At 47.4% G+C, this 144179-nt stretch overlaps 1 protein-coding gene and 2 long non-coding RNA genes across 7 annotated transcripts; all 3 read right to left on the bottom strand.

The window, feature by feature from the left end:
• Positions 1 to 66075: 66075 nt before the first annotated feature.
• On the bottom strand, positions 66076 to 120840 carry LOC144148068 (uncharacterized). The gene is made up of 3 exons (XR_013317957.1): positions 120639 to 120840; positions 75690 to 75766; positions 66076 to 67077 (listed from the first exon to the last, which is right to left on the bottom strand). It is a non-coding gene; the product is annotated as an uncharacterized LOC144148068 (long non-coding RNA).
• On the bottom strand, positions 87160 to 96169 carry LOC144148075 (uncharacterized). 2 transcript variants are annotated; one of them, XR_013317963.1, is made up of 3 exons: positions 96068 to 96169; positions 94803 to 95089; positions 87160 to 88455 (listed from the first exon to the last, which is right to left on the bottom strand). It is a non-coding gene; the product is annotated as an uncharacterized LOC144148075 (long non-coding RNA). The 2 variants fall into 2 exon arrangements; XR_013317964.1 differs by having other exon boundaries at positions 94803 to 95074; positions 96068 to 96163.
• Positions 107298 to 117352, bottom strand: LOC144148074 (uncharacterized). 4 transcript variants are annotated; one of them, XM_077679670.1, is made up of 4 exons: positions 116795 to 117352; positions 116098 to 116184; positions 110069 to 110522; positions 107298 to 107605 (listed from the first exon to the last, which is right to left on the bottom strand). In XM_077679670.1, the coding sequence occupies exon 3, from the start codon at positions 110481 to 110483 to the stop codon at positions 110115 to 110117; it is 369 nt and encodes a 122-aa protein (XP_077535796.1). In that variant the 5' UTR covers positions 110484 to 110522; positions 116098 to 116184; positions 116795 to 117352; the 3' UTR covers positions 107298 to 107605; positions 110069 to 110114. The 4 variants fall into 4 exon arrangements, 1 of the variants encoding a protein (XP_077535796.1); XR_013317961.1 differs by lacking the exon at positions 110069 to 110522 and having other exon boundaries at positions 116795 to 117343; XR_013317960.1 differs by lacking the exons at positions 107298 to 107605; positions 110069 to 110522 and adding an exon at positions 112417 to 112557 and having other exon boundaries at positions 116795 to 117337.
• Positions 120841 to 144179: the final 23339 nt, after the last annotated feature.

Genomic DNA, 144179 nt, shown 5'->3' with positions numbered 1-144179 from the left:
CTGCATGAAGCTGCACGCGGGCATGGTTCGTTACCACTACATGGTCCTATGTCACTGGATGGTATCACCATCATCACTGTGCTTAAAACGGAAGGTTCACATCGAAAGGCCGGAAGTGCGTGTTTGCCATAAAGTACCACCAGAAGAATAGCGCGCGCGCTCGTCGTCATCGCGCGCTTCAAGCTTTGAGAACACCGTTGAACTTGCAACACGGAACTTTGTGTGCCTTGATGGCGTCGCGAAAACGGGAGGCGCTTTCCCTTCAGGGAAAGCTTGGCGTACTAAACGCAGTAGACAAGCAGTGAGCGCGGAAGAGAGTCGACATCGCTAGGGACCTTGCATTGCCACACGTGGTGTTTTCCAGCGATCGCAAAAAAACGGCAATCCTACATTCTCGCGTTTTTAAGGTTCGAAAGTCAGAGTTACGGAAATGCATGGTTCATTTTCTAAGGTTTCCTCACTGCTACGTTTTCCTGGTTGTTAAGGTTTGCTTCCCCGGTCCGGGGAAAAATGTACGACCGGGTTTTCACTCTATTCGGAAACAGGAAGCTGAAGTAATTCCTCAACATTTCGGCTTCATGTACGCCGTGGAAAAAAAAGGTGACCCCGTTTTTTAATCTTAGCGCATTCGTTCTGCCAATAAACATAGCGCCACAGTAAACTTCCAGTGCGGGCGAAAGAGTAGTGCACGAATGCGTGCACCTCGTCTTGCTCCGCATTGTACGAAGTGACTCTGGAATGTCGGAAAGGACAGGAATTTCGGCAGAAGAGAACAAGGGAAAACTGTCAACTGCCTCGCTTATTCAAGGGGCGCATCGATCGAGAAATGCCGCTGAGTGGCTATACCGACAAGCTGCACCGAAGTAAAAACACGCTTCTTCTGGTTCGCTTTATTGAAAATGGCCAGGTTGTACCGAAACTCGAATTTAGGAGAAGGAAATTTCGGCCTCGCCGTCTAGACACGAAGCTTCTGCTTTACGAAAAATCGAGAGTAGGCGGGGACCATAAGCAGCAGTCCATCTCGAAATTCCGAAGTAATATTTGGAACCACGGGGTAGCTTGCTTCACTCGGTGAATAGGAAGAGAACGTTGACTCTCCCTGCACTATTTGGAGAATAAATGTTTTCTCGAAGTCATTTTCTTTGTTGTGTAGAACAAGGCAAGAGTTTGTACACGCACATGCAATTTATGTGTGAAAGAATGAAGGGTAGGATCAAATGAGAGGGGAAGCGGAGTTGGAATGAAGACTGAAATGCTGTGAGGTCGAGCGCTATAGGAACTGTGAGGACCACAGGGAAACAGGTAAAAGGGAGGTGGGTATAGACAAGCCCGAAGCCTATTGCTCTACCCGGAGTCGAAACGTTTACTGCATCTTGCCATTCTGAGCAAACAAATTGTGGCATACCGTCTTCATTCGAGTCGCTGCGCGCTCGCCTACACTGCGCACTTCGGTCGCTGCGGTAGACCATTGTTTCCAGGCGCGTGCCGTTGCAGGCGCGCGCACTTGTAGTTAATAGTGGGGATAGTGTGGTTGGATGGCGAAAGGGCTCGGGTATTACTGAGGGTTACTGAATAATGAGATTGCCGTTCGTGATTGCCTGTGAGGTGCCTTCGCAGTGAAGGACACTGCGAAGAGGAAGCCATGAAAAGCACCAAAGGTGAAAGTCGATTGCGTGATTGGCCGTTTCGGTAGCGTTCGACCGAAACTCGCCGTTGAGCGGAGAAAAAATTGGTCCCTCTAAGGGCGCTGGGGTAGCCTTTTTTCCGCCTTCTGGGCGCCGCGGGGAAAAATGACGACGTAGACGCCAATGCGACCATGGGTCCTATAGAATAATTCGCTCCAGTATGTGGATCTCGTTCTGAATGCGCGAGCTTTCGAGTTACAACGTGCCACTGGCGCGGTCTAATTTGTAAGAAAGTAAACACACTTTTCCTTTCCTTGCGCACTACTCCGGATTTTTGTCAAATATTTATCCGCGTGCAACTGCACGAATGCCTCAGAAAAATGGCGAACACGCATGGATTAGTGAGACAGGCCATAGCAGCAACTGAAGGAAAGTTCGCAGCAGTAACCTCGGCAATCTCATGCAACTCCGGGGTTGGTGACCAATGAACGTCGGTTGCTGTCGGGGAACTTGAGCTAGTGCAAGTAAGGAATAAATTAATTAATAATTGAAACTAAACGACCTTTTCCAGGTTTTTTGTATGTCATACTTGAAAGTCCGAAGACGCCACTATGCAAATGGCATGTAGTAAAAGCGAGTCATTTGATGAGTCTCCATCGCCAATGGTCACCATTGCAAAAAAGCGTAGAACCGAGATGGACGGCTGAAATGACCCCGTCACCAAACTTGCTCTTTCCGTTTAACTCCGTTGAATATTCCTTCTTTAAAGGCACCCTGGAGACAAAATACAACTTCACTAAATTTGAATGAACCATGCTTTGGTAACGGCACCAGCTCCATTCCACCGACCAAAAATGTTCTCTACCCAATTAAGAAACTTTCAAATTTCGCGGTATGTAATATAGGCCAGCACTAAAAAACAGCTGTCAGTGTTAACTACACGCTAGCATTCAAGTGATGCAATAAACCGAAACTAGAGGTTACAGTACAATCGGCCAGTTGTATGTTTCCAGGTGGCTAGATCAGTATAGCCACCAATCGCAAAAGCCAGGTTCTATGACGTTTAGAAAAATTTCCGAAAAATGGCTGGTGGATCGCCACTGCTTCACCTGTGTTGCTTGATATCTTCGTTATCATTTCGAAGCTAGCGATAAAATTGTTGCCATTGGTATCGGCACGGCAGCCTTTTTAAAGAGCCACACTTGTGTTTTGTCTTTATGGTTCCTTTGAAATTGGTGACCAGGAAACGGTCGCCGCAGAGGTCTCATGGACAGTCACGTGCGAGGAAGCGAGAATGGCGCATGTATGATCCTTGACAAAACATAAATAAGAAATACTTGAGCTGGTTACTTGCTGCTCTGATTGATTTCGCGAAAGGTTGCGTCTTCTGCTTAGAGTACGGCGTGGAATTATTCAACAGTTGTCTTTTTCATCACCGCAACGTGTCGCTGATGCACAAGTGCGTAATATAATTTGCTTTTTGATGATGACGATGATGTTTGGATAATAGTGACTCAAGGCCAACAAAGGCAAATAGTGCGAAGAAAGTGTTTAAACAATTGAGGTGTAACCGACTACTCAAATTGGTTAGGGAGAACACAAGTAAAATCAGGTAAAGACAATGCGAATGGCTAGTGTACAGGGACAGGATGAAGGTTAAGAGAGCTTAAAGGTAAAATAAGGTGGCTGGTGTATAGGACCACGATTAAAACTGTGGCTGGTGTGAGATCAGCTGTAATGAGTGAATCATGATGACGTTTGAATGTTAATGGCGCAAGGCCAACTAGGGAAAAGAGCGCCAAGAAAGTCGTTAGGCGACTGAGGTGAATAAGCGACTACTAAAATTGGTTAGGGAGAACAGAAGTAAAATCAATTAATAACAATGAGGATGGCTGGTGTACAGAGTAAAAGTGCTTAAAAGTTAGATATGGTGACTGGTGTATAAGGCCACGAGCAAAATTATGGGTTGTACGAGACGCGCTAGAAGGAGTGAACCTCTGAAAGAAACCTAAATGTGCACTCAAGAGAAAACATGGTACCGTATCCCAAAAACTACGACGGATGTAATGGAATATGCTGTCTGTAAGGTTCCCTGAAGTGTTTGCGTCGTGTGATGTCAAGTGCCTCGCATTGAGTGAGGTTGTCTATAACGAATAGGTCCTCCCCACACCTGCCACACAGCGATCTTGGAGATCCAGTAAGCAGGTGGGGGTGTGTTGCTTAAGTGTCGTCTATCCGTAACATAGGGAAGGTAACTTCAATTTGTCTCATTTGTGAATCAGAAGCGCATCGTACACACTAAACTTTTTTACACCCTTTTAGCCAAAAAGGGCGTAGCATAGGTGGAAAAAGGGTGTTGGGAGGCCTTTACACCCTTTTTCTCAAGTCTCAACACCTTTTTCTAGCTCTACGCCCTTTTTGCTTGAAAAAAAGGGTGTTGATCAACTTCAACACCCTTGGTTTTTCTTAGGGTGTTGAAAGGGTGTGGAAAAGGTGTTCAGCTGTTCATTGAATAAGGCCATGTTCGGATGCATAATAGCACTGTAAAGAAGAAGACATCCCCTCATATACTCCTCTACTCGCAAGAAATTTCCAAACGCAAAAAAAATAATTGCTCTTATGCAATGATCGCTCGTTTCCTTATTGGGTGCACCTGATGCCCCAAGTTTAGCTTTGGCACGTGAAACACCAATTTGAACCTTCAAAATTAAGAAGACTGTAGTCGTGTGGCGAAAAGGATGTTTACGAACTGCAACACGCTTGGTTTTCTGTAGGTTGTTGAAACGGTGTGAAATAGGTGTTCAGTTGCAAAAAAAGAACAGCGGAGCTAGGGGTCGACGTAGTTTCTTCCGGTGTTGGTAGGTTTTGCTATGTTTGCTAAGGTTTACAATGTTCTTGCTAAGCCAGGGTGACCGCTCAGGGATGAGGCCAAATTTAACCGGATTTTACAAGGCTGTTCCAGTGTGCCCGCCTTCCCCCCCCTCCCCATTTCCAGGAGATCCAAGAGGGAAACAAGGTAGGTCGGCCCCCAGCGTTGCTGTTTCTCCGGCCTTGCACCACTATTGCAAGCTGCCCGAATTTTTTTACCTTTTAGAATCCAAAAAAGACTAGTACCTTTGAAATGGTACAGTAAGAGGTGCGGATACGCATACGCCCCTTGTGCTCACACTCTAACAAGCTCGAAAGCCGACTTCACTGTCATAATACCCTATCTGCGGTGGTGCACCCTTTACAGGCGCCCAAGTTTTTTCTTTGTATTTTTTTGCTAATGCTGCCGAAACTACCTCCTGAAGCTTAAAGAGCTTCACTGGTAATAAATTATGCCAATTCATATTGCTGTAAACATCGTGAGGCACAACCCCCCCCCGCCCGCTTGTAGAGAATGTTCAGTCCACCCGTGTAAACAGGTACAAAATGCCTCCAAAATTGGAGGCCTCTCCACCTTTTTTCTTCGTTGGCGGTCTTTTTTTACACGCTTTTTTTCTTTACGCCCTGTTTCTTAGTTTCCAACACCCTAATTTGTAGCTTTACACCCTTCTGGGAAAAAGGGTGTTGAAATAATGAAGGGTGTTGAGGTGGCAGAGAAGATTTGTATGGTATTTAATAAAATTCTTTAAGTTACGGATCAGAAAAACTACCGCGTAATTAAAAAGTTTTTGCAAATCCACGTGTTGATTTGTATATTCTCGTAGTAAAATCCATACTTCCAAAATTAGCGCTAAAATATCAGTTTTTTGCGACAAGCCCACCGACTCCATCTGGGGGCTTTCCTCTGCTGGGTATAAAAGCAAGAACAGCACATGTATTGCTAAGTAAGTATGCACTCCCTGTGCCGCTTGCATCCCGTGTTCCAACTGTAACTTGTACGTATTGGCTGCTTGTGTTGAATGCTGCGCGCTCCGCCGTTTGACATTGCCTCTGCGCATGCCATCACCTAAACAAAAAGGGTGTGAGACTCAACATCCTCTTTTTAGGGTGTTGAGCATCCTCAACACCCTTTTTAAAGGTGTTGAGCTCAACACCCTTTTTTCATTCATACACCCTTTTTTTGCCAAAACACCTTTTAAGGGTGTTAGCATGGGACAAGATTTTTACACCCTTTTCGGCCCAAAAGGGTGTAAAAAAGTTTAGTGTGTACTAAGCGCGGTTTTATTACCGTAATTACCCGATTCTAACGCGCCCCCGATTCTAACGAGCACCCGATTTTCCTGGTAAAAAAACCCGAAAAAACTTGCACTTCCGATTGTAACGCGCACGGAACTTTGTGAGCAAGAAAAACGAATGCGAGAGAAACGGCGATTTATTTCTCGAAGTAATCTCACTCATCTCACTCCTCACCACTCTCCGCTGACCACAACATCTCGCCCTTGGTGCCGTCAAGAGCGTTCGCGATGCCACCCTTCTGAACGAACGTTCAACCATGGTCGATGGGATCGTGGCCCACGCTTCGCACGCCCATCCCGCGAGCTTCTCCAGAGGCGCACGCTTCAGCCGACCGCTCGTTTTGAACGAGTGAGAGCCGCTGCTGCAATTGCGGTTATCAATCGCGCAAGTGGAACGATTTGACGATTTGTGTGAACGCCGATAGAAAAGCCGAGGCGCCTATGCTTCCTGCGTCCGAAAAATCGTTGTTAAAAGCATAGAGAAAGAAATACTGCTAAAAGCTTTGGCGCCATCTTGAGATGGCGATGGCGATGGGTGGGAGAAAATTTCCGCTGTTTCGACAGTTTTGGTTTCGTATCCGATTCTAACGCGCATCCGATTTTTCGACTTATTTTTCCGGAAAAAAAGTGCGCGTTAAATCGGGTAATTACGGTATGTGCAAATTGTCTGTTTGTGCACTCAAGTCTGTTTGCCATATTTTGCGAATGTGTTATCTTATATGTGGCTTGATGTCAGTGTAGGGTATTTTTATTATGTCAACTGTATTTTAAAGTGCAGCGCCAGCGACCATTTGATCGGCAGTCTCATTCCCGGGGTATCCCACAGTTTCCTGGCACCCACCACACGGTTACTTCGAAATTTAGTGCATATGCTTACATAAATGTCATACATACTATAATAATAAAATAACTCTCAGAAAGGTTCCTGCATGGTAGTGCACGCACAACGTTTAATGAATCAGGGAAAATCAGGGAATCAATCAGGGAAAAAGTTCGGGCGCAGTCGTATCAGAGATGACAGGTTTAAAATGATGGTGGGAAAATCATGAAACCTTAAACACGTATAAAAGATCCATGTGTGTTCGCGGGTGCTCTAACCAGGCTCTGTACAGCACAAGTACGAAATGCACCTGCCGCAAGGCGAAGCCCCAGTGCTGCACTGGGGCTATCATTTTCAGCACTGTTTTTGTTGCCGACACGTAAATCACACTCCCGTAATCCAAGAGAAACGCCAGCAAACTGGTGAAAATTCGTAGGAGTAGCTGCTTGCCCGAACCCTAGGACTGGTGTGAGAGCACTGTCAGGATTTTCATCATTTGTGTTTAAGTTTATGTTTAAGATGCCTAGTGTGAGGACTGAACATAAGTTTTTAGTACAACACAACGCCTAAGTCCTTTGCCCCTTCTTTACAGGAACCGAGTCACCAGTGATTTAATGTCACGGGCCGGCTGGATACCACGCCTCTTTGAAACTAGGACGCAGGTAGTTGTCGTGGTATTAAGTTTAAAGCTATTTTGATCTGCCAAGCGAGCGAGCTTATTAAGGCCAGCATGCACTTAGCGTTCACAGATGGACGGATTACAAGAGTGGGAGGATATTTCCCCATCATCCACATACATGAAATAACAGATTGTTGTTGGCAGTGCTTTTTCCAATGAGTTCATCTTTACGATAAACAATGTGCAGCTCAAAACTCCCCCCTGAGGCGCATCATATCCTTGTACCTGAACCCGAGAAAGCGCAAAGCCTACTCTCACCCGAATTGTTCTGCCAGTCGTGTAGCTCTCAATAGTATTAAACAAGTTACCTGATATTAAAAAGATTTCAAATTGCTGAGAATGCCATAGCACCAAGCCGTATCATACGCTTTTTAGATATCGAGAATTACGATCATGTAATACTGCTTATGTCGAAACAAACCTTGTATGGATGATTCTAAGCCCACAAGGTAGCCGTTGGCTTAGCTGGCGGGCCTCCTCCGCACGTTGAAGGTATCCTTGGACGTCGGCGTTGGGGCGTCGTCTTCTACGGGCAGTAGCATGGCTTCGAGCCTCGTAGTCGGCCGTCTTCCGTAGACAAGCTCGAACGGTGTCATCTGCGTAGTTTCCTGGTTCGCTGTGTTGTACGCAAACGTGAAATAAGGGAGGACTTCTCACGTTCAACGTCGACGTACATCGACAGCATATCCGCGATTGTCTTGTTCAGGCGTTCCGTTAGTCCGTTCGTTTGGGGGTGGTACGCCGTCGTTCTAAGGTGATCCGTGTTGCTGTAGCGTAAAATTCCTTGCATAAGCTCCGCAGTGAAGGCCGTTCCGCGGTCCGTGATTAGGACTTCAGGGGCTCCATGTCGCAGCACAACTTGGTTAATGAAGAACTTCGCGACTTCTTGTGCAGTCCCCCTTGGAAGAGCGGCGGTCTCTGCGTAGCGCGTCGTGTAGTCTGTCGCCACGACAATCCAGTTGTTCAGGATCGGGATGTAGGCAACGGGCCCAGAAGGTCCATTACAATCTGATGGATGGGCCTCGATGGGACGGCGATTGGCTGCAGAAATACGGCGGGTCTCATCGGCGGCGTTTCTCATCGCTGGCAGTCACGGCAGCTCCGGACGTAGTGGGTGATGTCGGATGTAAGGCGGGACCAGTAGTACTTTGCTTGGATTTTTCCAACTGTGCGAGCTGTGCCGAGATGTCCGGAAGGCGGGTCGTCGTGACACGCTTTCCGACTTTCGTCACGAAGGTCCGCGGAAATTACCAGAAGGTAATTCGTCCTCGTTCCGGGGCTGAAATTCTTCTCTACGAGGACGCAGTTTTTCAGGGTGAATGCTGGTAAGTTTCGTTTGAACGTTTTAGGCACCGCGACTTTGTGTCCTTCGAGGTAGTCGATGATGACGCGTAAGTCGGGGTCGGCACGCTGCTGGGCGGCAAGGTCGCTCTCCGCCACGGCTGCGAAGAACGCGCTGTCTTCATTGGAGTCTTGTGGTGGTGGGTCGACGGTGGCGGGGGACAGGCAATCGGCGGCGGAGTGTTTCCTGCCGGATTTATGGATGACTTTAACGCCAAACTCTCGCAGCCACAAACTCCACCGCCCCAAGACGGCCAGATGGGTCCTTCATATTGGCGAGCCAACAAAGTGAATGGTGGTCTGTCACAACCTTCAGTGGTTTGCAATACTCGTACAGGCGAAATTTTGAAATGGCCCATGTAATTTGAAGGCACTCTTTCTCGGAGTCTGAGTATCTTTTCTCCTCCTTCGGCAGACAAGGGCTGTCAATGGCGATTACTTTTTCACAAGCGTTTTGCTTTTGAACGAGGAAGACACTCAACCCTACATCACTGGCGTCCGTGTGCATTTCCGTTTCGGCGTTTTCGTCGAAATTAGCGAGCACGGGCGGGTTTTGCAGCCGTTGTTGCAGCTAGCAGAATGCTTTTTCTTGGGCGAACGTTCATTGGAGCGAACTTGCGCTCCCGTAACAACTCACAGAATACACAGGCGACGAAGCAGCAGTAAACAAAGTGACGTGCGTGGGCTAGTGTCGGAGAATCGAATACAGCAGCATCTACTCTGCAGGCTTCTATCTGTCGGCGCGAGTGTTTCTCGAACCGTCGATTTACATCCAGAACATTGTAGACCAAAGAAGGTTATTTCAGGCCAGTGACGTTAGGGCGAAATGCTGTCCTTATCCGAATGGGATAACCCGTGCGGCATAAAAATAAAGAATGGAGCGTGCGCTTCGCTTGGGATACAGATAACACAGTCGGTTACACTCGGGCAGTAAAAACAAACCATAAATGAACAAACCCAATGCATGGTTCGCGGTGATATGTTAGTGTTGTTGGAGTAGTCACTGCCATATGGCTGCGTGCTTACGTCCAACTCAAGAGATGGAAAGAAAACTGGAGATCCAATAGCCAAGTCGACGTGTAAGTGTTGTGTCCTATATTGTAATGTCTAGGCTGTTTTTTTTTGTTAAAAAGGCATGCTCGCGATGATGTGAATAATTTCTTGAAAAGGAGACCTCAGACACCTGTGCGAGAAGAACCCCAATAAACAATTATGTGCATTAAGGTCGTCCATTAGAATGTATGGTTCTGGTGGCTGATCTACTAGTGCCACGAAATCGGATGTTGAGAGCTGAAAGTCAACTGGGATGTAGATGGACCATGTCGTTATTAACCTAGTTTCACTAGTATAATTTATATTAACGCGAGTGGAGATGATTGGTTGAAGATAATTTTGATAAACCAAAACCTATTTTTAAAAATCCTCAAAACGACGACGTTTTGCTCCCCGAATTTCCTCAAAAATTCAGATTTTGCGAGGAACTCACCTTTAATCCATGGATTTAAATGGATATAGATTGCTCAACAAAATTCTAATAAAACCAAAAATAAAAATATAAATATTTGAAAGAATGGCGAAATTTTCAACGTTTACAAAAAATAATTTCGCGAGAGTTCTATTGTTATTCGTTAAAATGGCGTAAATAGCGATAATTGGTCGAACAAAATTTTCAAACACTCAAAATACAAAAACCAAAAATGCGAAAAATAGCCTTGCATTTCCACAAAAATGCAGGTTTCACAGCAGTTCTACCTTTGTTCCGTACAATAGCGTAACTAGTGTTAATTGTTCGAACAAACATTTAAAAACCTAAAAATAAAAAATGCACAAATTACCAAAAATGGCTATTCATGGAAGGCCCGTCTTTTCCACAAAAGATGGCGATTTCGTGGTCGCGTAATTTTTTAAAGTTATAATGAAGTAAATTACTATAATTGGTCGAATAGAATTTTGTAAAAAGCAAAAAAATAAGATTAGGAAAACATTGAAAATGCAACCTGTTTAACGCTCTGCAAAATACAAATTTCGCGAGAGTCACTACGATGTGACAAAACTGACGCAGTCTTTGTTCTGCCATTGCGTATTGTCACTTTCCGGGCTCGTCACTGCAACTTAATTCCCCTTAAACTTAACATCTACGTCCTGTGGAAGTTCTCTCTCAAGCATAAGAATCACCAAGAAGGCATAACCCTCCAGAATCATTCAATGACTAGAGCGCTAGTGTGTGGGCACTTGCAATTCTTTAACCAGTTTGCGAAGGGTGGATGTTTTTTTTAAGATTTGATTTTTCCAGCTTTATTAAATAGATTGTGTGGAAGTTACTCATTGCTTTTGATTAGCAAATATGTCCTGTGATTTTGAAACTGCTTCATTAAAGTTTTTTTGGAAAAACTGGAGTCGTTAGATAGGAGTCCTTCGATAGCGAAAATCTTCATATTGTACACAATACTTTTTTGAAACTGGCTGTCTGCTGAGTCATCTGTGTTTAACTGTGGCATTTGTTCGTTGGTTGTCTCTAGATTGGTGGCTATTTTTTTCATCTGCGCTTGAAGTGAGCTCCAGGTTCACTTGTCCATACTGATGGCAATTTTTTTCGTGTGGTTCACTTTGCTGCGTATTCTGAGTTGGGGTGTTTTTCTGTTCTTTATCAGTGGTGCATTCCTCGTGCAGGCTTCCATATACGTTCAACTTTCGAACTGTGGTCCTATAGTAAGACACCTTCAGCTCTGCCGCACTCTGACGCCATTCCTTTTTTGTCCAAGCGGGATCGCCAACAGGTGGCTTAACGATGTGGGCGTGCCTTGCGTCACCTATGCTAAGTATCCCACCAACGACGTGCCAACGACCTCCAGAGCCCCAAAATGTATACCAGCCTAAAGACCCACTTAACGTGATGACAAGAAGAACAAATTTCCAGCAAACAACACCCTGCTTTTCCTTACGGATCTGAGGAAAGTGCAAGCTGCGAAAGCTACCCTAGCCATTAAATGGATTCCGCGTCTACGATCCAACGAGACGAAAGGTCCAACAGTGAATCTTTCATGCTGGTGGATCTTTCATCTCTTTGGATATTCCGCCTTGATTGGACCTCCGGTCTAAGCGGATCTTTCGTCTCGGTGGATATTCAGGCTGGATGGGACCTTCCGTCTCGGTGGATCTTTCGTCTCGATGGATACTGAGGCTCAATTGGATCTTCCGTGTCGCTGGACATTTCATCTCGGTGGATATTCAGACTCTTGCGTATTATGTGAACGTCCGAAGCACTCTACGATAAACTTCACTACCTAATTCAGCAAAATAATAGCGAGAACGTCCGTGTTTCGGGTGCGAATATATAAGCGGTAGTTCAAATTGAAATCTACTCCCAGCATTTGCCTTTCCACGTTGTCAGGAACGCTATTTCCGAGCAACAGCTTCAGGAAGATGAAATGACTAGTTTACGAGATATATGCTATCACTGTCGTGTCGACTGAAGAACGTCCACAACAAACATTTTTTGCGGAAGCGCTGAGTTCTCTTTTATGAGTGTCGGTGCCTGTGTGTGGGTTTGCGAGATTTGTAAAATTTCTCTTAGCAAAAACACACCAACCGCCAATCGAAAAATAATATCTTCGTATGTTCCCACTCAAATTCCTTCCCGCCACATAGACAAGTGTAGCACTTAGGCAAGCGTACATGAAATTTGCGCACATTCGCTTGCTCAATTGTGGACTGTGCTATTTTCATTTACAATTTAGGTGAGTTTGCGAGAGTGCACAAGTCCCCTTTATATGATTCAAATAATTTCACAAGTTACCAGGGACCCAAACTCTTTATAAATATCAGAAATTACCCCATTTTACTGTACCGACTTTTGATCCCCCGCAAAACTGTGCGCTATACAGGTTTAACCAGAGTGAATGGATAAAACCTGGAAGTCTGGGTTTGGTTCTTCAGTGATTGTTCAACTGTTTTAAGAAACTGGGTAAGTTAAATAAGGGAGGGATATTGACCCGAAGGGCGACAGTGTAGTGGAATTATGCCGCCCTTCTAAAAGTGTCGCTCTCCGACCACAATGTCCCAGCCACCGACCATTACGGTGTTGGGACGGCGGCTCGAGGAAAACCTATCGCGTTCTTTATCGCAGCTCCAAAACGACTCTTCGCGATTCATTTTTGTCCTCTTTTTGTAAAAGGCGGAGCCGCAAACTTGCAGTATGATGGCGGTGCTATACAGCCAGCGTTAATGATACATGGCTATTGTTTCTTCTTTAGGGTATTTTAAAATAAAACGGACGCACGTTGAATCTATGCATTTCAAATACAGATAGAAGTATGAAGATGTCACTTCAAGGACTTTTCAAGGAATACTGAAGTGATTTTAAGAGAGTGTAAGAACATTCCTGCAGGGTAAACTCTGCCGTCCTGTAAACCAGGTTTTGACTACTCTGAGTGCGTTTGCGTAAACTTATTTAGTAGACAAATGAATTCCAGAGTGATGGGATTGCAGCATACGTCTTACCATCTCTAGTGCCCGTAGCGGTTAATGGCTAAGGCTTTGTGCTGCTGAGCACGAGGACGAGGGTTTGATTCCCGGCCGCGGCGACCACTTTTCTGATGTAGGTGAAAAGCAAAAACGCCCGTGTGTACGAGATTTCGGCGCACGTTAAAGGTCCTCAGGTGGTCAAAATTATTTCAGAGCCCTCCACTACGGCGACACTCATCGCCTGCGTTGCGTCGGCGCGTTAAACCCTACATTCCACCAATCAATTACCATTTCCCATGACGTTTCTGATAACGCGAACTTGTGTTGCATTACTATTAGACGATTTTAACGGTTTAAATTTCGTGCACACACTATTGTGTTTTTGGCACTGCTCTGTTTACTTTAGTGAAAGCTTTAGTGCTTTTGGCATCAAGTGAAATCGTAAGAACGTAGTTTTGTGGTTTATTTATGATGAGTTCTAGCTAGTTTCGGTTTCGGTTCCACCGTGCAATACGTCCATGCTTTCTGACGTGTTCTGTGATCACGCATTAGTCGCACTTCCGAAATCATCATGACCGCTATTGACATGTCGTTGACTGCAGAGGTGAGCCCGAGAAACCTCCTTCCACTCCTTCCAGCTAACAAGTATCGTTTTATGCAGTCAGGAAGGCCGCGCCGAGGTGAACGCAGTGGCTGAACTCCGATGCTCCTTTTCATCGGAAATGGTGAAGCACGGTATGTCTCTCCGGTACCTACGGATCTTACCTACTTGTCTTTTCTCAGTAGTATACGCCGTGTCACGTGCGAATCTGCAAATTAAGCAAATTCGGCCAATAAAAAAAGGTCTCTTACCCTAGATTTTAAACCACACAGTGGATTCCAACGCTCTGTGATTCATCGAATTGGTCTTCGGTAATGTGCAACTTGGCTTACAAATAACACGTACATATGTTGAGGCCCACCCCCGTCATATCGGACATTTGCGACATGGTTTTAGAGCTAAAAATAGACGAACACAAGAAAGAGGACTGGACACGCGCTTAAAACATTTCATCGGACATTGCTGTTTACTTGCTGGGTTGCAGTAATTTGAGCTGGTAAGCTGAGCATTGCTTGAATAACGCTTGTGCAGTAGGTTTTTCCCTAGCCCTAACAAATATCTTATCAGCAGCTACAACGTTTCTTCGGGTGGTATTATCGAACCGAAATGTGTGGTCGTGCTGAAGACCGCTGTGCTATCTTTCACCCTGCAAACAGGTTTTACGTTTATAAAAAATGATTTGGTTTCATTTCCTTATTACGTACGTTACTTGTTTTTAATTCTGTTTAGATTTTTAAGAAGCGTACCCGTCGCATAGACTTTTGTAGCTTACGGCGAAGCGTCAGACGTCAATTATATGAAACTATACTTGCTAGCTGGAAACGGCGACACGTTTATCCGACCAGTCTCTGAAGTCAAAAACATGAGACCACGGGTTCATTGCGACTCCTGAAGTATTGCTAATGCGCAATCAGATATATTGGGGAAAGTCATGGGTGTGTTTCACAGTGAAAATGAATACGAAACTAGTTTAAATTCCCCGGACATAAACTACAATAGTAACTATATTTCGACCCACACTTGTTGCGAAGTGCACTAAAGTATTTTGTTAAAAAAACATCCTTTACGCAAACACAGGTGGGTATACACATGAACTGTAGAATATTGGTTGTCGTCCGTTACATCGCAAGATGAGTTTGCGTCCATTCGCGTCACTGCCGCCGCAGACCTGTCATGGTGTTGTTCTCTTCTTCGGGGTTTTAAAACCTAAATACGGCGTTAGACGTCGAAAACCGTCTTTATTTGCACCCAGCTGTGCACTGCACAGAGAAACACATAAGTTAAACAAATTTAAAAAAAAACGACACGACTTAGCAACACATTAACAGGTTTCGTTGGTATTCATAAAATTCCAATGTGTTTTTGTTTTTCGCGTACATACACAGCTTTCCCGCTCAAAATTCTAACCTCGCAGGAACCTAGGAAAATTACTTCAGGAAAGTTATATTTGGCACAAAGCAAGACGTCAACGGGAAGATAGAAACACTAGATGAACTTTTCAGGATTCTGAATAGTTTATGTGTAATTCGCGATCAAATTTTACTCCCCGTGCATTTCTATGGGATAGTTTCCATGGCTCAGGAACCTAGCCGCAAAACGTGCAAGACTTGAAACTGTGCGCAAAGCAAGTTTTCACCCCCAATATTAGCAGCGCGAAAGGACTTTACATTACGCTAAATAACTACAGATTAATCGCTGTTGAACGGACTGCCATGAGCGGGAAAGCTGCACATGTGCAATTTTCCCGGCACTATTCATGGGCTCCACTATCACCAAGCACTTTAATGATTGTCCGAAAATGAAGTCACGGATTGGCGTGACCCTTCGCCGGGGAGCTCACTATAGTGTAACGGTATTGCTGCCTTTCCAAAGGTTGATGTAACAAATGCATTTACATAACCCGCCGCGGTGGCTCAATGGCTAAGGCATTGTCCAGCTGAGCCCAAGGACGCGGGTTCGATTCCCTGCTGCGACGGCCCCTTTTCAAATCAAGGCGAAATGCGCAAACACCCGTTTCTTCGAGATTCGGCGCGCGCTAAAGGTCTCCAAGTGGTCAAAATTAATCTGGAGCCCTCACCTACGGTGCGCCTCATCGCCTGTGTAGCGTTGGCGCGTTAAACCCCACAAAAAAGCTATAATTTATATAAAAGTGTCATTTGAAACTATTTTATGTCTAGAATACGGCAGGTCGGTGCATGATTAAGGTACTGCGCTTGTGAACACGAAGTTTCGGCTTGATTCCTGGCAATGACAGTCGATAAAGTAAAAACAACGCAGCAGAACGACAAAGTAGCATAAACAAACTTATGTGTACCTCAAATGTTAAGCAGGTTCAAACCAATTATGAGTCATAAATTGGTCTGTAGCCCCTCCTTCCCCTCCCACGGCTGTCCGCAAAGGCACACATAATCTTCTACTGGGTGAGTTCCACTTTCAACTGAATTTTAACAATTTGAACGTGTTTGTCATACTCGGATCACCTTTCGCCTTCCGCCCATGCAATACACTTTATCTTCTTATTTATCGTTATCTTAAGCCTGGTTATGTACACTGCGGGACGAAGGCCTCTCCCAAAGATCTGCAGCCGCGCCTATCGAGCGCCTGAAGGCCGATAGTGTGATTGTATAATCATTGGGAGGTATTTAGCAAATGTACTCAACCAGGGTTGCTAAATTCTTGTCTGGTGAAGAAATGCTGCTTGTGTCCCAGGGAGCCTCACCTAGCATGGTTGAACCTACATAGTTCTGCCACCCGTGGTATACAGCGGCGTTATATAAGGTACCAGGCAACATTTCGGACCTGGTACAATGCTCTAGAGGCGATGGAAGGCACTTGCAGCGTGCAAGGAGAGCGGAAACACTTCCCCCCGAGCTTTCTTCGGCCCCGAAGCGCCTTTTTCAATCACTACAATACAATAGACTACAACTTCAATATACTACTACTGTAAAATAATGAACAGCTCTTCGAATAAAGGATGAATTAATGAATGAATGAAGCAACGGAGCGAAAGAGTGATAGGACTAGTTGCCGATGCAGCACAGATTCAATTATGTATTCCGCTATCTCTCGAACCACTTTTGTCTGCAGGTTTATTCTCGTCAAGCTTAACTTGAATCAAGCGTTAGCAGTGCGCCGGCCAACTGGATATGATAGATCATACGCTTATTTCAAATAAAATGACAAGGGCACGAAGTCTGTTTCTTAGGATACGGGTATTTATTGAAATGCTGTGATTTTCGTACGCCAATCATCACGTGCATTTAGTGATGCGGCCGCACTGTGTGAGGAATCCAACTAATCAGGCCCTGACGGATTGCAGTACTGAAAACAAAACTTTATTGTTTGCTTTAGTGACAATCGATATTGCTGAAATTGACCGGAACATCACGCAAACAATACTTTCACACAGACCCATCGCTATCCGCTTTACTCCAATGAGCACACTCAACATATCTTAGTGTTGGACCTTTAGTCTCGGTAGATCTTCCATCTCCATGGACATTCAGGCTTGATTGGACCTTCCGTCTCAGTGGATGTATCGTCTTGGTGGACATTCAGGCTCGATATCACCTTCCGCCTTGGCGGATCTTTCGTCTATTCAGGCTCGTTTCGATCTAACGTCTCGGTGGATCTTCCGTCTCGCTGATCATGTGACCGATTGTGCCTTCTGTCTCCGTGGATCTTTCATGTCGTTGTACATTCAGGCCGCACGTGATTAAAGGGACACTGAAGTTATTTGCAAATATTGCGAGATTACTAGCACAAATTGAAGTATAGAGTCTCTAGGCTATGTTTCGATTACTCTCCCTGCCTTTACGTAACTTTATTGAGTGTAAAACCCAATTTGAGAATGCTGTGCTCATCTCTGCGTCCTCCTTGGTGATTTCTTACGGCGCTTCGCATGACGTCCGACAAGATGACTTGGCCTTACTGCGCTACTGCACGGTTCTCCGACCCTGCGACAGAATCAGTCAACCCAGCGTCTAGTCGGCCGGCAGGTGGCGGCTCGTCGCAGTTCGTTCGCTCACTTGAAACTTAGCAACGTGTTTGTGCCAGGATGAATGTTCCTTTAGTTTGTTAGTTTGTGGACTGTATCAGGCTCTAAATCCCAGTCGCTCCACACAAGCGCCTGGTACGCTAGTAGAAACATCTAAGGCCAATTGAAGGTGGTGAAGAGTCCGCGAAGTTAATTTAGGTAATCAAAAAAATTCAACCAAAACATTCACTGCACAGTGAAAAACAAGGATTCAGGAAACACTTTTTGCGCTGGGTGAACTAGCGCAGCGGTTAGCAGCACGACCACATATCGGCGAACGCTTATTAATCTAAGGAATGTCGACAGTAGACATGAGACACAGAGGGAATTTTAGGGACGCTTACTGCACGAGGGCTATACAATAAATAGTGATCTAAGGAGCTTGAAAGGCGAAACCAAGATAAAAATGTGAACTGGCTTCACATTGTATACTTTATAACTCCGCCCCTAGCATCGTTGGCTTATGGCCGAGTAATCTGCACTGAATGAGGCGTATTATTTGATCAGTCGCAGGTTCGAATCCCCGATAGTACATGTCTGATTTGTTTTTTGAAGTCGCTGCATTTGTTTTGGGCCATGTTTTTTATACTGAATTCGCTATTTTTGCGCTGTAACGTTCATTGCTCCACGAGCGAGTTCGCAGAACGCGTGCAGGCTGACACTGACGCGCTGGCGGGTTCTTGTTGGCGGGGTGTTGCCATTAGCACCGACTGCTTGTGGGCACCGTCTCGAATCGGCCGGGCCCTGGCCTGGTGTGAATACCCCTCTTACGATACAGGCATGAGCCAGACAAGCTCCAAAGTTGGGGAAAGGCCAGCTTATTTGAGCGACTGCGGTGACGCAGAGGGCGTTCAATCACTGCGTACATATGGTGATTGTCGGCTAGCCGAGAACATGGCAGTAGCGCGGTATCCCGATTTCTGACATATCAAAACTGCCCATTTAACAATAACGCCGGATAGCAAGCATGTCGTTTCGCTGTATCAAAACCAAAACTTGTTTGAATTCCAATCTTGGACCTCGTCCAATCCCGTAGCACCGTTTGCTGACGTCACTGCTGTTGGTGCGGCCGCCGCAGACCGCGTGTGGAAGTGTTTCTTCTTTCAGGCTTTTAAGTGCAGATCACTTTAGGCGCTCGCCTTGTCGCCCTAGCTCGTTCGCTCGAACCAAGTATAAGAGCACCGAGGCGGGGTACCCGGGTAACGCTGTTGTTCGCGCCGTACCACAGAGGCTTGGAAAGCCATGTGGTTTATATAGTCATCAGTGTTCGAAACTCGTAAAACCCTGGTACTTGTCATACATCTTCCCGTTGTTTAGCGCAAAAAAATATAGCCAAATTTGAAGTAAAATATATGTAATTAACTGGCAGAGCCCGCGTTCCTTTAGTTAAGGAGGCCCGTTGGGTTGGTTTTTACGATAGTAAACGCAACATGTGGCAGTGCAGCGCCGGCACGTGCGGAGAGAAAAGCACAAAGAGAACAGAACTCCTGCCAGCGCAGTTAAGGCGGTGGGCGCGAGAGCACTTCGAAGGCGGTAAATTGGAATTGCATTTGGTGGTAACAGTGAGCAGAGAACGGCTCTGCAGCCCGTTATGGAGAATCACTGCTCTACACTTCTGACAGCTTTCACGTTGGGTGGAACGGCTTTATTGTTTTTAATAAATACCGCCTTATCACCCAAATAAACAATAAAAAGAGTGTTTATTTAAGCCAGTCTACGCAGGTTGGAACCTCAAGTTGGAAACGCCAAATTGCGACTACAAGCATTTATGTTATACTAAGCCAACTAAAGCTATTGGGGTTGAGGTGCCTTCGAGTATCTCGGATTCAACATATTGTAGAGAAGCCGAATTGAATAGGGACTTGTTTTTTCATACACTATAGTGCGAACAAACGGCATTCCTACTTCAAGATACCGGATAAAGTGAAGTCGGCCTTCATATTTTCATGAACATTTTAGCGTTATTACTCAGCAATTGCAGGAAGAATACTCATTTGCTTTTTACGTATCATAATTATCTCAGCCTGGGGTTGCACAGAATCACGAATTTTCGGTACTATGTACCCCGGAGGCGTGTACTTTTAGAAGACGGCTGGAAATTCTGCTTTAAAGGTACTATGGTCGAACTATTATTTGTATTTTGTTCGTGTGCGCAACCCCACACAGGCCAATAAATTGTTAACTCTTAGGAGTAGTAAATGTCAAGACTTCTCCTCCGCCAGGAACACGGCGCATTTTCTCGTGTCGCCGAGAGGGATTAGGCAGACCCCGAATATCCAGACTATGTACACTATATGTACAGGACTTTTCGCAGCAATATAGGCACCTTGAGCAATCTTGGTGACGGTGTCGGCGACACCGCGGACCGCGAGCCCCCAAACATAAGCTGGATCCAACCGTGGCGATGTGCTTTACGGTGAAGGGCAGAAACCTCAAACGGTGGCTGTCGGAGCCCAGGTCATGCTCAGGCCAGGCAGGGAGCTCACGGACCTCTTCAGCTATCAGAGTAAGGCTGACGAAGAAAGTACCCCCGTCCCCTGCTTTTATACTATGCCATATGGTATTTTATACCGCCCCCCCCCCCTCCGAAAACGTTATCGGTCCCTTAAAAAGGGCCGCACCGAAGTATCTTTTCGCCCATTGCCATCGGTAACCTTTCTTGAACCGGATCATTTTTCTCGATTCCCTGTTATGGAATCCCTCAATCCAACCCACCCTCTTGCATCTCAGTCAGTGTTCTTGATTGCAAAATATCTTGAAGCCATAATTGGAAAATCGCATAAGTGCAAAAAAGAAAGTTCTGGTGAAATCCTCATCGAAATAAATGACAAGCACCAGTCCACAAAGCTTCTAGCTCAGACTATACTGGCTGATCTAGACATCAGGGCCACACCCCGTCCGAGCCTCAACAGCTCGCAGGGTGTGATATCCGAGATAGATGTTTTGAACGAAACGGATGAGGATCTTCTTTCGGGCTTGAAGGATGAAGGCGTCACTGCCTGAGACGTATCACCATCCGCAGAGGTGATAAGGAGATTCCCAATAAGCACATCATCTTGACTTTTGACCACACCGTTCTTCCACAACATGTAAATGCAGGTTTTATCCGGTGCTCCATCTACCCCTACATCCCGAACCCGCGATGTTGTTTTATGTGCCAGCGGTTCGGGCACGGTGGTACCAACTCCTGCCGTGGCCGAATGACTTGTGCAAAATGCGCGACACACGATCATTCGGGCGACAATTGCCCATCTGACACCCTCACTTGTGTGAACTGCGGGGTCCGCATGCGGTGTACTCCCGCAAATGTGAAAAATTTCAACTGGAAAAAAAGATAATCAACATCAAGGTAACTGAGAACATCTCCTTCCCAGAGGCGCGAAAGAGGTTCGCCTCTTCCCCCCAGGGGAGGTACGCCGACGCAGTTCGCCGGGGGGCGAAGCGGCGTCTCGCTTCCACAGGGACCCAGTTCAGCGAGTCTGACCTGATCCCTTTCCGCTCTTCCCACTCGCTGGATTGCTTCAGGGAGCCCAAACCGGCACCACGCCGCTTGCTGAGGCAGCAGCGCTTGTGGTGCCAACCGTCTCTGTCGGGACCGATTCCGCTTCCGCCCCTCTATCCCCGTCTTCCAGTGCGTTGGAGGGTGCCGAGGGGATGGACACCGGGGGCCCCGCATCTATTCCCACCGCCACAGCACCACCCCTGCCCCGACACCCGCGGCGGTGGCGGCTCAAACGAATGGCCCCCGAAGGGAGGCCAAGTCCGGGAGGCCCGGTTCGACAGGCACCTCTTTGACATCTGACGAGGAAATGGATGTCGGGCCGTTCCTGCAACGCAACGCAAGGAGCGGCCTCCGACTTCCAAGCCTACAGAAAGGCCCAAAAAGCCCAATCCCAGAGTAACAGCCCCGAAAGACGACACACACACACACACACACACACACACACACACACACACACACACACACACACACACACACACACACACACACACACACACACACACACACACACACACACACACACACACACACACACACACACACACACACACACACACACACACACACGCACACGCGCAGGCGCACGCGCACATGCGCAGGCGCACGCGCACGCGCACACGCACACGCACACGCGCACACGCACACGCACACGCACACGCACACGCACGCACGCACGCACACTCCATTCATTCGCAAACGCAAATGTTGTGAAAAAAAACATAATTCCATGGAACTGCAGAGGCCTCCTTAAAAATCTTGACGATTTGTATGAGATGCTGCATGCCATCAGACAAGTGTCATGTGTCCCCAAAAAACACACCTCAATTCTCAACCGACAAATTTCTTAAGTAGGTACATGGTATTCAGAAAGGACAGAATTGGCCGCACACACTCTTCTGAGGGTGTGGCCATAATTGCCCTGAAATCCTTAGCATACCACCCTGTCACTTTGAACACTGTCCTTGAGGCTGTAGCAATTCGCACAATAATATTCAATAGACTGACAACGGTATGCTCCCTATACATTCCCCAAGATCATGCACTTTCGAGCTCTGACTTCGAGGCGCTGGTTGACCAGCTGCCCGAACCATGCATCCTAACAGGCGACCTTAATGCTCACAACTCTCTTTGGGGCTCCTCCAGAACGGATGCGCGAGGTCGCCTGAGAGAGAAATTCCTTACATCTTCAGGAGCGTGCCTATTCAACAAAAAGCAGCCTACATACCATAACTTAGGACACAATACATACTCACATCTTGACTTGGCTATTGGTTCTTGAATTCTTTTGCCATGTCTTGAGTGGGGCGTGGGCTCTGACCCGTATGGTAGTGAACACTTCCCCACTTCACTAACGTATATAGGTAGAGGCCCAAGCAGTCCATCTTCCCATAAGAGGCTTAATGAATCAAAAGCAAACTAAAGTACATTTACAGAAACATTAAACTCCACCACACATCCATAAAACACCTACACGTGGAGGAAGCCGCTCAACTCATCACGGTGCACATCCTCGACGCCTGCCACAAGTCTGTTCCCCAGGCCTCCAGTGCGTCCCACAACTTAAGGAGGCCCTGGTGTAACGAGGACTGTAGGCGGGCGCGAGAGGCCCAGAACAAGGCGTGGAGTGTCCTTCGCCGGTACCCCACGTCGGGTAATCTCATTTGTTTTAAAGGGGCAAAGGCTTTTCAGAAGCGGGTGCGTCGTGAGGCGAAAAGGGAGAGTTGGCGCGCCTTCCTCACTTCCATCAACTCATACACAGACACTCACAAGGTATGGATCAGAATACGAAAACTTAAAGGACAACATACACATACCCTGCTCCTGGGCAGCTGCACTCACACAACACTTCTAACACATGTCCAGTTCAGCACACTACACAAACACTTTCATAAAACACAAAAAAACTGCGGAAAAGAAGTCCCTGCGTGATAAGAAGTCCACACTTCCTACAATACTCCTTTTTCAAGTCATGAACTGAAGGCTGCGCTGACCACATGTAAGCCTTCAGCTACAGGCGCAGACAAAATCACATACACCATGCTACAACACCTACACCCAGACACTCTTGAAACACTCCTACATCTATACAACAACATATGGCTTCCGGGGCACATTCGAAACTCTTCGAGGGAGGCCATAGTAGTGGCATTCCTGAAGGAAGGGAAGGACCTTTCCTCTCCCGCCAGTTATCGACCCATCACCCTGACCAGCTGCCTGTGCAAGCTTCTCGAGAAGATGATCAACAGGAGACTCGTGTGTTTTCTTGAGTACAATGGTCTTCGGGAGATCTGCCAGCCTCGCTTCAGGGCGGAGAGATCCATCATCGGTCATTTGGTTTTTTTGGAATCATATATAACGGATGCCTTCGTACACAAACAGTTCTGTGTTACGGTGTTTTTCGACATCGAGAAGGCCTATGACACCGCTTGGCATTACGCCATACTTAGTGACCTAAAGTCATTCGGTGTCTCGGATAACATGTTAAACACCCTTATTACTTACTTCTCGAAGAGAGCGTTGCGAGTGAGAGTCCGTAGTGCATTCTTAAAGGTTCACGTGCAAGAAAACGGCGTGCCGCATGGTGGTGTGATCAGCTGCACTCTCTTCATAGTAAAGATGAACTCTCTTGGGAAGGCATTGCCAATTAAAATCTCCTATTCCAAAGTAGACGACGTCCACATATCCTTTAAATCATGTAATATGTCCATCTGTGAACGTCCAGTCCAGCTGGGTGTCAACAAACTTTCCAGCTGGGCTGACATGAATTGTTTCAAACTGAATCCCGGAAAAAGCTCTTGTGTTGTGTTCTCCAGGAAGCGTGGGGTCCACCCAGACCCAGACATCACTCTTAACAGCGTGTCGATTCCTGTGAACAAGGAACCTAAGTTCTCAGGTATTTTATTCGACAAAGAGCTTACATTCTTCCCGAATATCAGACAGCTTAAATGAAAATGTAAAAACTATGAATATTCTTAAGGTTCTCTCACATCAATCTTATGGGGCCGACAAACAACTCCTGCTGCGCCTTTACATGGCCTTGGTGGGGTCTCGGCTCGACTACGGCAGTGTCATGCATGGGTCTGCTACAAAGGCAGCACTCAAAATGCTCGACCCAGTGCTGCATCTTGACCTTCGCCTCTCATGCGGCGCTTTCCGCACTAGTCCTGTCGAGAGTCTGCATGCGAGTGCGACAAATGGTGCCTAGGGCATCAGCAAGAGTATGTTGACTTGCTGTATGCATCTAAGATGGTGTCTCTTACTAACCATCCTTTTAATCCTATCATCAACGATACATCAAACTTACAACTATTTTTCAACAGGCCATCTATCTCGTTTCCTTTCTCTCTCAGGGTTAGGGAGGAGGCTTCTGCACTGAAGGTCCCTCTGTCAGACACGCACAAGACACTCATCAATAGGCGTCATTGACACCTCATATGACGCTCTTCAAACAGGCGAGATTGGGGGAAATGCACTAACCTGACATGATGCAATAGCTGTGTGTTTTAGAAGATCAGTAAAAGAGGACTGGTCTTACAATTTACAGAAGACTCCAGCTTTTTCAAACCTCCGAACTTCAGAGATGGTTCCAAGCACCTCGGTAGCAGCCACAAGAGCCGCCTGCAAGGCCGGAGCTTTAACTTTACGGTTATGCTTTTGTGGGCGCCGTTGGTGAACAAGGCAATTCCCAGCTTCCCTGAGGTGGGAGAAGTAGTGGTCCAAGTCAGAGACGCTTCTGGGAGCTGAATTTCAGTTTCAGTAAAGCGAAGGCTGCTGATCAATTCTTACTAAGGTGTGTCGTAGCGAAGCCTTAGTATTTATGTGGCGGTGTTCTGATTTAGCCTACATATCAAACAGCCTGGATCCCCCCTCCAGCGATATGGGTTCTGCCGTAAGTTCGTTCCGGATTTTAGTATTCGAGCTGCAGTAGTTGCTATCGAAGTTTTCTTGCGTGTTGATCCACTTTGAATACTAAGCGTAGCAGGTAACGGTAAAATAAGGGCGCGTATATCATTTACAACTGCCAATCGATGGCAACTTGGAAGAGTAAGGCTTAGCGTTAACGTAAGTTCCGTCTGCTGACGCCCACGCTTCTAGTTTATTGTAGCGTTTGACCCACCGACGCAACACAGGCGATGAGCCGCCGCGCCGTTGTGGAGGGCTCCGGACTAATTTTGACCTTCTGGGGATCTTTAACGTGCGCTGAAATCTCGTGCACATGGTCGTTTTTTGCTTTTCGTCTCCACCAGAAAAGCGGCCGCCGCGGCCAGGAATCGAACCCGCTTCCTATTGCGCACCAGTGCAACGCCTTAGCCACTGAGCCACCGCGGCGGGTCACCCACGTTTCTCTTCCCGATAGCATCCCTAAACACAGCCCTGGGGAAGTAGAACTGCCGCAGAATCGGCAAGGGGTTCCTACCCAAACATTAAGCATGTGGCTTAGAGTTTTGTGGGTTTTTGTGAAACATTCAGGAGTTTTGGGCTTCCGTATACGTGATGGATGTGTAACAGTGAACCGATTTGCTCTTGAGAGCACTGTCGCAATTGCACTTGAGTGGAAGTTTGAGCTCAAGGTAGACAATGGTGGCAGTATAGTTGTTAAGGACGCAAAATGTTTCGTGTTACTGGAGTTCACTGCTCGACATGGTCTTGCTGCCTCCTCCCTTGAATAACAACCCACCATTTTTTACCTATTTTTTGAGTAAAAAAATCTGTCACCAATCAATTCTGTTCCCACTGTTAGCCATGTCGGGTCGCAAAAGTGGCACCTTGTGGAAACCACGAGCATGTCTTGGTAATATCTGTGATTTGTTTTCTGGTTATTGCACGGCCGTTAAAACCTCACTGGTGTACAGCAGGTGTGCGGTTAGAATTGCCTCAAGAAGTTGCGAACCACATCGCAAGGAAGCAAAGAAGAAGATACGCATGGAATAAATGACCAGGCCACACCAACAAACAGAAACGCAAAATACGCCATAAAAGACGCAACAAGAAGCAGAAAAAAAAATTTAACGGACAAATACGCCAAGCTACAGGAATCTTGCCCAGCTTCGGTTCGTGTCTATCGATCGCTCACACAACAGGAACCAGGAAGAGGGGAGAGCGTATCTTTACTGGCGCCCCTTAAGTGGCAGGGCTGTCGGTTACATCGCTACTTGGAAGGGTGTTGGCCTGTAATTTATTGGACTCTGAGACTCTTTCGCGCACGGAAAATCGGTAAGAGTAGGGCGGGAACCTATAAACGCGAGTCCCACACCCTGGATTTTTCTGCCATCAGGGTCGCACGTGTTTGATCCTCTCTAGTTAGTGCCCTCGAAATCCAAGGTTAAGCTCAGCTGGTATACGACCATCATCAAACCATCACGAAAGGGGAACGCTATGAACATCAGGACTCCTTGGCGGACCTGACTTTAATTACGCCCTTCACAGCTATTGCCATCCTGAGAACTTCAGATAAATATCTCGTGCGCAGTTTTCATGAATGGATTTGAGTGAATGCTGCTCTTCGAACGTTTTTGATATTTTAGTGTGGCTTGATGGATTCAGTGTTATATTCTCGACACATAAAATGTATAATTTGGACGGGCCAGGAAAATAGATGTGTAAAATATTTTCTGCCACGATTTCTAGACAAGGTTAGCAAATAAATGATCCTTAATGTTTTAAGTCGCAGTAAACCAAACATCTTACCCCTGTCAACAAATAGTTTCATAAACGCTGTTATTTATCTCTAATTTGTACCAAGAAATTGGATCAAGATCCAAAGTAAGTAAAGAGTGCATTAGGCATTAAAGTAGGAGCACATGCAATAGCTCGCTGTGCTAATGATACATTTTATATTTGTGCAACCGTGGTGCCCAATTATGTTCCTTCTAAAAATATCCCTCTGCTTTAGCGTAAGTAGTAGGCTGATATAAAATGCATACAATACCTATATAATATGTCCAGGCTCATTTATTGCGGAGAACAAGTTTGCGGTGCGAATCGCTAGCCTATCATTACCACCATAGTTGACGGAAATCGACATAGGTGCCATGCAGTGAACAAAGTGCGACACTAATGATGATGATGATGATGCATAGCGGCTTCACTTTTGTAACTTGGGTTGCGTCGCACGGCGACCTTAGTCGTAACGCCACGTTCAAGCACCTCGCCAAGAAAAACTTTATGGAATTTTTGCGCTAGTCTGATTTCAATATTCGCATGTCTTCCTAGATTGTTCGGTCTTTGCACACCAACATTCTAAACCTACTTTCACCACCTTCTACTGCTGTCCAATTCACTTTTCCGCTCAGCTTAAAGCCAAGGGCTTCTGGAAGCAAGATGTCTTCCTCACTCAGGACTGGACGGATACCTTTGCCCTCCGTTACAATAAGCCGCGTGGTTTCTGGCTCCCGGCCGAAACCTTCGCAGAGTTGTTCCTGTACCGGCTCGCTGATAAGCGTTTTTGTGCGAAAGTAACCCGGCCGGGCTTTAAACCGCAATTCTTTCCCTTTTGTATCATCGAAGAACTTATCCCTCGGGATCTCCCGCTTTCTGATATCTAAGGACTTCTTCGGGTCCATCATCTTTTTCCAAGTCATTGTCTCTGATGCTTTCACGTCATTGATTTTGCCTTGGTCGTTTCCCCTTCGATTTCAGGTTTCATAAACTTTGTCCTGAGCCTTCTGGTTTTTTTTCCTGCACTGTGTGCCCACGCTTTTTGTAAAAAGATACCGTAAAACTCGCCGCCCATCTGTGGTTATCAATATTTCTAAGTCGTTCTTTAAAACATGCTGCTCAGTGCTTCTCTGACTTCAAGGGAGCGCCATCTCATGTCTTCCTGAACTGCCTCGACACTGAGCCGCTACTCCCAGCGCCGCAATCGGGAAATACGAAAAATAGTGGGTCGGCCACCGCTTCTCAGCACGCTCGGGGTTCGGGTGTACTCCTGCTGGGTGGCACAGGATGAAATGTATTATACGCAAATTTTAAATTTTAAATTAATTAAAACACACGGCAGCAATTTTGCCGTATGGTTCTGACCTTGGGTTCTCCCAGTGCATCTGTACCCATTCACGTTTTATGTTCACGCTTGATCATTAAAATTCAATTCAAATAATTCAAGGGTTGAACTGTTGGCTATGCGTGCCCGGGACCGGGGGCGGCGAGGCAGGCGAAATAAACTTCCCAGTACCACGCCAATCAAGAATGCAGGAGCGTCATTTCGTGCGCGCGTTTTCACGTTTCACGTAGTTTTTGCAGCGCGTTTGTGTTTCCGCAAGAAAGAAGAAATGAATTAGCTGTTCACAGGATTTGAAAGAGGCTGTTTTGTTCGCATACTTAGTATAGGGCCGCTGTGGTTTCGCGAGTGCGGTGCTCCTCCGTCTCACAGGACCGACGATTGCGTGGGTGCTGTGCGCTCTGTACGCTGCGGTAGGAGCTAGTAGCATTGACTTTAAAGCAAGTATAATGACCTAAAATACACGAACCCCTCAGTGGATCAGACTAGTGGGCAGCGTCGAGATCTGCGCATCAACTGACGACTATTTTCGATTTCACGGCTTGAGTTATCTCGAAACATTCCCAGAGTGTGTCGTGCTCCTCGCCCCTGGCAGTTAGTTTCCGCAGAAATATCCCCAGAGTGTGTCCTACTCCTCGCCCCTGGCAGTTAGTTTCCACAGGCCCTTGTTCCACGGCGCGACATCACGGAGCGAGAACATTTTCTTGCTCCGTGCACGATGTCAAACAGAATTGCCTAAACCAAGTATGCAGAAAAAGAGCGAGGGAAGGTTGCAGCCTCCGTGTCTTCTGTTAACTTTTCCGTGGATACATCCACAATGTTTGAGGGGTTTTGAATCAAGCCTGCTGGGGAATGCCCGTCAACGATTTAAGACTATCATTGTCGCCCCAGAGGCCAAGAAAGTAACCTTTCTCATGTTCTCAAACAAGCAAAGCGCATTGCATCCTCTAACCCACTGGTTATCATGGGAGATTTTAACGCTGCACATCCCTTATGGGGATACAGCTACACAAACAAAAGAGGAACCACCTTGCACTCCCTCCTCCAGGAAGAAAACTTGATTCTGCTATCGGAACCGCATGCTCCCACGCGTTTGGGCAATAGTGTCTCCAAAGACACGTCCCCGGATCTCACGATTACCACAGGGAACGTCAAGGCTATGTGGTCTCACACGGGGGAAACCCTGGGAAGCGACCACTTCGTCCTTTCCACCACAATACATGGAAATATATACGCTGCCCCGCTAGGTGCAGCCAAGTTAACGGACTGGCCGAAATTTCGCAAACAAAGGGAGCAAGCCAGACTTGACGATGCAGCTACCCAGCCCCTCACGCTAAAGGAGTGGACCGCCCAAATTCGCGAAGACATGAATCGCGTTACAGACAATATTCAGCTTACCACGATGGCCCCCTGTGTAGATCCACACCTTCTACACTTATGGGAAGCAAGAAGGAGCCTAATCAAACGGTGGAAACGCCAGCGCCTTAATCGTCGTCTGAAAAAAAGGATAGCTCTGCTGACGGAGGAAGCAGCCCGCTATGCGGCTCACTTATGCAAAGAAAGTTGGTTGTCCCTCTGTGACAGTCTACAGGGAACACTAACTACATCAAAAACCTGGAGACTGCTCCGATATCTAATCGACCCTTCCAAATGCAAAACAGAATCCAATCACATCATGCGAAAGGTGATTCACACCCACCCAGAGGATTCCGCTCACCTCATGAAGTCTCTCCAGGATAAATATTTCCCGGTCTATCCCAAAACACCACTACCTCCATATACAGGGCAGCCCAATGTTAAACTGGATGAGGACATTTACATCCACGAAGTCAAAGCAGCCCTTCAGATCATCAGGCGCAACACGGCTCCAGGAGGGGACGGCATAACAAATAAGCTGCTGGCTAACTTAGATAACGAGTCTATTATTGAGCTCACGGGCCATCTCAACACGGTGTGGAGGTCAGGTCGACTCCCGGAAGAATGGAAGATGGCAGAAGTGCGCCTTATCCCAAAGCCTGGAAGACCACCGAGCACAGATAATCTACGCCCCATCTCCCTAACCTCGTGTTTTGGGAAGCTATTGGAACACATCATCCACAAAAGGCTACAGAACTATCTCGAACAGCACATGTTCCCTCACACCATGTGTGGATTTCGCAGTCACCTCTGTACCCAGGACATACTTCTTCAACTCAAGGAAGAGGTCATGCTTAAAGCCTCCCGGGACCACCCAAAAGCCATACTAGCCCTAGATTTAAAAGGGGCATTCGATAATGTCAGCCACACAGCCATACTGAAACAGCTAAACGGCCTAAACTGCGGGCAACGTACCTACACCTACGTTCGAGACTTCCTCGAAGGCCGATAAGCTATTCTCATGGTGGGTGACCTGAAATCAGATCCCGTTTCCCTCGGCAACAAGGGCACACCCCAGGGTGCCGTTCTGTCCCCCTTGCTATTTAACATAGCCCTGATTGGTCTCCCTCCGCTCCTGACTGCCGTACCAGGCATACGCCACGGATTATATGCGGACGATATTACCATATGGACCATTAATGGATCAGTAGGGGACATGGAGAACAATCTACAGCAGGCGGCTGACATAGTCATTCAATATGCACGGCAGTGTGGCCTAGAATGCTCGCCGCAGAAATCGGAGCTGCTGATCGTCTCAGGAAAGAAGAAATTCTCTCCTGGGTCGCCAACCATCTCCCTGCACATGGACGGCCATGTAATTGTTCCGACTCCACAGGTCAGAATTTTAGGCATGCTTTTCCAAGCGGATCGCTCGAACACCCAACTGCTCAATAGACTTAAGAACACCACAGAGCAAGTATCGCACATGATCCGCAGGATTAGTACCAAGACGAGGGGTATGCGAGAGGAGGATATCCTCAGGCTGGTTCAAGCCTTCGTCGTTTCTAGGGTCACTTACTCCCTCCCCTACGCCATACTCTCCAAGACCGAAAAGAACAAGGTGGAAGCCCTGATACGCAAGGCGTACAAAGTAGCATTAGGACTGCCTGTTACCACCTCAACGCAGAAACTTTTGCGGTTGGGAGTACACAATACCTTAGATGAATTATTGGAAGCCCAGAATTTGAGCCAACTCTTACGCCTGAGCTCTACCCCTACCGGTAGAGCCATTCTATCTCAACTACACCTGCGCTCTCCTCTGTAACACCCGCAGGCGGATGCGACTCAGCTTCCCGATGAGGTTCGCAAGTTCATTGATGTGGCCTCACTACCACGCAACATGCATCCGACACATCACGAGGCTCGTAGGGAAGCCAGAGCGAAAGCTATTCTTAATCAATACGGCCGAAACTCTGCCACAGTCTATACAGACGCCGCTTCATATCCCGGGCGAAGAGCTATGACCGCTGTTGTTTCTACTACCGAAGACCTCGTTACATGCGTATCAATTCCCACCATCCACTCTCTGCAGGCGGAGGAAGCGGTCGTCTCCCTAGCGATTGCACAAACTTCGGCAGAAATAATCATCACAGACAGCCAACAAGTCTGTAGAACCTTCTCCAGCGGTTTCGTATCCCGACCTGCCCGAAAAATTCTACTCGAGCATCCTCCTCGACATCCCGTACGGATTATTTGGGCTCCAGCCCACTCCGCCGTGTCTGGCAACGAAGCTGCCCATCAGCATGCCCGAGAGTTGACCCACCGGGCAAGCCAGGAGTTCGGCGAGCAGTGGCAGGTCTCCCCTCTCTTGTCGTTCCACGAAGTCACTCAGCATTACCGTCTGGAACGAATGCTATATCCTCCTGCGCACAAAAGCCGCACCAAAGAACAAGAGCGCCACCTCCGAGGCATTCAGACAAACACATTTCCCCACCCCACTAGAGCCCACATTCTGGTCCCCCCCCTGTACTCCTTGCAATGCCGCTTCTGCGAGGCTCCGGGCACCATCTACCATATCATTTGGGGCTGTGATATGAACCCCCACCTACCCCCCCTGCCTTTCCCCTCCCCTGAGCACTGGGAGAGAGCACTGTCCAGCTCGGACCCTGACTACCAGCTTTGGCTGGAGCAGCGAGCCCAAGAAGCCGGACGGACTCAAGGGGTCCTGGAATGAGGACTCTTGCCCAGGGCTGACAGCTTCAGATACACGTTTATTCCTCCTTAAGACTACCTCTTCCTTTTTAAGGGATAAGCAGGCCTGTCCTCTAAATATCATAAGATCATGTAAACTCAGTTAATTTTTTTATTATTCTTTAAACTTGCTGCTAGAGTTGTGAACTGCTCATAAAACGACGTTGTTTTATTGTAAAAGAAACATTTATTTCCACTGCAAAAATTCCACCTGCGTGGTTTAATATAGAAATATCTATTTCGAATTTTGGCAGCTTTTTCTTTACAAACCAATATTCCCAGTTTAATTAACCTCTTCAGACCCAAGAAAAGGATAGACAAGGCCAACTCATTTTAACTCCTTATTGGGAAGATTTTAGAGCTAACAAACATTGCTTGAAAGAGCAAGAACCAAAAACTGTAATTTTGGAGAGGAAATGGCGATACCCATTTGGGCGCATCAGGCCTAAGCTCAGTGAAAATCAACAAATCAGTTTCTGTTGAGAAGAAAAAAGGAAGAGATCGCAATTCGTGCATCTGACGCGGGTTTTTCCGCTGCAACCTTGGTTGCGGCACCTTATTTGAGACTTCAGGGGCACATGCTCTGGAAAGTGCCCGTGTATATTTAACCGCAACCCATTTGGTGGTATCGCATCACCTTCGTGCGCTTAGGGACTGCAACATTCTCGCCAGTTTCAACTTCAAGCTCAGCTTCATTTGCGACTTCTGGAATTTCTTTGACATGGGTGCGGATAAGTGTTTCGGAAATCCTGTTCTTGAACTCGAGATGAGCTTGCAGTCATTCCTGTATTCGATCCAAGTGATTGGGACTGCTGGATCGAGAAAATCGGCAAACACCCGTATGGCCCACTCCTTTGTACGGATCTTCGTCCTGTCCCAGGTAGCACAGGACTGTTCGGCCTAAAACAGGCCGGTGTACTTTGGCCGGTGATTTTCTGTCCGGCCGTTTTCCGGCAGCCATGTTCGGCCCATGTCCAAATGTGGGCCTTTTGGCCGTATACGGCCGTACTCCCATTGCTGTCCAACGGCCAGTGTCCGTCGGCCAGTCGACCGGCTTACGGTCATACGGCCAGATTCCAGCCGTAGGGCTCCGGCCATTCCAAAGCCACCCGTGTACGGCCGAAGTACGGCCGCCGGATTACAGCCGCGATGCGGTCGTCGGACTCCAGCCGGACTAAAGCTACCGGAAATACGGCCGTGCTACGGGCATTGGAGTTCAGCTACAGTACGTTACTGTACTGAGGCCGGTCACTGCATGTCGCCAAAGCAGATGACTCATTCGCGCAGTGCAGAAGCAGCACAAACCCAGCATTTTGGGTCCAATGCAGCCACATCAAAGTGAGCTCGCGTGCAACCACCAGCCGTCAAGCTTAAGCGCAGCCTTGCTTAATTACCAGCCTCAGTTGACAGCAAAATTCATTTATTAAACAGTGCTCACAAATTGTCGTTCCTTTAATTGCTCTGCCTCTTTTACTGCCGAACACAAAATATTCTGTTCTTTGTAGAGCTTGAATAGATGTATTGTCCAGGTCCTGATATCCTCTGTGGGGCGTCTTACCTGTAATAAGTGGGGAAAGAGGAGGGAGGGGGGAGCGGAGGGCGCGTACTTTAGTGGGTTGAATTTCAGAGAGATAAATTGCGCCGCTTTTAGCCAATTTTTTTTAGGGCAATATTTCGGAACACTTTCATGCTATGACTACATAAACTATTTTTATAACAGTTGCTTGACCAATTTTGCTGTGTATAAAACTGACGTGAATGCCTTTACGAAGCGTTTTGGTTCTCAACAAAACATTCAGGAGCATTTAATATAACTCTTTCACAAAAAAGTATATCGAGTTTTTGCCCATTTTTCTTGCAAAGACATTTTCTACTCGATCAACTTTTCTGATGATCTTGCGCAGCGCTGATCCTAAGAAGGAGCGAACAGGTACTTTCATTTTCAATCTATTTTAATGTTGTTTTCATGAGTATAGGTCCACACCACTTAATAGTCCAAAAGAACTTAATGTACTTAATGTACTTAACGTACGTTCAAAAAATTCTACACGCGTTGCGAATGGCGCCCTGCTTCAGGTGGCTGCAGTTGTATCCCTCTGTGTTCACGTAAGGAAAGGCGTAAAATTAGAGTTACATAATTTCTTTTAAACCAATAACATAGCAATGGTAGCATGCATACTGCAGCGAAGAGGGCAATAAATATTTTATTGGTCAAGGTTGAATCCGTAGGGATCTCAACCCGTCGGAGGCAAACTTGCGCCTCTGGAAGTTTATTTATTTATTTATTTATTTGTTTATTTATATTTATTCATTTATTTATTCATTGTTTTATTTATTTATTTATTTGATGCCTGCTTGCGTTTGCATACACTACAGAAGGGAGATACATAACACTAAGCATTAAATATGAGACAAAATAACACAATAATTCTACAAAGCGCGCTGAAAATTGTCAATATAAACAGCTAATGCAATCATACGTGGAAGATAATTACAGTGCAGTATTGATGTAAAATAAAATGAATTAAGTTAAAATAAAGGAAAGTTAATAATTTGCTTTAAGCTAGCGGTCCCACTTTGCGATATGTAGAATGGCGCTTGGACATACTTCTCCCCTTCTATTCCAGTTTTCAAATTATAGATATTACGAAAAAAGTTCAACCTGTGGTTTCGTCTGTAATCTTTCACGTCCTGCCATTTCAGTTTACTTTTCCTTTCTCTCATACTAAGTTGAGCGTGCCAATTACCTAATAGGAATCGCACTGACATATTCTGTATGTTTTCGAGCGTATCAACCAGCTCTTTGGTGTAGGGATCCACGAAAACACATGCGTGCTCCAAGATTGAGTGCACATGAGTGAAATGCGGTTGTTCTTTTCAGTTAGATGGAGGTTCACTGAAATTTCGTCTCAGAAAGCCAAAAACATATGCAGCCGTAACTTTTATGGTGGGAACCTGCCTATTTAACCTCCAACCACTCCCTAAATAAACTCCTAGGTATTTATATTCCTCGGCCGTTGTCACAGCAGCATAATTTACGGTATACGTATTCAATTAGAAGGAAGGTTTTCTTGTAAAGGTGCCGTTGACACACTGTTTAACATCCAAAAACTTTTCTCAATCAGCACACCAGGATGTTATTAAATTCGAATAAAGCTGCAGGTATACGGGATCACGTTCATTCGCTATAGTCCGGTAAACTACACAGTACTTTTGAACAAAGCTTTAGGGCCAGTAGTAATAACAATGCAAAAACCGATTCATTCAGTTCATAGGATGAAATGTACTACGCAGAAGGTGATATGGAACACCATCATTTCCTTTTTTGCAGTCCAAGAATATATAGTCAACCACTTTAAGCTTATCTATTGCAAGAGCCAAATCGTGCGTGAACTCAACAATCTGCGTTGAGCAAGAAAATCCTGACAAAATCCATGTTTGGTAGGATGCTGGCGATTATGTTTAACCAAATGAGTCATATCCCAAGAGTAGCTAAGCTAACCTTCAAACATCGGAACTAAATTAACAGTTAGGCTTCGTCAGTGACAAGGCTCAGTTGTTATCGCAAATTTAAAATAATTTTTTTTCTAAATAGGCAGTCGTAAAATCCCATGAAGTAACATAGTGCAGGGCATGAAGTTGATCCTACTAATGCACGAGCGAGTCTCTTCTACATTTATCACCAATAACATATTGCAACATTGCTTGTCGCAGTTGTAAGCAGAATAACTTACGCTTTTGTTCGCACTTGCCTTTCTTTGGTGGGGAGTCCTTGACATGGTGGCGGTTTAGCCCCTGCGTGGTGGCCGCTTGCTCGACGCCCTTGAAGGCCAGTTATTCTGGTGAACCATATCCATCACGGATCGGACATCTCTGCCGGGTCGATGTCTCCAATGCTCTCCATTTCTTGAGGGGGTGATTAGCCTCGAGCTAATGCGTCGACGAAGCCGGTGGCAGAGGCGTGGTAGCGGCGATGACTGGCGAGGCTTAGCTTACCCGCCGGTGTGGCACAGTCTTCTTGTGGCAATAAATGGCATTTCGATGGCCTAAAAGGTTTCCTGCTAATGTCCAGTGAGTCCTTGCACCTTGCCCGTTCACCGAGAACACTCATTGCTGTTTGACAAACGATGTTCGTTCATTTAAAACGTAGAAACATGGAGCGGATGAAAAACGCGTCCCCGTCGTTCGGCTCCCTAACGGCTTTTTCTCCGCCCAGGAAAAAACCGGTCGGTCTCCTTCCAAACACGTCTGTGCATGAATTCTCGGCGCCCAGGCGCGTGCCGTTGTTCGGCTGTATGCCGTTTGCCGAAAAAATGACGTATAACCAGATACCTTACGTAGGCCGGTCTCCTCTTGAACACCGGTTGCCAAATATTCTGTGCCCATTCGCTTGCCGTAATTCGGCCGAGGACAGCTAACCGAATGAAAAACGTATATTCTGGGGCCGTACGTCGGCCGGTATCCTTCATAACACTGGTTGCCCGAAGAAAACGAATATTCTACCGCCGGACGCGCGGTTCACCGTTGAAACAACGAATGCACGGCAGCCGCGCTCCGGCCGGTCTCCGTTCGAACACCAACTGCCGCAAGAATACGCATATTCTGTGGCCGGTCGCTAGCCGTGCTTCGGCCTGTTACCGCTTCCCGAAGAAAAAACGGATGCCCTAAGGCCGTACTTCGGCCGTTCTCTTTCTCAACATCGGCAGCCGCAAGAGAACTGAATATCTGGCAGCCGGTTAGCTGCCGTTGTGCGTCCGTACACGGGCGGACGGAAAAATACCGAAGCGCCGGTTGCCGAATGTTGGCCGTTCAACGCATGATCAGTGGCTGCCAGAACCTGGATGCTGACCGGACATGCCAGAAAGCGGCCATAGACGGGCCGGTCTTGGGGCACACTTTCTGTGCCGCCTGGGGTCTACGTATCTGTGATCTACGTACCTGTCAACAAGGTCCATGCCACCCATGTTCTTGTTAAAGGCTTTTACGCAGTATGGTTGCGGTATATCCACTTTCTGTTTTTGCTCCTTTGACCACCTTCTACTCGTTCCTTCGGGGTTAATACCGAAAGTGGTCTGAAGAATCAAGACTGATTTTCGATCCTTCCACTTGGGGACGCATATTTCTCCATCAGTGCGGGCAACGGAACACGATTCTTCGCGATCCATGATGTTTTTGTTTGGAAGCTTTGAAGCCGCACCTCCAGTTCAGTTTGCGACAATCCGCCTCTTTCACAACCCCACTGCGCATGCGCAATCCCCTAGCGGCCAAGTCCCTAAGCAGTCCAGTAGGGGCAGCAGACGACATTCCCCACAGCTCCCGCACAAGCGGGAAGGGGTCGTGGTTGTATTTACATCGTTTGATTTTTTGTGTGTGCTCGTTGTGCGCGGAACAATGCCCACAACTTGTGCTGCGTTCCGCTGTAACTCGGAGTGCCGAAAAGGGAACGGTGTCGGCTTCTATCGCTTCCCGTCGGCCGCACGCGATCGGCTTCGGCGGTTTGCGTCGCTCGCGTCGGCTCGGGTGATGGGAATAGCATGCCGATGGGGTTAGCATCCTGGCGGATATTTGATCGCTGCTATCTGTGCAACTGCGAATGGCAATCCGCAACAGAACTTTTCACTACACTATCATCCCCTTTCTCGCATGTGGAACTCTATTTAAGTTATAACTGCCGTTTGAGCGATCGGTGATCAAGACACCTGCGTAGCCTGTTTCGATGCTTCCGCGCAGGTATCGCCATCTTTCGGCCGCTCGGCGCACCGCGCGCCGCGGTGACCAGTCAGCGTAGGCTTGCATCGCGGCAGATATATCTGATCGCCGCTTTTAAAATAAGCCGTGACAACAATCCCTAGCACAATTTTTCACCACACTAAGACCTACTTTCTCGCATGTGGAACTTTTTAGCGATCAGATTGATCCAGAAGAGCAGCGACAAGCGCGGTTGCTACCGTGGTCTGCGCCGGTTCGAGCCGCTGAGTGTGCCGAGCTGGCAGGCGCGGCCGGCGTGTGCGCGGACTGTTTCCGAAGGCAGAAAACGCTTGACGATTGCTTGCTTTATCCATTTCTTGCGAACACAAGCGCAGAATCTACAACTTCAGCTCAGCGATCATCGTAGTTGACCATGGGGCAAAAACAGTGGGCGGAGCGACGCCGACGACGCATCTCATGAGCGCATCGGGCCGTCTCAAATTCACGCGTACGACTAGTCGTGGCAACAGTCGTAACGATCAGTCGCATGCGAATCGCGTGCACCAATCGTACATGCGTCCAGCGCTTAAAGGCATTTTGCGAACTGCCGGCCTTTGTTGAGCTGGCGATCGCACTTCATGCCAGACGACTCCAAGTACTGCTCGCTCTGCTGCTCGGACGGCACACGGATCTGTCCGAGATTTCTCTGCCAGCCCTCATTCAGTGATAAGAAGCCGCCTGGTATTATGTGATGACCAGGGGCTGTCGTCTTAAGGCGTTATAACACCAACACAGAAGAAAAACTTGGGCTGCTCCTCGCCGTAATGTGGGATTGTCGTGCATACAACGAGAACGCAGCCGGAGGAAACGCCGGCAAACCCTACAGCTTCAACTTCCGCTAGGCACGCTAGGTGGCAGCACACCGCAATGAAAGAGGCGGATTGTGCCGGTAAGATATGTTGTTTCAGAAGGAATTCTGCCAAATTTATTCCCGTAAAAAATCGGTCTGTAAACACATGGACAGGCTGGTACATCGGCCCTGCTTCCAGAAGGCGCTTTACAACTGCGCCGCCAAGACGAAGTTCCTTCATGTCGGCATCCGGAACCGTTCCTTTGCCTGTGTAGGTCAAGAAATGTATCACAATTCCATCACTACTTGACAAGACAAAGTTCTTGAGGCCAACAGGATTTGGCTTGTTTGGTACGTATTGCCGGGCAGGACAGCGTCCGCTGAATAGAATCATCTGCTTATCGACAGATAGTACTTCCGGGCGCAGCAGTTGGAGACATGCCTTTCGAAATGAGTGGATAATAGGCTTCACTCTGAACAATCTGTTCTCAGTATGTGATGCTGTTGTTTGGGTGATGTCGACGACGTGCAGCATGCCACGTAACTCGAAAAATCGGTCCCGTGTCATGTTTCTGCAACAAGAGGTATATCGGATATACGGAACCAGTATAATCTAGCTCGAGGAAGCGCAACAAGGCCCATTAACAAATGGATTCCAGCGAGTTTTTTCATTTCTGATGCGGACGTGCGCACAGATCTGTGGACACGCATTTGAACCGAATAGAGGTTTGTTTCCCCCTAGCAAAGCTTCCAAAAGGTTTCGGGAAAGTACTTGGTGAAGAAGGCAAACGGAGACAGAGCCGACTTTGAGTGGACTTGGAGTGGTGTGGTGTCGAATGCGCACCTAGGAGAGAAGCTGTAAAAAAGAAAATAAAAAAAACCTGTTAGTCAAATCTTGGATTAAAAAGGGTCTTTTATATAATGGCGTTAGCATCGAATCAAATTACAGAAACTACACTTTTACTATGCTATTTTCCAAACGGGGCCACGAGCCTGAAATTCGCGGCTGCCAGGTGTATCTTCATCTTCATTTGCATCACAATGAGGGCTGCTGTCTGAGTATTCACTGCTGTCATCTAAGTCATCCAGAATGTCGGCTTCATAAGAAAAGTCGACATCGCTTTGAAAGAGTAGCTCTTGTATTTCTTCGTCGATAAGAAACTTGGCTGTAAGACAGACAGAACGATAAATTTTTTAGCGTATTTACCTGAAGTACCCACTTGGGTACAGTCGTGAATAAGTTGCCCTATATCAGAGACAAAGCAGTGTAACTAGCTCACATTTTTCGTGCCCCTTCTGTAACATCTCCTGATTCTCCAGGCTTGCGTTTTATCTATGTTATGCAGCATATTGGGAAGGAAGAAGAAGCTAAACTCACTTTGTCGCCGGCGCGCGCTTTTCTTGCATGTTGTCGCCATCCTTGTGTTTAATGCGAGCGCGCGCTTGGACCTACGGCGACACCTCGCGGAGATTTCGTTAACTGATCCTTCCTGGAGCAGGAATGACCGTTCGCGCGCTGAAGTATTCATATATAGCCGCGCAGCTCGCGTTTTTCAAATGTACTCGAACGGGTACCGAGTCTACCGACGGCCTGAAGAGGACTGAATCATACTTTGTGAGAAAAGGAGTGGGAGATTGCAACCATCTATTGTTACTCTTAAAATTCAAATAAGGCTGAGTGTCACGTGTCGCGTGAATTTTCATTATAAACGCTGCGGTAGACGGGTGGATGACGCCAAAAAATGAAACCGGGAAAATACTGCCATTGCGCGCGCTGAGAGGGAAAAGATATCATATGCCCAGGAGTAATAACTGCTGGCCAACGGATATACTTTACTTTCCAAGCAGCATGCAATTGGCTCGGTAGTCATCGTAGTTGTATTTTCTGAAAAAGTTCACGGAAACATGTGCCGCCTGTGATCAGCTGTCACAGCTCTGAAGATTGAAAGCAGCAAAGGCGGTAGCCTTCCTTCTACGTTTTTTTTTTCTAAAGCCTCTCAGTCGATAACACCTGCTCCTGTTGCCGTCGTAGCTTATTTAGTAAACTGAAGCGCAAGCAGCCATATCGTGCATGCATTTGCAAAGTTGCGTGCACAGTGCCTAAAGGAGGCGGCCGGCGACGCCGGTACAGCTCGGCCTGCCCAGAGTTTCGAGGCAGCGCCGTAGTTAAGGCTGCGTTCGCTCCGAAAACTTTACTGCACGGCGTCTATTTAAAGCAGGTAATTAGAAGTTGCGCAGTTGTTCTGCTAGCAAGCAGGATTATCAGACTTTGTGCCATTCTGTCCTACTTGGTGCAGCGATCAAGAGTGTTTACGGATGATTCTTAGCGCGGCCACAGAATTACAAGCTTCTAGAGGAATCAAAAGTACAAAAACTGTTGACTTGGCTACCGCCGGCTCAAATAGCGCTGGGGCTCATCGATGCGGCATCTCAATATAATTCGGGCAACGAAGTTTCCATGGCGTAAGGGCTACCTCATCCAGCTTGCGTGCAGCACCCACAACACGCAGAAGTAGCCGTAGTTGAATTGTATATACATTCCCTTGCTTTCTCTTTACTTCCCAGATCTCTCATACATTCCTTCTTTGTAGGTCGGAAATTAGCTGTCTAGGAAGTTTCCTCCTTAGAGGACACTCAGAGGCATCTGGGACCTTCCGGCGTTCAGGTTTGCTTTCTGCGCCACCCTTTTCTATGATGCAGGTGCCATTCCCGAAACCGCTTGCAAGCTTTCCTTTTGGTTGGGAGGATCAGCGTGGGTAAAGAACTCCCGGAAAGTGGTACTACTGATCAAGCTATGGTATCAAACGACCCGCGTTTAGGAACTGTTAAGAGTGATAGGAAAAACGTTGATGTGGCTCGCCAGCCAACTAAAAAAAAAAAATGCGCCAATCCACCCCGTGAATGTGGTTGGAAAGCAAAGCTGTAAACAGTACCCATAACGATTACCCATGCGACGTCACTTAAATTCACTCACATCGCTCTACACATAGTAAAACCAGAGAGAAGTGAAATTCACATAACCACACCATTTATTACTTCTAAGAGATATTCTTGCTATGGTTAAATCAATGCATGATGCATGAAGGGTGTTTGGTTGAGTTGTATTGGCGTAGCACAAGAGTGGAAACTTTTTTCATAAAATTAAAGTAAGCTTCAACCCGGTGTTAGACGATCTGACTTCTCCGTCTCTGCGCCGCGGACGGAGGTGACGAGATTTGCGACAGAGAAGGAGGAGGAAGAGGAAGAAATACTTCTGTTCAGATTTCTGAATGGCCCAGAGTGCAGCCCTGGGGAGTGATTCATTTTTCTGTGGGGCCCATATGCATTCCGCGCGGCCTGTGTTCTGTCCACCCGCTGAAGCTAGGTAGGTATAGAGGGCCTGGACAGCAGCATCTCCCATTGCTCTTGTTGGGTAGTTGACGGAAAGAGAGGAAGGTGCTCAGGGCTAAAGTCGATTACGGTCGATACTCCGCCCCGATTACGGGGCGGAGTGTTCCTACTTCTGAGAAAAATATACATTCAGCGTAGTAGCGATTAGGATGCATTAAGTGAAGACGCGTAGGCTGTTGAAAGGATCCCGGATTGTATGAGCCGTAAGGTAGTTTGTTGTTCTCTGGAAAGGTCAGGGTAAGGCGAAGGTACGGTCTGTATCAGATGTCGATAATGCTGGGTTATCTCCCTGAACGTGACAAGCGGGTGACTGTCCTTGTGCAGCTCATAGCACGGGGGGTAAAAGCGCAGGCTTGTTGGGTGGGCGTATTTGTTGCCCTCCATTGAAGTGTGAGGGGGTGTCCAGATGAGCTGAATGGAACCATTTGGGGAGTGGTTTTTTAGCACGCGCAGTGCAGGTCAGGACCCCCAATCCGACTGGTGATTCCAGTAGGCTTGCTTGGAATCGGTGACTACCCTCCAAACCCCTAGTTGAGTGAGAGCCAAGGTGATGGCTGCCTCTTCTGCTGCCGTCATTTCTTGGGTCCTAAGCGAGGTACACACAAGGAGGTTGGTTCTCGACGTAGCCACGATGATGGTGTATTGCTGCCCTCGATGTTTGAAGGCGTCTGTGTAGATAACTGCATGATCCCCACCGAGGGTGGTGTTTAGCGCTTGAGCCCGTGGTTTTCGGTGACCCTCGTCATGTGAGGGGTTCATATTTCTAAGCAAAGGGAGCATCTTTAGTTTTAGTCGCCAAGATTCTGGGTGTACGTCAAGCGGAGTGACATTCTGGGATGCCGGGCCAATCCGGTGAAGCATGTTGTTACCCATCGCAGTTCTGAGTCGGACCTTCTGGTTAGAAAGATGGCCTTCTATCAGCTCTTCGACCGTGTTGTGGAGCCCCGTGCTAAGCAGCCTCTGTGCGGACGCCCTCATGAGAAGAACAATGGCCTGCTAGACCGCCTTTGTAATCATTATATAAAGCATCTCTATGTCTTCCTTGTCGAGAAGAAGACAGGGGGTTGACGTAAGTGACTATCGAGAGGACAAAAGCTTCAATTAATCGAAAGGTACCGGATTCCTTTAGGCCTCGTTTCTTGCTGGCAACTCGCCTGATCATGTGTATGATTTGATTAATGCTGTTTTTGAGGAGCTGCAAGGAAACGTCACTCTTGGTGTTAGCCTAGAGATGTAGGCCCAGGATCTTGATGCTCGGGCTTGGAGTGATGGCCTGGCCATCAAGGAGTATTTTAATGTATTCCTTGATTTGGCGTGAGGGTGGAAGACAAGGAGCTGTGATTTTTTACGTGAACACTGGAGGCCACAGGCTTTAGCAGATTGGCGTGCTAGGTGCTAGAAGGGAGATGTCATGCATTGGTGTGAGCTTCCTTTAATTTTTGCAACTCTTAGCACATGAGCGCGGTGCGCACAGGGCTGCTAGACGGGCGTGAGTGGTCGCGTGACGCTTTCACGTGGCATTCAGCGAGAACGCAGGAGGTAAACCACTAGATGTGCTTGGTGAGTACACCACCTGTCTTCCCCGTCTTCACGTGGGCTCGTACTTAAATCAGTAAGACAACGGACTCTCGCTTTGTTTGTCTATTAGTTCCGGGTTCGATTCCAGGCGGTGCCAGTAAATTCTTTTATTTGTTCGCTGGAGTTTTCTGGTGACACCAACGGTCGCGAAAGAACCCTTGGGGGGTAGAAGTAAAAAGCTTTGCTTCAAAAAACGCGCGCGGTGCCTCTTTCATATATGAATCGATAAAACTCGAAACTGAAATGTACCTTCACTGGGACATTTAAATGTTTTTTATGCATCCTTATGAACTTGCACATCGCCATTTATATTACGTCGGTATGGCACCCTTGCACGCATCAACGTTGTACACTGGATTGCACCCGCCGGAACATTGCGTGAATCCGACTGAAACCCCAGCCCCTTGAAAACCTTGCGAACGCAACCGAACCGAAAGCAGCAGGTGGCGGAGGGTGGCTCAATCCACGTGCGTCCCGCGGACACGAAGACGCTGGCATCGAGGCGCCAACTGTCGGCGCTTATTAGCGTCATGATGAACCACATCGCTTTTACTCTCCTAGACGGCAGCACAATCTGAATGAAGAAAGTAGTGGGGAAGATATAAAGCGCGTTTGTAGACGTACTTGCCCTTGAATTCATAGCGCAGTTGGCACAGTGCTGTGTACAGTCACCAGAAAAAGTACTCGGGATGTGGAGCGCGTGGCCGAGCGGAGCAAAACTGCATTGCAGCGCCATCTGCAGCCAGCGGGCGCCGGTTCGAGGCTCAAGGAACTGGCGTGCTAGGCGCGCTTTGCGCATGCCTGTGCTGTACTATATACGGGGAATCTCTGATGCGTCGCGTGCCCGCGACATGCTTTCGATATTTGCGGCAGCCGCTGTGGAGCCACGTGGTCATCGCCGTCCTTCTGCTATCACTAGGTAAACAAAACACGCCGCCCGCGACCGCCGTTCACGCGGCGCGCTACGTGGAATATATTTGATTTTCCACGAGCCACTGCTGGATGAGAACGAATTATATTCTTTTAATCTAAGCACCGATAAACTGTCAGCTGACCCAGAATTGCCGTTGGCCGCTCGTCCCTGTAGCTACAACAGTTGATGTTGGTGCGTGCTCTGCGACATCGCCTGATGTATTTTACAATGCCAAACGCATCGCGCGTTTCCCTATGGGAGTGAGTGGTACGCCTGCAGTGCCCACATGTCGTAAGGTGGGGCCCCGATGTGAACAGGGGTCACCCAACCATAACTGAATTCAAGAAAGGCTTGTGCCTGGTTGCCAAGGCAACCAATGTTTGATATTGCCAGGTAAGGGCGCTCTCACCAGCGTTAGAAAACTCAGAGCCGCGGCGGAGCACGTTTTGTCAACGTTGCCGCCTCCCACCACGCGTCACCCAAGATAAACCAGTCACGGGAATAAAGCGCTGGGAGGGCTAACAATTAAGGGAAAGTGGCCGGAGTAGTAGGAGAGGGCTTGGTTGGCCGGACCGCGCTGATGCGTTTGGCATTGTAAATATACAGGAGGCGATGTCTGGGATTATGCCACCCCGCGTTCCAGAGGACAAAGAAGACATATCGCCCGCCTTCCGGGCAGATCAAAGTAGGCAGTGACGCAAGTGCAAGTGGAAAATGCCAAGTGGTGAGAGCAAGAAACAGTACATTACAGACTCAGAGGAGTGCGAAACACTTTTACGGGCCTCCGCTATAACAGAAAACAAACTCAGAACTGTTGAGTGCAGAGCAAATACTTCAGTTCGTAGGCAAAGTTTTTCCTTTGAGGTCTAGGGGGTGCACCAGTTTTAAGAGGCGAGACACCCACCTAAGTTTCAGTGAAAAGAAATTGGAAAAAATTTAGAGCCCTTCAAGTGTGTGATGAAGGATGACAAGCCGAGCTGGGCGGAATCCAAGAAGGTCACGAAAGAAGCAGGTTGTGAGTAAGAGTTCCTCTTACTTCCTATGAATGGAATGGAAGCATTACGTAAGTTGATTGGAAGCAATACGTACTAATGTTTAATTCTATAGGACAAACACCGGCTGAAACTCGGTCGCAAAACGTTGTAGTCGTCTGCATGGCCAATTATAAAATGTGATTTGGGGTAGTTCGGACAAAACGAGAGTTACAGCCGTTTTCTCTAACCATACATCCTCCTTTGAATGTCATATATTGACAGCAGACGGAAATTCCCTATCGCTTAGAGATTCCCTATAAACTAACTGTGCAAGTAAATGTGCTTCAGCGCAATGCTGACGCCATCCTCGCGGCCAATTTCAGTATGATTTTTTTACATGATACCTAGATTAGACCAGATAGTTTGCTTTGCCGCAATATTAAATTTGGCGACGCGACTTCTTTCTATGCACCCCGTACCCATACGCAGTTACCGACAGGCAGCCCAAATGACTCCTTTAAAATAAATTTAGTCTTTGAGCGCGGGCGGCGTGTTTTGTTGTACCAGTGGTAGCAGAAGGACTGCGATGGTCACACGGTGCCACACCGCCTGCCGCGAATATCAAAAGCATGTCACGGGAACGCTAGAGATCAGAGATGCCCCGTAACTAATAAAGGTCTGGCATGCGCAAAGCGCGACTAGCACACCAGTTCCTTGAGCCACAACCCAGCGACCGTTTGCTGCAGATGGCGCAGCAATGCAGTTTTGCTCCGCTCGGCCACGCGCTGCACATCCCGCAAACTTGTGCTGGCGACTGTACCTCCCGTTGCGGTGAGAGGCTTCGTGGCTTGAATGCGGGGGCAGCCTTTTCAATGAAACTTTTCCTGGCGATATCATTTCCGAGACAGATATGACGCCGGTGAGATGTTGGTGTACCCGGGAATACAACTATTTCATGTTACAGGGAAATAACGAAGGCATATGGAAGGCTAAGCATTGAAAACCTAATTTTTTTCCGCGATCTGTGGCATTTCGTTTTGCTCCTTCCTCTTCTAATTTGCATATCGCGGGCATTCAGGGAATCTGTCAGAAAAAAACAGTCTCGAGTGGAAGAAACCCGTCTCGAGTCAGAAGAAACCCGTCTCGAGTGGATTGCGGACCATAGCGGCGTCTTCCCGGAGCAGCAAAGCGGCTTCAGGCGGCACCGCTGCGCAGCTGACTCCCTGGGGGACGTCATCTTCATGCTGGAACAGGTCCGCCACGACAAGAAGGTGGCCTTCCTGCTCCTGCTGGACATGCGGTCGGCATTCGACACGGTTGCTCATGGGGCCATCCTGGAGGCCCTGGATGGCATGGGCGTTGTGGGGCGCCTAGGAGGCTACATCCGGGCGTTCCTGCGTGACCGGACCCTCCGGGTGAATGTCGGCCGGGCGACCAGCAGTCCTCGAGACGTCCGCTCCGGGGTGCCCCAGGGAAGCGTGCTGAGCCCGTTTCTTTTCAACTTGGTGCTGGCTCCTCTCCCCGACTGCATCCCTCCAGGCTAGCGACACCCAGTTGAGGTGGTGGTGTACGCTGACGACGTGGCACTCTGGACTCATGGTCCCACCAAATACTGCCACATATTCAAGGAGTGCCTCCAGGAGGCTCTGGGCGCAGTTGCAGTGCTCCTCGAGAGCCATGGTCTGAAGGTCTCTGAGGACAAAACGCAGGCCCTTATGCTGCACCCTGGAGGATGCAGGGCTCGACGCGCAACACCGCCCATCACACTCAACGGGCGGCCTCTTCCCTGGCGGCTGACCGTGAAGTACGTGGGGCTGCTCATTGACTGCAGGTTCACATGGCTGCCAGCTGTCAAGGCCCTCAGGGCACGCAGCGCACGGGTGCTCCAAGAGGTGCGGCAACTTCCGTCACGAGGCAATGGCTGCTCACACCAAGTGGCGCAGCGCGTGTTCTACGGCATGGCCTCCGCAGCTGTGCTGTACGCACTTCCACTCGCCTACCTGGGACCTCGACGCTGGCAGGAGCTGGAGATCGACCAACGCCGCGCCACCTGCCTCTGTCTGGGCCTCCCCTCCACGTCGCCGGTGGCGGCAACTTACACCGAGGCGGGCACCTGGCCCATCGAGATGCGGGCCTTGCAGACGGGGCTGCGGCACATCCAGCGACTGCTGACCATACGCAACGGGGCTCCGCTCCTGCAGATATTCCGTAGCCGGCCCAACTCGCACAGGAGAGCGCTGCTCACTATCTTCAAAGAGGGCATCGAGGTTTCGAACCGACCCCGTCTGGAGCCGCCACCAGCAGACCATGGGGAGGCCCTGCCCATCACCACGACCCTCCGCGCGGTCCGCAACAAGCGGACCACACCACCCCAGGCCATCCGCCACGAGGTGGCCGCCCTGCGGCAGGGCGGCCTGAGCAGCTACCTGCATCTCTTCTCGGACGGCTCCGTCAAGCACATCACGTTCGAGGGGGCGGCTGCGTGCGTGGTACCTGAATTGGCAGCCAGGAGGAGCTGCCGCCTGCCCTTCCCCACTTCGTCCACACGGGCGGAGCTGGCAGCGCTGCACCTGGCCGCCGACCTCCTCCTCGAGAGGGGGCCCCATAACCACCCCGGGGCGGTCATCCTCACGGACTCCAGGGGCCGAATTCTCTAAAACGACGAGGCGTCGCTTTGAAACGACGGGGTAGCGCCATGCAAATGCATGTGTTGTGGGGTTTGGGCCGTCGCTTTGGGGTTCCCTGCAGGTGCGTGAGCCGCAGAAAAGCGCTGTGGCTAGGGCGCGAAGCGACACCCACTGCCCCCCCGTCGTTTCACTTGTCGCTTCGCGCCCTAGCCACAGCGCTTTTCTGCGGATCACGCACCTGCGAGGAACCCCAAAGTGACGGCCCCAACCCCACAACACATGCATTTGCATGGCACTATCCCGCCGTTTCAAAGCGACGCCCCGTCGTTTTAGAGAATTCGGCCCAGGACTGTCCGACTGCGGTTGCACGCGGCCGATAAACCCACCAACAGCAGCGGCTACCCGGAACCCTCCCCTGCAACCAAGCTGCGCACTGTGGCCTCCCGAGGCTGCGACCTGCGGCTCCACTGGCTGCCGGGCCACAGGGCCGTCCGGGGCAACGAAGACGCCGACGCCTTCGCCAGGGAGGCCCACCAGGAGGGTACCCCAGTATCCCAAGACGTCACCGCGTTCGACAAGGCCCGCACTGCCCTGGCCCGCATGGTGCAGACGATGCACCCCGACCCTCGGGTAGTGAGCGGCCTGGCGCCCAGACCGTTGCCCGCACGCATCAGCAGGGACGCCCGCTGCCTGCTTCTCCGCATGCGGCTCAACTGCTGCAATGTGGCGGAGCGTCTGCCCCGACACGGGCACAAGGACTCCCCTACATGTACGGACTGTTCCGAACGGGAGACGCTCGAGCACCTACTCTGCTTCTGCCCCCACCACGCGAGGCCGACAGCAGAGCTCCACCCAGCGCTCCAGCGTGGGAGCCTTCCCAGCGCCGGCATGGAGGGCCTTCTGTTTCCGAAGAGGCCTGCGGAAACCCAACGGGAAGTCTTCGCTTATCTGCTCCATTTTCTGGAGACGACCGGCCTTACGCAGCTGCTGTAGCCCAGAGTGCAGTGATTGACTGACGTGCCCGGACTGACTGCTTTCTAGGACTGACAGCTCTCTTTATACCTCTCTCTCTCTCTCTCTCTCTCTCTCTGTGTTTCTACTTCATCTCATCACTACCCCTCTACTTCCCTTCCTCTGCACTGGGTTGTATGCAGTTGAACTCGCTCCCAGGCTCAAAATATCCCCAGTGAATTTACTTTCCTTTTCACGTTGCAAACCCCCCCCCCTTCATAAGTACGCCGTTAACTGTAGACAGCTCCGCGGCAAAAGGTTTTAGATAGTCTTTCACGGGTTTGTTGGTGTGAACACATTCGATTACATTTTTCAAGTAGCCATCCTCGCTTGTTCCTTGTACCAGGTAGCGCCATGTTGCCTCACAAGTGCTGACATGCTACTTAAAGCATAAACTTCGACGTCCTGCTGAGCACCGTCTTCCTGGGGAAGGCCGACGAGCGCCCGTAACTGCACATCAGACAACAGCAGCTACTTTCCGCGAAGAAACTGCAGGGTGATATCGTATTTCAGTAGACGAAGAAGCAAGCGCTGCAACCTTGGCGGCATATCCCAGTCGCTTTCTGCGTTATTCCTATAAGTGGGCTGTGGTCCGTTTGAATCCGCCAAATGCAACCCTCTGACTCGGCAGTGCGTCCTCATGTTCGACGTCAAAACCTGGGGTAAAATGGCATGAGGTAAACAGCGCTTTCGGGCGAAGTATTCATGTAAAAATGCATGCATATCGGTCGAGAAACCTAAAGCCATGGACTCACATTCTTGACGCATTGTCGAAAGGTAATAGGAGAATGTTTAAAACTCAGAAAGTACGGTAAGCTAGACTATTTTGTGTGAGTGCATAGTAATACCTGCTGGAAAAAGCGACGGAAAGACACGAGGAAGCAAATGACGGGAACGGGAGCAAGCGCTGACTATGACGTAACAATCGGGCTCGAAAAACAAGGGAATACGTACGAAAGGCCGTATCCGTGCAGACAATGCGCGAACGAAGAGAAAATTCTTTGGTTACAAGGCCTACTGATACATCCTTCACTCATTTCGCGATGATGCCATTCCATTTTCTTAGTAACAGAGGCCTTAGATAAGCATACTTGTCAATGTTTGCTGACGTGAGCAGCCTTTACAAGATCACGTTCCATTCAGTTTTCGGTTTATTACACGCAGCAGTGGCTCACTGGCTAAGGCGTTGTGCTGCTCAGCCCGATGAGGCAGGTTCGAATCCTGGCCGCGGAGGCTACTTTTCTGATGGAGGCGAAAAGAAAAAGTGGTCCTGTGTACGAGATTTCGGGGGACGTTAAAGATCCCCAGGTGGTCAAAATTAATTCGGATTCCTCCACTACGGCGTTCCTCATCGCCTACGTTGTGGCGGCGCGTTCAACCCTAGAGTTAATTAACTAATTAATTAAGTAATTAATCAATCAATAAATGCATGAATAAATAAATGATTGCATAAATGAACAAATGAATAAATAAATAAATAAATGAATGAATGAATGAATGAATGAATGAATGAATGAATGAATGAATGAATGAATGAATGAATGAATAAACGAATAAATAAATTTTTCGGTATTACGGCACGGCTGCCTAACTCATCAAAGTAAGAGCAGTTGCCGCGCACTTTGCGTACAAAACAATGTGGACGTACATGTGACCTGGGTCCCGGCCACGCGGGTGGCTTCGGAAATGTGGCCGCTCACGCTTTGGCGAGCGCGCTTCTCAACTCCCGCTCGCCGTTGCCGGAACACAGGTTCACTACCGTTTGTCCACTCCAGGAACCCGACGACCAGAGTGACTTCCTGAAGCAACGTGGACGGCAAGTGCTTCTCGCATCGGTGCCTCTTGACCCCCTCCATTGCCGAGCGTGTGCCGTGTGCCGCCGAGGTTTCTATCCAGAAGGCTCGAGCTGGAGCGGCACTCACCGATGATGTTATTGCTAAATGGCGAGCCTACATCCCTCGTCGTGGACGCCAGCAACCTGAAGACGTTGAGCCCTTCCATCCCGACGTCACCTGTCGAACGTGAAAGCGAAGGTCCGCCCCACTATGCAGCATCTTGTGTGGGAGTGTCCCGGACTTGAGACTATTCGCGCGCGCCATCACCGCCAAGTTCCGACATACGAGTACTGGATCTCGCCACCACAGCACACCCACGCAGCCCGAGTCCTGCGTTCCCTCTGGGACTTCGCACGCGAGGCTGACATTCTGAGCCGGACGTAATTTTACCCCCTCCTTTACCGCCCTACCACCCTTATAGGCCTGTGAGCCAGCCCTTTTGCTAATAAAGTTACATCTATCTATTTATTTTTCGGTATTATAGCGATTGAAGTGTAATGAAGCCTAAAAACCCCTAGGAGGTCCCTCACTAGTAGACTAGGAAGGCACCTCCTACAAATTAGCAGATAGAAAAAGTACACTTCATGCGGCTAACAATAGTAGCAGTCATAGAAGAAACAAAATAAGTTTACTAGCAAAAAGGTGAAATATTGTAATAAGAATCCAATATTACACAAGAAAGCTTATCCTTGGAAGAACACTCCACATACGAAGTATAACATAAACAGTTAATTTGCCAGAATGTGCGTTGGGTGTGGGTGTTTGCTCTTAAGTAAATGAGTTAATGGATACGTTTTAGTGGTGGCGGGTATTAGATTCCCAAATGATGTCGCCGAAAAGTTTGCAGTAAAGTGGGATTAGAAGTCGTACGTTGGGTTACAGATGCCTTTGGGGGTGCCAAAATATCTGTGTCACACCAACATCAGAATATCCCTCCTCTCCTGTAAATGGTACTACAACCACGGGATAGAATGTAGGAGTGCGCTCTCCCGTGCAGTGCTTTATTTGTGCATTCTGTGTTACGGTTTGAATGAATATCAGTCAGCGTCAAATAGGTGCACGTATTAGCAGGTTGACATGTTCGCTCAGTCAATGAGCGTAGTGCATGTGTCCATGGCCCAAAACACGAGCTACCGCAAATAAAAAGGAGCACTGTGGCTAAACGGAGAAATACACTTCGCAGTTTGTAGCGTTTGCAATGACCACTATCATTTGGGTATTTGGGTGGTTCCAAGAGTAACTTTTCTACTATAGGTTTTGCAGTGAAGTTGTGTGCACTTTCACTGTGCACATTCGCGGGAAAACAACGAACGGATAAACATAAAGCTGCAGTTCTCATTACGTATCTTATCCGATACTCAGAACTGTTTCTTAGCGATGACTGTCGTCTGTGCTCGAGAGAAAATTTACTGCCAGCAAGGAATGCCGGCGAAAACTTCGTCCTGCCCCGCCACCTATCCATGTACGAGAACGTCTCGCCCGTCGAGAGGAGCTTCCTGCTCTCCAGCCTCCCTTACAAACTCAAACCAGCCCTCCGCTATCGTCGAATTACGAGCAGGGCAGCAGCGGACGCCGTCAACAAGCCATGGAACTCGCCAACTGGTATGCCGTAGTTGCCTCGGGGATACCGCAGCCGCAATAGTTCCCCGCATTACCAGCCCAACCCGTCCTCGCGCTGGCACCGATTGACCACCCTCGCACGTACCAGCTACAACGGGAACCCCCCCCCCTCCCCCCCCCAACTTGTCGAAAAGCAACTCTAAATAACGGCACCGCTTGATGACTCTCGCATGCAACAGCTACAACAGGAAAACGCACTACTCGGAAAGCAACTTGAAATGCAGGCGTCTCGCACCGGAAGCCTAGAGCGTCGCATCGAGGAGTTACTAACCCTTCAGTCTAGTTCTGAAGGGCTAGCGCTTTAGGCGCCACAGCGCTATTGGCGCCTCCTGCACAGGGAGCCCTAGAAATAGTGACGCCCTCAAACACAGTGCAGCCAACTTCCAAGGCCCCGGAGGCACACGACCTCGGTCGAATTGAACATCTAATCAGATCCCTGAGTGAAACTATGGAACGCCGTATTACAGAGTTGGAGCAACGTCAAGAAGCTGCAGAATCGGTGAAAAGGAATACCCGCAAAAAGAATAAACCATAAAGCCTCGGAAACTCGATCATTGCTCCGAACGACAACCCTACCAACGACCCGCCCAGCCAACCGACGAGTGTCATGGCTTCTGAAGACGAATGGTAGACCTGAAATAATGGTGGTCCCTAGGTGTTCTGTGAACACACCAACTATTATTTGGTAGTGAAAGTGTCGTTCGTTTCGCAGCAAACAAGCATCGTTGTCTTTCTACGCGTCTCAACACTCGCCAATCGCCATTGCGCTACAAGTAGTAGTAGTAGTAGAAAACTTTATTATACAGCCAGACTAGCTCTCAGAGGGTGGTGACCTTAGTCCAGGGCCCCATTTGCTGCTGCGATCCGTCTTGCCCGGTCGATCAGTCAGCGCGGGTCGTCCAAGGCTGAGCTGGAAAGAGCAGCTTCCCCTCCGGAGGGGGAGGGGCTGGGTAGAGGCAATTAGGTCGGGGGTTTGGGGCATTCCCATGCGGAGTGGTACAGGTTCGGGTGTCCTCCGCAGGATGGGCATTTGTCTTGGTACATGGTAGGGTGGAATTTGTGCCGGAGCGAGAGGCTAGGAAACGTATTTGCAGCTGGCGCCATGCAGCGGCTTCCTCACGGGTGAGTTGCGCGTGTGGCGGAGGAAGTATCCTACGGGAGAGTCTGTAGTGTTGTAGTATATGTGTGTATGTGAGTGGGATACTTCCTGTCTTGTCTGGTTTGGGTTGGTCTTCCGCTGGCGCCCGGAGGGTGAGGCCTCGGGATACCGCATGAACGCGTTCATTGTCAGGGAAACACGCATGCCCAGGTGTTCAGATTAGACGGACTGGTGGAATCTGTCGGTTTCGCTGCAGGATGATAGGCGGTCGGGGTGATACGTCCTTGCGCATAATTTCGGCATGCCTCTTGTGAGTCGGATATAATATTTATTGGGTTCCTTGAAGGGCGAGTGCTGATTGCGAGTGCTATTGCACACTCTTCCGCTTCCGTGCTGTACCCGGAGCGTATGGTGGCTGACGTTATCCTCTCACCCCTCCAGTCGGCTACCGCTGCCACCTTGGCATTTATGGCTGGATAGTCTGCTGCATCCGTATAGAGGGTGTCGGGGTTGCTGCCGTATATGCGATGCAAGGCCTTAGGCCGCACGGCACGCCTGCCGGCATGATGTTCTGGATGCATATTTCTGGGTATGGGTGATACTGTTATTCTCGCTCTAACTTCCCGGGGTATTGGTTTGAGTTCGCGAGGGGCAAGTTCAGACGTCGAGTACCCTAGTTGTCGGAGGACGTGTCTCCTTGTAGGGGTGGGTTTCAATCTTTCTAATTGACCGTTTTTTTGTGCTTCGAATAATTCTATCGTGGTATTATGTAGGCCCAATCGTAATAACAGGTTCGTTGAGGCGTAGACAGGGATGCCTGTCGCCGCCTTTACGGAGGTGCGGATTAGGGTGTCCAGCTGCTTAGTCTCTGCCTAGGTAAGTCGGTGGTAAGGTACATGATACGTTATGCGGCTTCTGATTAGAGCCTGCACGATGCGTAGTACGTCCGCTTCTTTAAGGCTGTGGCGGCGGTTGGTTATCCTTCGGATCATGTGGATTATTTGATTTATTTATTTATTTATTTATTTATCTCAATACTCTCAAAGCCCCGAAAGGCGTAACAGAGAGGAGTGGGAACGTTTATACAATGCAAGTTATGGCCGTCTTATAGGAAACAGGATCAGGGTTGCTGGCAATGGAGGCGGGGAGGCTGTTCCAGTCCGATGCTGTCTTCGGTAAGAACGAATTGAAACGTAAATTCGTCCGGCGATTGGGGACTGAAACTTTTAATCTGTGGTCAAAGCGTGGGGAAATGTAAGATGGAGGTGAAACAATGTCATTTTTAATATCTGAGTTAGTGTAGAATATTTTGTGAAAAAAGCTTAAACGGGCAATTTTCCTGCGAGATGTTAAAATGGGAAGGTTAAGGTTTGCTTTCATTGATGAAACGCTAGCTGCCCGAGAGTAGTTAGAAACAATGAAGTGAGAGGCACGGTTCTGGATTGATTCAAGCGATGAGGAGAGCGATAATAAGTGTGGATCCCAGACAGCAGAAGCGTATTCGAGTTTAGTCCTAACAAGTGTTTTATAAAGCAGTAATTTCAAGGAAACAGGAGCTAAGGTAAAGTTACGACGGGAGTAGCGAAGCATGCGATTAGCATTGTTAGTTACATAATCTACGTGCGCTTGCCAAGAAAGGTTGCTACTGATGTGAATGCCAAGGTATTTGGAGGTGTTAACTTTTGTGAGCGGAGTATTGCTAATTACATATGGATAAAGAAAACGGGGGTGGCGGCTTAGAGAAACTTGCATTAGTTTGCACTTAGAAAGGTTAAGCTGCATGGACCAGTCAAAACACCATGCTGAAACGTTGTCCAGATCAGTTTGAAGTTGCAAGCAATCGTTAGTACTAGATATTTCGCGGTAGATAACACAATCGCCTGCAAAAAGCCGAATTGAGGAACAAATATGAATAGGAAGGTGGTTAATATATATAAGAAAAATTAGTGGGCCCAACACAGAACCTTGTGGTACACCAGAAGTTACCACGGAAATGGGTGAGTCGCACTCATTAGCTCTAACAAATTGGGTACGGTTGGTTAGAAAACACTCAATCCATTTAGGAATTTGGGGATCAATGTTAATTTTTCTAAGTGTTGAGAGCAGTAAGCGTTGAGAGACTGTGTCAAAAGCTTTTTTGAAATCTAGAAAAACTCAGTCAATATAGGAACCCCGATCAATGGCCGAAAATAGGTCGTTAGTAAACTGCAAGAGTTGTGTTTCGCAAGAGTAGTTTTTCCTAAAAAATATGTTTATAAAAGAATTGTTAGATTCAAGGAATGTAATTAAACTGCAGTAAATAACATGTGCAAGCCGTTTGCATGAAATACTTGTGAGGGTGATCAGATCTGTAGTGGGGTGGGTGAGTTGGATTGCTCTGCTTGGGCACTGGTACCACCCTCCCCGCCTTTCAGTCAGGTGGCAACAGAGAGCATTCCAGAGACTGCGAAAAATTGAAGACAAGATTAGTGACGAGTATTTTTGCAGTGCATTTTAAAAATTGAGATGTAATTTCATCGATGCCAGGCGAAGTGGGTTTAATATTAAGGTTCTCAATTAATTTGCAAATTCCAACCCAATCGATCGTTATCTGGTCCATGGGGGGCAACGAACTATCACTGGTGTTAGGTTCTGCTGATAAAACGTCCTCGGAAAAGGAAAGAGTGAAGTAGTCTTCCAGTACAACACAACAGTCATTTTCTGGCACTACACCACCTTGTTCATCAAGTAACTTGATCTTTTGCGTGTGGGTCCGTTCACAAATTTCCAAAATTTCCGAGGGTTATTCCGTAACAAGGAAGGAAGGGTGTTAGAGAAGAACGCCTGCTTTGCTTCCTTTAGCGCATGCTTGTACTCGGACGCTGATTTGTGATAAGCTCACCACCTTATGCTGTTGTCAAATTTCAAGGCAGAACGGTACAAGCGATTTTTCTTATTGCGGAGCTTATTAATGCTGACGTGTACCAAGGGGATCTGAAAGTACAACGAATTGTTTTAAGCGGAATAAATCTGTCGGTTAGCTCTTGTACCTTATTTCTGAATATTTTCCAATTTTTTCTACCGCTCTCAGTGAGAAAGAGTTGAAATAGGTCTCGCAAAAAAGTTCAAGCTGGGAGTTCACAGAATTGAAATCGGCGTTTTTGTAGTCTCTAATTAGTTTAGTGCTTCGCCCATGACGGCAACAATAGAATGATCGCTTAGTCCGGGTAGATGAGTCATGGGTGATATCATGGAAGGCTTAGTCGAAAGTACCAGGTCTAACAACTTCGACGAAGAAGGGGTGACGCGCGTGGGTTGTGTTTCCATCTGAGTTAAATTAAGGTCATTGCACAAGTCAAGAAATAACAAGCTTTCAGAGGGTCGGGCCGAGGGCTTGGTGTTGCCATCGCCCCAGATTATATCCGAAAAGTTAGAGTCGCCTAAAATGAAAATAGGAGATGACGGAAAGCGTGTGAGAATGCAGTTCAAGACATCATAACTATCACAGTATGTTGACGGTGAACTGGGCGGGCGATAGCAAGCGCATATGATGGTGTCTTTAGAGATAAATTGAACGCTTGCGCAAACAAGTTCCAGAGAGCTGTTGATTGAAATTGCGTGCTAGTGAAATTCTGCTGATATTGCGATCAACACGCCCCCGCCCACCCTTTCTCCGAGATCAGATCTGTAAATTTTGTAATCATTGTCGGAGTGAACGATTTCACTGTCGCGAATTTTACTTGATAACCAAGTCTCTGTGAGTACAACCACATCAGCGGCACAGTCATTTATAACAGAGGATAACTCGTCACGTTTTTTCATTAGCCTATGAATATTCGTAAAAAGAAACGAGATATTATCAGCAGAGGAAGCGTAATTATTATCCTCAGATTGCTATAATGATGCGTTTGCACGGCGTGAATGAGGAGGCGTCGCGCTCTTGGAAACAATGTCCACCGAAAGATTGATTTCACAAACCCTATCTGTTTGTGCGCAGTATACGAAGCATTTCTTATCGATTAATAACTTGTTGTAGCGTAACAAATACTGCTCCCCACTGGATTTCCCGAATTCTATTAGTTTTTTACGTGAATGGCGCGTTTCTTTACGGAAGTCTGCTGCTACTGTAACTCCAGCATTTTTTAATTTCTTTCTATTAGCAAGGATGGAATCTTTCAGTTTAGAAGATTGAAACTTGAGAATTATTGGCCGACACTTATTAGGAACAAAACTACCTAATCTATGCGCTCTCGCGATTCCATTTTCAGGAACACCAAGTTCGAAAGTTGATGACAGGAACGTAGAAATACTTTCCTCTGTCTGAGCGCATGTTTCCGTTCTACAATCTGTCATCCCGTAATATAGTAAATTGTCCCTACGTGATCGGTCTTCACGGTCATTCAGGCGAGAACGCAATTCAGCATTCTCACTGTGGACTGCGTCAGCAACTGCTTGTTGCATTATAGGGCCTGACGAAATGTCTAGTGAGGCGATCTTAGTTTCGACTGCCACAAGCCTAGCTGTGAAGTCTACGACTGTCTTTTCTAGCGTTTCTTGGCTAGATTTGACATCGTCCAAAATTCTCTTCAGCTCATCATCACGGGCATCAACGTGCTGCGTGATTGCTTTCACAGCAGCCGACAGGTCAACAGGTACGTCGCTACTACCGCTATTTGGCCCAGGATGTAATTCAACATCCCCACACAGCAGTAACAGCTTCACAACGTTTACGCAGTTCAGCTGCTTCTCTTCTGTGCCCACTGAAGGTTTCAGCGACATTCCAGCCTCTTAAGTACTCTTCATGAACGGGGGCGCTGTAGTCAACGGGGGGCTCGCGTGAACTGGTTGAACACGAGGCAATGACGGTGCCGATGGAATAGCGCACAGCTGGACAGCCGATGGGCCAATTGCCGCAGAAGGTTCTACTGTTGAAGCGGAAGGGAGCGGGAGGCACCCTTCCGGGAGGCATGCCAAGGTTCCACGCAGCTGGTGCGGCGTTGTCCCGATAAAGGCCGGATCGGTTGCTGTCGAAGCTCCGAGATCATTGACGGCGCATGCTCCCAGCAGCAACTGTACAAGAGAAAACGGCTTTAGAAGAGATCGCATTGCTGCTGCTCTTCCGTGCCCACTTAGTTTGTGTTTTCAGTAGTCCCAAGGTGTACGTGGCCTTCGCGTTCGTTTGCACGTGCAGCCCTAGCAACCGTAGCTGCCTACTTTGTTAACTGGCTCGCCCTCGACAGTGACCGTAATGTCGGGCGGTGGGTTGGTTTTCCGGCGGCCTTTTCTGACTATCAGCAGTTCTGATTTTTGTGGGCTGCAGGTTAGTCCCCCTGCCCTTGCATACTGTTTGGTGGCGTTCGCTGCTTCCTGTAACGCGTCTTGTATTTCTCCATCAGAGCCGCTGGTGGCCCAGATGGTAATATCATCACCGTACAGCACATGTCTGATTCCGGGAATGGCATCTAGAAGGGGGGGTGGCGGCTGTCGGCTCATTGCTAAGTTAAACATCATTGGAGAAAGAACTGAACCATGTGGCGTGCCTTTTCCTGCTAGAGGGATGGTGTCAGCGAATGTTCCCTACCCCTATTGTTGCTGTGCGATCTTTGAGGAATGCTCGTACGTAGTTGTACCTTCTTCTGGCACACTTGGTTCCTGCGAGGTTGTCGAGTATGAGATCGTGGGCCACATTGCCGAAAGCGCCCTTAAGATAAAGCTAGGATAGCTTTCGTTTGTGTGCTGCTAATTCGATGAATAACTTCTTCTTTAATTTGCATTAGTACATCCTGTGTATAACCTCGGTCGAATCCCAAACATTGTGTGCGGCAGTGGCGCGTGTTCGTCTAGGTAAGGTTGCAGTCTGGCTAAGACGATAGACTCAAGTAACTTTCCCACGCACGACGTGAGGGAGATGGGTCGCCGTTGTTTTAGGGACGGTGTTTTGCCCGGTTTCGGTATCATTGTTATATCGGCGTGGCGCCACACTTGTGGTAGCGTTCCCTCCTACCAATGATATTGATAATAGACGGTTAGTTCCTGTATTCACCCGTCGTCTAGATTTTTTAGAAGACGATTTTGTATGCCGTCTGCCCCCGGCGCAGTGTTTCTTGTTATGCAGTGGAGTGCCGCTCGGACTTCTTGCTCTGTTATGTCCCTGTCTAATTCCGTGGTCTCCGCGTGTGGATAGTCTTTGTAGGATGGTGTGGCGCCAGCGCCTAAGTAGGTGATCCTTAGCTCCTCGATAATGGCTGCTTCGTCCCCGGCTGTCGGTCTCAGAATCTTTTGAAGAGCTTTGCTGATCGTTGCTTTTGTTTCATTGGAATCAATAAGGGTTCTAAGCAGCGCCCACGTTTTAGCCGTGTCGAGGGATTGCTGCATGCGATCGCAGAAGATTTTCCAATTATTTTGGGTCAGTTCTATTGCGTCATTTTCTGCTTGTGCTGTTATTGCGGCAATTCGCTGCTTGACCTTTCTGTTATGTTTTTGCTTTCGCCATCGTTTTTGCAGGCTGTTGCGGGCATCCCAGAGGTGCATCAAGTGCCGGTCTACATACGGGTGCTCCAGGGACGTGTCTATAACTTTGGTTGTCTCGTTTAGGTCTGTTTGGAGCTGACGGACCCATTCCTGAAGAGTTACTCCATTTGTTTCTTCCTCGCCTGGCTCGTGATCACGTTGGAGCTCGCGCAGTTCCCGGAATTCGTCCCAGTCGGTTATTTTTGCTTTCCGCTCTTTGATTTTCGTTCGCGCTGCAATACGTTCAGTTTCTATAATATTATGGTCACTGCCTAGGGTCTCGCCTAGGTTGCGCCATCCCTGGTACCTTAGATATTTGACGAGTGTCAGGTACGGGCACCTGTCCCGACTGACACTGTTGCCCACCCTTATCGGCTGTGTGGGGTCAGTTAGGATGGTCAAGCCTTGTTGTGCAATCGTTAGAGCTAGCCGCCGGCCCTTTTGGTTTTGTGTCTGATAACCCCATTTAGGGTGGGCTGCATTAAAGTCTCCTAAAATAATTAGCCTTTCCTTTGCTTCCTTTACAGCGTATGTGAAACGTCGGTCAAAAGAGCTTGTCAATTATTTTGGCGTACTATAGACGTTGAACCCCTTCCTTCTAAATATCCATAGCCCTCCGACGGCCGGCCTAGGGGAGATTGACGGCCCCTTCAAAACAGTTAAACAACGCGCGAGGGGTCTTGCTTTGGTAATAACAGGATGTTTTAATGCGGAACACACAGCTTGGGGCTATCATAGGGGCAACAAAAAATGATAACTTTACGATGTCATAGGAGGTAATAGCTTGCAATTGTGCGATGCCCCGGACACTCTGACCCGGACCGGGAATAGTGTCTCTCGAGACACTACCGCAGATTTTACTTTAACACACGCAGTTAAAGATCCAACATGGGAATGTCTCTTCGAAACGCAGGGCAGTGACCATTAAATTATTCAATTGGAAATTTTAAACTATCGCACTGAATCACAAAAGATCGGCACTGCCCGCATTACTGATTGGCCCAAATTTTGCGAATCGGCACCAACCGGTCCCATTCAAAACGTCGAAGAATGGGCAGAGAAAATGTTAGAAATTTTCCAAAAACAAAGGAAAGAATTTCCTCTCACGCAATATTTCATCGCTGTATATGTACACCTATTTTATCTGTGGGAGGCCCGAAGAGGGCTAACTAAGCGATGGAGAAAGTACAAAACAAATCGAAAAATGCATGTCATAATAGATAAATTAACTCAATGGCGCCGCTAACCCAGAACTGGATGCCCCATTTATGCTTGCCGGTATAGAAGCCGCCGCAGGAAACCTCACCCGGAACACTACACCTGGAAAGGACAAAATTCCGAAAAACTCCTCCGAAATCTCGACTCTGAACCATTAGAAGCCCTTGTAGACTATATAAATAATAATTGCGTAACGGGGCAAATCCATCCTTAGTGGAAACATGTCGACGTAACATTGATACCTAAACCTGGAAAGCCGTTAACAACAGGGAACTTGAGACCCATATCGCTTACATCTTGCGTAGGAAAATTATTTGAGCATATGAGCCAAAATCGTCTCTCCCCATTCATTGAAAACCATGACAATTTTCCAAACACTAAGTATGGGTTTCGCCCACACCTATCCACTCAGAACGTACTCATTCAAATTAAACAAGACATTCTTGACCGGCTTCCCTAGAACCATAAGCGCTGCAACCTGGCTCTAGACATAAAAGGTGCTTTCGATGACATCAGTCACCACGCTATCCTTCAGAGTCTTTCATTAATTGGTTGTGGGCAGAGAGTGTACAATTACGTCGCATGTTTCCTCACAAAACGTACCGCGACCGTTGGAACTGGACAATTGCGATCGGCCCTTTTCAAGACAATCGCTCGCGGTACCCCACAGGAGTCGGTCATCTCGCCACTTTTGTTCAACCTTGCCATGAAGGACCTCCCAAAATTATTGCAAGATATTACCCCTTTGTCACGACATTTCCGCATATGATCTCACCTTTCGGACCCCTACAGGATTCATGGGTGAGCAACAAGAAGCACTTCAAGCCGCTATAGACAAGGTGCAAAAAACCTTCGAGAACGAGGTCTTCAATGTGCCCCAGAGAAATTGGCACTTTTGACACAGGGATGGTACTCCGAAACAAAACAAGTCCACCGTCCCATACCCGGACCTATTCATAAATGAGCAACCCGTCCCAACTGTGCCGCACTTGAGAATTCTTGGACTTGTTGTTCCCAAAAATGGCTCTGGCTACGCACACCCCGAGCGAGCTTTACCAGTATTGGAACATATAGAAGCTGCAGCTGTTTGCAAAAAGGCTTGGTCTTTCTACACGACAATATCCTACAGAACTGTCTGTAATAAAGCTAGCGACAATAGTGTTTGCAACTTCATATTAGCATAACAGCGCAGCCTACATGAAACTTTTCTTCACTTTTTCTGCATTTTGGGGGCAACCGAATGTTTTTAAAGCTGCGTCCTTTGGATAGTGAGAGTGTGCCTTTCATTTAGAGAAAACTACAGAAAAATGCATTACAACATCGCAAACACCGGCTGATTCTCTTAGGTGATTTGCCTGCGGCAGGCAAAAAAAAAAGCGAAAATAAATTACCGCTTTTTCGTAAATTAAAAAAAAGGTAGTGAACAAAAATACACAAATGTTAAATTTCTAACAATCACTGGCAAGAATCAAACACGTCATCAACATAAAGATGCAATCACTGTGCTAGATGACGGCCCAGCACTCACGTTATGCGGAATTAAAAATGTAGCGGCTGTTTCAAGCAAGCAAGCACCGATAATTCAGTCGCCCAAAAATTTGTGGACCGAAATGTCCGTGCACATAAATGCCCGCCCACCCAAATTCCGTACACCGATATCACCGCACACCGATATGTCCGTGCACCAAAATGTCCACACCGAAACCTTCCGCACCGCCATGGCCTTGACCCGCTGGAGGAGAACCTGGATGTGCCTGTTGAACGAGCGTGCCCTGCATCTGAGCCAAGAGGAAGCAGCTCATCTTCCTGGCGCTTTGCCTGGCGGCGGGGGTGCTGTTGTGCCAGAGCGCCTGAGCGCCCAGCCCAAATTCGCATCACCTGGCGACGCGCCGATGGTGGGTCCGATTCGTGCCTCGGTCAAATCGGCAGCGGCAGACTTGCCCAACTTGACAGGAGACGGCGCCGCAGAGTCGCCTCTCATAGGGTGCCTCGATGCCAGCGCCGCCGTACAGGGTGGAGACACCCTTTGAACGGTCCCTTGCCGCCGCTATTGTGTGAAAGTGCTCAACGCGCGGTTCTTTTCGCTCTCTGCGAGAACCAGCAATGCAAAAGAGATGATGTTTGAGCATAGTACGTGGAGATTGTCACGACGGAAAATGGTTGACCGTAGAGGTTCGAGCGAAATTTGCCCACAGCCCACACAACGGCAAGGCGTTCCCGTTCGGTAAGAGAGTAATTTTGTTGAGCTGGTGAGAGCAGGCGGCTGGCGTGGGCAATAACGTAGTCATGGCCGTTTTGGCGTTGAGCCGAGACGGCTGCAATGCCGTGAACCCTAGCGTCAGTTAGTACTTCCGTGGGGGCGGACACATCGAAGTGAGCTAGAATGGACGAGTTGGGAGGAGAGATACCAGGGTGTTGAAAGCTTCAGCTTCCTCACTGCCCCACAAAAAGACGATATCCTTTTTGAGGAGATCGGTGAGATTGAGGGTGATATCAGCCAGGACTCGGATAGGCTGCGGAACAAGGAGCACAGGCCACAAAACTGCCAACGTGTTTCGATGACCGGAACAGCGAAAAATCGCTAACCACCATGATCTTGTCTGTGTCGGGCTGCACTTCATTAGTGTCGAAAACGAGGTCCGAGATTGTTATTTCGCCACTGGCTAATCGACATCGCGGAGTTGAGTTGCATGTTCACCTGACGGTTTTCAAAATAGCAAGGATTTCGGACAGGAAGTGGAGATAGAGAAAGGATGGAGAACAATAGATAGAAGGAATAATTACGTCATCGAGGTAGCAGAGGAAGGTGCCATCGCGCGAGAGAAGCCTAATATGCGTTCAAGAGTGGCTGGTGCATTTCATAGAGCGAAAGCCATAACTTTGAACTGATATTAGCCGCCTGGAGCGACAAAGGCGGTCTATTCTTGGTCCAGCTCATTTATTGCAGGCTGCCAGTAACCTGAGCTAAGGTCAAAGGATGAAAAGTACTTGGAACCGTGTAAACAATGCTAGGCATCGTCGATTTGGGGAAGAGGGTAGACGTTTTGGTTACTTGCTCCAGGTGGCGGTAGTCCACGCAGAATGGCGAAGTGCAATCTTTCTGTTTTACGAAAACGACGCGCGAAGCCCAGAGACTACAGGACGGTTAGACAATGTCCTTGGCAAGCATTTTGTCCACCTCGTTCTGGATCACGCCTCGTTCAGTATGAGAAACATGTTACGCGTGCTTAGGGATGGGTAGCGCATTAACTGTATCGATTAGATTGGGGGCCATAGAACTTTGTCACGAGGTTTCTTCACCCTACACTCTAAGAAAAAAGGTAGTCAGTACTGACTCATTTTACAGAGTCATTGGCTTGCTACAGAATTGACTACCTTTGGACTCTTATGGGGAGGGCCACCAGACACTCTTTCAAACAGAGTCCTGGGACTCTTAGGGAGGGAGTCGTGACGAAGAGTCAAAAGTGAGTCTGCAGGACTCCTGAAAATTAGTCACGGTGACTCCGATATAGTAAATAAAAAAGTCTGCTTGACTACGTTATGGCCCAGCAGTGAGAGTCGTCCTGACTCTGTTTGGAAAAAGAGTCTTGTGACTCTGTTAGACCGAGTCAAAAAAGGGTATGCAGGACTCTGTAAGGGAAGTCACCTCGACTCTTAATTTTCAAATGAAGAGAGTCTTCATGACTACTTTGTGACTAGTAAAAGTAGTCACACAGACTCTCTGTTTGGCTAGAGAGAGCCCGCGTGGCTACTTTGGCTACTACATGACCCCGGCCAAGTCGCCCTGACCTGCTGAAAGGGAATCCCATGACCCCTGAGATAGAGCATGCAGGACTCTGCAGCACCGTCACCGACACTGAAAATCTGCAAAGAAAAAGTCCAGTCGACTATTTTCCGACTCGAGCAAACAGAATCCCTTCAGAGTCGATAGGGTAAAAAAATACCATACAGATACTATTATGACCGTATAAGGACAGCCATGCATACATGCAAGAAACATCAATGCAAAGTACCAACACAACTATTTTATTGAAATAAAGCATACAACCGTTTTAAATTATGCATTGGCTCAATGACTAGACAAAAATTGATACAAAATAAAAATCACGAGTTTTTGTCTTAGACAACATATAATCGACTATAAGAAACGTGAGAAATACAAGATTCAAAATTATCACCTTAGACAACATTTGTGTCACACAACAAAAACTACCTAGTTACATTGAACGGGACAAGCAACACTGAGTTCACATATACAAAACACAACCCTACAACAGTGATCAGCCATCAGCTGCTGGCTCAATAACTTAACAAAATGATAAGTGAATATAAAAACAAATTTTCTTAAAACCACATTTATAGAAAAACATTTACAAGAAATAAAAATCACGAGTTTGTCTTAGACAGCATGTACATGAATAGAAGAAACGTGAAAAATACAAGATTCAAAATTATCACCTTAGACAACATTCGTGTCTCAAATAACAAATTGTAACACTGAACGGGTCAAGCAACACTTGAGCTCACATATACAAAACACAACCCTACAACAGTGATCAGCCATCAGCGGCTGGCTCAACAACTTAACAAAATGTTAAGTGAATATGAAAACACAAATTTTCTTAAAACCACATTATAACAAATATTTGAAAATGTCACTTTAGACAACTGAAGTGAAAAAAATTCTAGAACAATACAACTCGCAAATTGAAAACAGGACAAAAATATATGTAAGTGAATATGGAAACAAATTTTCTTAAAACCACATTATAACAAATATTTGAAAATGTCACTTTAGATAACTGAAGTGAAAAAATTATAGAACAATACAACTCGCAAATTGAAAACAGGACAATAAAATACACAAAACAGAGTTCGGGAGAGTGTTATTGCTTAATAAAATTGTAATCTTGAACGCATTCATATTTAATGCATACAGCTAGGTTCGGCTTTATGATAAGGCCACTTTGACCACTCATACGCAATGCAAATGAACATAAAAAAAGGGTGTTAAAAATTATTCATTGATGATTGTTATAATTTTCCTGAGAATATTTTGTTCATTTTAGAACACAGAAATTTACTCAGAGGCTATATGTTGCAACACCCACCACTTGATCTGCTGGCCCTGGACAATGTATTTATTCCCTGGCTGTCCCTGCACGAGCTCTCAAGGTAGTGACTACCTTTGTCGCCGGCATTAAGGTGGTCAAGCATGCGCCCTTTCGCACCACCATCAGTTCCTCCAAAACTGTAAAGGTCTGCTTTGCAGACTTCACGTACTGCAGGTTGTATGCCCAGGACATGGCACATACAAGAGCGATTCCTGACGTGAAGTCAAAGACGTTAACGGATGCATGTTCGCACACCACCTTAATTGAGTCGGACCCGAGTGCGCTGATTTCCGTGTACAGCAGAGTCGGGTGGGAGTATGCAGTATTTGGGTCCTGTAAAAAAAAAAAGATAAATAATGCTGAAATTTAGTTGCTGTAAAAAAAGTTCTTTATGTGAACAGCTATTAATATGTATAAATTATTACTCTGACTGTATTTACTATGCCACGTGGACTGAAAAAGAAAATACCTGCGATGATAAGTTACAGGGAAAGCTGAGTTATAGTACACCCCCCGGTTATGCGAAGACCCGCTTCTTATGATTAATCATTGGGGTCGCAGCAACCTGCCTTAGAACCTACGCATTAAATACACCGGTTGTATAACGCACAAGTACACGCAGCTAGCTTCATGTGATGCACGACTCGCAACCTGACACCCCTATTGCGGTTAAAAAACCTGCATACTTCCCACCTTTCAGGCCGCTTTTTTGCCACATTTTCCCTTAGGCTGTGGCTAGCGTTCTGTCCAGACGGAACGGAGCACTGCGGGTTATCCTTCCGTCCAGACGGAATACAACTGAGAGCTTAGCGTTCGGTCCAGACGGAGCCGGCGTGAAATTTGTACGGTTCCGTCTAGACGAAAGCAAAACCGGCTGATTAGACGCAATATTGAGTGTTCATATTTGGTGTAGTGGTTGCGCCTCGGATAATGGCACAATCGTACCGGGTTAGATTCTCCTGGGACATGCTTTTTTTTTTTGCGTGGTTGTGCCAGCGTTTCGTAACAGCTAACTTTGCTCCAAGTCGGTCTAAATTTTGTACTCAACAGAGCCGAGGCCGACGTAGCCATCGCTAGTTACGCTCGATTTCCTGTAATTATTACCAGTGATTAATTAACAGCTAGGGACTCAGGCTAGTCTCAGTGAGTGGTAGCGGTTTGGCCGGGTGGGTAAAAATCAATACCGACTGCTGTCGCTGAAATATTGTGAAGCGGGTCGCGTGTGGCGGCTTGGAGATCCGTTCGGATTGAGCTAGAGTTAGTCCGATCATCTGTGATTACTAATAATGACTAAATATAAACATTGATTCTGGCTAGTCCGTGAGCGGAAGCGGTTTGGCCGGTTGTGTAAAAAGAAAAAAAAAAGACTGCTCTCAACGTGAGTTGTGTTTCCTCTGGACGGAACTTTAGTGAGCCTTTCCGCCTGGACGGAACTCGACACTTTTCTCTTCGCGTTCCGTCCAGACGGAATGGCAACTGTCACCAAAGTTCTGTCCAGGGGAAACATAACTCGCTTTGAGAGCAGTCTTTTTTATCTTTAACCAACCGGCCAAACCGCTTCCGCTCACTGACTAGCCTGAATCACTGTTAATTAATCACTGGTAATAATTAGATTAGATCGGGCGTATCTAGCGATGGCTACGTCGGCCTTGGCTCTGTTGAGTACAAAGTTAAGACCGAACGCTCTCACCACATCAACTGTAAATCGAACCCGGTACGATTGTGCCACTATCCGAGGCGCAACCCCTAAACCAAATATGAATACTCGAGGTCGCGTCTACTCAGCCGGTTTTACTTTCGCCTGGACGGAACTGTACAAATTTCACGCCGGCTCCGTCTGGACGGAACGCTAAGCTCTCAGTTGTATTCCGTCTGGACGGAAGGATAACTCGCAGCGCTCTGTTCCGTCTGGATGGAATTTTAGCACTTGTATATCGTTCCGTCCGGACGGAACGCTAGCCACAGCCTTTCCTTTAACATTGCGCTATCTCCCGGCTTGTCTCTTTGAGGCACCACTCTTTTTCTACTCGTTTCTTTACTGCCCCAGTATGCTCAAGGCATTATCTCAAGCAATCGCGACTGCAGCCGCTCGTGCCTGTTTTTGTTCACAATCGGTGAAGGGTGCTCAGAGCCACAAGGTCAATTTTTATTTTTCTGGCTGAGCACAAGAAACAAATGCCACAAATGCCACTAACGCTTGGTGATAAGATCAAAATAGCCGAAGAGACCGAAAAAACGCTGAGCTACCGCCGACCCTTCCATCTACATTCGTTGCTTCTTTGTTCACGAGAGAGAGAGAGAACGCAGTTTAATGGTACTGACGAGGTCTGTCCAGCAGATAGCCTAACATGCTACGTCAGGTGAATAATGACACAAATGAAAAAAAAAAAAAAACGACAAGCGGTCTGTATACAGAGTTCAGTAGTACGAAGTAAAAGTAAAAGAAGTGTTAAAACACACTAGAGAATTGTTCTAGCGCACTGGGGAAATGTTCGCTTTCAAATTTAGCAGAGTTCAGGCAACCGCGGAGCGACAACACGGGGTCATGAGATCACTAGGTCAGGTTAAAAATAAAAGACGGGGTAAACACGCAATGGCTGAAGGTTCACATTGAATTTAAGCACAGTTCAGAAAACTGCGGAGCGACCACGAGCAATCATAACACTTTGACCGCCAACCTAGTAGTCACGGTGATCACAGCCCCGAAATGTTCACTGGGACACCACTAAGAGCTTGAGAGCGCAAAGGTGACGGTCACGGTTCTGTAGCACATGTCGAGTCAATGCTCGGCACTGTTAAAGTCTGTGAACTAGGCCTGAACTGCGAAGGAAGCTTAGGAAGGCCCTCGTCGCACGTGAAGCCATCTTTGCGCATGACCAGGGGCCAAGCACATCATTCAATGTAAGACACGATGTTGGTAGCCTGCCCAAAGTCACTGTCAAGGAGCGTCTTGGTTCGTCATATCGTTTACACACACATACGACATGGTAAATATCTTCGGTACAGTTACAGTCCGGACAGAAGGGTGAGCTGGTCTGCTGAAGCTTGAAACGAAAAAGGCGAGTGTAGGCGACGTTCAGGCGTATGCGATGTAATACGGCTGCGTCGTGTTTCGTGAGATTAGAGGGTAACTTGAAAGTACATTCTGGGTCGACAGAATAAAGCGGGGTATAGCGACGTGAAGGATCCACCCATATTGAAAGCTGTACCAGCCGCGCAACACGACACGCAAGTGCGGCCGCATCCTTCCTAGAGAACGGTATTGCCGCAGTAGGCACTTGGCAGTTGTGAGCTTGGGAAGCTGCAGCGTCTGCTGTTGAATTACCCGATACCCCGCAATGTGCCGGTATCCACTGTAGTTCGACGAAATGGCAAGCATTCACGGCTTGGTGATGTAAAAACCGAATGTCCCCGACTAGCTGGTCAGAAGGGAAAGATTGGAGGCATTGAAGGGCCGCGCGGGAATCCGTAAAGATAGCCCATTGGCTGGGTGACTGCGTGGTGATATATTCAATAGCAGCACGGATGGCGGCCAGCTCAGTTACTGTTGATGACGTCCTGTGACTGAGTTTTTTGGTTATCGTAGTGCCCGACGCAGGTATCCAAACACCAATCGTGGAAGATCCTTCTGTCACTGAGCCGATATGTTTATGGCCGATGTATTTGCTGTCTAGAAGTTGTAAAGTGTAAAACTTAAGAGCTGGAGCTGGAACATTTGCTCTTCGCGTCACTCCTGGCACGGCTGTGTGAATGCTTATGGGTGGGAGCAACCATAGCGGGTACGAAGGCAGAGATGGGATCTCGTAATGTTGCGGTAGAAGGTCTTGCAGATCTGAAGCAGAAGTCTCAGCCAATGGATGGTGACATTGCCTCGTGACAAAACGCAAACATGCCCGAAGCAGTTCCTGTTTGCGCAGCGCTACCGGCGTCAATCGTCTACATTCAGTGAACGTTCCCAGGGTTGATGTTGTTTTTGGGACGCCGATACACACTCGGAGTATGCGCGCCTGCATGCTTTCCAAAGCCTTGAGATTTCCAGCTGAGAGGGGAAACAACGCAGGAAGGCTGTAGCGTAAAAGCCCTTCGCAGAGAGCGTCGTAGAGACGAAGAAGCGAGTAAACTGTGCAGCCACCACTGTTGCTGGAAAGCATTCTGAAGATGTTGAAAAATGACGAGAACTTTTCTTCCAAACTACGAATGTGAGTGTCCATGTCAACAATCTATCGAATGTGACGCCGAGAAATTTATGATTTGTGACATAAGGTATTGGTGTCCCCATTGCCGTGAGCTCGTACCGTGTGACATCACGTTTCGTAAAAGCGATGGCTGCTGATTTTGTTGCCGAGATTTGGAGTCCACGCACTGCGAGGAATTCTGAGATAGCATCTATTCCCCGCTGAAGCCTCGCACGAAGCACACGCCTATTTCGGCCGGAGCACCATATGCAAATATCATCGGCATATAAGGAAATCGCGATATGAGGTGGCAAACATTTTTCAATGCCGATGAGGGAAATATTAAAAAGCGCTGGGCTGAGTACTCCTCCTTGTGGAACACCACGAGTTACGGTGTGCTTCGATGTGTCGCCATCAGAGGTGGTCATGAAGATGCTTCTGTCGGTAAGGTAATTGGACAGCCAATCGTACATTCGACCACCAATACCCAATGAGTGCATTTGAAAGCGGATAGCGTCATGCGTGACAGAGTCATACGCAGCCTTGATGTCCAAAAACACCGCTATAACGGTGTTACGGAGTGCTTTTTCGCGCTTGACGCAATTAGAGAGGGCGATTACATTGTCGATACTGCTCCTGCCTTTGCGGAAACCGGACATTTGTGGCGGGTAAATATTTCTAGTACTTAGATCCCAATCTAGCCGAAGCAGCACCATTTTCTCCATCAGCTTACCTACGCAGCTCAAAAGCGCAATGGGTCGATACGATTGAATGTCTGAGGGATCTTTTCCTGGCTTCAGTATAGGCACAATGCGAGCAGTCTTCCAGCTGGGCTGCAGACGACCGGCCCTCCAGGATTGGTTGAAAATGTCCAGGAGAAATCTCTTCCCCTCTTCTCCAAGATGGGTCAGAGCAGTATAAGTTATGCCGTCTGGACCAGGGGAGGCGGACTTGTTAACTGCAGATAAAGCCTTGACGAGTTCCGGTATTGTAAACGGGGCATCCGTAAGGGGCGTGTGATGTGATAGGCGTCCGTTATCCGAAAATGGAAGTGACGGAGGTGACGTTGATGTGGCCGCAATTTTTGCACAGAACATCTCAGCGACGTCTAAGAATGTGGAATTGGTACGTAATGAAACCGCGTTAAATGGGTGGAGACATGTCGGTGGTGTGCGAATACTTCTGACGAGGCTCCATATTCTAGTGAGTGGTTTCCTGGGGTCCAACTTTGAGCAGAAAGATGTCCATTCACGTTTAGCCAATTTGCCCATGTGCCGTTGAATGCGCTTCTGCACTCGTCTGGATTCTCGAATGTCTTCAGGTGCCAGTGTTTTACGTGCTCTTCTTTCTGCTCGCCGGCGTATGGCACGAAGCCTTTCAAACTCTGCGTCGGCGACAGAAAATAACTTGGGTAATATAAAAGCCGTCGTGCTCGTTTTGCGCGCAATAGCCATCGTGCTTACAAAGTCGTCGTAGGATAACACTGAACTCAGGCCCTCTTGTACTGCTCTGGTAAATACCTCCCAGTTTGTGAATCGGACCTCATGTTTTCTATAACTGCCCGGAGCACCGTCCAGTGTTATGTAAGTAGGGAGGTGGTCGCTGCCGTGGGATTCAATATCCACAGACCAGCTTAATCTGGAAAGCAGCGTAGAGGAAACGAGGGTGACGTCAAGAGCGCTTGAAACGCCTTTACGGAAAAAAGTTGGTTCTCCGGTATTAAGTACAGTCATGTTGTGCTGATAAGCAATATCTAGCAAGTGCTGCGCTTTAATTGTTGTTCTGCGGCTTCCCCATGACGGATGATGCGCATTAAAATCGCCAGTGAGTATATGCGGAGGCGGCGTAGCACGAAGGATACTCTCCAAACGGTCTCTATCTAACGCCTTTCGAGGTGGAATGTAGGCGGCAATGACGGTGAAAGACAGACCTTCGATTTGCACCGTGGCTGCTACGTATTCGTTTTCTGCACTTGGCGTCAAATCATGGTGTACAATGGTGAGGTCATTTCTGAGAGCTAAAAGTGCTCTTGTTGAAGGCACACCAGTTTTGGAACGCAGTAATGTGTATCCTGATAGGCGTACGTCTTCAGATAGACGTGATTCCGAAATTGCGATCACAGGGAAACGGTGCTTGTTTACAAATCTCCGGAAATCTGGTAGTCGAGACTGCAGCCCACCCGCATTCCAGTGAAAAATTGTGGCTGCGTTGCGAATTTGTTGCATTGTAGGAGTACTGGCTGGAGGCATAACACCTACAGCCACTGAGTGAGGAAGCGAGCTGCAAAGTCTATGAGGGTGATGAGGGCTTCAGTTTCTGGTGAGGAAAACGAGGCCAGGAATGTACGCATGGTCTGCGTCATAAAGAGAATTAGGGACCTGAGTTTGCCCAAACCTTGGTGATTGGAGTTTTCTGACTGACCTTCTCTAACGCATGCACGATGTGGAGATTTTGCAAGACCGGTATTAGGAGTCTCTCTGGGAGCGGGAACAGCAGTTTGTTTTGCTGTAGGCGAGGTTAGAGCTGCAGGTGGGCATGCAACCGAGGACACATCTGGTGAAGTATGCACAGTCATATCTGGCGGGGCAGCCATACTAGCGGCTTCAAGAGGAGGCTGTGGTGGTGTTGGTTCCATGTGGAGTTTCAACGACTGCCCGCACTCGCGTACAAGTAAAGGTGGGAAATCCTTGTCGACATCGACGGGCGTGTATGGATCAGGCGTTTTGATATTCCTCTTCGGCGTATCTTTTGTTGTCGTGCCGTAGTGCTGTTGCACAATCGCCTTGGCTGACTTATAATCAGTTTTTTTAGTCGACTTGACGCGTGTGATATCCTTCTCCTTACGGCGTACTGGGCAGTTACGGGATGAAGACTCGTGCTGCTTAGCGCAGTTAGCACAGCGAGGATCCTTAACACCGCAAGCAGAACGATCATGGTTATCTGCACATCTGGCGCAGCGCAAGGAAAATGTACATGCCGCAGCCACGTGGCCGAAACGTTGGCATTTTGTGCACTGTCTGGGAGTTTCATTGTATTCGAATACACGGTACCGTGTGTAGCCTATGATGACGTGTTCCGGCGTAGTTTCAGTAGCGAACACAATCAGCACGCTTTGTGATTTTTGGCCTAATCTTCGGATCGATCGTATAGCCACCCTCTCACGCAAGGCGTCAGCGATTTCCGAGTCTGAAAGGTCCGTGACCACACCTCTAATTACACCCATCCCGCAATTTCTGGGGTGGGGCTCGTATGCGTGCACTTGTATCTTTGCAATGCTAGTAATATTTAGCAGACGCTCCGTGAAAACTGTATTTCGGGTACCAATGGCTAGTAGATTCAATCTGTAATTTGGACGTACTTGGAGCACCCCACCAGGAGCCACGGACTCCAATGCGCTTTTCACGACAAGGGGATTGAAACGGGTGATGAGTTTTGAAGGGTCTGTTGGTTTTATAATAACAACGAGACCACATTTTGGAGCATATGAAGCAAAGTTTCTGTCGGAGACTTGATGACATTGTGAAGAATTACGGGGGCGCTTTTGCGGGAGGGGGCAAAATTTGTCTGATTCCTGAGAGTCCGAGATGGTATCACCGTCTACTGGTGGGAAAACGGTGCATGCTTCTTCTTGTAGCTGCGGCTTTGCATCAGGTAATGTCGGATTCGAAGATACAGAGGCCGTAACTGAGCTTACTTGACAAGGAGGTAATGGTGGCCCAGTTGACTCGGAAATTCGGCTCGTAGGAGCGGAGGCATCCGGTTGCACTGGAAGTCCATGTAGAAGGGAAGCGGCAGCCATTACGGGCTGGGGATCATGTCCTGCTGCTGATGAATGGCTGTGGGGCAGGCTATATAGCGCGAATACTGGCCGCACGCCTGCCACGGGTTGTATATGCGATGCTCGCAGTACCGTCACAGCAGGATTACATCTTGAAAAATGGTTTCGAGTCTAAAATATGAGAGCCGACGAAAAAGGCTGACGCGTCTCGTCTTCTTCCTCTTCCACTCCACTTTGTTCACGAATAACCCATTTAGCAAATGTCCTGCTTCAGAAAATGCCCTGCTTCACCGATTGCAGTTGCATTCTTCTCGCACTTTTGCTATGTTCAGCTTTATCCCATGGCACACAGCTAACACAGCAAAACGTTTTTGGAGCGCACATATTGTGGAAGTAAATTTTGTTTTCCTGGAATAGGTGCTTAGGTCACGCACTCACAAATTACATGAGGACAAGTTACACAGTAAATACCATGTTGCGCCGAACCATTTACAAAGCGCTGTTTGTCCATTTTCGACTTCACATGTCTGTATCTAGTCTGTGCTACTTCAAGATGTTAAAAAGCACTAGCAACTACCCCACTGTGGATCTTTCCAAAGCTTGACTTTGCTGGTTGATATCTTAAACACACTGGTTCCTTCCCAGGGTCTGGAGCTCCCCTTAAGGCTTCTCTTTATGGTAAGTTACAAAATTGAGGTTATCAAGAAACCGAAATTTTGAGTGCACTTCACCTTTACGAAAGCAAAAAAGTACAGGGTCAGGGCTATTTCGCTACCTGTGGTCAAAGTAACCACGAACGTTAAGCCTAAACACGTCAGTCAGCTTTTGAAAGAGCAACAATTTTTTCCCAGTTGCTCTCTCTTACATGTAGATCATTTCTTTTAGTTTAAGATTGGGTACACCCTAATATTTTTAATGCCGAGGGCAACTCAAGCCAAGAGCCCTTTGCCAATGTTGCCAACTAATTCGCAAATTAAGCTCACTGTTCTCACCAGTATCGTGAAGATGTCATCCTCTCTTTCCTTCGCCAAATAGGGCAACCAAACAGGAGCGCTGACACCTTTTGCATCTGTAAAGAGAACAAACTGAAGTTGTACAGCCGAACCCAACTGATTGAAACCATTTGCATCGATTTATCCAGTATGTCGAACATCTTCCGGTAACAGTATAGTTGCAGTGAAACATATAGCAAAAATTACGTCTATATCGAATGCAAATACAAGCGAAACCCGCTATATCGAACGGCAAATGACGCAGGAATGCCGCCCCCCCCCCACCTAGTTAGCTTTTCCTCAAGGCGAAAGAGAAATACTGCCGGCACATTTACCCCGGCCCCTCATCGGCAGTTGGCGGCTCCTTCCCTCCTCCTCGCTCTCCCTCTCTATCGTAACGCACCTGCGCCGTCTAAGGCGAGTTGTCGCACCCCCATGATAAAAATTATCGTGGCCTGTCCACCAGGGTTTTTTTTTTCGTTCTTTGAGTTTGTACCGCTCGCGCTTTATAGGCTTTTTTTTTCGAAGTGTAGTGGTGGTGGCTAGCGCTAGAAACGTTTATTTGACGGCTCAGCTAGCGCGAAGCGGCCGAATTTGCATTTCGCCGTGAAGCTGACAAGTATAAATAGAGTCAAAAGCGGTGTGGAGCTATAGTACTACAAAGGAATTGTCATCTAGTGCAAGATAACGCTGAGTATACTTAGGTATAGCCGGACATGGCGTGCACACAAATTTCCTAGCCTGCTTCCTTGTGCCTGATTTCCACGTACGTGTGCTCGTTAAGGAGGATATTCCCCGCCTTAAAGGGGCACTGACAAAAAAATTTAGCATCTTGTTTTTTTCGTTGCGATAAGTAGCTAGTGACCTACTTATAACCTGTAGAAACCTCATTTGCTTCAGCGTGCGACGGTTGTTTAATTAGAGGGATTTTAAATGCGGCCAGTCGCAGTTTCGGTTTCTGCGAGTGCCGTGAAACGATGGATTTTGTGGATTTTGTGTGAACAAAGCTGACCACGTGACCGTCGGAGGGATATCACAGAGCAGAGCCGCCGTAGCACTGTCGAATCCGCATCGACGGCAGTTTCTGCGAATGTCCCCACGTACTGATCTCGTGAGGCGCTTAATTAAAAAGCGACCGTGGATGTGACGCAGGCGCTGCGAGTGCAAATGCTACCGCGACTAAAGAACGACGCGCGACGCTCGAGACGGTGGGTGGCAAGACGCGCGCTGGGAGCAGCCGGCCGGTCTGCCTACAGGTCCGCCTACAGATGTGTTCGGCTCAGCACTGCGGCGGATATTCGAGTGCCGCTCTCGTAAGCGGTGCAGATGACAATTTTTAATGCAACCCGCCATCGCATCATTAGCTCCTTTCTCATGTAAGCCACTATGGTCGGGACTTGGGGACAATTTCGTGCAGCGGTAACAAGCTATCACTCGAGCTACCTGCGCCGGCCTGGGCCACTTCGCGGCCGTGGCCGCCGCCTGCACAGCGACCGTGCGGCTAGCTCAGTGGGCTTTTCGTGCCTCCGGCGCGTTTTCGCATCCAATGGTAATAAACAGTAATAGAAACAGAGTGCCTGGAATCGCTGTAGAACTTTGGTCGCGGCCAGCTGCCCGATTAGCTGACGAAATCACGGCGCCTCCGCCGCCAACGATCGGGTCGTTCGTTCTCGAGAGCAGAAGCTCCGCCCTCCGGCCCTCCGATTGGAGCGGCGAGCCGGGCGAGCCACGGCCGGGCTGGAGGAGCGGCGGGCGCGCAGTTTCATACGGCCTGCGCTTCGGGTATAGTTCCCACCTTTCACCGCCGCTAGTTCGTGGCGCTTCGGACCAACCCTCGCCAGTTGACCCACAGCACGGGCGGGGTACACACTAAACTTTTTTACACCCTTTCTGGTCGAAAAGGGTGTAAAAACCTTGTCCCATGGCTAACACCTTTAAAAGGTGTTTTCGCAAAAAAAGGGTGTATGGACGAAAAGAGGGTGTAAGAACAAAAAAAAGGTGTTGAGCTCAAAAAAGGGTGTTGAGGATGCTCAACACCCTTACAGGGTGGTGAGGACGCTCAACACCCTAAATAAAGGGTGTTGAGCATCCTCACACCGTTTTTTAACGGTGATGGCATGCGCAGTACCATGGTGCTGCGCGCGTCATCACCAGGGCCTTGGAGGCTTGCGACCTATCACCATGGTGTCTTAATGCAATTCATGGCGACAGGTGTATGTCTGGAGGCTCTGTAAGTAAATGAAATGCAACAATTTATGACTAATGGCACAATTTTAAGTTATATATACAGTGATCCCTCGCGGCGTCAAACTCGGATATCTTGAAATATCGGTTAACTTGACATGACACAAAAAAAAAACGTAGTAGTCTGAACCAAAAAAGAAGAAATAATTTCACAATTTCCTGCACGTGACGATCACAACGTTGGTGCACTAGAGGGACCACTGAAAACTGTTATCAGTGTGCTCACTACACATTAGCATTGAAGTGATACAACTAGACAGAACTGGAGCCCCACTACAATTGCAATCATGTTTTCTGGTGGTAGCTTCCAAAAACAATATCCCATGTCATGTGCACCCGTAGAGAACTTGTATTGGTATTTGTCGTCACAACTTTTTTAAAAGGCAGACAACCACATTTATAAGTTCAATTGACCATAAATTGCACAATTCCTTTTGTGTCAAAAATCTTGAGACTCAAGCCGAACGAAACCACGTTTTCCGAACAAACTGTTACAATCGACAGTAAATGTCGCAACATAAAAAAAAGAAACAAGAATGTTTGCAAAATTCTGTGCATGAACCCTGAGACTAAAACTAATTCACAACCATAAACTATGATTGAGGTGTCTATTAATAAACATTTTGGCAACTTCCCTTAAAACTTTACAGCCAAGCACATACCAAATATCAAGATACAAGCAATTATGAACTTCCTTCCCTCCGAATGCAATGAGGTGGACAGAGCAGTCTGAACTATAAAGAACATTTATCTTTGACCCATCCTATAGCCGGTATTAATTGAAAAGTTTAGCTGTCAATTTCTTTGTTTGGCAGCACTGAAATAGCCACGAACATGGCTGATCGCGCCACGGACATGGCGCGGCTCGTGCCACTGCGGCTGCACGCCGAAGAAAAATATAACACCGACGTGTGTCGCCTGCTCCGTTTCAACCGATTCTCAACAGTGGTGTCATCAAAGTTGTTATTAAAAGCACTCGCATTGGAGTCAAGGCATTACTTTGCGTTCGGCGGGCTAGAGCTTGGAATGTCCAAACCATATCATGCGCTTAGCACGGACAAGTACCGCCGTCTTGTGGAGCTCGATCGAACCCCACACTAAACATTTTTATTCTCAAAAGGGTTCGTTCAGCTTGTCGCCGCAGGAGCACCCTCATAACACAATATTTTACACCCTTTAGGGTGCCTGGATTCTGTCGCTGCAGGAGCACCCTTTTCTGCCCAAAATATCATAGTGTGTTTACTTAGCACCCCAATCTGAGGAGCTTTTTCTGCAAAAGCACCCACCTAAAGGGGTACAAAAAGGGTGCATCATCCTCGGTTCACAAATGGCGCGGCAGCTGTGCAGCCACATATGGCACAGCATGACACACAATTACGGTATGAAACATTCGTGCTTTCCAAGCTCCGTTCTACGAGACATTCCATTGAAGCTCAATGTCAGCTGATAATTTACTTGAACTTTTTGACCCACCGATTTTTGAAACATCTATTTATAAAGTCTAATATTACAGCCAAATTGCAGGACAGAAGTTGTATCATTAGAGGTTGTTGATTATTCGAAACGGTGTTAAAAATTCAATTTTATGTTCATTTTGCTGAACTGCAGTGCACATCCTTCGAGCTTCACTGCACAGCTTAAACGTGTTATGCAGTGAAAGCAAGTAGGCGTGCAACACATCAACTGCACAAAAGTTCTTTGAACCTTAAAACCCTTGGCTTCTCAGCACTGCATCAAACTTCCAATCACGGTAGCTACCCGCAATGTTTAGTGCCTTATTCTTGAGCTGAGCAGAAAAACTCAATATTAAGGCAGACCAAATGCAATATGTATACTTCCCTCCGTACTGTGGCTTTATTCTACCCATAAAAGTTAGGTCCTCACTGCCACTTATTTTATTTTACATTATTCTTTTTGCTTCATGAAAAATGACCCCACATAGCAATACCAAGAACTGTAAACATCACAGAACAATGCATATGAGTTCCCTGGTGAAGCCCATGGTTGAAATGTGATGACATTGTTGCTATAGCTAGTTGCTATTTTATCATGAGTCTAGCTTGTGCATGGTGCCTTGCATTATGTCGCTGCTGGTGGATGTGGTTTCCCATTAGTTTCGTCTAGTATTACGAGGTGCTTCATGGGAAGCCTCAAACCCGTCTATAGCCCTTTTTAGAGTTGACTAGAAGTAAAATCAGCAAAATAGTATCGATAAAACGTTCAGCATCTTTTTTATTAGCAGCTTTAGTGTTGCTACTTTCCATATTTAGTTTTTTTTCTGCTTTTCTTAATGACATTTTTGTTTCGCTGAGAAGGTGCATAACCAATGAAAGCTTTTCTGTAAACCTTTGGTAAATATGCAATTGTTAGAAAATATTTTACTAAATAAGGCAGCTTAAACTGAGAATACTTGCATTTAGAAACATTAAAATCAATTTAAATTGATCATACATTTCTGGCTGTTTTTACACAAAACTGCACATGGGATATTAAGTGCACCGAAGAGGAGGGCTCTGGATTAGCATTGGCAACTTTGGGATATTTATTGTGGACCTAAATCTCCACACATGGGCATTTTCACTTTCTGCCTCCACCAGGAAAATGGTCACCAATTTAGAGAGCTATTCTTACTAGTATTTGACGTACATTTTTAAATAATCTCAAGTATTATAGCCACAATATTATTCTCTACAACAAGCACCCAGCGGGTGCTGTTATAGAGAGATTGTGCACTACACCAGACCCTGTACTACACTGTCGAGAGCTTCGCCATCTACAATGACCTCTACAAAGCAAGCTAATACTGGTAAAATGTTTCATACCGCAAGTACTGCATGTTCAAAGCTCACGTGTGAAGTACAGATACTGGTGCTTCAGCAAGAACCGAGGATGACCACCCTTCCTGGTTCTGGAAAAAAAAAAAATAAACATGGAAAAATGCTTTAAGCAGGATTAGGAAACAGGGTTGAAAAAAAGTGAGCAAGCAATTCTTTCAAAATATGCAAAGCAATGCAAACAAATATTTATTTCAACTTCATGTCTACAAAAGACACTCTCATTAAGGCTGGTAATGGGGTCTTGGGTAAAAAAAGAGCAGGGAGCACTTATATAAATGCTACAGGGAACCTTCAAGCCAAAAATTGCTTGAGCACTTAAACTAATCACTGTTCAACAAATTCATGAAAATTGAATGGATGAAAAACCAGCGGTAAACACAAAGAACAACGGGACAAGCTTACCCCGTCGTTCTCTTCCGTACCCTGTGTTTTCCGCTGGTTTTTCATCCATTCAAACATGTACCAACTAGCACAGTCCGACGCCTTGGTATCATAAAAATAGGAATTGTCACTCCTTACAGACAGTTGGAAAAAAAGAAAGTATAAAGCAGGTGACAAAATTAAAATGACAGCAGATTGGTTAACTTTTAATTTTAAGTGATAATATAAAAAATAATGGCATGAATGAAAGTGAGCAGCAACAAAAGGACCATGATGCTAGGCCGACATTCCACTTTGAAGCAAAATATCCGCTTTCAACGCTACATAGGCGAAACACGCAATGAGGCAACCCTTTAGGCCCACAAAAACAATATAATCTTTAAAAAAGCTACAATTTAGTTGAGAAAAACTGACCACAACAAATTGGAATCGACAACTAGATACAGTTGTCACACCCAAGCAAGCCGGCGAAAGATGAACAGATATCTAGCTGTCCTACCCCCTAATTTGTGCCCTAGCCTCTGATCCTCTGCAGCAAACAAAAAAATTGTTTATGTGTAGAACTATTGCTCTTGGTCAAACAGACAGTTCAAATGAAGGAGCCAAGTAGGTTCCGAAACGTTGGGAACGCTTCGGATAAAGTCCTTGGTTAGAGTATTATATTTGTTTCCATCAAACACAAAAAATGCATGGTAAAGCGCTGACATTAACGTTGTCTACTGCGGTTCCTTCATGGTGACATCACTACAGGAACCAAAAATACAATACAGTGCATTAAAGGGGCCATTTGGACAACATAGAAGTTCGTTTCGTTCGAAATATTTCCTGTTTTATAGTGCCCCCACCACTTGACCGGCAGCAAATGATGCTGCATTCACTGACAAATTAATTTAGGTTAAAAGTCTGATTCTCCCACCATATTGTGTGTTTTTGGGATGTCAGCAATGGAGCCATAAGTGCGTGTGATCAAACAGACTACTTTGTCACTTGGGTCTGCAGCCTTGCTAGCCATCAGTCCACCCAGGTGGAGCTACCATACTCATCCACGAACCGTTGTTTGCCATTGCTTTGTTTTTGACCGCGTCTGCACCTGGCTTGTTTTCGTTACTGTAGAAAGTAATGGTTTTGTGAAACATGGGGTATCCTCGACAAACAGGGTCACGTAAGACAACATCGCCTATGCCAATCGGCCAGTGCCGTGCAGGCCAACTCCAAAGCGGCGGAGTGCTGTCCAGCTAAAACAAGCATAGTGCACGCCGTACCAACAGCAGTGCACATCGATACTTGTATGTTTACGCATATTTTCGTAACTTTCATTGTTTACTGCCCCATTTTTACTGCTGTAAAATGAATATGCATTACATTTAAGTGCCAATAGCTCGCTTGGCATGCTTATAAGGCCTGCCCTATTTGCGTTTGCTTTTGCCGGCCTCAGCCAATCGCACAGCTGGGGACATATGACATCATAGGTACTGCTGTGGGAAATGAGCTAGTAGGTCGCATGGCCATTCCATTTTTCCTAATTATATAGCTTATTCGAGTGAAGTGCGCGTTAAAAATGGTGTCAGTATGATTCTAACGACGCAATCTGTCAAATGAACCAAACTTGTGCGTTGTCTGCATGGCCCCTCTAAGCAAAGGCAAGGTAGCCAATTTTTTTATTTAGGCTGCCTTCATGCACACAGTAGTGCTCTATTGCTGCCAGAAACTCATTACGGGACTCCTGACATATTTACAGTTGCAATAAAAATCAGAAATAGAACGAAAAATCATTGGATACTCCACAATGTCCAAAAAACAAAGGAATAATGTGCGAGTGAGCTACCTAAAACACTGCGACAGAAGATCATATTCATCAAAGCAACTAATAAAAACCATGGCTAGTGCATAGCCACTACGCAGCTCATTTGTTAAGAGCTTATGTGCGTCCCCACAAGTTGGCTGTGTAAACCTACCGACACCTAACAGAGTCCAAGGTTCGACGAAAACTCGTCAGGGGAGGGTTATTCATTGATGAAATACAAACACGCAGGCACTCGCCTGGTAATACAAGCAGGCACTCGCCTGGTCAAAAACAAATAAACAAATAAAGACGCCTTGGGGCCCCTACAGGCCCCTTGTTCACAATGAAGAGGGGTTGACAGGTCGCGACTATCTATAGGTTCGGTGGCGCAAAGTGCGCATGTATATCTCGGGGAGATTACCCCACGACCGGTTAGTCGTGTTTTTAGTTGGTTGAATATGCACCGATTCTAAAAGTAGTCGTGTCGACAGGCGCTTCTCTAATGCGATTATGCTTGCGGAATCCTAATCGATGACGTGGTCAGTAGCCAGGTGATGATCCGCCAAGGCATTTCAGCTTGCATTGCCTTTTTTGACATCGTTCTGGTGCTATTGAATTCTTTTAAAAATTTCCAGTTTCACCTATGTAGGATTAGGAACGAAAAAGAGACGCCGACCAGTCCAAACAAAACGTACTGACGTTTCGGCTTCCAGCACGAAGCCTTGTTCACAATAAATGCATCACCAGAAGTGGGTCGTTAAGTGGGCTTGAATAATCGCTGAAAAGAGCGTGCGTAGATCGGGTTTAGATTTCAGTCATTACGATTGACTGTGTTAGATGTGGTCTGAATGATTAGTGATTCCAGATGTAGCCGTGATGCTGTCACTTTTTCTGTAGTGACGATTCTTGCATTGTCCCAATCAATCTTGTGGTCATTCACGACGGCGTGTTCGGCTTTTATTCTTTACGTCACGTGCGTGCTGCTGCAGACGATTCTTATAATTTCCTGATTCCCCGATATACACGCCGCTGCAGTCTGCACAAGGTATCTCGTATACCACACTGGGGAAGCGCTCCTTGGGAAAGCGGTCCTTGACTCTCACGAGCTCATGGCGCATCTTTTTGGCTGGACCGTGGGCCACCTGCATGTCATATTCCCATAGGATATGTGCCAAACATTCACTTGTTCTTGGAAGGTAGGGCACAGGAGCTTGCTTCATCGGGGCAGGAGGCACGTCCAGTTGTCCCCGTCGGGTCAGTTGGCGTTCCGTTGCGTTTATAAAGTGCCTCGGGTAACCGCAGCTAGCCAGGTCGTCCCACACCTTTGCCGTGCCCACCGCCGCATCCTCGGGCTTCGAGCACAATCTTTTCGCACGCTGCAGTAGCGTGCTAACAACAGCCCTCTTGTGGGAAGCGGGGTGCACGGAGTTGAAGTTCAGGTAGCGGCCTGTGTGCGTTTCCTTGCGGTACATGCTGAAACGTGGCCTCTGGCCCTGCCGAGACACGAGGACGTCCAGGAAGGGAAGTTTGCCATCGGCCTCCTCTTCTGACGTGAACTGAATGGCACGGTCCATACTGTTGAGGTGGGCCAGCAAGCTGTTCGCCGCGTCTTTCTGAACGACGCAGAAACAATCATCGACATAACGCAAGAACACTTGGTTGAGGGGCAAAGGAGGCTAGCGTGCGTGCTTCCAGCGCTTCCATGGGCAGGTTCGCCGCCGTGACCGAAATAGCGGCACCCATTGGAGTCCCCTGCCTTTGCTTGTAAAAATGGCCCATAAAGACGAAGTACGTATTGTTCAGGCAAAAATCTAGAAGCCTGCGTAGTTCTGGCACATCCATCGGTGATCTCTCGGGCAACGTCTCATCAGCCTCGAGAGCAGCGGTGCATACGGTGACAGCCAGGTCACTCGGAATGCTCGTGAAAAGGGACTTCGTGTCGAAGGACACCATCAAGTCGTCTTTCTCGATCACGGTGTTGCGAGTCTTCTCGACAAAATCGAAAGAATTACGAACGTGAGTGGTCCCTTTATTGACGAGCGGAGCCAGAACTTCGAGCAGGAACTTCGACAGGTGGCCCACATTCCAGCCAAAAAGATGCGCCATGAGCTCGTGAGAGTCAAGGACCGCTTGCCCAAGGAGCGCTTCCGCGGTGTGGTATATGAGATACTTTGTGCAGACTGCAGCGGCGTGTATATCGGGGAATCAGGAAATTATAACAATCGTCCGCAGCAGCACGCACGTGACGTAAAGAATAAAAGCGTCCGCAACAATGCTGTAGCCGAACACGCCATCGTAAATGACCACAAGATTGATTGGGACAATGCAAGAATCGTCGCTACAGAAAAAGTGACAGCATCACAGCTACATCTGGAATCACTAATCATTCAGACCACATCTAACACAGTCAATCGTAACGACGGAAATCTAAACCCGATCTACGCACGCTCTTTGCAGCGATTATTCAAGCCCACTTAAACGACCCACTTCTGGTGATGCATTTATTGTGAATAAGGCTTCCGTGCTGGAAGCCGAAACGTCAGTACGTTTTGTTTGGACTGGTCGGCATCTCTTTTTCGTTTCTAATGTACCCTCCCGGCCAGACGGGATTCCGTCATGCTCTCGATTTCACCTATGTAGGATGCGTCACAATCCTTGCATGGAATTTTGTAGGCAACTACGGGGAATCTTGATTTTTCTAAAGGGTCCTTCACGCGTACCAGCTTCCGATTAAGCTGGTACGCGTTTAACACCATATTTTAATTTTAACACCATATGTGCCAAACACCCTTGCAAGAGCTTCACTGATGCCTTGCGTGTAGTGGACGGCAGCGCGGTTTTGCCTGTATTCTTCAGGAACCCTTTCGGGGGAGGCAACTGAAGCCCGCAATTGTTGCGTCCTCACACGCTTTGAAGGGTAGCCGTTGCTGCAAAGGTCCTTCCTTACCACGGCTAGCTTTTGCTTGCACAGACCAGGCTCACAGCAGATTCGTGATGCGCGTGAGAAGAGTGCAGCGGCGACGAAGCGTTTTTGGCCTGTAGGATGCGCAGAGTCGAACCCCAGGAATCTACCCGTGTGGGTCGGCTTTCAATACACACTGGTTGTAAATCCTTTGGCCGACCGTCTCACAAGTACGTCGAGGAAGGCGATCTGTCCATTATTTTCTTGTTCCATGGTAAACTGGATGCTTGGAACACATGAGTTTAGATGCTCAAATAAAGGCATTACGTTTCGGCGGTGGATCACACAAAAATAGTCGTCTACGTAGCAGACAAAGATCTTGGGGCCGTCTTGTACGAGCATAGCGCAGAATTTTCTAGAGCCTCTAGGGCAATATTCGCACAGACTACTGAAACGGAAGCTCCCATCGCAGTTCGAAACCGCTGGTCCGTTGAAAACAAAATATGTGTTCTGCAGGCCAAATTCCAGGAGACGATATAAGTCTTGCATCTCAATTGGCGAACGTGAAGGCAGAGATGCATCATTCTCGAGTAGATCCTTGCAACTCCGGACCGCGTAATTTTGCCTGGAATTTGGCCTGCAGAACACGTTTTGTTTTCAACGTACAATGTTAAAAGCAGCGGTTTGGAACAGCGATGGGAGCTTCCGTTTCAGCAGTCTGTGCAAATATTGCCTCAGAGGCTCTAAAAAATTCTGCGCTATGCTCGTACAAGACGGGCCCAAGATTTTTGTCAGCTACGTAGACTGCTTTTGTGTGATCCACCGCCGAGACGTAATGCCTTTAATTGAGCATCTAAACTCTTGTGTTCCAAGTATCCAGTTTACCATGGAACAGGAAAATAATGGACAGATCGCCTTCCTCGACGTACTTCTGAAACGGTCGGCCAAAGGATTTATAACCAGTGTTTATCGAAAGCCGACCCACACGGGTAGATACCTGGGGTTCGACTCTGCGCATCCTATAGGCCAAAAACGCTCCGTCGCCGCTGCACTCTTCTCACGCGCATCACGAATCTGCTCTGAGCCTGGTCTGTGCAAGCAAAAGCTAGTCGTGGTAAGGAAGGACCTTCGCAGCAACGGCTACCCTTCAAAGCTTGTGAGGACGCAACAATTGCGGGATTCAGTTGCCTCCTCCGAAAGGGTTCCTGAAGACGGGCAAAAACGCGCTGCCGTCCCCTACACGCAAGGCATCAGTGAAGCTCTTGCAAGGGTGTTTGGCACATATGGCATTAAAATTTCACACGTGCCAACGAACAGGCTTAAGCAAAAGCTGGTACGTGTGAAGGACCCTTTAGAAAAATCAAGATTCCCCGGAGTTGCCTACAAAATTCCATGCAAGGATTGCGACGCACCCTACATAGGTGAAACTGGAAATATTTAAAATAAGAATTCAATAGCACCAGAACGATGTCAAAAAAGGCAATGCAAGCTGAAATGCCTTGGCGGATCATCACCTGGCTACTGACCACGTCATCGATTGGGATTCCGCAAGCATAATCGCATCAGAGAAGTGCCTGTCGACACGACTACTTTTAGAATCAGTGCATATTCAACCAACTCCCCGAGATATACATGCACACTCTGCACCACCAAACCTATAAATAATCGCGACCTTTCACCCCCCTTTCATTGTGATCAAAGGCCAGTAGGGGCCCAAAATGTCTTTGTTTATTTGTTTTTGACCAGGCGAGGGCCTGCTTGTATTTCATCAACACCGAACTAACCCGCCTGAATCACCACTTTATAGACATTGAGCAATTATTTGAATTGGTTTATTGTAGCAAGCTGTCTTGTTTATTTCCTTATTTTTTTGGCATTTCCTGTCTCATTTGAAATTGGGAGACCAGATAGCTTTTACTACGGGCCACGCACTGGCGACAACAAATATTTGATTTCACTTTAAACAATTTTCGGTTATGTTTTATTGCTCACCAGCCAATGACCTGAAATATAAGAGGCTCCTAAAACATGTGCTGGCATTTCTTTTCTGCACTGCAGTACAACTAATCATGACTTTTATCATATTTTGTTCACAAATTGTAATATTTAGAAAGTATTCAGCTGAATGAAAATGTTATTTCAGTAGCATCCCTACTGAAAAAAATCAAACGATATATGAACGATAACTCGTATACGAGATTATGGGATCGTAAGGTGAATGATATCATAGGCTTCAACGATATCATTGAGATATCGTAGTAGCACATCGTAGTAGCTCATCGCAGTAGCTCATCGTATACGTTGGATCCTACAAGTCGGATCGTTGCAAGCGATGTCGTTCGAGTTTATCGTACAGATTTTGCTGGGTGGGGTGAGCGACAATATGTATTCGATGTGTGCGTGTAATACAAGCGTTAAATGCGCAGGTGTTGATATTGTGCTGTGAATGTGCTTAGATCCTTGCACAGTAGAATACGCAAAAGAATACTTGGAAGCCGCTGCCTTTTCCCTTTTATTTCATGTCCCGCAGCAGGTTGGCCACATATCCGTTAAATGCTTTCAGCCGCTTCTCCGTGGTAGCTTCACTGTTCCGGTGTTTCATGAAGTAACCATGGGCACCTGCACAAAATAGAAAAAGAGAGGGAGCAGAGAACATGTGTTTAGAGGGTGCACGTGAACCTTTTGGGTGTGTCTGACCCATTAATCAAGCGATATTACATACATGCTCAGTTAGTTGTACCACCTGTGAAGACTTTCCATGGTCAAATGAGGCTACTCTTCACAACTGCAGAAGCTGTGCTTGCTCACAATGCTATGACTATGACCACCAAACATCATTGGCCCACACTTAAATGCAAGATTCGTCACATGTGGAGATGTGTCTCTTATTATTGTGCTAGTGCAGTGGAGAAAGGTGTGGGGAGGGGCACCTAAGAAAAGCCATGTTTCCCTTAAGCTTCATGAGCTTGAGCTCACAGCATGGCTGCAGGCTGATGCTAAGGTCCGAGGCGCAAGCCTATACCAGCACATCTTATATTGAGCACGGACCACCACTTGGACATGGCACTTGCCTCACGAGTTTATGTGGATGCTATGTTGTGAGAACAGTGCATTCGCAATATTGTTTATTTTGCCCCTATCCCTGATCTTTAATAATGTGCAAGAATTCGCAACTACAATATAATGAATCAAATAATGCAATATTTAATTTCAACTCAAACCGAATAAGACCTGGTGAAATGTACCAGCGCAATAAACGGCGAGGGACACAGAAGAAAATTCACAATACGGGCGCTTCTGTGTCCCTCGTTGCTTATTGCGCTGTTACATTTCATCATGAATTTGTACCAACTCACCCAAATTTCCATTTTGTTCGAATAAAACCATTTGAAAATTACGAGCGAGGTCTCTCCACTTGGGCTTTCCTGCACTGCTTGAGTGACAAACAGTGAAACGCTGATGGAGCATTTGATAACCACCTCTCATCTCCTTAGTATTATTGGGCCAGCTCTGCCCCTCTGGCCATAACGCAATTCATGAAAACAGCAACAGTGAAATAATGGGGGGCAAAACCAACATGAATCAGAGGCAAGGGCCCGATATATGAGCCTAATGTCTGCAGCGACTTCTCGCTGGAATAAGTTGAATGAGTATTTGATGACACTAGATGGTGGCTGAAACAAACCATTGCAGTCTCGAAGACATCAAATAACTTTGCATTTAAAATAAGCATCTAATGCGGGGAATTCGTCACAGCTCTCAAAAATAAACGAATTGCATCGCATATGACACTCCTTATCATGAAAATTTGGATCGTGTTAAAGCTTACAATCGATAGCTAAATGTATTGTTGTTCTAGGACACCTGCTTCAAGTGTTCGTGGCAAGAGCCGAAGGAGAATGTTTTATGACCTGTAACGTGCACCAGTTGTTGCATCTCGAAAACTGTGTGGAAAATTTAGGACCGTTATCGGCTTTCTCCGTCTTTCCCTTTGAGACGGGAAATAGAAGAATTACAAAAATGGTGAAGGCAACAAAAGGAGCTCCTTATCAAATTGTGGAAAGAGTTGTTCATATGGAGCTAAATGTTATGCTTCATGCATCACCTCTAGCCTCAAATGTGCAGCTCTTCTGTGAGCAACAATTACGCAATGCTCTTACCACGAAGAAACACACAACGCAAATGGGCAAGTGCAAACAAACAACTATTTATTCTTTGGAACGCCTCCGACAGCTTTACAGAAAAGAGAAGAAACAAACACTAAAAAAAAGGGCGAAAGGGGGGGGGGGAGGGGGAGATTTAAGGCAAGAAATGAAACAACGAAATACAGAAATTTTGACTCTGGACTATTCAAGTTGAATGCGCAGAAGCCTAATCATCAGAATTTTCTGCGCACACCCGGATTTACAGGGGCCAGGGTGCATCTTTTAAAAGGACAGTTTTGCAACAACCTTAAGACTATGACGCGTGCTCACGTATTCTCCGAATGTGCCTGATCGGATGAAACAGGACTTCACAATTTTCCTTTTCTGCAGCTTGGGTGATCTGAACAAAACCTCGGTCTGCCCAAATAAAGCCTTCTATCCACACACTTTGCAGTGTGCGGCCAAGTTTCCAGGCCCGCTCGTCCGCTCACCTGTGAAGCGGGTGCTCCCTGAGCCTGGTGTTTACGCACCTGCCTGGGTGTCCCATCCAGCTTCATTTGCAGTTCAAGGGGATGCGGTAGACAGCGCCGACCGAGCATTCAACAAATTTTGTTTTCTGCTTTGTGTCAAAATGATATTTTCACGCCGTGTTTCCATCCTGATTAACCCTCTTACAAAGCCCTTTAATTTGATGGGGGCTGAGAAAACGACTCCAGCTTCTCGCTTCGCTTTTAGCTTCTTTATCTTGTGTATGTACAGGCTAACTTTCTTTCTCTGCTGTTCTTTGGGCCCTTGCTTGGCTTTACCACCTTTAGCACTTCTAGGCAGTGGACACAAGAACTTGCGTGGGAAACCCACTAGACCTTAAGCGTGCCCACTGTTAGTTACAGGACTTTTTTTAGGGCTTGGAGGAAACAGCCTGCAACAATGCTTCTCTTTACTAGCTTTTTGCCATACTTGAGCACTTTCACACTGCATTTGAGGGGTTACAGTTCAAACATGAGACACCTGACAGCGATAGGCTGCGGTATTTAGACATTCAAATCCATTTTGGAGCATCCAACACGTGCGGGTCTTATCGAAGCGGGGGGAGGGGGGGGTACCTACGCTTCCCTTTAACTCTGGACATCCGAAGCTAGTACAGAGAAGCATTGCTGCAGGCTGTTTCCTCCAAGCCCTAAAAAAAGTCCTGTAACTGTAACAGTGGGCACGCTTAAGGTCTAGTGGGTTTCCCACGCAAGTTCTTGTGTCCACTGCCTAGAAGTGCTAAATGGGGTAAAGCCAAGCAAGGGCACAAAGAACAGCAGAGAAAGAAAGTTAGCCTGTACATACACAAGATAAAGAAGCTAAAAGCGAAGCGAGAAGCTGGAGTCGTTTTCTCAGCCCCCATCAAATTAAAGGGCTTTGTAAGAGGGTTAATCAGGATGGAAACACGGCGTGAAAATATCAGTTTGACACAAAGCAGAAAACAAAATTTGTTGAATGCTCGGTCGGCGCTGTCTACCGCATCCCCTTGAACTGCAAAAGAAGCTGGATGGGACACCCAGGCAGGTGCGTAAACACCAGGCTCAGGGAGCACCCGCTACACAGGTGAGTGGACGAGCGGGCCAGGGAAACTTGGCCGCACACTGCAAAGTGTATGGATAGAAGGCTTTATTTGGGCAGACCGAGGTTTTGTTCAGATCACCCAAGCTGCAGAAAAGGAAAATTGTGAAGTCCTGTTTCATCCGATCAGGCACATTCGGAGAATACGTGAGCACGCGTCATAGTCTTAAGGTTGTTGCAAAACTGTCCTTTTAAAAGATGCACCCTGGCCCCTGTAAATCCGGGTGTGCGCAGAAAATTCTGATGATTAGGCTTCTGCACATTCAACTTGAATAGTTCAGAGTCAAAATTTCTGTATTTCGTTGTTTCATTTCTCGCATTAAATCTCCCCCTCCCCCCCCACCCTTTTTTTAGTGTTTGTTTCTTCTCTTTTCTGTAAAGCTGTTGGAGGCGTTCCAAAGAACAAATAGTTGCTTGTTTGCACTTACCCATTTGCGTTGTGTGTTTCTTTGTCTCCCTCCTTGTGCCGTAAGCCTAAGCAGCGCATTAATCTAACCCAAGCGTGATATGAACAACTAGCCGAGAGAAGTGCTTTAATCAGTTTGAAAGCATTGATGGTAGTTGTCGAAAGAGATTGTGTGATAAACTGCAACATCGTCTGTGAAGAGATGTGCACGGGAAGATATGCAACATGGTAGATGATAAAAATAGATTTAAAATAGAGGACCAAGCACACTGCCTTGGACGACACCAAATTAATGGGGGCAAAATAAGTAGAGGTATTAGCAGACGTTAACTTGAAGGGGCATTAAATAGGCTTCCGAAGGTAGTGGTTTCAAATACAAAATTGCTAGACAACATGTTCACGACAACGTATACCAAATATAATACCTCTGCGTAAAGCGAATGCTGCACAAAAGTGCAAGAAAGGTCTTCGCTTCTTTCCTTGTTTACCTGTCAATCCTTGTCGCCATTCTCACACACTCTGACGTAACTTTGCGACTCTGACGCAACCTTCATGGCAAAGCTGGTGCTGAACACTACAGCGTTGCTTTTGGCGGGTTTCCTAAAATCTGCAGTTAATCAGCGTTCCCAGCTGCGGTGGAAATGCGGGTGCATGGTTCAGCGGTTCTGCCGAACGGCACTACAGCACAGCTATCTTTGGAAAAACAAATGTCGATCGTCGCCATCCGTTACACGAGCTTAGCTGAGTTTGTGGATATAGTGCATTGTTTGCAAAGTATTAATAACACCGAAAAACACGGAGAGTCTCTGCAGGTGGAATCGCCGCTACAAGCGTGACCGCGGCAAGCATCTGCCTGCACGGTCGACAAGGACCCCGCTGTGCAGTGTATACGCGATATGGCATGAACCGCAGCAGTTAAAACTTGTCCCTGCCCGCCAGAGGGGGACTATTGCTGGAAATCAGTTTACAAATGCATGAAAGGGGGAAATAGTGCAGTGAAAGATTGCGCTGGTAATCGTCATCAGCTCAGCTTCGTAAAGTGGTGACTGAATAACTGCGGCGATGCTAAGCCTTTTCTGCGCAAGTTAGAAGGACCTGCTCGCTGCAACAGCGCCACCTGCAAGAAATGCTAGCGAAACGCCAATCGTAGATGGAAATCTTCGATTACAGTCACCAGCGAACATGTTGTGTTTGGGACCCCCCTGTCTGGCCGTCAAACACTCATTTCCCCCATTCTACAACTGACGTACCAACGCAACCACGGCAGTGCGAGCGGCCCGCCCGCTTACTGCCCCACTCAGCTCAGCGCAGCAGCCGCAGTGGGCAGAGCATACACGTCGCCTGCTAAAAAAGAAAAGCGTGACAAGCAGAGTCAATGGCTGTGTGTACCTCGAAACTGTAAGGTCTCTAGGTGGTCTTGTGCATGTCAGTGATGTCATAGCATTCACACCGATTAAGAGGTGCGAGGACAGGGTGAAAGCTCCAGGCCTTATTGCCAACCCTTTTTATTGAACAATAACTTAGCTAATACTTAACACTTTTAAACCATTTTTTGCGGGATGCTGTTTTTTCAGCGAACAGCACGTAAAATCGCTACATTTGGAACCCGAAGAAAATCCGTGATCCAAATGAGGACATTAGGGTGAAGTCTGAGAAGTAGTCTGCGGTGTGTAATGCGATCAAATGCGTTAGAAAAATTCAGATAAACTGCAGGAGTGTGTAAACCTGCGTCAATGGATGAATGTAGACCCTGAAGAATCCCAGAAAGTTGCGCTTTACGAGAGTAACCCTTGTGAGTTACTCTTAACCCCATGCTGATATTCAAATATGATGATGTAATTTTATAAGTACTTAGTGACTTGAGAGAGAATGAAATGTTCCACAACCTTGCATATGGTGCTTGTTAAGGAAATTGGCCTGTAGTTTAATGGTGAAGCACGGTACCCAGATGGAAAGGTTTGTACTACCTCGGCTATCCACCCATCACTGAGAATAGTGCCTGTCGAGAGACTGAAAATAGCGCCATCAGAATTCTACAGTGGATTGTACTTTTCAGTACACTGTAAATAATACCAGCAGGATCTGAAGTAGGTGGAATTTTAAGCTTACCTAAAATAGAAAGTAGTTCCACGTCAGTTTGTATGGTTAGTTCTTCAATCCTTATAGAAAGATTTTATGATGATGATGGTGTTTAGGTTTTAATGGCGCAAGGCAAACTAAGGGCAAAGAGCGCCAAACAAAAGTCGTGTTATGAGAGCGACATGAAAGTAAAAGTAAAACATTTCAGTAAAAATAAACAAAGTAAGACACAACATAATTAAGATGACTGGTGTAAGGGGCCAGGTTGTCAAGATGCAGGATAAGAAATGAAGTGTAAAAATTTTACGTCGGTAAGAAACTCGAAAAAACGTTTGAGTGAAAACATGGGCTTGTCTCCTAAGAAGTATGACGGGTGTTGTGGAATATGTCGTGTGTATAGTTGTTGGAAGTGTTTGCATTGTGTTATGTCAAGTGCCTTGCATTGAATGAGTATGTGGATTACGGATAGGTCCTATCCACACCCGCTGCATATGTATAGAAACATTTCAAAAGGATTGCCTGGCTTGATTCCATGCGAATGAACCCTTTAAAACAAAGTTCGGTTTCTCTTCCTGCGCCTCCAGATTCTCTTGAATATCCCCACTAACCAATAACATGCTTAAAATGCACAGCACTGCTTCACGAAAATGTTTCCAATAACCAGAGGCTAGAACACTGCTAACAGGTATACATCATGACAATGGAAGTTTGCACAACGTGCAATAACTAACCTGCAAGTACATAATCGATGGGTGCGCTGAATGGCAGCAGTGCCTGGGGCCGAGGAAATGACGTGCGTTTGAAGGGGTGTGCTGAGTGACTTGGTGCCAGGTGACAGACAAAGGAATGGCTTTTCCTGGTGGCGAAGCATACGGAGCACCAAGGGAAGGCCGGCCGCAGCTTAGGTCCAGCAGGTGGAGTGTTGGTTGGCCAGGGGAGGCCCTGGCAAAGCCTTGGGAACTGGACTGACAGGCAGCCGACCCAGGACAGCCAGCAGCAACACCTGAAGGTACACGATCTGTGAGTGCACAGACAGTAGTTGAAATACAAGAGAAGGCCACGCAAAGATCAAATGCTTACATCACGCGGATTTGTAATCGCTTAAGGACATTCACCATCAAGGCAATAATAAGAACATTCCAGCAACATCCAAAGTGAAATTTAGGTCACATTAAGGATGTGTTTATTAGACACACCAGTAATGCGATTGGGGTATTCATGATATATCCAAAGCTTACCGCTACGCTAATTTGCATTGAACGCATGCTAGCAGCTTATCTGGGTCCATAGCTTTCAATAGGGACTAGTGTGTGCTTGTTGAGGATCCTCTATTGCATTGCCTAGCTTGTCTTTGCAAGTTCGATTCTCCAATATAAATCGAGTTGAGAGTGCGGGCCTACAGTTTCCTTGTTAGTCTCTGTATGGTCTTCAATTTCGGGATATTAGGATGTTGACACCTTGCTTAACTTTCATCACTAATTTACAACAATGCAGATGCCTCTGATATCGAGCCCCACAGTTCCCGCGAGCTGCTCCTACGGAATCAAGTGCCCGCTTTTTCGCGTGTACACTACTTCCAGGGCATCTCCTGTCCACGTTACTTCATCGTATACCGCAGGCATTCACGAATGTGTACTGATCACAGCGTTGTGCCGCTCACGCGAAATTTCGACGGGATCTGCAGTCGCGAAGGCAGATTTTGGTAGACACATAACGCAAAAACGCATAGGTGTTAAAGAACCTCGCGTGATGTGATCATGTCAAATAATTAGCAGCCCTCTACTACAGCGCGAGCGTCGTAGTTAAGGTCTAGCTTACACGTAATTTGATGCTGACTGCCGCGGAAACCGTGGACAGGTAAATCCAGGTCGCCCAGAAAGTACGCAAGTCCCCTAGGATTTAAGAGAAAATGAGATGGGGGTTTAGTGAACCGCTGACCCATAAACACCAGAACCCGTTCCAAACAAGTACAGATTTATAAAACATGCCTACTTACCCTAGCAGGAACGATGTTTCCTACGTAAAATCCTTCTTCACTGTCGTCTTCACTTTGCGAACACCAATACACTTTGTTCGGAAGCAATGCCATCCACTTTTGACTAGGGTTGCCACCTTTCCCCCAAAAGAAAACCGGCCCTCCGGGGTGGGGGGCGGGGTATATAGAAGGTTGAATTTGTGTTGGGAAACAGATGCCACGTGTTTTTTGCCATGCAATGCCGGTTATTGTAGCGTTTTCCTAGTGAGAAAGAGTGTCTAAAAAGGAAACCTAAACGTGATTTTCTGGAAACACGTGATGATGATGATGGTTGGTGTTTTATGGCGCAAGGCCAACGAGGGCAAAGAGCGCCAAAGAAGAAGTTATTGAGTTTTCATCACACCGTAAGTACTAAAACATGTAACTAAAAGTAAAGGTGATGCAAAACAAAAGACAATGGAGATGGCTGGTGTATAGGGCCAGGGTGATTACACATGATATGACAAGAGCTGCAGGAAGTTTACCTCAGCTAAAAACTTAAAAATACGTTGACTAGAAAACATTGGTTCATCGGCTAAAAAATATGATGGGTGCAAAGGAATGTGTCGTCTGTATAATTCAGGGAAATGTTTGTGTCGTGTTGTGTCAAGTGCTCTGCATGTGATTAGTATGTGGACTACGGATAGGCCCTTTCCACACCTGCTACACGTGGGACCCGAAGTTCCAGTGAGCAGGTGGGAGTGCGTCGCATGTGTGTGGCCTATCCGCAGCCTAGCCAGGGCAACTTCAGTGTATCTGTTGTGTGAGTCAGTTATGTAGCGTCCCAGTTGTGGTTTTATTACGTGTAGTTTGTTGTCTGTCTGTTGACTCCAATGTATTTGCCATGTGTTACGAAGCTGTCGTCTGATGTGCGTCTTTAGGTCGGTGTAAGGTACTGTTGTTATGTCAACTGTGGTCATGAGAGCAGCAGCACCAGCCATTTGATCAGCAGTCTCATTGCCAGGGATCCCACAGTGACCTGGTACCCAGCATATAGTTATTTGAAGATTTGAGGCATATGCAGTCATTAGTACCTTGAAAAGAGCATTGATCACATAGTTTTTAGATGACTTTCCGGATGACAGTGCCTGTACAACGCTTAGAGAATCTGTGTAGATGATGGACTTTGGAATTTTATGTTCGAGGATGTGGTTTGAAACGAGTAAAATGCCATAGGCTTCTGCCGTGTAAATACTGCTATGAAAATTCATTGTTGTAGTTACGGTAAAATTTGGTCCGTGCGCTGCACAAGATACAGTAAAACCAGTTTTCGACGCGTCGCTATAGAATTCTGCGCACCTGTACTTGTCCTGCAGGAACAGGAAGTGCTGCAGAATTGCACTTCTGGGTGCCCTATTTTTTTCTACTAATGTGAATGATAAGTCGCATGATATAGGATGTAGATGCCATGGTGGAATTAAATTATGGATGGGTGTCTTGTGCGTGTCTGAAAGAGGGACCGTGAGTGCAGAAGCCTCCTCCCTAACTCTGAGAGAGAAAGGTAAGGAAATGGATGGCCTGTTTAAAAAGAGTTGCAAGTTTGATGTATTGTTCATGATAGGATTAAAAGGATGGTTGGTAAGGGATACAATCTTAGATGCATATAGCAGATCAACATACTCCCGCTGATGCCCTAGACACCACTTGTCGCACTCGACATAAAGGCTTTCGACAGGGCTAGTGCGGAAAGCACCGCATGAGAGGCGAAGGCCAAGATGCAGCACTGGGTCGAGCATTCTCAGTGCGGTCTTTGTCGCCGACCCATACACGACGCTGCCGTAGTCGAGCCGAGACCCCACCAACGCCGTGTACAGGCGCAGCAGGAGTTGTTTGTCGGCCCCATAAGATTGATGTGAGAGGACCTTAAGAATATTCATTGTTTTTAAGCATTTGCATTTGAGCTGTCTGATATGTGGGATGAATGTAAGTTTTTCGTCGAATAAAATACCTAAAAACTTGTGCTCCTTGTTCACAGGAATTGGCACATTCGCAAGAGTGATGTCTGGGTCCGGGTGGACCCCACGCTTCCTGGAGAATACCACACAAGAGCTCTTTCCAGGATTAATTTTAAAACCATTGTTGTCTGCCCAGCTGGCAAGTTTTTTAACACCAAGCTGGACTTGACGTTCACAGATTGACATATTACAAGATTTAAAAGATATCTGTACGTCGTCTACATACATAGAGTAAGAAATGGTAGGTGGCAATGCCTTCCCAAGAGAGTTCATTTTAATTATAAAAAGAGTACAGCTTAAAACTCCACCTTGGGGCACGCCGTTTTCTTGCACATGAATCCTTGACAGTGCGCTACCAACTCTCACGCGAAACGTTCTGTGGGACAGATAACTAGCCAGAGAGTTGAGCATATGGCCCGAAACACCGAAAGACTTCAGGTCACTGAGGATCCCGTAGCGCCAAGCGGTGTCGTAGGCCTTCTCGAGGTCGAAAAACACAGTCACGACATACTGTTTATGCACGAAGGCATCCTTAATGTAAGATTCAAGAGCTACGAGTTGATCATTCGTGGATCGCCCCGCCCTGAAGCCTGCCTGGCAGCTCTCGAGAAGACCGTTGTACTCAAGGAAGTACACGAGCCTGCGGTTTATCATCTTCTCGAAGAGCTTGCACAGGCAGCTCGTCAAGGCAATAGGACGGTAACTTGAGGGGGACGACGGGTCCTTTCCCTCCTTCAGGAAAGCTACAACTATAGCCTCCTTCCAAGAGTTTGGAATGTGCCCCGAAAGCCAAATCTTGTTATAGAGGTGTAGGAGTGTTAGAAGAGTGTCTGCGTGCAGGTGTTGTATCATTGTGTATGTGATGTTGTCTGGGCCTGGAGCTGAGGGTTTACACGTGCTCAGAGCAGCCCTCAGCTCATGTAGTGAAAACAGAGAGTTGTAAGAAGTCTGTGATTTGTTGTTGTCGCGTAGGGACTTCTTTTCACAACAGGCTTTATGTTTCAGGAAAGTGTTCGTGTAGTGTGCTGAACTGGACACGTGCTGGAAGTGTTGTGCGAGTGTGTCAGCCTGGTCTTCCAGAGTGTCCCCTGTTGTGCTAACCAGGGGCAGGCTGTGTGTCTTTTGTCCTTTTAGCTTGCGTATACGTGTCCATACTTTCCGTGTGTCTGTGTAGGAGTTAATTGATGTTATGAATGTACGCCAACTATCGCGTTTTGCCTCACGGCGCACACGTTTTCCGAACGCCTTGGCCCGTTTGAACAAGAGGAGGTTTCCCGACGTGGGGTACCGACGAAGGATACCCCAAGCCTTGTTCTGGGCCTCTCGCGCCCGCCTACAGTCCTCATTCCACCACGGCCTCCGCTGGTTGCGCGGGGCACCAGAGGCGTGGGGAATGGACTTTTCGGCGGCGTCGAGGATGTGCGCCGTGAGGAGTTGGGTAGCTTCTTCGACGTGTAGGTGTCCTATGGATGTGTGGTGTAGTTTGGATGTCTCTGTAAATGTATTCCAGTTAGCTCGTGCTTCATTGAACCTATTATGGGAAGATGGACTGCATGGGCCTTTACCTATGTATGTGAGTGAGGTGGGGAAGTGGTCACTACCGTATGGGTCAGTGCCCACACCCCACTCGAGGAGAGGAAAGAGAACTGCGGAGCCAATCGCCAAGTCAAGACATGAGTATGTGTTGTGTCCTATGTTATGGTATGTAGGCTGTTTATTGTTGAAAAGGCATGCTCCTGAAGATGTAAGAAATTTCTCTATCAGGCGACCTCGGGCATCCGTTCTGGAGGAGCCCCAAAGAGAGTTGTGAGCATTAAGGTCGCCTGTAAGAATGTATGGTTCGGGCAGCTGGTCAACCAGTGCCTCGAAGTCAGAGCTTGAAAGTGCAACATCAGGAGGAATATATATGGAGCATACCGTTATCAGCCTATTAAATATTATTGTTCGAATTGCCACAGCCTCAAGGACAGTGTTCAGAGCGACAGGGTGGCATGCTAAGGATTTCCGAGCAATTATGGCCACACCCCCAGAAGAGTGCGTGCAGCCATCCCTGTCCTTTCTGTATATCAAGTAACTGTTCAAGAAATTTGTGTTCTTGGAATTCAGGTGTGTTTCCTGAACACACATTACACTTGGCTGATTGGCATGCAGAATCTCATACACGTCATCAAGATTTTTAAGAAGGCCTCTACAGTTCCATTGAATTATGTTTTCTCTTCCCATTATTTCGTGTTAGAGCTACTGAAGTGTGTGTGTTTGGTTATGTGTCGTCTTTCGGGGCTGTGACTCTCGCCTTTCTTGGCTTGTCGGGAGGCTTTGGCGTCGGGACGCGTTCCTTGCGGTGCACCGCAGGCAAGAACGGCCCGACGTCCATCTCATCGTCCGATGTCCTGGGTGTGCCCGTCGAACCGGGCCCCCCGGACTTGGACCCCCTTCGGGGGCCCTTCGTTTGACCCGCCACCGTCGGTGGTGTCGGAGGCACCAGAAGTGGCACGGGCGGTGCGGTGGCGGTGGGAGCCGGTGCGGGGCTCGTGGTGTCCATGGCACACTCCAACGCACTGGACGATGGGGAGGCACGGACGGGAGCGGCACCGGTCCCGACGGAAGAGGTTGCCACCACAACCGCTGCTGGCTCAGCGAGCGGTGCGGAGGCGGGTCGGGCTGCCAGAGGCAGCCCAGGGGGCGGCGGGGGCGGGACCAAGTCCGACTCGCGGTACTGGGTGCCCGCCGAAACAAGACGCCGCTCCGCCCCCCGGCGAGCTGCGTCGGCGTACCTCCCCAGGGGGAAAGAGGCGAACCTCTTTCGCGCCTCTGGGAAGGTGATGTTCTCTGTTACTTTGACATTGATTATTTTCTTTTCTTGTTGGAATTTCTCGCAAGTGCGGGACCACGCTGCGTGGGGCCCCTGGCAGTTGGCACAGGTGAAACTCTGGGTGTTACAGTTTTCGGATGGGTGGTCATGTTGGCCGCATTTTGCACAGGTAAGGCGGCCGCGGCAGGAGTTTGTGCCATGCCCGAACCGTTGGCACTTGAAGCAGCGCCGTGGGTTCGGGATGTATGGGCGGACAGAACAATGTATGTAACCGGCATTTATGAATTCTGGAAGGGTGCATCGATCGAAGGTCAAGATAATGTGTCTAGTTGCTACCTGTTTATCATCTCGGCGTATTGATATGCGCTTTACAGCCGTGACGCCCTGATCCCTTAAGCCTTCCAAAAGGTCGGCCTCGGTCTCGGACATGAGATCTGCCTCAGAGATCACACCTTGACAGCTGTTGAGGCTGCGGTGGGGTGTGACCCTGATCTCCAGATCTGCCATGCGGGTTTGTTTCAGGAGGATTGTGGATTGCTGCTGAGTTTTAACTTCAACTAGCACTTCACCAGTTCTGAGCTTTTTCGCATCATATGTTTTGCCGATGATACCTTCAAGGTATTTAGAAACAAGAAATACAGATTGAGAGGAAAGCGGCTTCGATTTGTCTACAGATTCAATGATCAAAAAACGAGGGTAGTTATCTGGCTTTGGGAGCGAGATAGAAGGCAAAGAAGGAAAAGATACTTCGGTGCGGCCCCTTTTAGGGGGCCGATCACGTCTGGGGGGGGGTTTTGATTTATCCATATGGCATTGGAAAAAGCAGGGAGACGGGGGTACTTTCTTCTTTGACCGTACCCTGGTAGTCAAAGAGGTCCCGGAGCTCCCTGCCTGGTGAACAGACAGGGAGCCCATCCGCCGGAGCTTGACCTGGGCTCCGACGGCCACCGTTCGTGGTTTCTAACCCTCCACCTATAAACACATCGCCACGGTTGGATCCAGCTTATGTTTGGGGGCTCGGGGTCCGCGGTATCGCCAGTACCGTCACCAAGATTGCTCTAGGTGCCCCGTGCGGGGTTCTGGAAACACGTGACGGACTTTCTTTGCTCACGTGTCTTTGCGCAGCTTGTCGGCACATATTTATTGTCTTAGTCACTGAATTGACGCTTATAAAATGCCAAAACGATCATAATCGTAGTACGATGGCCAAAAAAACCGGCCAATGACGGCCGGTTTTAGGTATGGACCGGCAACCGGCCCGCTGTCTAAAAAACCGGTCGGGCCGGTCAAAAACCGGCCAGGTGGCAACCCTACTTTTGACGCGCAGTCTTTTGAGGCGGGCGGCGATGATCGTTCTTCCAGTGCCCATGTTTTCAACACATGAGTAGGTTGTAAGGACTGACATCGCGCAATAAAAGCAGCAGCACTATGTTTGACGAAAGTCGTGTTAGTACGAAAATATTGGTAATAATCTTTTCGTTTCTGAAAGCTATAACAAGTTTATATCTTCAAATTGAGGTTTTCATACGCAGAAGTACATAGTAATGAAAAATTCTGACACATTTACATTGATGTTAAAGTAGTTTCGATAGTTTTGACGGCCTTTATTCCGGTCAATTCTCAGCGGTTTCTTTTCCTTTTTTAGAGAAAGAGACGGAACAAATCGCCAACGTTGCCGTGATTGGAAGCAGAAAACAAGCGCTTACCCTTGTAAAAAAAAAGCTATTAAATTCCTCACGGACAAAAAAAAAAAGAAAAACTTCGCCGAGATTCGAACTTGTGACTATCAAAACGCTAGTCGAGCATTCTACCACTGCACTATTCTAGCCAGAGGTTTTGGTTGGCTAAGAATGTAGTATAATTACTAAAGTGTCAATGGATATTGTTGCTTGTGTCTTGTTTTGACCGTAGTTTAGACATTTCGGCAGTTATAGCGCTTGCTTCTCTCGCACCGATCTTGCTGACAAGGCCAACTACGCTAGTGTTACAAGCGATATAGCCAAAGCTCCCTTATTTGACCCAACAAAGCTATCTCAGATCATCCCCGATCTCTTCCATGCAAGCGACGGTAGCCACGAATGAAGTGAAATACGCCGCTAGTTTGGTAACGCTTGTTTGTCACGCACCGATCTTGCAGACAAGCCACATCACGCTAATACGACAATTAATGACAGCAAACCTGTTGTGTAAAACGACTGCTGACAGCAGCGAAAACCTCTGAAGTAGTTAGAGTACGTGGGCATAGCTCAAGGCGCAACATGAGAAAGCAACCGAAGCGACGAACGACGCGAAAACCGTGATGGGTACAGCAAACAGGTACAGTGTGCGGTAGCGACGAGCGAAAAGAATATTACAGGCCGCTCCCAGCGGCCCGTGTGAAAATAGAAGATAGAATCCCTGCCTACACGCCCTAAAATACATCTGCACAGCCGATTGAGTTTGTCGCTAAAGAAAAGCAACCAAGGCTGCAGCAATAAACTGTGCTTGCCTTGGTGTGAGCCAAAGCATGTCTTGACATCGTTGTTTGGTAGGGCTTCTGACTGTTACTTAAAAAAGGAAAAATACAGTGTGGACAGGCAGCTAGGGCACACATGTGTACGTCTAGCGTCTGTCATGCACTGTTTTGGATGATACGGCGCAACGTGCTGTTATACAGAAACAAATACTGCACAGTGAACAGTTTGGCTGTACATGGTACGTTAAACTGAAAAAAAAAAATGCTGACGCCCCAGCTTGTTATGTGCTTTTATGGATTAAGCATGTCCCATCAGCAGCTGTTTTCAAATACTCTAATTCCTATTGGAGCATTGTAAAGTTTAAACAGGGATTTCTTCAATGCCCCCTCCCCACTCAAAATCCCCCCAACACCCCATGAGGAGAATTTGGACAACCCCCCAAAGCGAAATTATGGATGAACCCTTGTTTGTGCTCAACTTGTGCATCTTCCAGTAAGATCCTTACAAACATTCCCTGAAGGAACAAGGGGTGTCAATTTCACTGAAAATGATAAATGGTGCTTTTTAGTTTTGGTCGGTTAACATATAACGTCCTCAATAAGCACGCACCGGGGGTGCCCCCAAAACCGGTGCAACACACAGTGCCAGGTGACAATGTGCACCCGGCATGGAGCGTTGATCGAGGACAAACTGAGCAATTCTACCCAAGCACCATCTCTTAAGCTAAGAAAGCAACGCATAAAAATGTTCACAAGTGGCAATACAGCAGCATAACGTGACACAGCGCTACTAGAAAGTGATATTTATTGAAGGGCAATGATTATGTGTACATTAAACTCATATCCGTCACACATGCGCAACAATGCACTTTCACCACTTCAACTAAACAGCTACATACAAGCTGATTCTCATCGTTAAAGCCATGATACGAGTGCCTGTTTCTGTCCACCCTTCCGCTTGATGGCCTAGGCACCGCAGTGACTGTTCATGAAAATTCAATCGAACGAAGCGGATGCAAATCTCCAACTGGCTGGCAATTCATGCAGCCTTCTTTGCAGTACACGAAGTTCATGTCTTCATTTACAATCTCTGGCCATTGTTGCCTCCGTGCGGAGCCCGTCGCATCATTGCCCAATGATTTCGCAAGCAAGTCATCCTTGTCAGCAACAACATACAGCTCTGTCCGCCTTCACACAAGTGCACCGATGCGCCATCACCACCGTCGCTGCAGCAGACGGTGGAGGAAGCCGCTTCTCCAGCGTTGTTCGCAATGTATCTTGTGATTGCACCCCGGAGCCCCGTCGACTCCCTCAGTGTGTGGCGGGGCAGCCAAAAACTGCCCCGCGACGGTGTGGCCCGGTTTATGGAGGACAGATGGTGCACACCAGCGCAGTTGATCAAGGATGAAGAGGCGCACTGGTGCGCCCCGGTGTGACTGGTGCAGTTTATCGAAGATGCTACTAGTAGAAATCACTGTGTTTTTACGTGTCATATTTAAATGTCACCTAATAATGCTGTCAGTTCACTTTGCAACAGGGTTGAAGAGCTGTGTGTTTAGATCGCCCAGTCCAATTTAGGGTTATTGAATGGTTGGCTGAACACAGTCGACCAAATAGTCCGAGTACCAGTTCAACCCTTGGGCAGACATAAAAATGCCTGCTGGTGTGTATGTAGGGGGGATATAGGTAACAGATTGAAGAAGCAGAGGGAGAGGGCATGAATTAAAACCTAACACACACACAATATTGACTAAGAAACAAAAAGATGTCAAAAGCACCGAAATTTTGAAGCAAGGCTAACACGGTGGGCAGCAAGCACAGCAACACTCTCAAAATCGTATTGATCCATGATCATATTGATCCAACACTTGATCGTATTGAACCATGACCTATGATGTATCTTTTTGTATCTTTTGCATCTGATGTATCTTTTTTTTGTTCTTGCTGATTTGCAGCTGTGTGCAGTATTATATTCTTGCCCCTCCTGCTGAGGCCCTTAAATGGGCCTGCAGTATTCTGTGAATAAGTAAATAAATAAATAAATAAATAAATAAATAAAAGACATTGTACACAGAAATTACTTTCAAGAGATACGACAGAAAAAAGAGGTGTGGGGACTCTACGGCACCATTCACCAGAAAACTGTATGCAGTTGTCAACGGGTACAGCAATACCGCAAAAGAGAACGTGACTAAGAAACACATCCACCTTTCTGTCTAGCCATGCACACCACCGGGTTGACGAACGCTCTGTGCGAACAAAACTATGAAAATGACTATGACTAAGAGATGCAACAGGAAAAAAATAGAATGGGGGCGGGGGGGGAGGTTGTACCGTGCCATTTACAAGCAGGCTGTACCAGTTGCTGACAAGCACAGATGAACACATGGCCAAGAACAAAAAACAAGAGGGCAATAGGAACTTAAGCACTGCAATTTACTACAAAGCCCGCATTGCGAAGAGCCAACAAGGTTATCCATGAAGATGAAAAAGTGCGGTCGCTCAGTATCTTTAATTTTTGTTAATATAGCAAAAAAATGCTGTATTCAATGACCCTACTTTGCACATAGTCAAATCTCATTGTTGCAAACTTGACAGGACATTGGAAGTTTGTTGAAAGGGCAGAAATCATCATAAATATCACACTGGCAAAGACAAAAGTGCACGTTATGTTTGGACATGGATTTTAATGACATTTTTTAGCATTTTGAAGGCTAAACTACACAAAACAAACTGAAAACAGAGGTGAAAAGTCCACAACTAGTTAATTCGTCTTCTACTGCTGACCAGAACTTTCAGGGCCTATATAACAAGATTGGTCATTTTCAACAAATTGGGTCACGTCAAAAATGACAGTTTTGAAAATGACCAAACTTAATACGGTCTTTGAATACTGAGTAGGGCTAACAACAATGCTCTACACTAACGTTTTGCTTTATTTTGAACGTTGGTTTAGTAGCAAAACATTCTTTTTTGAGGTCTTGACATTCTTAAATTAAATTTTCAACTGTTTAGTGATATTTGGACACATATTTTTAGCAGGGGGTAATGAAGAAGCAGATATTTTCTAGTGTGGACAAGTGCAATTTATGAATTAACTGAATGACCGAGTTTGAATTATGCACCCGTAGAAACATTACAGAACAACAGGTTAAAGAATTTGAATTTTGTGTAAGTAAACTTGAGAGTGCAAAGTGTCAGCATTTGTACTGTACTTTATTTTGTACTGTACCTTGTACTTTTTTCCAGTGCTGACAAGGCAGAATATATGTTGTCTGCAATATGTTACAGAAACCACAGGGCACAATGGGCTAATTTGTGCGATATGTCACACGTCGTAAGACTACCTTGAAGACATACTGCAGAAATTCTACGACTCATCGTTGAAATCTTCATATCATGAAGATGTTGTCGATCTTTTCTTGACATGTCGTTCCGCTCTATGCGATAACAGACCTTTATGATATCGTAGCACATCGACATGTCGAAGAAGGACCCGCCGCGGTGGCTCAGTGGCTAACGCGTTGCGCTGCTGAGCACGAGGTCGCGGGCTCGATTCCCGGCCGCGGCGGCCGCTTTTCTGATGGAGGCGAAAAGCAAAACGCCCGTGTGTACGAGATTTCGGCGCACGATAAAGATCCCCAGGTGGTCAAAATTAATCCGGAGTCCTCCACTACGGCGCGCCTCATCGCCTGCGTTGCGTCGGCGCGTTAAACCCCACAATCAATCAATCAATCAATCAATCAATCAATGTCGAAGAAGGCCTTCCGATGTCAAAGACATGTCGTTGAAGTCATTGCGACATCGGACCTTTACGATGTCAGAGGACAACGATAAGTCATTGAAATCCTTACGATGTCAATGACATGTCATAAAGCTTCTTCGACATCGTATTGAAATCTCTGTGATATCGAAGACATGTCGTTGAAATGTTTATGATATCATTCATGTCGTATGGATATCGTTGCCATATTTTCAGTAGGGATGCGCAATCAACAGGGCCTCAATGACTCTCACCACGTGGTTCACTTGTTTCTGTCACAAATAACCTGATTGCAGCCACATTCCACCCAAGACGAAGGTAACATATCCTCTGGGATGATGAATATTTAAAATGCCTTACGAGTAAGTGCTAAGCACATGAAATTGTGGCATTAAAACCGAAGATCCCTCTGCGGCATCCTTCACTTGGGGCAGCGCTTGATCACAAACTTCGAGAAGTTGAAAAATGCTCCATGCGCCACTCCAGCCAGCAGAAACAATGGAGGACGCAAGTTGGTAGGTGGACCGTTGGCATCCTGCGATTGTGAAGATTTTTTTAGCAGATGCACTTTTTTTTGTACCACTGTTCATTTTTCCGTTAACAAGCAGCTGAACTCCTGCAGGTTCTACGAATCATACAAGCATAATAAAACGCAGCAATGCAGAACAATTGGCAGGGTTACCTCAATTTTTCTTTTCTAGGAATGAAAAAAATGTAGGTAACCTATACACAACTACAATCAAACCTTTCAATTTTTACCTACTTCACTCCTAACAAGCACACATACACGTTAGACATGTGAGAAAGCTGCTAAATTTATGCCCACAAACTTAATCAGGCATCAGAAATCGGCAGGGAACGACCTGTCACCTTTAAATGGCACTTTTTTTTGGCAATGTTTTATGTCAAGGCTGGAGTTATCTTTGTGGGTGTTCTTTTCCCCGGGGCTTCTCCTCCAAGCCGCTGCAGCGCTGAGGATCTCACCCCGGGTATCTCCAACCGACAAACTCGGCCTCCGATCAAAACTATAGATTTATTTACAGCCCAGTGGGCGGCTAAAAAACAGCGCTCAGGCGGAGCTCGAAGACGACGGGCCGAGCTCTCCTGTGCCCGGACCGCGTCTCTCTCGTCTCCTTGTCTTCATATTTCCTCCACCCTGACGCTGGGAGCCAGGGAAGAGGGAAAAGCGAGTCCTTCGTGGGAACCCCATGTGGTGGCCATTAGCGCATCCGGTGCGAGCAGGCGCGACCCTCCTCGGAATGCGGGGAGTTTCAAGGCGCCGCGTGACACGACACGTGCGTTCAATTTCTGTGCTGCTCGTCCCAGGGCCCGCGCCAGTTCATGCGTCGAAGCGCCCGACACCTCCACCGCCACTGTGAAACATAACTTCAGGAATGTTTCACACACCACACACACTTTGCGAGCGTGCTCCATCGTTCCTTCAATTGGCGACACAACAATGAGCACGGCCAGTGCCCCTTGACCCTGGCTGCAGGTCACCATGACAAATTAGGCACAATCCTCACATAGCTCATTCAGAGCGAGCGGCCTTTAGAATGCGGTACGCACCGGCCGTCGTCGTCCGATAACGCCCTTGCCATGCGCCGCACACCCTCACACAACAGTATCATGGGTCCCTCTCCTCCTCGTTTCCTCGCTCGGGAAGGGACCACTGCTGGCTCGTCACCATGCGTTGAAGCCACTCTGCACTGAGGTGAAGCTGACTGACGCTTTCGCCTCTTTCTAGGCGAACCCTCGGGTTCGCCCGCTTCTGCGCTCGGAGCGCCGTGCTCCACTACGCACCGTTGGTCAGCGTAAGCAGGAGAGGACTGCTTAGCGGCTACGTCAACGCTGACATGAAATGCTGTAGGGGCTATCTCTTCAGCCACTCCTACAGACCTACCTGTAACTGCCCTGGGCTGCATTACATGAGCGGCCGTACCCTGATTTACACTTTCCTCGCTGAATTCGCTGGAGCTCCCTATGGCAATCACATTGTCGGTACTCGACATTTGGGTATCTCGAGAAACACAAGATACAGTGTGCGTGACACCAACTGCATCCGATTCCTCGCGCGATTCCCGTGCTGCTGCATCCTGCAATGCAACTGGCCGCTCGCCCACGCTCCCGGAACGTTCTCCCTCTCTGAACGCGGTGACAACGGGCTCATGCTCGACTGAAACCAGCCCCTTCACAACGGCTGATTTAAGAACTTCATAGTTCTTCCCCTCCTTCCTGTGCGAACCCTCGTGTTCGGCCGCTACTGCACCCCTGTGCGCGCACAAAGCGCCGTTCTCTACCACACAACGTTGTGTGAAGCAAGGAGTAGCGAGGGGCTCATCGGCAACATGAACAATAACATGCGACGCTGCGGAGCCTTTCTCTCTTGCCATCAGCTTCATCACGGGCATGCGCACACTCTCATTCAACTTTGACTGCCTGTCATTTACCAACGCAGCCTCGCGCATAACACCTTCCTTCACCTCCATCTTTATTTCGGTGAAATTCTCTAAGCGGGATGCTTCACTATCCTGCTCCCCGGTTGCAGAAAATCTCAACGCCCACGAAGAAACGTGCGCCACTATCCTATCTTCGCCTTTCCCACGTGACTCTGATCGTGGCGGATCCCGCGAAACAGGAGGACTACGCGCGCCCAGTGAATGGGTTCCACCCAGCGCATCTTTCGGCGTACCGGAGCACCCCAGTTCACTCTCTCCCCGAGTGCTGAACATTACTGTTTGAGCAATCGGTGAGGTAGGAACGTTGTTAGCTCTCTTGAAACGTCCACTCTTCGAACGTTCCGCTGCTAACTCTGCCTCAGCGATTCTCAATTTCGCCAGCAATAACGCCTTCTGCTCAGCGAACGACATTGCAATGCTTGCTGTCCCTGCAACGTTCATGCACGCTTCCTAATTCTCATCATTATCTCGCGGCTACACCTAGATAGCCACTAGATGTCATGGTGAACCGCAGACCCAGCATCAAACGAGGCACTGACCTGTATAGCTCGGCGCCTGTAGAGATGCCGCACCGGTGCAGATGGGTTATCCATTTATGCACCGCTCCTTCCGCCGAGGTGTCCACCAAACAATCGCCCGCCGACTTCTCGCCTGCCGCTTCTCCTTCAGTGGGCTGCTGATGCCTCCACTGACCGCTCGCCAAGCTGCTTCTCCGCTGCTCAGCAGGCCGCAGAGATTGCCTCGGTCTCCGTTGAGACGTCCGTTGAGCGCCGCTCGAGCCGCTTCTCCACCTGGGTGGCGAGCTCGCTGCTCCTGCAGATCTCGTTCAGCAGGCTGCCGCTCTCCGTTGAGAAGTCCGCTGAGCGCCGGTCGAGCCGCTTCTCCACCAGGCTGACGAGCTCGCTGCTCCCGCCGATCCCGTTCAGCAGGCCGCGACTTCTCCGCCTGCTCCATCTCGCCCGCCGGCTGGCTGAGTCGTCGCTGTTGAAGATCCTGTCGACTGCGCCAGTTATCTTCTTGGATGTTCTTTTCCCCGGGGCTTCTCCTCCAAGCCGCTGCAGCGCTGAGGATCTCACCCCGGGTATCTCCAACCGACAAACTCAGCCTCCGATCAAAACTGTACATTTATTTACAGCCCAGTGGGCGGCTAAAAAACAGTGCTCAGGCGGAGCTCGAAGACGACGGGCCGAGCTCTCCTGTGCCCGGACCGCGTCTCTCTCGTCTCCTTTTCTTCATATTCCCTCCACCCTGACGCTGGGGGCCAGGGAAGAGGGAAAAGCGAGTCCTTCGTGGGGGTCCAACCCCATGTGGTGGCCACTAGCGCATCCGGTGCGAGCAGGCGCGACCTTCCTCGGGATGCGCGGAGTTTCAAGGCGCCGAGCGACACGTGCGTTCAATTTCTGTGCCGCTCGTCCCGGGGCCCGCGCCAGTTCGTGCGTCGAAGGAGTGTGGGCATGCCCGTGAAAAAGCTGATAGCCAGAGAAACAGCCTCAGCTGCGTCGCATGTTCTAATTCATGTGACCGATGAGCCCCTCTCTACTCCTTGCGTCACACAACGGTGTGTGGTAGAGAACGGCGCTTAGTGCGCGAACGGTGGTTCAGTAGCGGCCGAACGCGAGGGTTCGCACATTAAGGAGCGGAAGAACTATGAGGTTCTTAAATCAGCCGTTCTGAAGGGGCGGAGACTGGCTTCAGCTGAGCGTGAGCCTGTCGTCGCACCGTGCGGAGACAGAGAACATCCTGGGAGCGTGGCCGAGCGGCCAGTAGCTTTGCAGGATGCGGCAGCACGGGAATCGCGTGAAGAATCGGATGCAGTTGGTGTCGCGCACACTGCATCGTGTGTTTCTGGAGGTCCCCGAATGTCGAGTCCCGAAAATGATTGCCATGGGAAGCTCCAGCGAATTGAGAGAGGGAAGTGCAAATCAGGGTACGGCCGCTCATGTAACGCAGCCCCAGGCAGTTGCAGGTAGAACTGCAGTGACTGAAGAGATAGCCTCTCCGGCATTGCATGACCGCGTTAACGTGCCCACGAAGCAGCCCTCTGCTGCTTACCCTGACCAAAGGTGTGTCGTAGAGAATGACACCTCGTGCGCGTACGGTGGGTCAGAAGCGGCCGAACCCGAGGGTTCGCCTGGAAAGAGGCGCAAGCGTCAGTCAGCTTCACCTCAGTGCAGAGTGGCTCCAACGCATGTTGACGACCCAGCAGTGGTCCCTTCCCGAGCGAGGAAGAGAGGAACCCCTGATACTGTTGTGTGAGGGTGTGCGGCGCATGGCAAGGGCGTTTTCGGACGACGACGGCCGGTGCGTATTGCATTCTAAAGGCCGCTCGCTCTGAATGAGCTATGTGAGGATTGTGCCTAATTTGTCATGGTGACCTGCAGCCAGGGTCAAGAGGCACTGGCCGTGCTGATTGTTGTGTCGTCAACTGAAGGAACGATGGTGCACGGGCCAAATGTGTGTGTGGTGTGTGTTTCATGTGTGAAACATTCCTGAAGGTATGTTTCACAGTGGCGGTGGAGGTGTCGCGCGCTTCGACGCACGAACTGGCGCGGGCCCCGGGACGAGCGGCACAGAAATTGAACGCACGTGTCGCTTGGAGCCTTGAAACTCCGCGCATCCCGAGGAAGGTCACGCCTGCTCGCACCGGATGCGCTAATGGCCACCACATGGGGTTGGACCCCCACGAAGGACTCGCTTTTCCCTCTTCCCTAGCCCCCAGCGTCAGGGTGGAGGGAAGATGAAGACAAGGAGACGACATCGGGAGACGTGGTCCGGGCGCAGGAGAGCTCGGCCCGTCGTCTTCGAGCTCCGCCTGAGCACTGTTTTTTAGTCGCCCGCCGGGCTGTAAATAAATGTAGTTTTGTATCAGAGGCTGAGTTTGTCGGTTGAGGATACCCGGGGTCAGATCCTCAGCGCTACTGCGGCTTGGAGGAGAAGCCACGGGGAAAAGAACATCCAAGAAGATAACTGCTGGGCTGCGGTTTAAGCAGCCTGAAAAACCGCCTGAAGTCACCTGCAGGCGCGGAACCTGCAGTTTTAAGGACATTCTTGCTCATATAAAGCTGAAAACAAGGGCTATGTCAACGTCTGATCCCTGCGCCCGCTCCAGATGCTGTACCTGTCAACATATACAGCCCGGCTGCATTTCGCGCCGGATACACCGACAAGCGCTGGGAACCTGCCACGAGCCAATCGAAACAGCCCCACTGTTTCAATGGCGGAACAGCACGGCCGGGGAATGGCAGAACAGCAGGAAAAGCCTCATATAGGCTTACATGTTGTCGGGAGCGTGTCATTCCTTGTCTTTACACTGGTACAAAGTATAATCACATGACAGAGCACGTCGCTGTATTTTGTTCAGTCAACTATCAATCCTTGATATGTTTACTTTTCTACCGACATCGCATTTCATTGACTATTGCAGATCCATAATTTCTGCTGCATAAAAAGCATTGCTCTGCCCATCTTGTATTTCCTCCACATCAACAAAACTACACAATTCTCCCTAATTGGGAGCTTTGTTTTTTTGGCACTATTCCAGTTTCCTTGACCTCCCTCTTGGTTAGAATCAGCATTCTGTATTTGCTTAACAGGAGTTTTACTGAAGCCATGTCTGTTTCGATTTAACAGATAGAAATATAATGAAATTTAAGAAACGTGCAACAAGCTCAACATTCAACAGCAGTGCAATAATGTGTTCCGCTTAGCGAAAGTTTACTACTCGCGCTACTAGCACAAAAAATAACAAAAGGCGATTACTTAAGGACGAAGACGCACATTTGCTAGTTTCACCACCATAATATACGAATGCGCCGCATGTACAGTCCACTGCGATTCGGAGGTTGTCGCGGGAAAGCTACTCTTTCAAACGAAGCAGGAAGAAGGAACAACAGCTTTATCAAATATTCCATGCAAGTTTCGTTATCATTGGTGTAGATAAAGGGCAACCAAGTCCAAGTCTGTGCTTGATAACAACGAATGTACAGGGCCGTCCACGCTAGGTGCGAACACGGCGCAGCGTGGCCTCGCTCAGCGGAGCGCCAGCGCACAATCCACGGCCGCGCATTGAAGCTAAGCGGCGCAGGCGCACAGGGGCTTGGAGGCGGGGCTTCGTGTAGTCTGCTAGAGCGGGAGAGCGCCGTGCCTGCTTTGCTGTGAAGCACGCCTAACTGTAGGCTTGCCTGTAGCGTCTAAGCGTGCTGCGACGGCGTTGCGGGAAAGCGCACTTTCCTTACTACGGCGCGTTGTGTAGTTTCTGCGTACGACAACCCACAGCTTCCGCTTTTCAGTTCCGCGGTGCAGGTTAAATGCAAGTATTGTTGCAAACATTTCAGGACTGGCGGCTTGGTTTGGTTCAATGAGAGACGCTGTATAGAACGGCATCGTATAATTTCGGCCACTAGGATTTATTTAATGCTCACTGGCATTACGCAGAACATAATTGTCTGTGCATTTCGCCTCCACGGAATTTCGGTCACAGCGGCTGGGTTTCGATCTGCCGAATTTCTTCCAGATGTGTATTGGCTTTTTTCAAACATATGAATATCGCGCATCGTTGAGATGGTTCAAGGAGTCGCGAGGAAGTACGGGTGTTACCATAAAGGAGGATGCGCACAGGTGGCAACAAAGGGAGGGGCCGCTTTCTCCAAATAACTAGCCATGTAGGGAGCGCAACCAATGACGTATGCATTATAATTTAGCACACTAGAGTGGGACTGGTCCAGGATTCGACCGTAGAGTAGACGATTGTGCTGGGGGCGTGACTTCCTGGCTGGGCGACTGCTTGAACCATCTCGACGATGCGCGATATTCATATGTTTGAAAAAAGCCAATACACATCTGGAAGAAATTCGGCAGATCGAAACCCAGCCGCTGTGACCGAAATTCCACGGAGGCGAAATGCACAGACAATTATGTTCTGCGTAATGCCAGTGAGCATTAAATAAATCCTAGTGGCCGAAATTATACGATGCCGTTCTATACAGCGTCTCTCATTGAACCAAACCAAGCCAGTCCTGAAATGTTTGCAACAATACTTGCATTTAACCTGCACCGCGGAACTGAAATGCGGAAGCTGTGGGTTCTCGTAGGCAGAAACTACACAACGCGCCGCAGTAAGGAAAGTGCGCTTTCGCGCAATGCTGTCGCAGCGCGCTTAGACGCTACAGGCAAGCCTACAGTTAGGCGTGCTTCACAACAAAGCAGGCACGGCGCTCTCCCGCGGTAGCAGACGACACGAAGCCCCGCCTCCAAGCCCCTGTGCGCCTGCGCCGCTTAGCTTCGATGCGCGGCCGCGGATTGTGCGCTGGCGCTCCGCGGAGCAAGGTCACGCTGCACCGTGTTCGCACCTAGCGTGGACGGCCCTGTACAGCTTGAAACCCAAAGGGTGGCAAGTCAGTCGTGCAGGCCATTGTTGTATCATGGAACAGCCAACAAGGGAGCGAAGAGTGTGAAATCTCGATTTTCATGGTTCCGAAACGAAACCGTGGGCTGGTGGCACGCTTGGCCGCTCGATAACCTTCAAATCGTGCTCGACTGTACTTCATAGCTGACAAGAAAACTTAATAGTCCCTTTTCTAAAACACGAGAATCTTGATAGTAAACATTCAGTGTTGGCCTCCACTTCCGCCTGACGAACTTCGGGGTCCGCGCGCCACTCACGAGCGCGCTCATGATCACACTCACGAGCGCGGGTCCGCCTAACCACCTGCTCTGCGGACGAATGAATCGCCCGTAGTCTGCCCATAGACCAGCGAACAGCAATTTAGCTGATCATCACTATCATCACCATCTAAGCTCCTTAAAGGAGCCATGAAGAGAAAATACAACTTCGTTTAATTTGAAAGAACTAGGATTCAGTATGTCACTCAGCTCCATTAGAGCCGCAAAATATGTTTTTTAACGAAAAAAAAGCAAGAAGTATTTAAAAACTTTCAAATTTTGCGCCACAGTGACGTGTTATGAGCAAGAATGACGTCATACGGGCCCACAATAAAACATAATTTTCAGTGCCTTAACTGCACGTTAACGTTCAAGTGATGCGGTCAAATGAAACTAGAGGCCGGATTACAGACGTCCAGTCATGTGCCGTCGCGACAGGTCAGACGGCCGCCAATCGCACAAACAAGGTTCCGTGACGTCATAAATAAGTTGCGGGAAATTGGCTAGGGGGTCGCGACTGCTTCAAGCGTTTTCCTTAATATCTCCGTTATTTTTTCGACGATTGCGATGATATTGGGATCATTGTTATCAGGACTAAGCAGTCTTTCTAATAAACCCAACTTGTATTTTGTCTTCATGGCTCTCCTTTAAGGTGGGCTTTACAGGTAGTGTTGAGCATACACAAATCGCATGTTAAAGTCAGTTATTTCAAGCTTCGTTTGCAAAACAACGCGCAAGATGCCTTGCCTACATATTTCCCCGTCCCATTTTTTGGTCGACCACACCCCCCCCCCTCCCCCCCTAAAAAATTCCTGGCTTGTACGAGGGAACTTGTACATTCAAGTGATCGAACATTATTGAAGTATGGTAGCCCACTCTGCTACCAAAACTGTGTTTGAAAACTTACGTTCTGGCGGCCAAACACTGTTGACAATGCTTGTGGCTCTTGTCCGGTTGAATGGAGGGACGTGATGTGCTCAGACCGTCCAGAGGTCTAAAACAGGATGACACATGATTACCACACAGGCAAGAATGGAAATTATTGAGTGCACGAATGTTACAACTCGGGCAACACAATATTCAGCCAAAATCAATGCCCGCGTACCGCGGCACCGTACACATGGTGAGGTGGCTCGCCGCAAACGCAACGAAGCTTGCGAGGCGCGCACATTCGCTCGCAAACGATTCTCCCTCGCAATTCCCAACACGGCACAAACGACTGCGGTGATCAACGAAGCCGAAAACGCTGCGCAGCAAAGTTTAGAGGAGTAGCCGCCCGTGTTCTGATAAACTACGCGTAAGACGTGGTTTGCAGTGGTGAACTCTGAAGCTGTTCAATGTAGTGCTGCGGAATGGGAAACGTTACTGAGTTACTGAGCGCCACTGCGTTACTGAGCGCCAGTGCGTTCAGCGCTCAATGCAAGCACCACAATGTTCTTTCGCACATCGCCTTTCTAAAGACGAGCCCTCAAGGTTCAACCTAGCTAGTTCAGTTAAACAATTCACACACGCGGGCTCCTGTTAACGAATCCTTAAAGCGGCGCTGACAGCTACAAACGGCATCCAGTGAAAAGAAAGGCGGCAAATGTGTCGAGACAGCTTACCTGCAGGAAACGAAGCAGAAGAGCGAGCGACGTTCAGGGGCAAGCGCCGAACGAATTTAGCCGTCTTCAGGTGGCAAAGTTGTTCTCAAATACTTCATCGCGAAGTCGAACACGACAGACATAACCGAAGACGACGATTGTGTCCAATTAATCATAATAACTGCGCTTGTGTAACTGCACACCACAGTAAACAATCCATGAAAGACGGGTCACGGCATGGAGGGTCACGGGGTATCTGTTCCGGAATCCGGCCACGCCGCCGCGCGCCGTACTCAGGGTTTCGGCCGTTGACAGGGAGTTGCGTAAAGAAATTAAAACGACAACAATAAATAATTGCCTCTTTTACTGACTACAACAGTAAATTATTATTTTTTGTGTGCAATATAATAAAGAAGCTTAGATTTTTAAAGTTTACAAACACAAAACGCGGACTGAGTTTTTTGGCGCTCCATTTGAACGTTAAAAAAAGCAGCAGATAGTAAGATAACACTGCGCAATGAAATTTGGCAGTGTTCTAGTGTAAGTAATCGTATTATTATTTGGCGTCTGTTTATTTAGCACCCGACTTCATGCCCCCTCCATTCCCAACTTTTGTTTTCTTTTGATATCTGCCTTGTTCTCCAACGTTGTTTCTGTAGGAGAAACTAGGTGGTCTGTTTATTGCATTTGTACACAATATTTACGGTCGCTAACAACAAGAATGGAATAAAATTGTGATTGCTAGTACTTTATAACTCCACTGAGTGACGAGAATGACTGTTGTCAGAGGGGGCTATGATTGTGCTGGTGGGGCAGGAGAGGAACAGGGAACGACGGAATGATGATACAGATGTCACAGTTCAAGGTTGTGCTGTGCTCGGTGCAAGGTTGTAGAAAACAAAAAGTGGGAGGGGGAGTGTTATTCTGTCGATGTCGTAATAAGCAAGGGCTGATATTTTTTCCTGTTTCAACGTCGGTGCTGCCGCTGCTTTTTATTGAATTTGGCAGCTTTTTTTTTTTTTGCTTTTGAACATTTTTGACGAGGTTGGGTGGATGGCACAATGGGATGTCTTTTTGAAATTATATTGCATGCATGACCTCAATCAATGATGAGCTGAACACCTTTTCCCCACCCTTTCAACACCCTTCCAAAAAAAAGGGTGGTGAGGTTGGTCAACACCCTTTTTTTCACGCAAAAACGGTGGAAAGCTTCAAAAAAGGGTGTTGAGATTCAAGAAAAAGGGCGTAAGGGCCTCCCAACACCCTTTTTTCAATTACTTTACACCCTTTTTGGCCAAAAGGGCGTAAAAAAGTTTAGTGTGTAGAGGAGCGGTGCGCGCGGATTTGCCGCTGCCCTAGCCCTGCCGTGGCTACAGGTGATACCTGCCAGTGTTAATTTACATGGGCGTTCTTAAAATAGTTGATTCCTTACCCCCTTCTGAATTTTCGGTCTATTAGGGTCAAACAGCCTAACATTATCATTCGGAAGCGCCGAATCAAACATTTGAAAGAAACATTTCAACGCGGGGCGCATGACGAAAAATATGCGAGGTCTTCATATCTTATCAGCGACTGTATTATATGAAAATGGTGAGACAGGCAAATAAACACGGCACTTTCCGTGACTGAAATATCATTTCTTATTTTTTTATTTTTTCTTTCGGATGATGTCTTGGTTTGCACACGCACAGGGCACGACCAGTGACGCGAATGATATCCCGTCGAGGGAGATAGGGTTATCGCTTAGCTAAACGTGAGTCTGCTATTCACGCTCCGGTCGGGCTGAGCGGCCCGCCGGCAGCGAAGCGCACTGTCAAAAACACACTAGCGCTCGGCCAGAAGCGATGCGTCGACTAACAGAAAGGCGGGTTGGAAGGGCAGAGGGTTGGTTCGAAGCGCCCCCACTGTAAAGAATCTGCTGTATTGGTTCCTTCTTGGGTGCGCAGGCCGTATGAAAGTGCGCGCTCGCCGCTGCTCCAGTCCGGCCGTGGGCGAGCCTGCGTAAAACGCTGGTAGTGCGGAAGCGGCAAACACAAACTCGTGACGTGTTTGGATGTTGTTTATTTACAATTGCGCGTGGTCTTCTGCTGGCTGCTCGGTTGCGTTTCGCACACTTCAAAATTGATTTTAAATATGTTCTAGGCTGTATTCGCCGCTGATATTTTGCAGATGATGTATATGTGTTCCCACCAATCTATCTCCGACGTTATCTCGCCTTCAAAATTTTGTGTCAGTGCCCCTTTAAGTTCCCGAATGTGGCCTTGCAAACGCTCCTGCGCCACCCTAACGCATAATAATAGTTCACTCCAAAGCCCACACAATGCTAATATACCTTTTGTTAGACCGGCGGCCTATGAACAAAACGCTTACGGTGCGCAAGCTGCAGCAGGATGGTGCGCAATTTTATGTTTATACAAAAAACAAACATCTACGCGTTGCTGGAGCAGGCGAGACCAGGCTTGCGAGCAAAACATAGAAATGGTCTCATAACGAGCACAGTCTCTACGCTGGAGTAGCATTAAAGCGTTCTGCGCACTTCCTATATTCCTCTAGAACCAGCCACCGTAAGTTTACCGACGCGGTATTCAGACATAACCTGAAAAACCCGAAAAATAAAAAACGCATTTCACTATGCCTCGCCGTACCATTTAATCATAAAGCTACGCCAGCTTCCTCGAGGTCCGTGTGTGCGGGATTTCGGCGCACGTTAAAGATCCCCAGATGGTCAAAATTAATCCGGAACCCTCCACTACAGCGTTCCTCATTGCCTGCGTTGCGTTGGTGCGTTAAACCCTTCAATTAATCAAGCTTCCTCGAGGTACCCGGCGTTTCCATTGGTTGATGACCACTGCAATGGAACAGTTGTTACACCTTCAACCGTTATCAAAGGGAACTTATTTAACACTAGTTTACCTTCGCAAACATTATAGTGAGAGTGAGGGCTGGGGGAGGGGAGGAGGGCAGGCCCATTAGTGCTAGTAAAATCTGCGGAGCGGGCAGTACTGAGCATGGTTTGGCGCGACCCAGGTGTCCATCGTTATTTGCTCAAGTTACTGCACCCTACATGCAAAGCTATGTCGCCATTGTGACGCCATCACACAGGGGGAGCAGGCACTCGTGTGAGCCGAACACACAGTGGCCGTAGATACCATACTGTCTCGCGCCGGATCACTAGCAATTGTTGTCAGCGCTCTTGCGGCATGGCGACAAAGCAAACATGCGAGCGAGCAGACAGCAACATATCGCAGTGGGACACGCAGCCTCGCTCCCGACATCTCAACTACGCATGTCCGTACGTTTTCCTCGGCCGCTGCCAGGTGACGGCACCGGGATCTTCGGCCGAGCGCTCCGCGGTTCGTATTTGAATTGTTCATTACTGTTAGCGCAAAATTATATTCTACCAATACATACGCGTCCCGCATTTCTACGAAGTGACTGCTGCTCGGCGCCGAAATAAAACACCTACTCGTTTCTTTTCATGTTGACATTTCGCCACTCTGTCAGCTTGAGCCAAATTCATCAAAGCGCACTCAGCGTTCCGTGTTCAGGGTCAAATAAAAGCGCCAGAGGAAGTAAAACAAACCTTCACTGCGCCTAGACCGTGGAGCGGCCATCGTGTTCAAGGTCGCCGTTTCGTCGGCGGTGAGCCATCGGCGGCGGCTAGCGCCAACGGTCATGCTGCCCTGTTCGCATACTCAGACCGTCGAAAAACCTGCCACTCAGCAGACATGCGGTTGGACGTTTCTGCCACGACTGTCCGCTTAGTATTCAAGCAGCATATCTTACACAATTGAGCGTTATTCGCAGAGCGCACGAAGTATTTTCACGAGGAAAAATCTCTCGCCGCGGTCAATACTTCACTTACCTCTATCAGATGCAGTTGCTGTGTTGCCGCAGCTCCGTCCGTATATCTTCCCATATCATGGACGCTGTCCTCACGTGGAGCACGGCAAAAGCACTGTAAAATTGTCGCGACACTGACCAGCGAGACCACGTAGTTACGAAAACAACCCTAACGGCCACAACACAAAGAACGCCCCTCCGGCGGAGCACGCCGGCAGTTCAAAAATTTCCACTCCGCGGCGCCTGCTCGCCTGCTCGCGGGGAACGCCTGACGTCACACCTGCGTAGACCAATAAGAGCGGCATCTTTTTTTTTTGTTTTCTATGCTCCTCGTATCAGTTCCCCTCTCCCGCAAAGTTGCGCCCCAACCCGAGTCAAAGAAGGGTCGCCAAAATTATGACTATGTTCTGTGACTCCCTTTTGACCCACCAAGCGTAAAAGGTAGTCGCGGCGCCGGGGACTCTCTTTTAGATGCAGAGCATCTGATTCACTCGCCTTGTCTCTCCGGCGTCGTCGTCGTTGTTGTCGTTGGCGTTGTCCACCCCTCTGCCATTCTTCTCGCCGCGCGAGCTGCGCTCTCCGCCGCTCTCCGCCGCTCACCCCCTCTCCTCTCCGATAACGAACACTCTCTCGCGAGGGGTATTGGATTGGATTTGATTAGATTGGATTGGATTGGATTGGCTTGGCTTGGCTTGGCTTGGATTCGGTTGGATTGGATTTGGATTGGATTGGATTAAAGTGGATTGTGTTGGATTGCGTTGCGTCATAGCCGCGGCACGTTGCGTCATAGCCGCTGCAGACGCGCTGGGGCCGGCGCATGTGCAGTACTCTCTCTTCCGCGGTTTCCTCTCCTTCGGGCGCGCTGCGCATATAACCGGTGTGCCGTTCTCCGGCGAAGCAACATCCACGCTTGGCTCAAACACCTAGAGTCCACGCCGCTTTACAAGTACGCCAACGTCGTCATCGACTGGGACCAGCTTACGCAGTCCCCTCAACGTTATGAGCGCTATAAAACGCGTTCCCTTCGCCGCTCCGCCTATGCGTCGCATCTACACAGGGGTTCCCGCGAGGGGAGGTGGGAGTTTTTTTTGACCACCTTTTTTCTCAGAGTGTAGTCAAGAACGTCGCTAAACTGCTACAGAAAACAGGGCAGTTGGCTTGCTTGTGCTGGAGATAGGTTTTGGCATATCATTGCTGCAAATTAATCTGGGATGGTAGGGAGCGGGATGTGTGAATTCTCTAATGGCTGAAAGCAATAGCAGAAGTGACGGGACCACAGAAAGGAGTCGGGGTGGCCCTTGTAATTCCATCGGGAAGGGCTTCAGTGTTAAAGCTGAAGTTTATGAAGGGCAGCAAACACTGCCGTGCTTGATAGTGACAAGAATGTGTGGGAGGGCAACACTGCGCGTCAGAAGGAGGTCTACGATGGGAGCGGCAAGGTAGTCACCATGAGGAATCACAGTGGAAGTAGCGATAGGAACATAGGTCGCGGCTTCACATTTAAGGCGAACTTATTTGGAGGAGCACAAGGGCAGCAGCGGGTGTGCGTCGCGGTGATTATGTCAGTAATTCGAGATAGAGATTTCCCGCTAAACAATCAATGAGCGCGGAATCTTCCGACGTGAAATCGCGGCCAAGGACGGTGTCATGGTGGCGTTTGTTTAACGCAAGAAAGAAAACAGTGCGGTGTGGCCAGCGATACCGACACAACAGGCGCACATGCCAGCGATGGCCGGTGTACTGCCGTAAGCAACTTGAACATGGGATAGAGTAGGTGTCAGAACTTTGCATAGATGGTATCGGAGATTTGCACTCATGACCGATGCACCCCGGTATCAGATAGACACACAAACATGCATTCCGTCAACTTTCGCGCCAAGTAAACTGACTCTGGTAGGTAGCGTCAATAGAAGATCTGCGGTTGAGGTCGGGAATGCAGCATCACCTGTGGGAGCTCAGTTCACTGGTTTCCCGAAGTCGGACGGGACGTCCGATGTTGGTCGCTGAGGAAGAGCAGCAGGGCTGCGTAGAGCGAAACTGTCGGCGCTCGGAGACTGTCCCGAGATGGAGCTGGAGACTCTCTGGAACTGGAACGGAGACTGTCGGAGAACGTCGTTTAAAGGGTTACGCAGCACAGTTCGGTAGAGAAGTAGAAGCGCCATGACAGGATATTCAGATACGGTCACGGACGGTATGACGTCTTGCGGGCGCTTTGTGTGCTGCCGCGTGGGCCGAAAGCTTCATTCCACATGGCAATGTGTGGCTACGCACAGCGATTTGCTGGTCGGAAGGAAATAGTGAGAAAATATGAAAAGTCGGAATAGCCTAGATTAGATCGACAGACAGCTCGTCAAAACATCTGTTGTGAGAAAGCGGCCCAAAATCAAGCTATTGCAGCTCCTAGACGCATGTACCATTGTCGTTCTGAAAGTTCAACAGCAAATAATCGGAAAGGCTTACAGCGATCTCACCTTAGAGTTCCAGAAAGTTACCTGTATCTTTTGCAATCACGTACAACCTGACGGAGCCAATTTCAATACCATCGCTTTTCTTGCTTAATTTACATTTATTATTTTTCCATTTCTGTAAAAAAAAATATCGTTTCATCAGTACTCTGGTTTATTTTTAAGGTTATCTTCTGAAACGGCTACGGCCAGCTCCCCCGTAACACTATCACCGCCTGACTTGAGGCGTCATAATCCACTACGTATTTTCATATCTCTGCCACTATGAGAGAAACTATAAAAAATTATAACTCAAATAAGAATTTATATAAATTCATTAAAATTCATATAAAAATTTTACCTCTTTATAAAAATTATAACTCAAAACCAGGAGCAACGAACCATCAATAATGAACTTGCTCTCGTTTACTAACAATTAAATGACTTGAATATAACCCTCACCGTGAACGCGAACTGGGAACTACATAAAAAATTAGTGCCTATCCACTCTGCGAAGCTGGATGTAGTCCCCGGAGTGCACGAAAAAAAACACGTGTGTTTTTAATTTACGATGGAGCATACTTCTCAGCCAATTAGCTGAATGAACCTTCGAAGGACCCACGTTTGTTCTTGCGGAAAAACATGGAGCTGCCTGTGTCTCTCTCGCGTTGTATCTTAGTGTTTATGTAACACTCACCCAATCTACTCCACCACTAAGGACACCGGACAGGCCCCATCGGGCCGTATAACGTCCGTGTTTATACCTCGCGCCAGCACAACAACATGAAATCCATCAGTACGGGCATAAAACTTATAGCTGCGCGTGCACGCCCCCCTCCCCCATCGCACTATTCTGCACAAAAAACCTGTCCACGCATAAACGGGCAACAGGTCATGTGCGCGTTCTTAGAAGTGACAGACGTCGTAGAGTTTGTCCCACAGAAAGCCCTTAATCTGAAGAAGTTATATTGGCTGACGATAGCGTTCTATGCGGGCGGGTTGTTGTTCATCGTGGAGGGATTCACTGCTGCCCGGCAAGCTGGAACTTGGGGCAGTAATGGCGGCGGCAGCAGCTTTCCTGTGTTTTTGCACCCATTCGCTCTTCTGTTCGGGCCAATGCTTCTTCAGTTCCAGCTCTTCCTGAAAATGAACGACATGCATCCGTCCAATAACGACTTAAAACCTGGATGCCATTGAGCTCTATTCTCATGTACAAACATGCGGCTGTCCGTTTCCCTTACCATTCGTAGGCATCTAACACATCAACCCGACCCTAACCCTTCGATTAGGGACGACACCCAAAAAAGCGCATTGCGCCGCCATGTCATTTCGACGTTTAAATGTCATTTCGGTTTTTCAAGGTATTAAAGTGAATACATAAACACGCCCTTATTTTTGTATTTGTTCTGGCGAATTGTTTTTTTTAGTAACGAAACTTCTCCAGGCATTCTATTACTAAGAAATACCAAAAGCGATACCAAAACAAAAGAATACATTTCGTACAAGCTGGCGAAGCTTGCTCTATGTCGCGGAAGGGTGGAACCATAGCGCAGCTAGAAGATTTATTCTTGCGTGAGCACTGAAGGACACGCCACCATGCATTGTAGTAAGCTTTCCGCATGTCTAGAACTGGTGTGCCGCTGCCAGCGCACGGGCTCTTTTCCGGAACAGAACGCATGCGCAGAAGCGCTTCATGACTGCACACTAAACTTTTTTACACCCTTTTTGGCCGAAAAGGGTGTAAAAACCTTGTCCCATGGCTAACACCTTTAAAAGGTGTTTTCGCCAAAAAAGGGTGTACGGACGAAAAAAAGGTGTAAGAACAAAAAAAAGGTGTTGAGGATGCTCAACACCCTTAAAGGGTGGTGAGGACGCTCAACACCCTAAATAAAGGGTGTTGAGCATCCTCACACCGTTTTTTAAAGGTGATGGCATGCGCAGTACCATGGTGTTGCGCATGTCATCACCATAGCCTTGGAGGCTTGCGACCTATCACCATGGTGTCCTAATGCAATTCATGGCGACAGGTGTATGTGTGGAGGCTCTGTAAGTAAATGAAATGCAACAATTTATGACTAATGGCACAATTTTAAGTTATATATACAGTGATCCCTCGTGGCATCAAACTCGGATATCTTGAAATATCGGTTAACTTGACATGACACACAAAAAAAAACGTAGTAGTCTGAACCAAAAAAGAAGAAATAATAGAACTTCCCAATTTCATGCACGTGACGATCACAACATTGGTGCACTAGAGGGACCACTGAAAACCGTTATCAGTGTGCTCACTACACATTAGCATTCAAGTGATACAACTAGACAGAACTGGACCCCCACTACAATTGCAATCATGTTTTCTGGTGGTAGCTTCCAAAAACAATATCCCATGTGATGTGCACCCGTAAAGAACTTGTATTGGTATTTGTCGTCACAACTTTTTTAAAAGGCAGACAACCACATTTATAAGTTCTATTGACCATAAATTGCACAATTTCTTTTGTGTCAAAAATCTTGAGACTCAAGCCGAATGAAACCACGTTTTCCGAACAAACTTTTACAATCGACAGTAAATGTTGCAACACAAAAAAAGAAACAAGAATGTTTGCAAAATTTTGTGCATGAATCCTGAGACTAAAACTAATTCACAACCATAAACTATGATTGAGGTGTCTATTAATAAACATTTTGGCAACTTCTCTTAAAACTTTACAGCCAAGCACATACCAAATATTAAGATACAAGCAATTATGAACTTCCTTCCCTCCGAATGCAATGAGGTGGACACAGCAGTCTGAACTATAAAGAACATTTACCTTTGACCCATCCTATAGCCGGTATTCATTGAAAAGTTTAGCTGTCAATTTCTTCGTTTGGCAACACTGAAATAGCCACGAACATGGCTGATCGCACGGCTCGTGCCACTGCGGCCGCACGCCGAAGAAAAATATAACATCGACGTGCGTTGCCTGCTCCGTTTCAACCGATTCTCAACAGTGGTGTCATCAAAGTTGTTATTAAAAGCACTCGCGTTGGAGTCAAGGCATTACTTTGCGTTCGGCGGGCTAGAGCTTGGAATGTCCAAACCATAACATGCCCTTAGCACGGACAAGTACCGCCAGAATCCAAGCACACCCTTTAGGGTGCTTGGATTCTTTCGCCGCAGGAGCACCCTTTTCTGCCCAAAATATCATAGGTAGGAGCTTTTCCTGCAAAAGCACCCACCCAAAGGGGTACAAAAAGGGTGCATCATCCTCGGTTCACAAATGGCGCTGCAGGTGTGCAGCCACATATGGCACAGTATGACACACAATTACGGTATGAAACATTCGTGCTTTCCAAGCTGCGTTCTATGAGACATTCCATTAAAGCTCAATGTCAGCTGATAATTTACTTGAACTTTCTGACCCACCGATTTTTGAAACATCCATTTATAAAGTCTAATATTACAGCCAAATCGCAGTACAGAAGTTGTATCATTAGAGGATGTTGATTATTCGAAACGGTGTTAAAAATTCAATTTTATGTTCATTTTGCTATACTGCAGCGCACATCCTTCGAGCTTCACTGCACAGCATAAACGTGTTATGCAGTGAAAGCAAGAAGGCGTGCAACAAATCAACTGCACAAAAGTTCTTCGAACCTTAAAACCCTTGGCTTCTCAGCATTTCATCAAACTTCCAATCACGGTAGCTACTCGCAATGTTTAGTGCCTTATTCTTGAGCTGAGCAGAAAAGCTCAATATTAAGGCAGACCAAATACAATATGTATACTTCCCTACGTACTGTGGCTTTATTCTACCCATAAAGGTTGGGTCCCCACTGCCACTTATTTTATTTTACATTATTCTTTTTGCTTCATGAAAAATGACCCCACATAGCAATACCAAGAACTGTAAACATCACAGAACAATGCATATGGGTTCCCTGGTTGAAATGTGATGACATTGTTGTTATAGCAGTATTTTATCATGAGTCTAGCTTGTGCATGGTGCCTTGCATTATGTCCCTGCTGGTGGATGTGGGGTCATTTTTCGATGTTGCAAATGAAAAGCCAACAGCCAGTGCCCATTAGTTTCGTCTAGTATTACGAAGTGCGTCATGGGAACCATCAAACCCGTCTATAGCCCTTTTAAGAGTTGACTAGAAGTAAAATCAGCAATATTATCAATAAAACGTTTAGCATCTTTTTTATTAGCAGCTTTACTGTTGCTACTTGCCATATTTAGGTTTTTTCTGCTTTTCTTAATGACATTTTTGTTTCGCTGAGAAGGTGCATAACCAATGAAAGCTTTTCTGCAAACCTTTGGTAGCTATGCAATTGTTAGAAAATATTTTACTAAATAAGGCAGCTTAAACTTAGAATACTTGCATTTAGAAACATTAAAATAAATTTAAATTGATCATACATTTCTGGCTGTTTTTACACAAAGCTGCACATGGGATATTAAGTGCACCGCGAGGAGGGCTCTGGATTAGCTTTGGCAACTTTGGGATATTTATTGTGGACTTAAATCTCCACACATGGGTATTTTCACTTTCTGCCTCCACCAGGAAAATGGCCACCAATTTAGAGAGCTATTCTTACTAGTATTTGATGTACATTTTAAAATAATCTCAAGTATTATAGCCACAAAATTATTCTCTACAACAGCACCCAGCGGGTGCTGTTATAGAGAGATTGTGCACTACACCAGACAATGTACTACACTGTCGAGAGCTTTGACATCTACAAAGCAAGCTAATACTGGTAAAATGTTTCATACCATAATTACTGTGTGTTCAAAGCTCACGTGTGAAGCACAGATACTGGTGCTTCAGCAAGAACCGAGGATGAGCACCCTTCCTGGTTCTGAAAAAAAAATAAACATGGAAAAATGTTTAAGCAGGATTAAGAAACAGGGTTGAAAGAAAGTGAGCAAGCAATTCTTTCAAAATATGCAAAGCAATGCAAACAAATATTTATTTCAACTTCATGTCTACAAAAGACAATCTCATTAAGGCTGGTAATGGGGTCTTGGGTAAAAAAAGAGCAGAGAGCACTTATATAAATGCTACAGGGAACCTTCAAGCCAAAAATTGCTTGAGCACTTAAACTAATCACTGTTGAACAAATTCATGAAAATTGAATGGATGAAAAACCAGCGGTAAACACAGGACACAGTTAACAGAGAACAACAAGACAAGCTTATCCCGTCGTTCTCTTCCGTACCCTGTGTTTTCCACTGGTTTTTCATCCATTCAAACATGTACCAACTAGCACAGTTCGATGCCTTGGTATCATAAAAAGACGAATTGTCACTCCTTACAGACAGTTGAAAAAAAAGAAAGTATAAAGCAGGTGACAAAATTAAAATGACAGCAGATTGGTTAACTTTTAATTTTAAGTGATAATATAAAAAATAATGGCATGAATGAAAGTGAGCAGCAACATTCCACTTTGAAGCAAAATATCCGCTTTCAACGCTACATAGGCCAAACATGCAATGCGGCAACCCTTTAGGCCCACAAAACCTTCCATAATCTTTAAAAAAGCTACAATTTAGTTGAGAAAAACTGACCACAACAAATTGGAATTGACAACTAGATACAGTTGTCACACCAAAGCAAGCCGGCGAAAGATGAACAGATATCTAGCTGTTCTACCCCCTATTTGTGCCCTAGCCTCTGATCCGCTGCAGCAAACAAAAAAATTGTTTATAATTGTTTATATGGCTCTTGGTCAAACATAGACAGTTCTAATGAAGGAGCCAAGTAGGTTCCGAAACGTTGGGAACGCTTCGGATAAAGTCCTTGGTTAGAGTATTATATTTGTTTCCATCAAACACAAAAAAATGCATGGTAAAGCGCTAACATTAACTTTGTCTACTGCGGTTCCTTCATGGTGACATCACTACAGGAACCAAAAATACAATACAGTGCATTAAAAGGGCCATTCGGACAACATAGAAGTTCGTTTCGTTCGAAATATTTCCTATTTTATAGTGCCCCACCGCTTCAGCAAATGATGCTGCATTCACTGAGAAATTAATTTAGGTTAAAAGTCTTATTCTCCCACCATATCGTGTGTTTTTGGGATGTCAGCAATGAAGCCATAAGTGCATGTAATCAAACAAACTACTGCGTCACTCGGGTCTGCAGCCTTGCTAGCCATCACTCCTCCCAGGTGGAGCTACCATACGCATCCCCAAACCGTTGTTTGCTATTGCTTTGTTTTTGACCGCGTCTGCACCTGGCTTGTTTTCGTTACTGTAGAAAGTAATGGTTTTGTGAAACATGAGGTATCCTCGACAAACAGGGTCACGTAAGACAACATGGCCTATGCCAATCGGCCAGGGCCATGCAAGCCAACTCCAAAGCGGCGGAGTGCTGTGCAGCTAAAACAAGCATAGTGCACGCCGTACCAACAGCAGTGCGCATCGGTACTTGTATGTGTACGCGTATTTTCGTAACTTTCATTGTTTACTGCCCCATTTTTACTGCTGTAAAATGAATATGCATTACATTTAAGCGCAAATAGCTCATTCGGCATGCTTATAAGGCCTGCCCAATTTGCGTTTGCTTTTGCCGGCCTCAGCCAATCGCACAGCTGGGGACATATGACATCATAGGTACTGCTGTGGGAAATGAGCTAGTGGGTCGCATGGCCATTCCCTTTTTCCTAATTATATAGCTTATTCGAGTGAAGTGCAGCTAAAAATGGTGTCAGTATGATTCTAACGAGGCAATCTGTCGAATGAATCAAACTTGTGTGTTGTCTGCATGGCCCCTCTAAGCAAAGACAAGGCAGCCAATTTTTTTATTTAGGCTGCCTTCATGCACACAGTACGGGACTCCTGACATATTTACAGTTGCAATAAAAATCAGAAATAGAACGAATATACATTGGACACTCCACAATGTCCAAAAACAAAGGAATAATGTGCGAGTGAGCTACCTAAAACACTGCGACAGAAGATCATATACATCAAGGCAACTAATAAAAACCATGGCTAGTGCATAGCCACTACGCAGCTCATTTGTTAAGAGCTTATGTGCGTCCCCACAAGTTGGCTGTGTAAACCCACTGACACCTAACAGAGTCCAAGGTTCGACGAAAACTCGTCAGGGGAGGGTGATTCATTGATGAAATACAAGCAGGCACTCGCCTGGTCAAAAACAAATAAATAAAGACGCCTTGGGGCCCCTACTGGCCCCTTGTTCACAATGAAGAGGGGGTGAAAGGTCGCGACTATCTATAGGTTCGGTGGCGCAGAGTGCGCATGTATATCTCGGGGAGATTACCCCACGACCGGTTAGTCGTGTTTTTAGTTGGTTGAATATGCACCGATTCTAAAAGTAGTCGTGTCGACAGGCGCTTCTCTAATGCGATTATGCTTGCGGAATCCTAATCGATGACGTGGTCAGTAGCCAGGTGATGATCCGCCAAGGCATTTCAGCTTGAATTGCCTTTTTTGACATCGTTCTGGTGCTATTGAATTCTTTTAAAAATTTCCAGTTTCACCTATGTAGGATTAGGAACGAAAAAGAGACGCCGACCAGTCCAAACAAAACGTACTGACGTTTCGGCTTCCAGCACGAAGCCTTGTTCACAATAAATGCATCACCAGAAGTGGGTCGTTAAGTGGGCTTGAATAATCGCTGAAAAGAGCGTGCGTAGATCGGGTTTAGATTTCAGTCATTACGATTGACTGTGTTAGATGTGGTCTGAATGATTAGTGATTCCAGGTGTAGCCGTGATGCTGTCACTTTTTCTGTAGTGACGATTCTTGCATTGTCCCAATCAATCTTGTGGTCATTCACGACGGCGTGTTCGGCTTTTATTCTTTACGTCACGTGCGTGCTGCTGCAGACGATTCTTATAATTTCCTGATTCCCCGATATACACGCCGCTGCAGTCTGCACAAGGTATCTCGTATACCACACTGGGGAAGCGCTCCTTGGGAAAGCGGTCCTTGACTCTCACGAGCTCATGGCGCATCTTTTTGGCTGGACCGTGGGCCACCTGCATGTCATATTCCCATAGGATATGTGCCAAACATTCACTTGTTCCTGGAAGGTAGGGCACAGGAGCTTGCTTCATCGGGGCAGGAGGCACGTCCAGTTGTCCCCGTCGGGTCAGTTGGCGTTCCGTTGCGTTTTTAAAGTGCCTAGGGTAACCGCAGCTAGCCAGGTCGTCCCGTACCTTTGCCGTGTCCACCGCCGCATCCTCGGGCTTCGAGCACAATTTTTTCGCACGCTGCAGTAGCGTTCTAACAACAGCCGTCTTGCGGGAAGCGGGGTGCACGGAGTTGAAGTTCAGGTAGCGGCCTGTGTGCGTTTCCTTGCGGTACACGCTGAAACGTAGCCTCTGGCCCTGCCGAGATACGAGGACGTCCAGGAAGGGAAGTTTGCCATTGGCCCCCTCTTCTGACGTGAACTGAATGGCACGTTCCATACTGTTGAGGTGGGCCAGCAAGCTGTTCGCCGCGTCTTTCTGAACGACGCCGAAACAATCGTCGACATAACGCAAGAACACTTTTGGTTGAGGGGCAAAGGAGGCTAGCGCGCGTGCTTCCAGCGCTTCCATAGTCAGGTTCGCCGCCGTGACCAAAATAGCGGCACACATTGGAGTCTCCTGCCTTTGCTTGTAAAAATGGCCTATAAAGACGAAGTACGTATTGTTGAGGCAAAAATCTAGAAGCCTACGTAGTTCTGGCACATCCATCGGTGATCTCTTAGGCAACGTCTGATCAGCCTTGAGAGCAGCGGTGCATAGGTTGACAGCCAGGTCAATCGGAATGCTCGTGAAAAGGAACTTCACGTCGAAGGACACCATCAAGTCGTCTTTCTCGATCACGGTGTTGCGAGTCTTCTCGACAAAATCGAAAGAATTACGAATGTGAGTGGTCCCTTTACCGACGAGCGGCGCCAGAACTTGGTGCAGCGACAGGTGGCCCTGCACCAAGTTCTGGCTCCGCTCGTCGGTAAAGGGACCACTCACATTCGTAATTCTTTCGATTTTGTCGAGAAGACTCGCAACACCGTGATCGAGAAAGACGACGTGATGGTGTCCTTCGACGTGAAGTCCCTTTTCACGAGCATTCCGATTGACCTGGCTGTCAACCTATGCACCGCTGCTCTCGAGGCTGATCAAACGCCCAAGAGATCACCGATGGATGAGCCAGAACTACGCAGGCTTCTAGATTTTTGCCTGAACAATACGTACTTCGTCTTTATAGGCCATTTTTACAAGCAAAGGGAGGAGACTCCAATGGGTGCCGCTATTTCGGTCAAGGCGGCGAACCTGACCATGTAAGCGCTGGAAGCACGCGCGCTAGCCTCCTTTGCCCCTCAACCAAAAGTGTTCTTGCGTTATGTCGACGATTGTTTCGGCGTCGTTCAGAAAGACGCGGCGAACAGCTTGCTGGCCCACCTCAACAGTATGGAACGTGCCATTCAGTTCACGTCAGAAGAGGGGGCCGATGGCAAACTTCCCTTCCTGGACGTCCTCGAGTCTCGGCAGGGCCAGAGGCTACGTTTCAGCGTGTACCGCAAGGAAACGCACACAGACCGCTACCTGAACTTCAACTCCGTGCACCCCTCTTCCCGCAAGACGGCTGTTGTTAGCACGCTACTGCAGCGTGCGAAAAGATCGTGCTCGAAGCCCGAGGATGCGGCGGTGGACACGGCAAAGGTACGGGACGACCTGGCTAGCTGCGGTTACCCGAGGCACATTATAAACACAACAGAACGCCAACTGACACGACGGGGACAACTGGACGTGCCTCCTGCCCCGATGAAGCGAGCTCCTGTGCATTACCTTCCAGGAACAAGTAAATGTTTGGCACGTATCCTACGGGAATATGACGTGCAGGTGGCCCACGTTCCAGCCAAAAAGATGCGCCATGAGCTCGTGAGAGTCAAGGACCGCTTGCACAAGGAGCGCTTCCCAGGTGTGGTATACGAGATACCTTGTGCAGACTGCAGCGGCGTGTATATCGGGGAATCAGGAAATTATAAGAATCATCGGCAGCAGCACGCACGTGAAGTAAAGAATAAAAGCGTCCGCAACAATGCTTTAACCAAACACGCCATCGTGAATGACCACAAGATTGATTGGGACAATGCAAGAATCGTCGCTACAGAAAAAGTGACCATCACGGCTACATCTGGAATCACTAATCATTCAGACCACATCTAACACAGTCAATCGTAACGACGGAAATCTAAACCCGATCTACTCACGCTCTTTGCAGCGATTATAGAAGCCCACTTAAACGACCCACTTCTGGTGATGCATTTATTGTGAACAAGGCTTCGGTGCTGGAAGCCCAAACGTCAGTACGTTTTTTTTGGACTGGTCGGCGTCTCTTTTTCGTTCCTAATGTACCCTCCCGGCCAGACGGGATTCCATCATGCTCTCGATTTCACCTATGTAGGATGCGTCGCAATCCTTGCATGGAATTTTGTAGGCAACACCGGGGAATCTTGTTTTTTCTAAAGGGTCCTTCACGCGTACCAGCTTCTGATTAAGCCTGTTCGTTGGCACGTGTGCAATTTTAACGCCATATGTGCCAGACACCCTTGCAAGAGCTTCACTGATGCCTTGCGTGTAGAGGACGGCAGCGCGGTTTTGCCTGTATTTTTTAGGAACCCTTTCGGGGGAGGCAACTGAAGCCCGCAATTGTTGCGTCCTCACAAGCTTTGAAGGGTAGCCATTGCTGCGAAGGTCCTTCCTTACCACGGCTAGCTCTTGCTTGCGCAGACCAGGCTCAGAGCAGATTCGTGATGCGCGTGAGAAGAGTGCAGCGGCGACGGAGCGTTTTTGGCCTATAGGATGCGCAGAGTCGAACCCCAGGTATCTACTCGTGTGGGTCGGCTTTCGATACACATTGGTTGTAAATCCTTTGGCCGACCGTCTCACAAGTACGTCGAAGAAGGTGATCTGTCCATTATTTTCCTGTTCCATGGTGAACTAGATGCTTGGAACACAAGAGTTCAGATGCTCGAATAAAGGCATTACGTCTCGGCGGTGGATCACACAAAAACAGTCATCTACGTAGCAGACAAACACCTTGGGGCCGTCTTGTATGAGTATAGCGCAGAATTTTCTAGAGCCTCTAAGGCAATATTCGCACAGACTGCTGAAACGGAAGCTCCCATCCCTGTTCGAAACCGCTGGTCCGTCGAAAACAAAATATATGTGTTCTGCAGGCCAAATTCCAGGAGACAATATAAGTCTTGCGTCTCAATTGGCGAACGTGAAGGCAGAGATGCATCGTGCTCGAGTAGATCCTTGCAACTCCGGACCGCGTAATTTTGCCTGGAATTTGGCCTGCAGAACACGTTTTGTTTTCAACGTGTAATGTTACAAGCAGCAGTTTGGAACAGCGATGGGAGATTCCATTTCAGCAGTCTGTGCGAATATTGCCTTAGAGGCTCTAGAAAATTCTGCGCTATGCTCGTACAAGACGGCCCCAAGATCTTTGTCTGCTAAGTAGACGACTGTTTTTGTGTGATCCACCGCCGAGACGTAATGCCTTTAATTGAGCATCTAAACTCTTGTGTTCCAAGCAACCAGTTCACCATAGAACAGGAAAATAATGGACAGATCGCCTTCCTCGACGTACTTGTGAGACGGTCGGCCAAAGGATTTACAACCACTGTGTATCGAAAGCCGACCCACACGGGTAGATACCTGGGGTTCGACTCTGCGCATCCTATAGGCCAAAAACGCTCCGTCGCCGCTGCACTCTTCTCACGCGCATCACGAATCTGCTCTGAGCCTGGTCTGCGCAAGCAAGAGCTAGCCGTGGTAAGGAAGGACCTTCGCAGTAACGGCTACCCTTCAAAGCTTGTGAGGACGCAACAATTGCGGGCTTCAGTTGCCTCCTCCGAAAGGGTTCCTGAAGAAGACAGGCAAAAACGCGCTGCCGTCCCCTACACGCAAGGCATCAGTGAAGCTCTTACAAGGGTGTTTGGCACATATGGCGTTAAAACTGCACACGTGCCAACGAACAGGCTTAAGCAGAAGCTGGTACGCGTGAAGGACCCTTTAGAAAAATCAAGATTCCCCGGAGTTGCCTACAAAATTCCATGCAAGGATAGCGATGCATCCTACATAGTTCACTGGAAATTTTTAAAAGAAGAATTCAATAGCACCAGAACGATGTCAAAAAGGGCAATGTAAGCTGAAATGCCTTGGCGGATCATCACCTGGCTACTGACAACGTCATCAATTGGGATTCCGCAAGCATAATCGCATCAGAGAAGCGCCTGTCGACACTACTTTTAGAATCAGTGCATATTCAACCAACTAAAAACACGATTAACCGGTCGCGGGGTAATCTCCCCGAGATACACATGCGCACTCTGCGCCACCGAACCTATAAATAATCGAGACCTTTCACCCCCCTTTCATTGTGATCAAGGGACCAGTAGGGGCCCCAAAATGTCTTTAGTTGTTTGTTTGTTTTTGACCAGGCGAGTGCCTGCTTGTATTTCATCAACACCGAACTAACCCGCCTGAATCACCACTTTATAGACATTGAGCAATTCTTTGAATTGGTTTATTGTAGCAAGCAACCACTTTATGGACATTGAGCAATTCTTTGAATTGGTTTATTGTAGCACGCTGTCTTGTTTATTTCCTTATTTTTTTGGCATTTCCTGTCTCATTTGAAATTGGGAGACCAGATAGCTTTTACTACGGGCCACGCACTGGCGACAACAAATATTTGATTTCACTTTAAACAATTTTCGGTTATGTTTTATTGCTCACCAGCCAATGACCTGAAATATAAGAGGCTCCTAAAACATGTGCTGGCATTTCTTTTCTGCACTGCAGTACAACTAATCATGACTTTTATCATATTTTGTTCACAAATTGTAATATTTAGAAATTATTCAGAATGAAAACGTTATTTCAGAAGCATGCGCAATCAACAAGGCCTCAATGACTCTCACCACGTGGTTCACTTGTTTCTGTCACAAATAACCTGATTGCAGCCACATTCCACCCAAGACGAAGGTAACATATCCTCTGGGATGATGAATATTTAAAATGCCTTACGAGTAAGTGCTCAGCACATGAAATTGTGGCATTAAAACCGAAGATCCCTCTGCGGCATCCTTCACTTGAGGCACCGCTTGATCACAAACTTCGAGAAGCTGAAAAATGCTCCATGCGCCGCTCCAGCCAGCAGAAACAATGGAGGACGCAAGTTGGTAGGTGGACCGTTGGCATCCTGCGATTGTGAAGATTTTTATTTAGTAGATGCTCTTCTTTTTGTACCATTGTTCATTTTTCCTTTAACAAGCAGCTGAACTCCTGCAGGTTCTACGAATCGTACAAGCATAATAAAATGCAGCAATGCAGAACAATTGGCAGGTTACCTCAATTTTTCTTTTCTAGGAATGAAAACAATGCAGGTAATCTATACACAACTACAATCAAACCTTTCAATTTTTACCTGCTTCACTCCTAACAAGCCCGCATACACGTTAGACATGTGAGAAAGCTGCTACATTTATGCCCACAAACTTAATCAGGCATCAGAAATCGGCAGGGAACGACGTGTTACCTTTAAATGGCACTTTTTTTGTTCAAAACACGTAAATGGGCGAGAAAGGCCCATAACTATGATTTCGTACCCTTATCTGGAATGGTTTTCAGGCAATGCTTACATCTCACTTCAGTACCTTCAGGTGGTGGAGATCTTTGAAAACTCATTGCGGGCAAGTGGGTTGTGTTCAAGCTCTCGTATCTTGCCAGCATATGCTGGATTCCTGCATTCCCAATTCAACGTGACGACTCGAATGTGGTGGATGCAAGAAAGAATAAGCACATGCCAAGGGCGTAGCCGGGGGGGGGGGGGGTCCAGGTGCTCCCCCCCCCCCCCTTCTTCATAATGTTTTATGCCAAGGCTGGGGTGCGGTTTAGGGAGCCTGAAAAACCGCCTGAAGTTACCTGCAGGTTTAAGGACATTCTTGCTCACATAAAGCTGAAAACAAGGGCTATGTCAACGTCTGATCCCTGCGCCCGCTCCAGATGCTGTATCTGTATATATACAGCCCGGCTGCATTTCGCGCCGGATACACCGACAAGCACCGGGAACCTGCCGCGAGCCAATCAAAACAGCCCCACTGTTTCAATGGCGGAACAGCACGGCCGGGGAATGGCAGAACAGCAGGAAAAGCCGCATATAGGCTTACATGTTGTCGGGAGCGTGTCATTCCTTGTCTTTACACTGGTACAAAGTATAATCACATGACAGAGCATGTCGCTGTATTTTGTTCAGTCAACTATCAATCCTTGATATGTTTATTTTTCTACTGACATCGCATTTCATTGACTATTGCAGATCCATAATTTCTGCTGCATAAAAAGCATTGCTCTGCCCATGTTGTATTTCCTCCACATCAACAAAACTACACAATTCTCCTTATTGCGGAGCTTTGTTTTTTTGGCACTATTCCACTGTTTCCTTGACCTCCCTCTTGGTTAGAATCAGCATTCTGTATTTGCTTAACCGGAATTTTACTGAAGCCATGTCTGTTTCGATTTAACAGATAGAAATATAATGAAATTTAAGAAACGTGCAACAAGCTCAACATTCAACAGCAGTGCAATAAGGTGTTCTGCTTAGCGCAAGTGTACTACTCACGTTACTAGCACAAAAAATAACAAAAGGCGATTACTTAAGGACGAAGACGCACGTTTGCTAGCTTCACCGCCATAATATACGAATGAGCCGCATGTACAGTCCACTGCGATTCGATGGTTGTCGCGGGAAAGCTACTCTTTCAAACGAAGCAGAAAGAACACCAGCTTTAGCAAATATTCCATGCAAGTTTCGTTATCGTCGGCGTAATAAAGGGCAACCAAGTCCAAGTCTGTGCTTGATAACAACGAATGTACAGCTTGAAACCCAAAGGGTGGCAAGTCAGTCGTGCGGGCCATTGTTGTATCATGGAACAGCCAACAAGGGAGCGAAGAGTGCGAAATCTCGATTTTCATGGTTCCGAAACGAAACCGTGGGCTGGTGGCACGCTTGGCCGCTCGATGCTGGCGCGATAACCTTCAAATCGTGCTCGACTGTACTTCATAGCTGACAAGAAAACTTAATAGTCCCTTTTCTAAAGGAAAATCTAAAACACGAGAATCTTGATAGCAAACATTCAGTGTTGGCCTCCACTTCCTCCCGACGAACTTTGGGGACCGCGCGCCACTCACGAGCGCACTCATGATCACGCTCACGAGCGCGGGTCCGCCTAACCACCTGCTCTGCGGACGAATGATTCGCCCGTGGTCTGCCCATAGACCAGCGAACGGGAATTTAGGTGATCCTAATTATCATCACCATCTAAGCTCCTTAAAGGAGCCATGAAGAGAAAACACAAGTTTGGTTCATTCAAAAGATTGTCTCGTTAGAATCATACTGACACCACTTTTAACGTAAACTTCGCTCAAATAAGCTACATAATTAGGAAAAACGGGAATGGTCATGCGACCCACCAGCTCATTTCCCGCAACAGAACCTATAATGTCACATGAGCTAAGCTCTGCGATTGGCGGAGGCTGGCAGAAGCAGACGCCAATTAGGTAGAGCTTACAAACTAGACGAATGAGCGATTTGCGCTTAAATTTAGGGCACATTCTTTACAAAGCAATAAGAATGATGGGACAAACAGTGGAAGTTACGAAAGCACATGTAAACCTAGAAGTACTGATGCGTTCTGCTGTTCGTACTGCGCACAGCATGCTTGGTTTAGCTGTGCACAGCACTGCGGGGCTTGGGGCTGTCTCAGACGACACTGGCCGATTGACGCAAGCAACGGTGTCTTACGTGACCCCATTTGTCGAGCGAGCACTGTTTCAGGGAACGAATATTTTCTCCCAGAACAAAAACAAGCCAGATTTAAATGCGGGCAAAAACAAACCAAACGCTTGCCACGGTATGGTGGCGCCATCTAGGTTACAGAACGTAAAAAAAACGCGGGAACAAACCAACACCGCTGTACAGGGTGGAGACAACCTTTGAACGGTCCCGTGCCGCCGCAATTGGGCCAACAGGCTCAACGTGTTATTCTTTTCGTTTCCCACGAGACCTAGCAACGCGAAACAGACAATATGATTCAAACTTCTTCAGTAAACCGCGTTGCGGCGATAATTTTAGCGCGGTTTTGACACAATGACTTGCTTCGGCGGCGAGCGAGCAACCGAAAATGGCGGCGCCAGCGTATACGTGTCTCTGCATTGTACGGCGGATGCGTGAATGAAGGTACTCTAGGCTGCAGAGCGATCGGTTCCTGTGATGTCATTTGGGACCACGAAAACGCACGATTGAGCGGGAAAATCAAAATTTTAACCTAAATTGTATAATTTCTCAGTGAATACAGCACCGTTTGTATCCAGACAAGCGCTGGGGGCACTATAAAACACGAAATCTTTCGAATAAAACCAACTTGCATTTTCTTTTCATGGCTCCTTTAAGGTGGGCTTTACAGTTAGCGTTGAGCATACACAAATCGCATGTTAAAGTCAGTTATTTCAAGCATCGTTTGCAAAACAACGCGCAAGATGCCTTGCCTACATATTTCCCCGTCCCATCTTTTGGTCGACCACGGCTCCCCCCCCCGAAAAAAAATTCCTTGCGCCTGGCAAACGCCCAATCAGGAGTACGTTCAGCATGCACGTCGGTTGTTTAAAAAAAGGGTGTAATGTATTGCTCAGAAGACTCAATGCTTGCACGCATCTTGGAGCAGCAACGGCCTTGGCAGATGTGTTTGAGTGGTTTTCCTCTCTCATAACATCCACAGTGCTTTCAGGAAAAGCCCCAGGCCTAACAATTACCATGTTCCAGTTAAGAATAATGCTGCGGATACTTTACATTTTTCAAATCTTTTTCTTTGTGGAAGGATGTTTGTTTATTGGCGGTACAGCACTAGCGTGCGTAAATCGCAGCCTTCAGAACCCCAATCAGGCATGTTTAAATGGTACAGGCAGTTACATAACTATTTGAAAAAGTGGACTGCAAGGACTGTCAATTCACATGATAAACATCCAAAAAATAGCTGAAAACAGAACTGGTAAGGCTTTATCGAAGACTAAACTACAAAGGTATTAACATTTTTGTGTCACCACCTAAGAAATATGGCTTCACCGTAAACATGACTAACACCAAGAAGTTCGTATACATGGTGATTAACTGTTACGCCCACATTATGATTTTGGGTGAAACTTTGAGTTTTCCGAAATTAACAATAACGGTTGCCATTGAGCGCCTACATGTTAGGTTATGCATGAAACACCAATAATTGTTACGGGGGAGAGAACTTGTACATACAAGTGATCGAACAATATTCAAGTATGATAGCCCACTGTGCTACCAAAACTGTGTTTGCAAACTTACGTTCTGGCGGCCAAACACTGTTGACAATGCTTGTGGCTCTTGTCCGGTTGAATGGAGGGACGTGATGCGCTCAGACCGTCCAGAGGTCTAAAACGGGATGACACATGATTACCACACATGCAAGAATGGAAATGATTAGGTGCGCGAATGTTACGTCTCGGGCAACACAACATTCAGCCAAAATCACTGCCCGCGTACCGCGGCACCGTACACATGGTGAGGTGGCTCGCCGCAAACGCAACGAAGCTTGCGAGGCGCGCACATTCGCTCGCAAACGATTCTCCCTCGCAATTCCCAACACGGCACAAACGACTGCGGTGATCAACGAAGCCGAAAACGCTGCGCAGCACAGTTTAGAGGAGTAGCCGCCCGTGTTCTGATAAACTACGCGTAAGACGTGGTTCGCAGTGGTGAACTCTGAAGCTGTTCAATATAGTGCTGCGGAATGGGAAACGTTACTGAGTTCCTGAGCGCCACGGCGTTACTTTGCGCCAGTGCGTTTAGCGCTCAATGCAAGCACCACAATCTTTCGCACATCGCCTTTCTAGAGACGAGCCCTCTAGGTTCAACCTCGCCAGTTCAGTTAAACAATTCACACACGCGTGCTCCTGTTAACGAATCCTTAAAGCGGCGATGACAGCTACAAACGACATCCAGTGACAAGAAAGGCGGCAAATGTGACGAGACAGCTTACCGAGAGGAGTCGACGCAGAAGAGCGAGCGACGTTCAGAGGCAAGCGCCAACGAAATTAGCCGTCTTCAGGTGGCAAAGTTGTTCTCAAATACTCCATCGCGAAGTCGAACACGACAGACACAACCGAAGACGACGAGGTGCCCAATTAATCATAATAACTGCGCTTGTTTAACCGCACACCACTGTAAACACATAAGACGGGTCACGGGGTATCTGTTCCGGAATCCGGCCACGCTGCCGCGCACCGTACTCAGGGAATCGGCCGTTGGCAGAGAGTTGCGTAAACAAATTAAAACGACAACAATAAATAATTGCCTCTTTTACTGAATATAACATAATCTTTAGGTTTATTATTTATTGTGTGTATTATAATAAAGAAGCTTAGATATTTAAAGTTTACAAACACAAAACGCGAACTGAAGCTTTTGGCGCTCGATTTGAACGTTAAAAAAAGCAGCAGATAGTAAGATAACACTGCGCAATGAAATTTGGCAGTGTTCTAGTGTAAGTAATCGTATTATTATTTGGCGTCTGTTTATTTAGCGCCCGATTTCATGCCCCTAGCTCCCCAACTTTTGTTTTTTTTTGATATCTGCCTTGTTCTTCAATGTTGTTTCTGCAGGAGAAACTATGTGGTCTGTTTATTGCATTTGTACACAATATTTACGGTCGCTAACAATAAGAATGGAATAAAATTGTGATTTCTAGTACGTTATAACTCCACTGAATGACGAGAATGACTGTTGTCAGAGAGGGCTATGATTGTGCTGGTGGGGCAGGAGAGGAACAGGGAACGACGGAATGATGATACAGATGTCACAGTTCAAGGCTGTTCTGTGCTCCGTGCAAGGCTGTAGAAAACAAAAAGTGGGAGGGGGAGTGTTATTCTGTCGAAGTCGTAACAAGGAAGGGCTGATATTTTTTCCTGTTTCAACGTCGGTGCTGCCGATGCTTTTTATTGAATTTGGCAGCTTTTTTTTTCTTTTGAACATTTCTGAGGAGGTTGGGAGGATGGTGCAATGGGATGTCTTTTTGAAATTATATTGCATGCATGGCCTCAATCAATGAAGAGCTGAACACCTTTCCCACACCCTTTCAACACCCTTCCTAAAAACAGGGTGTTGAGGTTGGTCAACACCCTTTTTTTCACGCAAAAAGGGTGGAGAGCTACGAAAAAGGGTGTGGAGATTCAAGAAAAAGGGTGTGAGGGCCTCCCAACACCCTTTTTTTAATTCTTTTACACCTTTTTTGGCCAAAAGGGCGTAAAAAAGTTTAGTGTGTGCTGGGGCGCAGCGTCAAGGCTAAGCGCAGCTGCGGCACCGCGGTGCACGCCGCATGCGCGGCTTTCCCGGAGTCATGTGGGGGTACCGCGCAGCAGTTGCTGCGCCAGCTGTGACGTCGCAGGTTGCTAGGCGACGGGCAAACGGCAAAAGTAACTATAACTCACGATTTCCCTGTTTACGCGCTACACATTCCCGCCAGCTACAACAGCTTCGCTGTAAAATAATTATATGTGCTTCTGCAAAAATCCCTGCGAAGAACCGGCCCTCGGTAGCAACCGACACGTTAAGCCCCTTAAATATCATTCAGAGATGCCGAACCCTGGCCACGCCTTTTCGGGTGGAAAAACAAAGCCAGCCCATCAAAGAACCTGTTTTAGCGCGAATGTGGTCGGTTGTTTAGATGGTATTTTTTACATGCATAAAAATTTCCCTCTACAATTTTTACAATTTCAGCTTGCGCGCTGCTTGTGGGGACTATTTTTGGGGGGCTTCGCGATTTCCCTATGCGAGAATTTGCGGATGTCCTAATAACTTGGTTGCATGGCGTAATATATTATAGAAAATCGTTTCCGAAATATCTAGACAGGAATACATGAACGTGTTCTTGTTGCAGTGCAAGGATCTGTGCTCTTTTTTGCACGCTGAGTTAACGTCACGAGTAAAAATATACCTAACGAAAGGTGATATTGTTTTGAAATTGTTCGGATTCCAAACAATAACGCCTACTACAAATATGGCGCCTATTTTCTGACAGCTCAAGTGCTCCTTCCAAGCAGCTGCGGCAAAACAAGTGTGGCAAAATAATCTCTAGCGGCTACTTCACTTCCTTTCTTCACATTAGCACAAAGTAAGGAGAATGAACGATATGTTCACAATATATGGCGAGTTACTTTGCTAGGGCGCGAACATTACGCGCGTGTCTTATGAAACCCCGCTTTCATAATGTTGGAGTCTGAACCCTTCCAATCGCGGTCACACGAACGGCGAATGCCGGGCGATCAATAATGATCGTTACTCGGCAACGTGATCTAACATCTCAAAAACTATACAAAAGCAATAACGTCTGCTGACTTTGGTACTGGTTGGTCGAATATTTGCAAAAAACCACTTATGTAAAATAACAATAGGAGTAAAAAAACAATAATGAAATAAAATATGTCTTCCTCATATACCCGTTTCTGAGGACGAAGGTGCGAATTTCAAAACGCGAAAAAAGCACCTTCCGTTAAAAAGCATGAGCCATGTAACCTCCTCTATTTCTACAAATGGTGCTTAATTGGTTATGTTGCAACAGGTACACTTTGAAATGCTGTAACTAAATTTTCGGAAAACAGAAACAAAGCAAACACAAAAGAAAGGATCATTCAAAAGAAATGCCAACTAGGCAACAAGTAACCCATTTATTTCAGAAGTAGCCGATATTGGCTCTTCCGGCCAATCAGCCAAAATATATTCATAATGAAGATTACAATATCTTAATAGTGATCATCATCAGCCTCTTTGTGTCGACTGCAGGGAGATTACCTCTCGGTTATTTTCAAGGCATTTCTGGTCGTTTTTTTTGGTGTGTTACTCGTCTTAAATTTCAACCGCCAGTACTTGCTTTTTATTTTAAACGCAAGAACAAAACGTGGACATAGAGAAGCCTTAACGGTAACACCGAAGTTGAAATTGGCTTTAAACTAACCGCGTACCCATGCAGCAGTATTATGCGTATGTTATTTGCAAGGTCAAAATCAGCGATCG

Source organism: Haemaphysalis longicornis, unplaced genomic scaffold, assembly GCF_048455015.1.
Source record: "Haemaphysalis longicornis isolate Haplotype H1 unplaced genomic scaffold, Haemaphysalis longicornis Haplotype H1 scaffold_75, whole genome shotgun sequence".
In the NCBI taxonomy this organism is placed as follows: domain Eukaryota; kingdom Metazoa; phylum Arthropoda; class Arachnida; order Ixodida; family Ixodidae; genus Haemaphysalis; species Haemaphysalis longicornis.
Note: the sequence above shows the minus strand (reverse complement) of the source record. Positions and strands in the feature narration are given on the sequence as shown.

Coding starts and splice junctions, on each gene's coding strand:
- LOC144148074 (XM_077679670.1), bottom strand. CDS start 110,483: ATGGAGCAGGCGGAGAAGTCGCGGCCTGCTGAACGGGATCGGCGGGAG.